This window comes from Python bivittatus, unplaced genomic scaffold, assembly GCF_059951505.1.
Source record: "Python bivittatus isolate LINGU-HERP-01145 unplaced genomic scaffold, Pbiv_v1 ctg000780_np1212, whole genome shotgun sequence".
Taxonomy (NCBI): domain Eukaryota; kingdom Metazoa; phylum Chordata; class Lepidosauria; order Squamata; family Pythonidae; genus Python; species Python bivittatus.
In genome coordinates this window covers 3,693,166-3,815,065 of record NW_028277108.1, presented here as the reverse complement: position 1 = coordinate 3,815,065, position 121,900 = coordinate 3,693,166, and the positions used below count along the sequence as shown (strand labels likewise).

At 40.6% G+C, this 121,900-nt stretch overlaps 3 protein-coding genes and 1 long non-coding RNA gene across 18 annotated transcripts; 1 reads left to right on the top strand and 3 right to left on the bottom strand.

The window, feature by feature from the left end:
- Window positions 1–593: 593 nt before the first annotated feature.
- On the bottom strand, window positions 594–8,806 carry LOC103065947 (interferon-induced protein with tetratricopeptide repeats 5-like). Of its 2 annotated transcripts, none has more exons than XM_088128939.1 (2): window positions 8,505–8,806; window positions 594–5,362 (listed from the first exon to the last, which is right to left on the bottom strand). In XM_088128939.1, exons 1-2 carry the CDS (start codon window positions 8,804–8,806, stop codon window positions 3,913–3,915), a joined length of 1,752 nt encoding a protein of 583 aa, XP_087985065.1. In that variant the 3' UTR covers window positions 594–3,912. The 2 variants fall into 2 exon arrangements, with proteins under 2 accessions (XP_087985065.1, XP_087985066.1); XM_088128940.1 differs by lacking the exon at window positions 8,505–8,806 and adding an exon at window positions 8,041–8,173 and having other exon boundaries at window positions 595–5,362.
- Window positions 8,691–12,746, top strand: LOC112543125 (uncharacterized). Its single transcript, XR_003086547.2, has 4 exons — window positions 8,691–8,828; window positions 9,390–9,751; window positions 10,535–10,652; window positions 12,350–12,746. It is a non-coding gene; the product is annotated as an uncharacterized LOC112543125 (long non-coding RNA).
- An 82-nt stretch (window positions 12,747–12,828) lies between these two features.
- On the bottom strand, window positions 12,829–65,656 carry LOC103063563 (monocarboxylate transporter 12). 11 transcript variants are annotated; one of them, XM_088128944.1, is made up of 9 exons: window positions 65,593–65,656; window positions 47,257–47,326; window positions 35,981–36,021; window positions 33,313–33,535; window positions 26,974–27,077; window positions 25,946–26,089; window positions 23,653–24,244; window positions 21,710–21,969; window positions 12,829–17,006 (listed from the first exon to the last, which is right to left on the bottom strand). In XM_088128944.1, the coding sequence occupies exons 4-9, from the start codon at window positions 33,420–33,422 to the stop codon at window positions 16,747–16,749; spliced, it is 1,470 nt and encodes a 489-aa protein (XP_087985070.1). In that variant the 5' UTR covers window positions 33,423–33,535; window positions 35,981–36,021; window positions 47,257–47,326; window positions 65,593–65,656; the 3' UTR covers window positions 12,829–16,746. The 11 variants fall into 11 exon arrangements, 10 of the variants coding, with proteins under 10 accessions (XP_087985070.1, XP_087985073.1, XP_087985074.1 ...); XM_088128947.1 differs by having other exon boundaries at window positions 33,513–33,535; XM_088128948.1 differs by lacking the exon at window positions 65,593–65,656 and adding an exon at window positions 62,736–62,750 and having other exon boundaries at window positions 33,513–33,535.
- Window positions 65,657–74,278: 8,622 nt separating this feature from the next.
- PANK1 (pantothenate kinase 1) lies at window positions 74,279–106,301 on the bottom strand. Of its 4 annotated transcripts, XR_015793548.1 has the most exons (8): window positions 105,809–106,294; window positions 93,476–93,828; window positions 90,100–90,353; window positions 86,577–86,753; window positions 80,842–80,965; window positions 76,610–76,735; window positions 75,431–75,592; window positions 74,279–74,601 (listed from the first exon to the last, which is right to left on the bottom strand). XR_015793548.1 is itself a non-coding variant. In XM_007435323.4 (7 exons), exons 1-7 carry the CDS (start codon window positions 106,047–106,049, stop codon window positions 75,533–75,535), a joined length of 1,335 nt encoding a protein of 444 aa, XP_007435385.2. In that variant the 5' UTR covers window positions 106,050–106,294; the 3' UTR covers window positions 74,279–75,532. The 4 variants fall into 4 exon arrangements, 3 of the variants coding, with proteins under 3 accessions (XP_007435385.2, XP_007435386.1, XP_087985079.1); XM_007435323.4 differs by having other exon boundaries at window positions 74,279–75,592; XM_007435324.4 differs by lacking the exon at window positions 105,809–106,294 and adding an exon at window positions 104,975–105,130 and having other exon boundaries at window positions 74,279–75,592.
- Between the last annotated feature and the right edge of the window lie 15,599 nt (window positions 106,302–121,900).

Sequence of the window (121,900 nt, the reverse complement as noted above, 5' to 3'; positions counted from 1 at the left end):
TTCCAGATTTTTTAAAATCCGCATTGAGGTTGTTGATTCTGCTGAATTTGCTTTTCTTTTATTAGCATAATGCATGTTGCATTATAGTGCTGTTTGCGGTTGTGGGGTAATTTTCCTCCCTGTGCTTATATTATTCTTCCTGTTGTTACTATTATTTAGCACGGATGCTTTATACTAATTTGTGTGTTGCAGATTGTCATCAGTCTGCATGATTCTGTGGGATACAATTTAGATGATGATGATGCTGTTGATTGATGATGGGTACTTTGAAGCTTAGCGTGTTTTGAGAAAGCAAGCATTGCACAGCATCTTACAGGAAACAGGCATGCAGCCTCATCCAGGATCAAAGCTGGAACTCTTCTGGAATCTGTGGGCTTCTGAATTCCCAGCCACTCCATCCTGCTGGGACTGAATCTCTTTCTCCCCATACAGCCTCCAGGGACTGGGACAGAAATTCAGCTGCATCCCTGTTCAGCCCAGATGGAGAAGTTTAAATAGGTACGATCAGCATAGTGATATCTCCATCTGCACCTATGCCAATGGCTTCATGGAGATGTTGAACAGGAGAGGGAGAAAGTCAAATCCTGAGGTAGCCCACAAGTACCTCACCCTCTCCCCTCCATTACCGTTGACTGGAACTGCTGCTCAGATAGCCAACAGAACAGTGACCCCCATTCCCAGTCTCACAGGAAGTCCAGGATAGCATGAACGATGGTCCTGAAGGAAACCAAGAGATCCAGCAGGCCAGACCACCTCACATGACATTGCCTCTGTCATCTCGAATAGACTTGCCCAGCCAACATCCACCTCTGCATGAATATGAGCGATTTACTCCTCCAGATGTCTTGTGAATTGGTCACAGTAGCCTAATAGGTGATCTTCTGCCCCAGCCTTCCCCAGGAGTGCTCACGTCACCTTGAACAGGGCCATCGCAATCCAATACCAGCCCAGTGGCTTTGCTGCTGTTTTTACATTTATCTTCATCAATAGGCTTAAGCTGTAAAGATATCAAAGTTAATTGCCCAAAAGAAATGAATTCTGGGTAAACCACTGGAACTTCTTACTACTGAGAGTTAGGAAAGCTTAAGCGTGCAAATCTGTTCAGCCAGAGAAAGGTGCAGATGCTCCTGGGGTTACGAACACCCCAGCCCCCCCGATGCTTGATACAAAAATGCAAGAAGGTATTAGATCTACTTGTTAGGAAACTGGGCTTGTGGAGCTCATTTCAAGCCACACTAAGCCAGCAACCCATTCCTCAGTGGATGATCAAATGTCTCAAAGGAAGTCAGCAACGAAGCTTGGAAGAGAAGTCCACTAAACCTCCCAGGAGAGTTTCTATTCACTGCCTAGTGTGGAGATTCGATGCAGTGGCTATGACTCATGAGCACCGATACCACAGTTCTTTTCATGGCCCATTAAGACCGCCCTGACTCCTGTGACCGCAAGAACAGGTCTCTGCAGTTTCCTTGCAAACATTTTCACAAGTGGCTTGCCAGAATCTTCTTTCTAGGCTGAGAGAGAGTGACTGGCCCAAAGTCACCCAGCTGCCTTCGTGCCTAAGGCAAAGACTCATTGTTCCCAGCCTCTAATTCAGCACCTTTAATTACTACACCAAACTGGTACTGTATCTTCTTTAAAATGTGTGGAATTCTCTTTTCAAAATCATCTACATGAGCAGCCAACAGTAGAGTTTCCAGCAGATCTTTCCTAATCGGACATCAATCTCATGAGAACGCTGACTTTTTCCTTCATCTCAAATATAAGGAAACAAAGAAACAAAATATTAAGCAGAGAAGCATCAAAGCCTGGTAGCTCTGTTGAAAAATGAACCACTGCGTCATTGATCCTATCCAACCACAGGGATTGAGACGTCCAAAACACTCATCCAATCCCACACAAAAGACTTCAAGCTTCTTTATCATGCTTGAAATAGAGTAACGTCATACACGCCCCAAGGATCCTCCCTGCAGCTTTCCTGTGGGAAAGAAAGCCCAGAAACCTGACAACTGGCTCCATGACTTCTAGGCAGACGGGCCACGTACAAGGAAACCAAGCAGTGCATTAGTACACAAGTCAGGGTATTCTAGACTGGGGAGTGACCAGTCAGCATTTTAAAAGCACACGAAAACAAACTGTTTTTCTATGTGCAACACATGTAAGGGGAAAGCATACGTTACACCAAGGAGAAATGGACCCATTGTATGACGCATGTTTGGGTAACCATCCCAATGCTGGTATCTGATCCTGTGGGAGAGATCCCATGGCTGTGGCTGCATAAAGCACACACAGAGAACCCAGGTCGTACTAGAACCTCTTTCCTTCAAGGAGGACCTTCAAATCTACACATTCAAGCAACTTCACACAGTGGTCAGGTCAGCTGTGCAGCATCAAAGGTGGGCTGTGCTGTTTGGCCTCTGGACACTCCTCTTTGCATTCTCGCAAGACCAGTTGCTGGAATGCCGTGCCAAGTGAGAGCATTGATCCATCATCATCCACGTCGCTCTATCTGCACTGCCTGCCTAAGGCTGCGTCTTCTGCCATTCAGAGCCAGGGACATCTATTCTGTCCCTTGAATGTGGAACGTGAATGACGCAGGGTATAAAGGGCTTACTTTTTAATGCTCTGAGCTGAGTGCCAAACAGTCACCTTAGGAGTATTCCCTGTTTGAGTAACACAGAGAAGAAAAAAACCTGAATTGCCTCTTCTCTTCATGTTTTGCTTTGGCCCCTGCCCTGTGAAATGACCTCCCCCCTGGAGTATGCCAGGCCCAACACTGACAGGGTAGGAGTATTTTAAAACTCTTCTTTGAAGGTTGGTCTTCTCCAGCCATTAGCCCTCCCCCGCTACCATTTTTAATGAATGTTATAAACTGCTTTAGAATTTTTGCAATGAGAAACAGCATCATTGTAAAAACCGGAGCAGTTCCATGGTGTGCAATGCCTTGACACATCTATTCCCCATGTATTCCCTCAACCAAATGGTAGCTAATTTAATCCAAGCACTTAATTGTGATGCATTTAATTTGTACAGCGTGCTTAGGTTCACTGGCTAACAGAAAAACCAACCCACGCAGGCAGCTCAGATCGTTAAATGTTTCCATAGCAATGTTATTAAAGTTCCCCATGGGAGTCTGCAGGGGGAGCAAGCTGAGACAAATGCTGACAAGTGCGGGATGACATAAACATGCAACGCTATCTTGATACAAGTGCACAACTGGGGCATTTGTGCAGTGAAGCTATTGCACATCTATTATCATTTTGGCATAACTCTGGCTTGTTGTAGTTGCTGCTGCATGTGCCAATCATTTGGAAACTCAGATGATTTTATAAGGACTTGACTTCTCCCATCTAACAGGGTAGGGACAGATCATCATGGAGAAAACCTATGAGTTTGCTTAGAGTCAACACCGACTTGATGGCACATAATCAATGAATCAATGCATCAATCCAAGCATTTAGCCAACTTTCGTTTTTATGGTTTCTTTAAGACATTGGTGAACTAGAATTTAAATGCTTGAGTGGACTCATTCATTTCCTAAGGCATATATGAGTTCTATGACCAGAGGATGAGGTTTAGGGGATTAATGGTGGCTAATGGTGCCAAACTATAGAAATGGCCATCTAAACACCTAAGATTCAAAATCCCTATTCCTGGTATGTTGTTTTCTAACTATGTCCGTACATTAGAGACTCTGAGGCATTCAGTCTCTTTAATGGAACTGAAGGGCCCCAGAAGACTTTATTAGAAGCTAATATACTTCTATCAAGTACTTTCAAAGAAAATGCATGGCAGAAATGTAAGTTCTCTAGCTCAAAGCAAGTGTGAATGCAAAGTGTTTGGGTTTTGACATGGCATGAAATGCAAAGCTAAAAATGTTTCAAAACCACATACTTTCCAAATATATACAAACATTTAGCTCTCTAAGGAAACCTTCAAGTTCATAACTGCGCTCAGATATTCTTCATTGGCAGGATCCATTTCCAGGGCTTTTTCAAAGGCTTCTATGGCTTTCTCTTTTAATCCAGTGCGTTGGCAGAAGAATCCCAAGCTTTCAAATATCTCAGCATCTTTTGCACCTTTCTTAACTGCCTTGTTTAACAATTGCTTCAAACTCCGTTCACACTTCTTTTTCTCAAATGAGCTGTTTGTAATTTTCAGTCCTGCCAGGTACTGTTTCAGAGCGTTGGCTACCGATTTTCTGTGACGTTCCTGAAAGCGCCCGTAATTAAAATGGAGCTGTTGCTGCTCTGTAGAAGTTAGATTGCTCATGGCAAACACTTTCTGAAAGGTTTCATCTGCCTTCTTTAGCTGTCCGTGTTCTGCGTATATGTTGGCAAGGTCAATATAAGCATAGGCAAACCTGGTCTTACGCTCCACCACTTTATTAAAGTGAAAAATGCAAAGCCTCATCAATTCAAACATCTCTCCAATGAGTTGGAATTTGCCTTTTGACACTTCTTTTTTCAATGCAAAGTACTGTGTTCTATAGCAAATCCCAATCTGATGGTGCAAGAATCCAGAGTTTGGGGTCAAGCTTAATGCTTTCTTCAAATGTTGCAGGGATGCCTCTACATCACCTTTCTTCCTGTAAAATTTGGCAGCGTACCTTAACACGTAAGGAATGTCAGGATATTTTCTAAGCGCTTCCTCAATGTACTTTTCTCCTTCCTTCACTCTGTTTGTTTCTTGCAGTTTTAATGCAAGAAGGGGAATCACAAGTATATCGTTGGGATTTAGTTTTACTGCAATCCTCAGAGGTTCCAGTGATGACCCTTTCCCTGAATGTTTTTTTGCATAATAATCTTCCAGGCGGTATACTGTGATTGCATAGCCCAAGTTAAATTCTGGGTTTTCTGGATCTTTTTGCCGTGCCTTTTCAAAGTTCTCCTTGGCCTTTTCATAGTACTTTCCTCCAAATTTTAGGAGCGCCCAACCCTTTTCACAGTAGATCTGTGGGAGCTCCATCTTATAAGGAGACTCGCTTCCAGGTTGCTTGCAGACGCTCTCTATTTTTTTCACGTAGGCTTGGGATTCAGTAAGATTGTCCATGTGGTAGTTCACCCAGGCGTAGTTGCCCCACGTAACCAGGCTTTCCTTTTCCACTTCTCCAGGGTACTCTACGGGCACAGCCTCTTCCGCTTTCTGTAAGTATTCCAGTGCTTCGTCCTTCTTGTCATTCAGGAATTTCACGTAGGCGAGCAGGTTGTAATTTTGAACTTTGGATTTGCTGCTTAAGAACTGGATCTGCTCAACAATTCTTTCCTCCAATTCATCGGGATCAATATCCTCCTTCTGCAACATCCATGTAAAGTGGCATTCCAATTGTTGAAGAACCTCCTTTAAACCTTCCTGGGAGAGGAGACTGCAGAACAAAAGGAAAAAGAGTAAGAGACATTTACGTTTTGAAAGGAAAAAATGATTCTGCCCTATAATCCCCTGTCATGGGAGATGTTTAAAAAAACTGAACTTTGGCATTTTTGTACTTTTTAAATATGATTTTACTTAGAGATAGGAATTAGCAGTAATGGGGCCAATGACGCAGTGGAACGAAGATTTGGCGAGTAGACCAACTCTTTGTAATTCCTCTCCGTAGAAGAGGAGATCACCCACAAATGCTCCAGACAGCTGCTCCTCACGTAAAGACAGCAAGAGAGTGGTCCCCGGCAGGTTTAGAACTCTGGGAGACGAAGGAATAGTCATCTTGCTCAAACTGTGGTCAGTGGTTTTAAGAGAACACTGGGTTCACGTGCTTCCTTTTCTAATCACTTTTGGAAACTGCTTGTTAACTGCTTTTTAGCTATTAGGAACCTTTGGACTGACAAGTCTGAAACCACCAGGTGAGTTTCTTTCAATCCTTAGCGAAATAAGTTATAAATATAAGTTTAAGGACTTTAAAAACATTCTTTTTTGAATAAACAGCAAAAGAATGATTAGAACTTTGATTTTGGAAAATTACAAATCAACTAAGGGTCGATTAAGTCCAGATGGATTTGAAATAAGATTTTGGAATTCATTATAAGAAATCTTTCCTGTGGAAAAGTGCTTTTGTTTTTAATTCTTAAAAAAAAAAAAAAAGATAGGATGGACACTAGAGGGAACCAGAAGGAACTAAAGATTACAATTAAAGGAGAAGAATACTTAAATTTGACGTACTAATATAGAATGAAGAAAAATATTTTAACATTGGACATACCGAAGGATATTTTTGAACAATGGTTCCAGAACTTAAATTTGAGATTCTCTGCCTTTGCAGATAGACTGTTTAAAAGATGTTATGGAAGAAGAACAAGTTTTACCAGGCAAGACTGAGACTGATCTGAAAGTGGATTTAAAAATGACAGGCTACAAGAATGATACAAAAAAGGACGCTACACTCGACATACAAAATAAACTGACTGATGTCTTAATAATTAAAAGGGATATACAAATAACAAACCAGGAGAATGACCTGGATAATATTCCTATATTGGGTTTGCAAAAGAAGCTTCTTGAAGCTTTGAAGAATCTTGTGAGAAGGGAGAAAGAAAAAATGAAAAGAAATCAAGTTTAGGACATTATTTGAAGGGACTAAAGAGCAAGTTCATTAAAAGTAAAGGGAAGGAATATAAAGTTGGTTTATTTAATCAAGGTTACAACAGGTATGTTGTTATCTCTGGTAACCCTCCATGGACTTTTGCTGATCAGAACTGAAATGACAATGCTTTAAGGATTTGTTTATAGACAAGAGATGGGATATGGGAACAAGAAAAGAAGATGATAAGTTACTATAATTGTTTATACTTGTAATGAAGGGGGAAGCCATTCCTTTATACATTTCTTTTTCTTTACTATATTATTTTTTTCTTTTCTATTTTTCTTTCTTTTCTGCACCTATTTTTTTAATTTTATTTTTTTAGTCTGTATAAGGTTTTATCTTTGTATTTTTTAATAAAAATATTTTTTTTAAAAAAGCAGTAGTTACAGTAATATGTGGATCTTCGTTACATGATTTAACTTGTATTCTAATTGTATTTCATATGAAAATAACTCTGCAGCTTCCCAATTTGGTCGTTTCAAATCTGACCTAAAATCTAACAAGAGAAATATTTTGTCTTATCTTCAGAAATTGGGTTGGTAATTAACCAGCAGAGGGCTTTTTAGGCAGCTTTCCAAATAAGATTTGCAGGTCAACTATATTATTTTAAAAATTACTTATGTTTTTAGCCACAAACCCCTTTTTGCTCTATTACTCATCTCCTTGGTATTCCATGCTCTCCAATCAGTATCTTGAAGACCATGAGTCTGAACATGAACGGTTCTTAACCATTTTGTTGCTGTTATTGTTGCCATGAAGCCACTTGACTCTTGACTTTAGCTCAAAAGCTCCTGCAAAAAGATGGAGCTGCCTGCATAAAAGCACAACCCCTCCCCCAGCCACTGTTCAATGTATATCCTGGGTTGAAATCACACACCCAGCCATAAGCTGACCACTAAGCTTATGCTGGTTGGTGGTTCTCTGCAGATAAATACAGCCAGGGTAGACTCGAATCCACCTGCTCAATTCCTCCTCACCTTTGTTTTCCATTCTCTTTCAACAATTAGGAGCGACCCAGAGTTGTGTTTTAAGGGGGGGGGGGTTCATACACATCTTTCTTTCTTTTCGTTCAGAAGCCCTGCCCTTTTCTTCCTCATGCATGGCACATAAAAGGGACGGAGCTTTGCAGTCACAGTCTGCCACCTTGACTTTCCGACAGCCCAGCCCCGAAGGCCCCTGCCCCACCGCCCATGGCACGCTGCCCGGCTGCAAAAGCGGCCTTCCTCCCTTTCTGCGGCAAGCCGCTCCAGGGTATGTTCCGCGGCGGGGCTGCCCTGCCCCTATCGCGCCCCGGAGACTACGGTGGACGCCCCCAGGCCCCGATTTGCAAGGCCGTTTTCCCCTCCTGGCACCCAGCGGATGGCAGGAGGGACGGGGGGGGGTCTTCCGGGTGCCAGTTCGCCCACCTCCCCTCTTCTCCCCCCCGGGGGGCAGGACTGAGGGGGAGCAGGCGGTGCCGCCAGTACCATGTACCAGGAGAACCTGTGCAGCGCAGGGATGAACTGTGGAGCCCTTGCGGTTCTCTGAGCTGGGCTGTTTTCTTGCAGCCCCGGCCGGGTAACATCCTCGGAGATCCCGCCCTACGGGATGCAAGAGCCCGCTCTCCCCCAGCCGGGCCTGCCCTCCAGGGCTGCCGTCGCGGAGATCAGAACGGAAGAAATCGCCTCGTGAGCCACCCGGGCGGCCCGGAGGACGCTCGCCTGGGGCCGCAGTCCGAGCGCGGCCAGAGCAGACACCGCCTCAGGAGCGCGTCCGTTGACCTCTCGGCCTCTGCTCCGACTTTGGGAAACCCCGCTCAGATGCGACGCCGCCCGCCGCCTCCGACCGCGAAATCATCGAGCTGCGCCCAGGGGCCGAGCCGTGGCGAGCAGCCGAAGCCGACGCGCCCCTCGCGAAGACACAAAAGTCTCCCTTGTTCTCAGTTCCTCACCTCATGACCGCGGTTTCAGGTGGGGGGGGGGGGAAGCGACCGGATCTGCTTTTCCTACGGACTGACCGCCGCTGCTCTGCTTTTTCTTGGCGTCTGAGAGCAGAGAGAGCGGGAGAGAAAAGGCCCCCGCCTGCTCTGAGGAAACCGAAATTTGGGAGAGTCAGTTTGAGGGAAACCGAAACGAAACTTTGCCGAGCTGGAAGGGGGAATGGCCATAACTGCACTTTCGTTTGAAGGAGGAAATGTTTAAATCTGCTAAATGTCATGTGCTTTTGTAAAAATGCCTGCCCAGAGATCTCCATTAGGCCTAATGGCGAGAGACCGGTAAGCAGAGGGGCTTGGGGGGGGGGGGGTGACTGTCTATATAGCGGAAAAGAAAGGCTCCGAAGGGTTGTAAAACGGGTAGTAGTGCACATGTCCACGCAAAGGTGAATAAGAGGTCAGTAAACTCTTCGACACACATTCCTATTTTGGAACTGAGCTGCCACAGTGAACTCTTCCTGCTGGAAACTGATGCTGACTCCAGTTTCATTCCTCAGAGAAATCTGGCCCAAAATTTCCTTCCAGCACATTCAGTTTAAATTAAACCTAAACTCTACATTTTTCTTCAGGTTTGTCTTTGGTGTGCCCAGCCATTTATTTTTATTATACGTGTTAGATTTGCATCCCATCTTTTGTGCCAGACTTCAAGGCAGCTGATGTGGGGATTTAACTTTACTTGAGCCCCACAACAACAGTCCTGTCAGGTAGGTCTGGCGCAGAGTTTCCATGGCTGAGGATGGGAGGAGTCTTCCTGGTCCCAGGATCTGCAGGCCCTGACTGGTTATAACAGCCCCGATTTTTAACGTGTGGAATTTTCTGATGATGAATTTGCTTCACACACAGGAATCCTGGCCAGGAAAAGATGGAACATCATCATTCAGTGTCCTTGCTTGCATACAAGATTTGAAAGGAGGACCAGTTTTAACAGAGCCATGCACAGCTTAGTCATTCATTGAACACAGATTCTGACGTTATGTACTTGTGCACGGTGTTGTGATGCATGTATGGAAGGCAGAGCTTGTGCTGTGTTATCACTAACATGCATTTTGTTGCATGGCATCGTTGCGATTTGGAATGGATGAGTGAAGCAGCGGTCCACTGGCCGCCCTTGAAGACTGGGTCATTTCTGCCAGCTGCGATGGAAGAGGAGGAGCAGCTTGGCTACTTGTGCAACTACTTGATTTCATGTCGTGGTGGTGGCAATGGTGAGTTCATGTTCATTCTTGTGCGCATTCTTTATTCCGAGCTGGGATTGGGGGTGTTGCATCTTGAAGGAAGATGATGCCATTGCATGGAAGGCCGGATTGCTCAGGCTGCCAGGAGCAGGGATGCAGACTCGGCTCTAGGATTCCTATGGCGCTCCTCAGGAGGAAGCCCAGCATCGTCCATCTTTGGAATTAGGGAAAAATGAGATGAGGAAAGGGAGTTTCAATCCTGTCCAGGCTGCTTTACTGAGCAATGCTCAGGAGCAGGTTGGGGCTTTTGCAGAAGCCATCGTGGCAAGTGAAGTGGCCGTGGAAGGAGACCCCTGGTGCCAGGATCCCAGACACCAGGAATTCTGTGGTGGGCACCCATGAGGCATCCCTTCAAATTTGCTTACAATCTGGAGGTGGTGGTGGTGGTGGTGGTGCATCCCATCATTGAGAACCTGTGTTGACCTCCTGGACCTGACATTACTTGTCTATGGCATTAGTAAAGATAAAAGGATTGATGAGCATGGGCAGATGCTGTCTACCAGGCTGAGAACTCTGGACTCACTGGAGCTTGCCAAATTGGTAAACTTTTAAAAGCGTTCATTTGTGAGCACAAGTTCTCTAGGGCTGCAGGGAACCTTTGAAAGAGGTATTTCACAAAGGGCTGGATCCTGTATACCTTTTATTGAATCATTAAAGCAGCCATGTCTTTTGAACAGCTCTAGTGTTGATCACCTATTCGATTTTGTTTACTCTTGCCCCCAAAAGCTCCCACTGATCTAAGTTTCTTCTCAGGTTGGGAGCAGCCTGGAAGAAGTTGAGATCCTTTGAGTTCAAAACTGCTCTTGGCTGCAGGTTTCGTTTAACCTTTGGGAGGACTTTATAAGGCTGAAATGTCCTGACTACGGAAAGTGTAAGTCATGCAGGCTGCAATCAGGAAAGAGGAGGGATCCAAAACCCTAAATGTAACATGTTGATGATCTTTGTAAATATGCACTTGATTGTACTTAAGTTATCGTGGAATATCTTTTGTCTCCAGCACTATATGACGAACCCTGCAGGGTAACTGCAAAGTTCAAAATACAAAGACGACCATATACCAAATTGTAATATTGTAGAAGAGGAAGAACTATGAGGGCTAAATGAAAAGTAATGCCTCCACTTCCATAATTTTAAATAGGGATATTTTAATAAATGAAACAGAAAATAGTCCTTCAAAATGCACTCTTGTTACCTGTGTTTACTTTTCCACATAATTACTACCATTCACTACATACTTCTGCTAACAATGGACAGTGTCATGAAAGAGCTCCACGCTTTGTCTCTTCAGTCAGGTTCTGATAGTCCCTTCCATCTCTTTATTTGGGGCAAAAAGATGCCAATGAAGATATGATGAACAGGTGGAAGTCTTTGTCTCTCTCTTTCTCTAAATTTTATTAAGAATATTTATGTAAGTAAAAAGCAAATGTAAAGAAAAAATATAAAGAAAAGAAGAAAGAAAGAAAGAAAGCAAAACAGAATGAGAAAGAAAAATAGTTAAAGAATAAAAAATAAGCAACTTCCAACCTTCTTTTCAACTATCAAACAAACTCATTATCCCTCCTCCCTCTTGGTATTACAAAGATCCCTTCAGCCCGTTATTTAATCCTTTTTCAGTCATCAAAATCATAAATCATCACTTTTTTCCCATTTCCAGCAAAAAGTCATAAAAGGTTTCCAGTCTTTTATAAAAGTACTTGCCACTTTGTCCCTGACCAAATAGGTCAGTTTTGCCATTTCTGCCAATTCTGACATCTTCACAATCCATTCCTCCATTGTGGGAGCTTCAATACTCCTCCATTGCTGTGCACATACAATAATAACCTTGCTGCAGTTATCATATATAAAACCAGTCTTCCATAAGTCTTTTCTAATTGGCTATCCATAAGTCCCAATAATAAGAGTTCTGGCTTTTTCTGAATATTAATCTTTAAATTTTTTTGTATCATTGTATGTATTTGTATCCAAAATCTTTTGGCTTTTTCACAAGTCCACCATGCATGGTAAATTGTCCCTTCATGTTTTTCACATTTCCAACATTTATTTGAAGTACTTTTATACATCTTTGATCATTTCTCTGGGGTCATATACCAACAGTACATCATTTTATAAAAATTATCTTTTACATTATGAAACAATTTGAAATTTCATCCCATTTACCCACATTCCCTCCCATTTATCCATCCATATGTTATAACCAAAATTTGAATTATAAAAGGTGGAAGTCTCATGTGCCAAGTCTGAACTGTATGGTGAATGGGGTAAGATGGTGAGATCCAGCTTAGCAATTCTCTCTTGGTGGCTTGTAAGGTGTGAGGCCTAGTATTGTCATGTTGCAGCAAAATGTCTTTCTTGGGTTACTGAACTCCACTTAATTGTTGCAGTGTAGCACTCTGATCGTGTGCCAGATTCAGGAAAATCCATGTGAACACAATTTGCATCCCAAAAAGCTGTAACCATGAGTTTTCCTGCTAAAGCCTGAGTTTTGAATGTTTTTGTGGGGTGTGGGGAGAGAGGTGAAGTTTTATGATGAAAATACATGGACTGACACTTTCTTTCTGGGTCATTCAGCCCCTGAAGCCTTCATCTCTGCTGCCAGCAAATGAGGAACTCACCTTGCACAAACCTTCAGATACTGAAGAACTCAAAAAATATGGTCCGTGTATTCCTATGAAATGCCAAGCTTGATAGTAGTTTCCCTCTGAATGATCTGCTATTTGTCCTTAATAATTTCACAACCTTTTCTATGTGAAACTCTTTGACTGCTGTTACAAGTCAAATGGTTTGGTTTGGTGAAGGCCACGCTTGGGGAGATAAGCATTAGCCCCCAGAAGGAGCGTGGGAAGGTGAAGAAGACTGGCACCACCCTAAGGAATTTGCAGTGTTTGCTTGCTGGCTGGGGAAGTTTAGATTCAGTCTGGCGAGATTCTGTCTTGTAGGTGGAAGCTAATAAATGCAGTAGAACTGATTCTGTACTGTCTCGTGGAGTTCTTTGAGCTGAACCTGACATCAGCTTTATTCTTGATCACACAAATCAGCTCTTCCCAATTCACCATCTTCACCATTTTTTGGCCAGCAATGCACAGTACTCACATTAACATAGTCATTACTGTAAGCAACTTGGTGATGAATTTCACTTGGAGGGACTCCTTTAGCAATGGTGCATTGTAGGCTGCAGGCTTCCATTTCATGAACAATAGCAACACCACCTTTTCTTATAGCAGTTTCCCACCAAATGAAGTAAAAGAACAGATGGCAAAGAGCAGAGCTTTTTTCAGAGCTTCTAGCCCATCAGTACTGCCATCTGTTGCCAACTTATTGGAGGCATTATTTTTCATTCAATCCTTGTAAATATTCCATCAAATGAATTTTTCCCTGTGTAGCATTGTGCCTTCTAATTGGCCTTTTACTTATCCTCTCCAGTGTCCATTAATTGAATGCACAGCTCCACATATCTGAGGACTAGATAAGGACCAGCTTCTTCCACAGAGAAGGTAATGTTCCATTCCCTTACAAGCAGCTGGTGCTTTCAGTGTTCTCAAAACTCTGCAAAGCTGCATTTAAACTTCTAGTTTAAGAAGTTCTAGAATACCTCTGGAGATCCTGAGACAGTAACTTCCAATTTTCTTGTGAATCAGATTATATGTTCAATAGTTGAACTAGAGACTTCACACAGATTTCCACCAAGGCAATGTTATATGGTACATAACTGAGAAAGAATGGCAAATACTCCCAGGGATAAAGTAGACTGTAGATTCTTGTACATATATACTTAAATGCACTTGGGAGCATACCATCCAATAGTCAGTCAGTCCTTCCTTCCTTCCCTCCTATCTCTCTTAAACTTTTAAACTTATTTAGAAGAGTTTGGATAAGTTGCTGAGTAAAACCTCCTCAGCTGAAGGAAGAGGAGGAGGACAAGACCTCTACCACCTTCGTTTTGATTTTATACTATATGCAAAGCTGAATTTAAGTCCCTAGTTCTGTCCAGCCTTAACAATACTGCTGGACATCTGAGAGAGTAACTTCCAAATTCTTTTGTGGATCAGATTATATATTCAATAGTTGAACTAGAGACTTTGCATAGATTTCCACCAAGCCAATGGTATTTGGTATACAAGTGAGCAAGAATGGCAAACACTCCCAGGGATAAAGTAGACTGTAGTCCAAAAATTTACATGCTATAATAAACTTGATAGTTCTTAACATGCCACAAGATTCTTAGCTATTTTTGCTGCAACAAGTAAATACAACTACCTCTCTGAAATGTGCAAATAGGACATTTGAAGTCACATAGACTGCCTTACTAAACAAGCTGCCATAACTACGTGGTTAATTCACAAGCAAGTAGTTCTTGTACAGTAATTCAAAGGTCATAATCTCTGAATTATAATTAAATAATTATAATATATAATTAGTAATTATAATTAAATAATTCACAGCAACCACTGAATTACCCTGATATTCCAAAGAATTTGGCTAAAACCAGTTGGAGCCACTGTCTGTTGGGATAGCATGGGAATAAGTCTAGACAGTATTGACAGCCCCACAGTGTGGTTTCCAAATTAAGCCTTAATAGATTACTTAATTGCTCTACCCTTTAAAATGACTTCTCAGTGCCTTCTTAATAATCCAGGATCATGGCTGGTGTGGGTCTTCCGGGCTGTGTGGCCGTGGTCTTGAAGTCTTGTTTCCTTAATAATCCAGGATCAGCTTCTGGCATCCTTCCTTCAGTTTCACATGCCAAAAGTAATCAGAGGGTCACATGACACCATTGGGAAGCCTGAAGGCAGTTGATTAAAGGTGTGATTGCAACTCCTACCTCTGTAGGAGCAGGATTTTCCAGCATCAAAAACGAACATTGTCTAGTTTCCAATAAACATGTTAGATGGGGAAAATCAACTGGAAGCTTTTGATGTTGGATAGCTTTTTAGAAAAAGCAGGAAAGTTTCAAATTAATTACTTATTCAAGCAACTGCCCCATGGCAATCAAAGAATCTTTGAGTGGGTAATTGTGTGTGTGTGTGTGTACACACAGTATATGTACACACATATACATACTGCTGTAGACCCCTTTATATAGAAAGCAAGATTTAAAACAACCACACTCAGGTTAAAGCTGATCCCAATCATCATATAAAATATATTGAATATTAGAGGCATCTCTTGCCAATTAAACTGGTGCAAACTTATTATCAGCTTGTTTCTCCTGCAAGAGCAGTAACAGGTGTGTTTTGGAGGCTGTCGCACAAGCCAGCATCCATGCTTGCATGAACCACATAAAAGACAACTGTGTGTCTGTGGCTTGAAGATGGGAGATCAAATTATGAACAGAAATAAATCATTGCAGCAGACGTCCAGGGCTGCTCAGGCCCAGGGAACTTGGATTCATCAATTCACCAATGGGATACCAATTTCTTGAATTATCCTCTATTTCAGTGTTTTCATGCTACTGTGAATGGTTTTCAGATGCTTTGAAAAGGAAACCTCTGAGACGCTTCAGCCTTCCAAAGTCCATTTCCATCTGCCTATCCAAATCCGAGTAAAAAGCTTGTTCTTTGCCACTAAAAAGAAGGCAAGCCACACTATCAAACATGGATCTCCAGAACAGTTCCTTGCAAACAATGCTGAGACGTGTCAATGGATTTTCAGAGACAGACTAGACAACCGGTGACCCGTTGGGTCATATTTTCAGAGATATTTCCTTACCTAAACAGAGAAAGAGAATGACCAAAGGCAAAAAAGCAGTGGGAGTGTGAGCGACTTATGACTTGCTGCCAGCTTCCCCATTGTCTTTGCTTGTGGGCAGCTGGCAGGAAGTGTCAGAACTATTCCTTCCTTCCTCTCTTCCTCTCTGTCCTTCCTTCCTCCCTTCTCCTTCCTTCCTCCCTTTTCCTTCCCCTTCCCTCCCTCCCTCTTCCTCCTTCCTTCCTTCCTTCCTCCCTCCTTCCTCCCTCCCTTCTAGTCTTACATTGTTTGTCCTCCCCTCACAATCCTTAGGAGAGTCCCAGTGAAGCCACCGCCACTTCCTCCTCAGCTGACCCACAGAACTGCCTGCCACTTTGCTGGGGGGAGGTGGAAAAAGGGAGCTGCAGACCATGAGGAAAACTGCACCCCCACTCTCCATTCTGGCTTGACTCCAAGGGCTCCCTCCCTCGAGGGAGGAAGAGGGCTCGCCCATCAACCACTGGCACCCTCCAGGCAGCCCTTCCTTGCCAGTAGGGATACAAGTTACTCCCTCATCCTTCCCTCAATGCCCACTGCCGTTAAGAGATTTCAAATTTCTCATTTCCAAAGCAGCCACTCGCCACTCACCCATCAGGCATTGCCACCAGTTGATTGGGTGCAGGGGACAGAGGTAGGTAGGAGAAAGGTTGGGGATATGTCCATAATGATCACATGGCCTGGGCTGATTACAGTGGTGCGGCAGCACAGCAGTGCTGAAGTGGCCACAGATTTCCCAAATTTCAATTCCATTGGAATAATGGGTCCTGGATTTTGGACTCATTCTGTAGGTTGGCCCATTTGAAGTACAATGGTTCAAAAACTGTTGCCCTATGACACACCATTTCACCCAGTTGAAGGTTACAGAGAGTTTTAGTAGTATATAGATGGAGCCCATCTAAAACATGTATGACATCAGGGGGCTTACTGTGCCAACATCATTTAAACCATTTCTTTGTCCTCTATTTCAATGACTCCTCCCTCCCTCCAACACAAGTTATTTTTAAGGATGAACTCATTCACCTCACACTACAGTACAGGGATCCCATCACATTTTACAAAATCATCATCATCACCATCATCGAACCCTTTGTTTACCACAGACTTTTTAATTTGCTAGGAAGACAGAACATTTCTGGATGAAAAGTCTGGAATTCTTCCCTCCCTCTATTGGAGAAAAACAAAATCAACTGTAGCAGACTTAGCAAAATCTGTTTTAGGTAGAGGGAGATTTAGCACATATGTCATCTTTTGCTGTAGCTGTTTGCCTCACCAGCCAACAATTCTTCACCTCTTTGATCCAGTTCGCCAGTTACCAAATAAACTATGGTTCCATTCGTCCAAGTTTCTTGCTTGGCCTGAGTGTCTCTGCCTCCTGGCCCTGAGGAAGTGGGTCTGATCTTGGCCAGTCTTGCACAGCACAACAGTGTCGAACTGAGTAACATGGAAAACCCACAAAGCAGGAAAGATGCAGTGTAGTTGCCAGTTGTATCCACAAGCCAACCTGTAGTTAACACAGAAGACTAGTTCATGTATTTCGCCTTGTTCACACAATTTTGTGAATCAAGGTTTATTGACACTAAGTTAGCTGGGCTTATACAATGTGGTATAAACAATGGTGTACAAATGACAGTGACTAGGATGTCTTTCTTTCTGAAACTAGCAAAGTTTCCTTATATTATATTCATATAAATGCAGGCAACCTCCAGCCTCAGAGATTTATGTGGCCCCCAAGGGTCCTTCTGTGGTCCTCAGAATCCCTTCCAAACTTTCCCAGTACGTTGGTGAAATTAAGAGATGGGCTTCTGGTGTACCCTGTCAAATAGACTTTACATAGTTGAAAATGGAAAGAAATATTTCCTTCCAAATCCCCCCAAAATGGGGAAAACTAAAACCCAGCTCAGTCCATCTGACTGGGTTGACCATATCCACTTTACATCATTGCTCTACCTGCTACAATGCTTGTCCATACCAAATATGTTAATTTTTTAGATTTATTTTTATTTAACAGTGTTATATGTTTCATCCCACTCATTGCAAGATTCTGAAGAACGTACGAGAGCAATAAAATAAAATCAACCAATTACTAAAATCCATCTTACTAGCTAGAGAACCAGAAATAAATATACATGTAATACAAACAAATCTGTACCCCAAACCAGGCAGCCCAACAATCTTAATCTCTCAAAGCCCAGCAGAACAGAAATACTTGACCACATTTCTGAAAGTCAGGAAAGTGGCCAATCTGACTGTGAGAGGTGGCTATTCCACAATTGTGGATTCATAGTAGAGAAAGGCTGCCTCCAGGACCCTCCTTGCTTCAATTTACATGCAGTGGGGACTTGAAACAACCCCTCTCTGAAAGATGAGCAAACTGGAAGGCTTGTCTTTGGAGGAGTAACTAGGAGCCTCAAATGGTCAATAAGCACCAAGCCTTTGTACTGCACTCAGAAACTGACTGATAACACCACGAGGCACACCACCACCATCCCTTCCATCAGGACCAACATGGCTGGTAGATGGGGGCATTGAAGTAGATAAGCTTTTCCCCTTTAAGAAGACACATTGTTATGTTTGTTGAATGAAGTAATTCGTTCGCTGGAGATCAGCAATCTTAGAGGAGAGGTAAAGAGCAATCTGAAGGAGAGAGAAAGAAGAGATCTGGAAGAAATTCTTCCTTGTGGGCAGTAGGTTGTGAGATGCTGAACAGGTGGCAAGCCTGAATTCCTGTTTCAAGTACTGCTTCTCATTGGCTCATGTGCTGATTGAAAACTCTCATCATATCTCAAAAGGTTGTCGGTGATCTCTTGGTAAAAGGATTAGTGAGTCCAGCATGTCTTCTGATTGGCAATAGCTCAGTGAGTCCCTTGTCTTCAGCATCTCAAACACAGTGATATTTTCTGTCTATGTACTATGTGTCACTGTTCTGGATGTAGTCGTCTCCATCTGGGAGAGTTGGACCCATCCTGATTGACTTCCAACAACACGATTGGCTTTGGCTCATCAATCCCAAAGTCCCTGAATGCAGCCTCACACTCTTTGGCACACTTGTTCTGCATATTGTCCACTTATCCAACTGATCTACAGGACTTTCCACCTGTCCCCTGTCCATGTAGTCTACCAATGTGGGGCTGTTGTTGGCTGGCAATCTACGTGTGCAGATTGATAATCTATAACTGCCCCAGTCCCTTGGCTGCAAATGGGCAACAAACCCATTTATTTGGTATAATCACCTTCCTACACTGGATTCCAACTGATGCGGCAATTTCCAGCCTTGTAATTTTGGCTGTGCGCAGGAGCTTAAGCCTGTGGTTTTTATGGACTGCTTTTGTTTTCTCTTCCGGAGGTTTTCTCCATTCCTTAGATTCAGAAGCTGATGTGTCTTCCCATCGGCAGGGCTCTTGCATCTGTTCCCTGTTGGCAATATTCTGGGTTGATCCCCTTTGTTGAATCTCTCTGATTGCCTGCAGCATTCAATTTCCCCTTCTGGCTCTGCCTTGTCATCAAACTCCAGGCACAGATCAAAAGCTCTTTGATGCTGATGCCCTCGACTCATTGCTCATCTGGACATGTGGAACAAGATCTGACACTTCAAGGTTATTCTGTTTCTCCCTTTCATCAAAATAAGCAATGTGGCATATTTGAATAATTAGCGTGGAGAGATCTGCAATTCTTGCATATAGCAAATATCCAACCAGCACTCCATCCTCACGTCCGCAATCCAGTTTGGTTCTCTTCTTTTTGGCCCATGGGCAAAACCTTAGAACCAAACATTCTCACGTACCGTAACCTAGGCTGGACTTTCTTCCACGCCACCATTGATATGACAGTATTTTGTGTCCATGTTGGCTGCTGCTCCCCAGGATTTAGTTGCCAGCTCTGCCTCCTGCACCTCATGACTTCTACGAAGACAGCAAATTTTCATCATTGCCACAAATTCTGTTCTGGGAAACAGCGCACTGTAGTGTGATGTACATCCCCTTGTTCTTTCAAGTACCCTTGCATTTGATTTGCCATAGATCCACCTCCATTACCTGTGCACAGAATTTGGGACTTTCTGCTAAGTTCGTTGCACGCCAAAGACGCACATACTTTGAATTTCTCTGGGACTTGACTCTTGTCACCAGCCAAGTACTGAAATGTAATCATTTGTAAAAGACAGTGGGTATCTGTTTCTACCTGGTGTAATTACTTGCATAAACACTGTGGCTCTGCACTAGAGGCTGGGATGTTCCTTTCTCTGTTCTCTCTCTTACAAGTTGTCATATTTGCTGCTGACCACTAGAAGGCACCATATGACTGATTTCATCCTTGTACAGTATTGCGACTTGTCAGGCATAAGTAGCCTCCATTGTTGTTGTTATTTACATTCAATTAGATCTTACATATGTTCAACAGGACTTGTACTTGATGAGTATACTGCAGTGTGTTTAGCCTTAGAGCTATCTTTGGCCTAGCTGTAAGCAGCTTGTAGGAAGGGAAGTCTGTAGATACTATGGAGATACACCTTCCTTTTTTCTCATTGGGGGAGCCCTTGAGCCTTCTAACATGAGGCCCAGGCAAAACTAGCAGCTATAACCTCTCTAGTGTGAGAGTGCAAATGAACAAGAGAAAAAAGGAGGCCATATTTCTATAACATTCCTCTCTCTAGGAATAAAGGCTGAGTTACTTTTCTTTTGTATTTGCTAAGCTGCACATGGCTCCTTTCTCAGTTCTTTTGTTCTCTAATTTTTGAACAGTCTTTGGTTTCCTCACTCCATCCTTTCGTGCTACAGATTTACATTCTTCCACAGATTGCATGCTTTCACTGCTCTGGCCTTAATCTCTGCATAAGTTTATTTTCTGAGAGGGTGTCTTTTATAAGTAATTCTCCATTTTGAGTCACATAACAATGGCTGCCTGAAATTTTACTTCACTCCTGTGACGAACACCATAGTATTTCGCTGGCTCTTCACATATCCATGCATCTACACATGCACCCAAGTTCTTTGCACTAAGTTTTGATGATAAGGAGCTGGAAACAGAAGATGGCTTAAATTCTCATAGACATGGTACTCATGGGAGATGGCAGAGTAGCAGATGTGGAGTTAGGAAAGAGGGAAGCCTTAAAAAACCCAGGGGTTTGTTGGGAAGAGGAAGCTTGCATATGAAGGTGATGCCTGACAGATGACATGGCTGAAATGGAGACAGCTCTGGTGGTGGTTGAAGACAGAGTGATAGTTCAGCAAAGACATGGCTAGTGATCCTAAAACGGATTGGGCAGTGTTTGTACTGCTAAAAGCTCATTCATACATGAGTGATCACAAGTCCATAAAGGTTCAAGGGTGAGACCAGAGAAGATGACATCCCAGAGGGCCTTCAAACCCTGGCTGTTCTCCCAGGTACTCGGCTAGAGTGGTTGGAGCTCCTGCTGGGGGTACGGTATTTGTTTTATGTGTTGACTGGATCCGCCATCTGTTTACTCTTTTATGTAGATTGTTATCTATTATTTTTATATCACTTGTATTGTGAGCCACCCAGAGTCAGTCTGAAGTTGGGCAGTGCCTAAATTGAACAAACAAATAAATAAACTGCCAAAGAGGAAAAATGTTCTGGGGCCAGTGATGAACCAATCTAAATGCTACCATGGAGATCTACCAAAATGTAAATGGAAGAAAGGATCACCAGCTGGATTCAGACCAACTGCCAATCCATCTGATTGATTTAAATTCCTAGCTAAAATAAGCATTATATATATATATACAGTATCAAAAGAAGCACATTATATAATTTTTAAAGACCTTGACTTGTCTACTGAAACCAAACCAAAAAATTGAAGGTAACGCCTGGTAGGGAAAATGTAAATACAGTACTCATCTTGGAGAAATGATCCCATTCGTTTCTGATTTACGCAGAAAACCCTCTCTGAAATTGACATATAGAAGGCATTAGAATGCATGTGTTTATATTCAGATGACTGAATATTAATCAACCATTCTTTGAGAGAAATAAATTGTTCCTATACTTAATAAATGCAATCTTATATAAAATAAAAAGATGAATGTGGATCTGATTTTTAAAAATGTAATGTTAGCTTTGTGTCCACTCTATCCATCATCAGTGTGCATTAGTTACAACTGGAATAGAGAGACGAACTGAGTGAAGCCATATTCTGCAGGTGTATATAGACTAGTCTGTATATTGTCTGATTCCCTCCTCCATACTGACCTGCAACAGGTGGGCTGATCAGGTAAGGGATTGCGTGAAGGAAGTAGACCATGCCAAGGGCGGAGGATAAGGACGCGGTCCCCACGACATCTGCTGTCACCACCGGGATTAGAGTGATGTAGGCTCCATCAAAATAGCCAAAGATGAAAGAGAAAGGCAGCAGGAGGGGAAAGCTTTGGAGAACTGGAAGGAAGAGGCAACAGAGACCATCCATTGCCACTGCAAAGAGGTAGCAAATGTAACGGTATTTCTTCAAACACCTGAGGGGATGGTCAAGAAAAGGAAGAAGGAGAGAGTTAGTTGTCATAAGATCCTCTTTCTCCGGGAGGGGGGGATGAGGGAGGCTCTTTGTTGGTCTTGTGGTTCCATCTCTCGTTCTTCTTTCCCATCTTTGGACTTTGAGCCTATACAGATTTTTTCTCCTCCAGCCTGGCTATCACTTCATCCGAATAAAAAGCAACAGCTGCTGTTCAGGTTATATGCTAAAACTAAAGTGTACTGTGTACAAGTAGAAATTAAACATTATCTACTTGCTTTATCCCTTTCTGGGAATCCAATTCAAGTTGCTTTCGGAACCTTTTTCCAGACTTGTAACTTGTGGAAATGCTACTATTCTTGTGGAAAAGCTCATGGAAAAATCCCATCCCTTTCCTGCCCTGCCCACTTTACTCCCTGGTTGCTGCTTGATTTTTCATTTTTCCTTTATGAATTTAATGGGTTTGGGTGTAGTGGTTTAGGTATAGCATTCCCAGATCTGGAACCTGCCCAATTTGTGTTGGGTTGGCACTTTTCAGAATTACTACTTTCAGTGCTGACCAGGAATATTACATGAAGTCTCTTCCCCTCTCCTCCCCTCTCCTCCCCTGCCCTCCCCTCTCTCCAGAGGACGCCAGGCTGGAGAAGCCTGAACCAAAGTGTTTGGTATCCCATCTTTCAGCTCAGAAAGGCTCCCTGAGAGGCCCACAACATGGTTTAAAAGAAGCAAAGTATTCTAGCAATAGCAGTTTACAGGTCTGAAAAGGCTAGGCTCATAAAAACCCCAGCACTAACAAGACTCTTGTAACCATCCTCAGGAGGGTGTTCCGAAGTCAGGGTCCCACAACCCAAAAGAGATAAGCAACCAGGCTTGTCTCTAATGTCCCGTTCTAGACTTGGACAAGCTTGGCTACTGAGGGGAAAACTGCTCCCAGTTTTCCAACTACATGAGGAAAAGTCATTACAAAGGGTGGGCTTCCTTCTTCCTACCGAGGGCAACTTCCTATTCCAACTGCCAGTTGACTTACGGCTACTGTTCAGAAGGGAAACCCACTCGGGTTTCTGTCCCTGGCCAGGGGACCCATTAGCCCTGTGAAGTCACTACTTCCAGAAGCTGCCATCCCCTTCTTTGACCAAGGGAACATTTGATTTGTGGAAGAACTGCAGGGAAACAGACTCTCTTGCTCCCCCTTTCAGCCTGCTGTGGGACTGTGTGCACACATAAAGTCCACACCCATCCGAAGGAAGGTTCAAATCTTCAAAGAAAGATAATAGGATAGGAACAAGGGAAAACAAAAAGGAGTTAATTGCAACATTTAGTGAGGGGGACCAATGTGAATCATGCTCCTTAAAGCGTGGCAGGATAGCTTGGGCAAGGGTGGATGGGTGGGATGTGGGATGAGGCATTAGTCACTTTTCAAGTTGCCTGAGTGACGGTCATTATGCAGAGATGCTTCATAGATAATTCAGACCCTAAGGCTTCTCTCAGGAGAAGGTGGAAAACATGACAATAGAATGAGAGCAGCTGAGGATGACTCTAGGCTGCATCCACCGTGGCCTGAGAATAAGACAAAGGCTGCATCACAAGGAAATGTCTTCTGAAAACAAGTACTGGCATGCAAGGAGAGCATCCAAGTGCTTATTGTCTTGCACCCTGTCCTTCTCCCACACAGCCCTCTGACATTTACCTTTGATCTGTGAGCCATCCAAAAGTAATATTGCCAACGATGTTGATGACCCCAAGGACAGACATGAGAAAAGCCGCCCGTTGGTGGCTGACTCCGACGCTTAACGCGTAAGGCACTAGGTAAACAAAGAGTGGACTGCAGCCATAAGCCATGAATAAGATGGAGATTGCAAGCATCACAAAGTCTGGCATCAGTGCAAAGTTGTACTCCTGCTGCGAGCAGCGGCACACACACTTGTGCGACCAAATTTTGATCACAGGGGAGCAGAAGGACCACTGCTTGAAGCCCGGCTTTTGCACTTCCAGCTCAAAGTCTTGCTCAGGGAATTCCAGCGTGTTCTTGTGGTCCTCTTTTCCTGCAACTGGCCTCATTAAGGCACCACAGACACAAAGGTTCAAAACAAAACCACCCAGGATGAGCAAGGCGCCGCGCCAGGAAAAGTGCTCAATGAGAAGCTGGACCACGGGAGCGAGGAGGAAGGTCCCAATGCCACAGCCTGACATGGCGATTCCATATGCCAGGGCTTTCCTCTTGTGAAAATAGTTGCCCACCATTGCTATGGCTGGGGAGTATGAAAGGGCAAACCCCAGTCCTGGAAAGAGAACATCACACACGTACACAAACAAGCAGAAGGCAAATTAACAGCAGCAATCAGGAGGGGATGAGCAGTGAAACACTGCATGGATCTACATGATGGGGAAGAGGGTGGGATACGGCCGGCAACCCACCTTTTGCAGACGCCATAACAATGACCTTAGCTTGAACCTGTGACTTGTACATACAGCAGAATGAAAAGCTCAACCGTGGTTGTGGGTACCCTGATTCATGGCACTTTCATGGGGTTTGTTTGTTTTCCTACATTTCCCTTCCTGTTTTGTATTAACCTGTCTTTTAAAATATCTGTATGACACTGAGTTGAAATGCCAAGACTGGTTTGCACATATTTTTTCCAGCATTACCCTTAAGAACCAGCATGGAGGCAACAGGTTCTCCTCCTCCTCTACTGCACCTAAGGTTAAGAGCCACATTTATATTTCACTCAGCACCTACCATTCCACCTATCTTCTGTTAATTTGTTTCCCTAAGATACCAATCATTAACACTCCTAAAGCTTTTGAGTTCTATAGGTATTTCATTTCTCAAAATAAATCCCATTAAGTACCCTATGGGTACTTTATAACGCCATCAGTAAAAAGAACAATTGGATTTACTGATGACACTTCCAACAAAGGTTGATGTAGAATTGTTGGCCCAACACATCAAACATCCATCATAGCTCTGGGTTTTTGTTCCTTGCACAAACAAGTTCTTGGCAGCATTTCAGTGCAATATTTCTGCAAAATTGTTATTAAACGGCGGGGGTCTAAGCAGTCAGCTCACATCACTATAGCTACAATGCAGGCTTTAATAAGTCAGCAATTTTAGCATAAACATTTCTGTCTCATTTTGAACCAGAACAATGGGATGCTCTTGGTTTGTTTTGAAAAGGAATGACTCAGTTCATTGGGAATGAGACTCTGGGCAACACAATCAGCAAAGGATGCTAATTCTACATGTAGATATAATCAATGAACCATTGAAAGTTAACCCTGCACATATACCCAGATAAAAAACAGCAAACCTAAATTTTATGCCAAAATTAAGATTTCACCACCACTCAAATGTGAGTATGGTTTTCCAGATCTAACTTTACTTCTATTCAATTTTTCATGATGTTTCTTTGCTGGTTTTGTTCAAAGTGATCTACAAAATGCCTTCTTACTTTCTTTAAATTTTTGCTTGGATGTCAACTCAAATCTCTTTATTTGAGCAATCAACCAGCAAAGCAAAGCTTTGAAGAGTAACATTACAACTGTGCCATTAAAGTAATAGTGTAATACTATAAGCATTGACTAAAGCTTTTGATCACTAGGACAAATGATAAAAACATGATACTGACACAACTAAGTTGTATAAATTTAAGATTTTTTAAAGAAAAGAAGATAATTTTCTTGGATATAACTCTCACTGGATGGCTTTGTACAAACATTCTCTCTTCCTCAATTCCCAAACTAGAACAGGGAAATTATAGCAGCCTAATTCAAATGTCTAAATAAGAAAGGTACTCAGGCTGCAATCCTCAATAAATACGTTCCAGAGTAAATTCTACTGAATGCAGTCTGATTGTCTCCTAGGTTAATGCACAGGAGTGGCACCGTAAGATTACACTCCCATGCATTGTAGGCTGCAGACAATAGCAGAACAGCTCCCACTAATGTGCGGACAATCATATCAGTGCCAGTAATAACAATACCTGTAAGAATGCCCAAGGAAAGGTAAAGATGCTCCAGAGTTGTGGCAAAGGAACTCAGGATAAATCCAGCAGATGCAAGGAGTCCTCCGAGCATGATACCCACTTGACTAGAGACATGATTGCTGATGAAACTCCCCAGAGGAGCTTGGAAGGGAAAGAAATGCAGCGAGAAGTGAACACGCCTTCATACCAGAAAGGATACTTTCATTTAAAGCCATGCCAAAGCATCAACTATTTTAATTGTCCCCTTTACATTCTGATGGATTTTTAAAACAAATTTTGATTTTTCTTTGTGTTCCTGCAAAGGAGAAGAGTTTTTGTTTTTTCATGAAATTCTGATGCGGGGAGAATACGATGTTTATGTTTAAGGTAAAATAAATAGGAAAAAAAAAAGGAGCATCTTTCAGAAAGGATGTTTAGTTTCAGGGGACTGGAGGACACTGGCAAAGCTTTAGTTTCACATGGACAAAGTGACCCGCAGAACCCTACACCAGTAGGGTGTCATGGTTATATGGCTGGACTCTAACTGGGGAGAGCCAGATTTAGGTTCCCCCAGAGCCATGCAGCTCATTGGGTGACTCTGAACCAATCCCTCTTCATTTAATGTAGAAATAAAGAAAAAACAGAGTGGGCAAGGAGTTACAGATTCCCAAACCGGAGTTCCTGGAGGAAAGACAAGTCTAACTGCAATCAGGAAAGCAAGCAGGTTCTTCTAAGTTCCAGAATAACTCACCTTGTATCAGCCTTCTCCAACCTGGTGTCTTTCAGATGCAATAGGGCTGCAATTCCCCAAATTCCCAGTTAACAATTCTGGGAGTTGAAATCCCAACAAATCTGGAGGGCACTGAGTTAGGAAAGCTGAATTAGACAAGATCAAGGACTGTGTCCATTTGCTTCTAGTTATTTGGGACTAAGCATAAGGCAGATATACGTAGCACAAAACACAGCAGAAACACGTGCAGTGCTCAATGGAGGACTGCATCTTAAAAGTAGCTCATCATTCACCATGGTAATATATAAATACTTACCACATAACATAGTAGCACAGTCTACAATGGAATGGATCCAAGCTGTCCGGGCATAATCTTGTGCAAAGTAAGTCTGGAACTCCACAAAAAAAATTGAGATACATCTGGGAAAGAAAAAAACAACAAAATCTCATTGGATGCGATCACAAGCCTTTCAGATAAATACCACCACAGTGAAAGATTAAATGGAAGGTGACCGAAGACCTACTAATGCCAGGACTAAGCCAAAATCTCTAAAAAGATGTCCATGTTCAAAGATATGGAGATGCTCTCTTCAACATGCTAATGTTGCAGTTTACAATGTCTGTAACATCCAGTCTGCATATCAACCATCCTACCAAGATAAGAGCAGCAACAAACTTCTCCCTAAGTGCAATTATTTTCACACAGACTGAACAAGCACAGGTAAACTTAAGAGCAACAGATTCCTGCCCACTAAAATACTTACGTAGAAAACAACTGGACAGAACCTTTGCAAATACAGTTTTAAGCAGTCTCATGAATGTGTACGGATGGGGAATAGAGTTTTCCTATTGCCTCCGTTCAGGTCTGTTCACTGCACCAAAAGGCTTGCCTGAATGGAGCTCGCTTGTATAATGACAAAACTATGCAGTGCTGGTGGATTTCTGTCATTAGCAGGGAGGGCAGAGTTTGAGAGCTTTTTTTCAATGTTATGATTGTACAAAATAAATAGATGGAATTGTCTGGTATGACTGAAGAACCATGATAAGAACAGGCCAAATAAACTCAAAAATAGACTGGGGCAATACGAGGAGTGCAATGGGAAAAGAATTCATCTTTCTATATTCAGGAAGTGCCAGTCCTGCCATCTGACAAATTAAAGTTATGCATGTTATGGATTGGGGAATATATTTCAAAAAAATAGCAATGCTCACTCTTTAGACATTATTATTGTATTTTCAGTATGGGGGAATCTACAGTGGAGGGGGACAACTTCTACCCTCAAAACATTGGCCAGTGGTCACGTGAAAATGATTATGTCACAGTAGCCACTGTGTTCAAGTGGAGCACTGAGCAGACACCAAAAAATATTGTTATCAGTACAGGAAAAATAGTTGGCAATTGAACATCAAATACGTCAATCTATGTAATAGCTGCTTGATTCTGAGGACTGCATATTGTTTCGGCTACAGGTACTTTTGCATTCAGAGACAATAAGCACAGCAGTATGGGTAATTAAAGCTTTATTCCAAGGCAGTATGAGAAACAAGGAAAAACAATAGAATACAGCTTACAAAGAGTATAATATATTTAAGAAGCAATGAAAGACAGCTTACAGAGAGTATAGTGCTAACAAGATCTCAGAGAGACAAAGAACCTTACACCCCCCCTGCCAGTCAGGAAACCCTGAGGGTGATGGCAGGTGGACCCTTTCTTCAAGCTGGCAAGTGTAGCCCCCCGCCCCCCGGGTTAGGTCTACACAGAGATTCTCCTCTAGAGGGGCTTCTGACTGGTTTACATAGATCACAGACAATAATCAATTATACCTGTATATGTCTGTAGAGGGCAGAGGGAATGGCCTTCAAGAATAGGAGGAAGAACTGTTACCACGGCAATGATCAGACAAAAGGGGCCTGAGCCCAGGCCAAGAAAGTAATGTGAGTAAACGTCTCAGACAAGCCCCTCCGTAGTTCATACGAAGATAAAGGGAGAAAGGGAGGAAGCCTATTCAGACTTCATAAGATTCTGTTACTATAACCTTACAATAAAAATAGTACTGATCTACATAGCCTTGGTTTCCTAGTCTGGTCTACCTGGAAAGGCTGATAATGTCTGCTCATCTCCGCCAAGGACAGAGAGAATAGGGGTATCTTATCAACATGTCCACCTGCTCTTGTCAAGAACAAGGAGGAGAAATGTATCTTACCTTATCCTTGACAGGCCACACTTATAACACTTATTAACAGGATAAATGTTCAAAGTTGACTTTGGTGGCACAAAGATCTAAATTCTTCCTCTCCTCTCCCTCCTTTAAAGTACTTTGCTAAATGTCCTGCTTCAAGTTTCAGCCATGTACACTCACACACAGTTGCTTATGGAGCTTAGCAATTTTACTCCAAGGCTGAAGAGATAACAGCAAACAAAGGAATGTAAACAAAACTGAGGCTTGCCTGAAGAGTTTGCTTTCTAAATTGGAGCATGCAGAAGAATAGTCCAAATCCAAATCCAGGGTTCCAAGAGCCAGGTCAGGGTTGTTGCCCATCCAGAGGTCCAAGGCTTCCAGTACAAATGGTATTTACAGGAATGTTATGCAGGAGGTCAGATATTGTTTCCATAAAAAAAAAAAAGCATGGCTCAGAGCTGCTTCTTAAATAAGGCTGCAGCCAGCTGTCACTAATGGGGAGATTACTCCCTTGCTTGGCAAGAAGACTGTTAGACCTTTGCTGTTCTGCTCTCTTCTCTGCTTGTCAGGTGCAGGGGCTGAGAGGCCTTACTCATCCTCACCTGACTTCTCCAGCTGCTCAGGTGATGCCTGTGTGTGATCAGCTTCACATGATTCCCAGCTTTATGTCTCCTGAGGTTGACATTCCACAGGCTCAACTGGAGTAGCTTCTTCAGGGTCAGATTCAGAATCTGAGTCCTGAGCATGGGCCATGACAGTCTTTGTGTACTTTTTGAGAAGAAGTGTTAATTATGCCTCATAAAATGAGGGTGGAAAAAGCCAAGGAGGAAATACACAGCCCTTCCACCATAGGAGAGTTACTCTTGATGGTCATTCCTCAAGATGAAACTGTTCCTGTTGCCGAGATTCTTGGAATTCAAGATGAAATGCCTCCAGTATCTTCAGGTTGAATTCAATCTGGGGCTGAGAATCCTTCTCAGAATGAATCGACTCCCCAGATGATGAATAAATTGCAATCAGTGTGTAACCTTATGGCAATTTATTCTCTGAGATGGTTAATGTTTATAAAGACATTGGCATACTGTATAAAAATATTAGCACTCTGGATTACAACATGATATTGAATCATCTTTTTATGAGATGATATGAATACAGTGAAAGCTCAAATTAACAAATTTCAAATAGAGCTGGAGAATGTAAAGACAATAACTGATCATTCTCATGAAACCAGGCTGAACAGAAGAATCTACAACTGAAGGAATTTAGATCTGTGTGATAAAACTTTGACTAAACTACAAGGAGACCTGACCTGCAGAAACATAAAGATAAGGGGTCTTCCTAGATGTAGAAAGCACAGAAACTTTGCCTGATTTACTAGAAAAATCTGTGTAAGACACATTTTCATTGTCTTCAGGTGTGAACCTGAAAATAGAGGATTCTTATGAAGTTAAATCATGGCTGGGGATTCCCAAGAGTACTCCTCTGATTGTTAAATATTGCAGGATTGTTGTGATATGGTTCTGAGGAAGGCCATATGAGATCTCTTCACTGAAATACAAGGAATACAAATTGCAAGATTTCTCTGTCTTCCTCAGTCTGTGATTTCTCTGAGGAAGACACTCTTTTCAGGTCTGGCTCAAGAGAAATCTGTTAAGTATTTTTTCTTGTTTTCTGGTATTTTTTGCCTGTCCATCTCTGACCAGATCAAGTGTTTTTACAGACCTGATGCTGCATTAGCATTTCTGACACTGCAATGACTAACTGTTGCCATATTGGAAGGCTTACCTTGTTATGGGAAAAGTTATTTGTTTTGTCTTTGGCTGGCCAGCATTGCCCTCTGCTGAATCTTGTTACATATGCTCTGATGTTAACTTTATTTTTTTTCCTGTTTGTTTTACAGTTGGGGGGGGGATGGAGGAAGAGGAGGAGGAGGGGGTTGAGATGGGGAACTACTTCTCTGTGGAAGTCAGTTTTTTCTTGTTTATTGCTGTTGGCTCAATTTTTTTTTTTGGTTAAGTATGTTCAATATTTTTATGTTTAGTTATGGTTTCCTTAGTCACTGGTAGCATTAATTTCTCAATAATTTTCTATACTCCTATTTTATCTATACACATATTTGTAATATCAATATTCAGGGCTTGGAGACTTAAAAACACTTATTTTCCACTTTTAAAGGGCACATGTGCATGTCTATCTAAAAGGGGGCAGTTTTGCCATTAATTTCATTGGCCTAGTTAGGGGCAGCTGCCTAGAGGATTGTGTTTTCAATTCCTCTAGAAGAATTGCAATCATCACTGAAAACTCTTTTCCCAGGAGACCCATAGGTATGCAACTCATGTTTAATTGAACTGTTTATTCCTGTTCATTATGACAGAGCATTAACCAAAGTATTTGAATCTCTGAAAAACAACCCAGGCATGTCTTTCTGTGACAGCCAGTTTTGTTGGTGTATGGAGGCTCATTTAGAGCGAGCACCCCCGCCACGCCACCACCAGGTTTAATATAGCTATGCTGCATCACATCTGCTCCTACGCTTCTCACTGTTTCCATCATAGTAAGCCAGCCAACAGTGCCAAATATTGGGTAGGGGCTTTCCATCCATCTTGGGTTTGTGTCTGTGTTGTGTGTATGTGAGTAGCAGGGAGAGAGCCATTTACAGATGCAGTTGTTGTAATTGTACTGTAAAGAAGATAATACAAATCCGTACTATGTTAACAAATTCAGACAAGGTTCTTGCCAGCTTACTTTGAATCTCACCCATCAAAATGAAAACAGATTTCTTTAGAAGAGAAACTAACAACCGTAAGAGGGAGCCTTCAATTTGCTGAATCTTTCAGATGAAAAGGACACTTTGCTTCCCTCCTACCCACAAGACTTCTCATTAATTTTACAGTTGGTCAAAGTCTATCCAGACATATTTTATGCAATGAAATGGTCACCCAAGTCCCATTTTAGTGACAATTGCATGAACCTGCCTTGTCTGACTGAAAGATTGGTGGACAAGGCCTAGTTTTGCTACCCAGAGGAGATGAGCCATTTCAGATTTCGGTTGGAGCATGGAGAGACCCGGAAGGGGTGTTAAAATAAAAATGGTTCATAAATTGGCAGAATTTCATTTACTTATATAAATAAATGTGAACATTGCAACTGTGGATAGTATGCAGGAAAGCAAAAAGAAGAAACACAAGAAAGTAAACAATGATGCTTGATCAAGAAGAGATTTTTCTCAGGGGTATTTCCCATTAAAATATGGTGAACATATTTCAATTCAGTCTGGAGAAGTTCTGCAAAGAAGAGTACAAGGCACAGTTTTCAGAGAGTTAAGACTACTCTTCTTCAACCTGTTGCTCCAGTTATCAATCCTCCAGGATTTCTATCCATAATGTTAAGCTGTGGGTAAATTCACATCCACTAAGCTCAAGTCAAAAAGACAATATTATAGCTTAGCTGTGTAACTCTGATTGCACATACGAAACAAGTGGTGCTTCAATTGTACCATCACAGCTGCCATCTTGACTTGTTTGACCACATCCTGCAAACACCCCTGGGAAGAATGTTGCAAAATACATTTTTAGGTGTCCAAATGCCTTACGCAGCCCTGATTAGAGACAGAACTGTTTTTGAAGACACTGAGTCTGACTTCAACTATAGGGGCAAACAATATCCTGTGCTCAACATACTCTGAATTGATTACAGCCAAGATTTAATCAAAATGTTGCTATTGCCTTTTAGAATCACAAAGAACAGCTTTGTCATGTACTTTATTCTTCTAATTGTGCAGAGGAGAGGTTGTTAGGTAAACCAGGTGAAAGCTAGGAAGAGGTCAATCGTCTATCACAGTTGTAGTTGTACACAGTTCCAAAGAAGGCCACCCATCAATGGTTTCCTGACAATAAGGGAAAATATGGTACTTTTTCAAGACTTGGGGTGGGTGGGCTTCCATGTTTTGATTTCACTTTGGTTTGCAATTATGTATCAAGCGGGTCTTCTTATATGCTGCAGAAAAAGTGTCCAGATATCATTATAGAATGATGTTGGAAGTATCTAAGATCTTCTTGACTGAGGATGGGCAATCCTTTTTCTATCAAGGATCACATTTCTGCAAGAAATGTTGGAGCCACATTGCTTTCATGGCAATGGGCAGGCCAAATTCAGCATTTTTCTGACACTCCTCTTTTTCTTTCCCTGATACCTCCTTTGCTTTCTCTTTTTCTGCTCCCTTTCCTTTCCTTTTCTTCCTTCCCTCTTGCACCGCAGGCTGCAGAGAGAGGGCAGACACCTTTTTCCAAAAGTCTCAATGAATAGTTTGCAAAGGGCTTTTGAAATTAGGCCAAAGGCTGCAGAAGACGAAAGCAAGGGCCACCAGTGCCCACCTCTGCTTGTTTTCATCCTGGCCATTAGAAATCGTCTCCTGCTACTTTTAAGCAAGGGACATTAGTAACATAGGGCAAAGTCTCACATGCAACGAGTGTTACCTGGTCACAGCTCGAGTGCAGATCGTAACAAGGAAGCAGCCAATCACAATCACCCACCCCCATCCGCCATCGGGAGGGGAGGTACTTGAACCTTTCCTTGCTGCAGCCATAGCTATGATGACGAATTACCGCTTTTTAAACCAGAGTAAATCTGTAAAGACGACTGCCAGTTGACAGGCAGAATGTGCAGGGAATGTTACCTGATGCAAGGATTATTCAACATCTGAAACAAAAAGAAAGAAAGATCAAAGCAAGCCATATTTTGTTCTCTAAAAAGTGTTATCAAATGATTTAACAGATGTACTGCTCTGTCATCAAAAGTTATGGTGTACGTTTCGCTCTGAGGACTGCAGGAGGCAAATTCTACACGTCGTTGGAACATACAGGTGAAACTCGAAAAATTAGAATATCGTGTAAATGTTCATTTATGTCAGTAAGGCAACTCAAAAGGTGAAACCAATATATGAGATAGACGCATTACATGCAAAGCGAGATATGTCAAGCCTTACTTTGGTATAATTGTGATGATTATGGCGTACAGCTTATGAAAACCCCAAATTCACAATCTCAGAAAATTAGAATAGTGTGAAAAGGTTCAATATTCTAGGCTCAAAGTGTCCCACTCTAATCAGCTAATGAATCCATAACACCTGCAAAGGGTTCCTGAGCCTTGAAATGGTATCTCAGGCTGATTCAGTAGGAATCACAAGCATGGGAAAGACTGCTGACCTGACAATTGTGCAGAAAACCATCACTGACACCCTCCATAAGGAGGGAAAGCCCCAAAAGGTAATTGCAAAAGAAGTTGGATGTTCCCAAAGTGCTGTAGCAAAGCACATCAATAGAAGGTTATGTGGAAGGGAAAAGTGTGGAAGAAAAAGGTGCACAAGCAGCAGGGATGACCGCAGCCTGGAGAGGATGGTCAGGAAAAGGCCGTTCAAAAGTGTTGGGGACTTTCACAAGGAGTGGACTGAGGCTGGAGTTAGTACATCAAGAGCCACCACACACAGACGGATCCTGGACATGGGCTTCAAATGTCGTATTCCTCTTGTCAAGCCGCTCCTGAACAACAAACAACGTCAGAAGTGTCTTACCTGGGCTACAGAAAAAAAGAACTGGTCTGTTGCCCAGTGGGCCAAAGTCCTCTTTTCTGATGAGAGCAACTTCTGCATCTCATTTGGGAACCAAGGACCCAGAGTCTGGAGGAAGAATGGAGAGGCACACAATGCACAATGCTTGAAGTCCAGTGTGAAGTTTCCACAGTCTGTGTTGATTTGGGGAGCCATGTCATCTGCTGGTGTTGGTCCACTGTGCTTCATTAAGTCCAGGGTCAATGCAGCCATCTACCAGGAGATTTTGGAGCACTTCATGCTTCCTTCCGCAGACGAGCTTTATGGGGATGCTGACTTCATTTTCCAGAAGGACTTGGCACCTGCCCACACTGCCAAAAGTACCAAAACCTGGTTCAGTGACCATGGGATTACTGTGCTTGATTGGCCAGCAAACTCGCCTGACCTCGCATTGCCAAGAGAAAGATGAGGGACATGAGACCGAACAATGCAGCGGAGCTGAAGGCCGCTATTGAAGCATCCTGGTCTTCCATAACACCTCAGCAGTGCCACAGGCTGATAGCATCCATGCCACGCCGCATTGCGGCAGTCATTGCTGCAAAAGGGGCCCAAACCAACTACTGAGTACATATGCATGCTTATACTTTGCAGAGGTCCGATATTGTTCTATTTCCAATCCTTGTGTTATTGATATCATGTAATATTCTAATTTTTTGGGATTGTGAATTTGGGGTTTTCATAAGCTGTACGCCATAATCATCACAATTATACCAAAGTAAGGCTTGACATATCTCGCTTTGCATGTAATGCATCTATCTCATATATTGGTTTCACCTTTTGAGTTGCCTTACTGACATAAATGAACATTTGCACGATATTCTAATTTTTCGAGTTTCACCTGTATTATCTAGAGAAATCAAGAGTCCCTACAGTAAGCTAAATTGTCTGATTTGATTTTACTGATCAGTTTGACTTGGCGTAATACCAACTACTAAATCTCAGTGGTTAACCAAAACAAAACAAAAAAAAAAACAAATTTAAAGTCACAATTTTAAAAGACAGTGAAAAGTGCAATTAAAACAAACAAGTAAAAAAAGTAGAATGAACTAAAATCAAGAGTTAAAATCAGGGTTAAAACCCTGTATGAAAAGTTGCCTTTTAATGGCCTTTTTAAAAGCTAATGAAAATACTGTGCCACTTGGGTGAGCTTGGATGGCAGCAGGAAAGACTGATCTCCAGGCATTGTCAGATGAGCTCCAGGTAACCATAACTGTAGGTCCACAGATACTCTCAGTAAGCATGGAAGTTCATATCTTTTCTTCAATAACCTGAACCTAAGCAGTAGAGGGCTTAAAGATAATGACCAGTATGTTATATTTACCAGCCAGTTGGCAGCCAATGCAGGCTGTAAGCACAGGCATCGTATGGCCTCTTTGCATCCTTCCTGAAACCAACCTGGCTGCTAGGTTTTGTATCAACTGAAGTTCCCAGGTAAGAGTCAAACATAGCCCCATGTAGAGCTCTAGCCTGGCACATACCAGCATGCGCATCATAGCTTTAACGTCATTCTTTTTCAGAAAGGAATGCTGTTGACATACCAGCAAAGGTGATCAAAGGTGTTCCTGGCCATTTCTTTAATCTAGGAAATCAGAGAGAGACTGATCTGGATCCAGAAATACTTAAAAAATGCATACCTCCTCCTTCAAGCCCATTCAGAACAGTCAGATCTACCACAACTTTGAAGTTGTTCACAAGGGACACCTCCATCTTATCTGGATTCAGTGTCCATTTATTTTTTTTTATTTTTTTTTTAATCTGCACTCAGTCGTTACCAACTCTGCAGTGACTGCTTGGACGAGTCCTTGCAGTTTTCAAGGCAAAGTGTTTCGGAAGTGGTTTGCCAGTGCCTCCTTCTTAGAGCAGAGCCCAGCTGGCGAGTGCAGGAGGCGGGGTTTCCATTGCTTTGCGCCCTTTTCGGGCGCGCATGGTTTTTCGCGCTTACCGGCAACTGCTCCCAACTCCTTTTGCAAGGTGCTGCCAGCATTTTTCCTCCCACTGGAGTGAGAGTACGTATCTACTCACATGAGTTTTCAAACTGTTGGGTTGACAGGAACTGGGGAGGAAACAGGAGCTCACCCTGTTAACGCGAAGGCTGGACTCGAACCGCTGAAGCGTCGACCATTTCTGGCCGGCAACTTTCAGCGTCATTAAGCTGCTGCACCACCCCGTCCCCTGTCCATTTATTATCCCTAATCTAATCCATTCCTGTCTGCAGGCAGGTATTCAGGGGAACCCCACCATTTTCTGAAGAAAATATAGACAAATGAGTATGGGTATCATCAGCTCCTAGTCTCCAGATCACCCCCGGAAATTTCATGGAGACATTGATCTGCATTGGAAACAAAATGAAGTGTTGATCCTCTTTAATATATTGTACACATGTAGTCTATCTGATGTCATGGTTACTTATGTCCAGAGAAAGGGGATTAGATTAGAATATATTCTCATACACTCACAAAATTGCATCCCCCAGAATTTTACAGGAAAAGGTATGATAAGCTGATAAAAACCTTCTCATTCTACTGAAATGATCTGAATGTGCCCATTAGAAGTAACTAAAATACATCTCAGAACAAGCAAACCAATTTCCCAAGCAGAGGACTTCATCCTTGGCAGACTTGAAGTCTGGTATCTCTTCTTTCAAAATATACTCTTGCAAGCTCAGGGGGTGTCCACAATGGAGGGGGGGGGTAATCCAAAAAAGTCAAGATGGCAGCCAAACCAGACATGCATATAAAAAAGGGGGTGGGGCTTTGAGTGTATGGTTGTGACTGCCATTTTGACTTTTTAAATCACCCCTATGGACACAGCAAATGGAGAAAATCCTTTAGATAGAGCAATTATCCTAACTGCTCACTGTTCTGTTGAAAGCTATGTGGGCCCCCGCCCCACAACCTTCTGAATTAAGATTTTAAACAAGTAAGAAAAACTGTCTGGGATGTGATTCCGTTTTTCTTGGAGAGGAACTTCAAGTGGCCCAGCTGCAGTCTAACCAGCTATTGTACGCACAATATTCATGCTGACAAGAATCACAGGCTGACCCATCAAATGTCATCTGATGCCACTTGGATGAGGGGCTGAGGCCATTTCTCTGTAAACCATCAGAAGTAACTTCAGAGAAATCTTCAAGTCACCGTCTCTAACTAGCACTAATCTAAGACAGTCTTACATCATAACTACCAAGGAAATGCTAGGATTGTCCAACACCAATATAAGAGCTTCCTACACAACCAGGCCACAGGTTGGTAATTAATTTGCATTATGGCCTTTACCACATCTGAGCTACCAGCCTATAAAAAAGGGGAAGTGGCCTCAAGATGGCGATGGTTGAGGAGCTCTGAGTCTATGCTCTCTGTTTTACTCTATTTTATTTTATCTTTCAACTTGCTATTTTCATTTTTAGATACTGTACTTTTAATTTACTTTATAAAAAGTGTAACACCTGGGAGGTCACCGATCTGCTCCAGCTACAACTCAGTAAAATATAAAACAGGACTCAAGAATGGGAAAAAGGAAGGAGAGACAGCGTGTACACTCCACATCACAGACACCACGCAAACCTTTGAAGCGGCAGAAAACAGATGAATATACAATAAACAAACAGACAACCTCCCCTGACTGCTGCTGTTTGTTCAGCAGCTGCATTGCTTATGCAAGATGGGGACGATATGAACTTAAAAAGGGAGAATGTAACAGACTCTATAACTAGGCAATGCCTGCTCACAGCACCCATAAAAAACATTTTTCAGCTGTAAATGTTTGACTGGATCCTTGGATTCTACCCAGAGGATCCCTTATTGACAGTGCTTTGAGATATGCTTGATATTTGGCTGGGCAACACAGATCTATTCTGATGCTTCCTGGGCCCCCTGCCCCCATGTGTGGCCTTCAAAGCTTTCCAAGACCATTCCATTGAAATAAGGCAGCAAAACGGTTACATTTCAGTGGTGCAATTTTCTGCCAAAAAGAAAATAAGGATGAGAAGCTCAGCCACTGGCATGAGATTTAAAGACATCTACTGAATCGGTAGAGATCTTGAAGATCTTGAAGAGATCTCTTCAAGAAAATTGGAGATATCAAAGGAACATTTAGTGCAAAGATGGGCATGATACAGGACAAAAAAGGCAGAGACCTAACAGAAGCAGAAGAGATTAAGAAGAGGTGGCAAGAATACACAGAAGAACTATACAAGAGAGATCTTAATGTCCCTGATGTCCATGATGGTGTGGTCACTGACCTTGAGCCAGACATCCTAGAGAGTGAAGTCAAGTGGGCCTTAGGAAGCATTACTAACAACAAAGCTAGTGGAGATGACAGTATTCCAGCTGAGTTATTTAAAATACTAAAAGATGATGCTGTTAAAGTGCTGCACTCAATATGCCAGCAAGCTTGGAAAACGCAAGTGGCCACGGGATTGGGAAAGGTCAGTTTACGTTCCAATTCCAAAGAAGGGCAATGCCAAAGAATGCTCAAACTATTGCACAACTGCACTCATTTCACATGCTAGTAAGGTTATGCTCAAAATCCTACAAGTTAGGCTTCAGCAGTATGTGAACTGAGAACTACCAGATGTACAAGCTGGATTTCGAAGAGGCAGAGGAACTAGAGATCAAACTGCCAACATTTGCTGGATCATGGAGAAAGCACGAGAGTTCCAGAAAAATATCTACTTCTGCTTCATTGACTATGCAAAAGCCTTCGATTCTGTGGACCACAACAAACTGTGGCAAATTCTTAAAGAGATGGGGGTTACAGACCATCTTACCTGTCTCCTGAGAAATCTGTATGCGGGCCAAGAAGCAAGAGTTAGAACCGGTCATGGAACAACCGATTGGTTCAAAATAGGGAAAGGTGTACGACAAGGCTGTATACTGTCACCCTGCTTATTTAACCTATATGCAGAGTACATCATGAGAAATGCCAGGCTGAAAGAATCACAAGCCGGAATTAGGATTGCAGGGAGAAACATCAACAACCTCAGATATGCAGATGATACCACCCTAATGGCAGAAAGTGAAGAAGAACTAAAGAGCCTCTTGATGAGGGTGAAAGAGGAGAGTGTGAAAGCTGGCTTGAAACTCAACATTAAAAAAACTAAGATCATGGCATCCGGACCCATCAATTCCTGGCAAATAGAAGGGGTAGAAATGGAAGCAGTAAGAGACTTCATTTATTTGGTCTCCAAGATCACCGCAGACGGAGACTACAGCCATGAAATTAAAGACACTTGCTCCTTGGGAGGAAAGCTATGGCAAACCTAGATAGCATATTAAAAAGCAGAGATATCACCTTGCTGACAAAGATCCGCATAGTCAAAGCTATGGTTTTTCCAGTGGTAATGTATGGCTGTGAGAGCTGGACCATAAAGAAGGCTGAGCACCAAAGAATTTATGCCTTTGAACTGTGGTGCTGGAGAAGACTCTTAAGAGTCCCCTGGACTGCTAGGAGGTCAAACCAGTCAATCTTAAAGGAAATCAACTCTGATTGCTCATTGGAAGGATTGATAATGAAGCTCAAGCTCAGATACTTTGGTCACCTAATGCGAAGAAAGGACTCCTTGGAAAAGACCCTGATGCTGGGAAAGATTGAAGGCAAAAGGAGAAGAGGACAGCAGAGGATGAGATGGTTAGATAGCATCACTGAAGCAATGAGCATGAAATTGAGCAAACTCAAGGAGGCAGTGAAGGACAGGAAGGGCTGACGCGATATGGTTCATGGGGTCATGAAGAGTCGGACACGACTTAACGACTGAACAACAACAACAACTGAATTGGTTTCTAGAATAATGAGAAATGCTAGGGATTGCGAGGGCTGTGCATACCATTTGGAGGGGTGCTTTGACTGGAAGAGGAAGATATCAGCCACGGCTTCATTTGGATGGCCATCCCTGTGGAAATTACCTCTGAGTGCACATGTGTGTGTGCAGTTAACCTCCAGAAATTCCCTGGTTGCAAATCAGTCCTGATTCAATTCCAGTTAGAAATCTAAGAATCGAAGAAGGCACAATGATCCAGTCTGAGTGTGCAATTTGAGGGAAAAGCAATTCAATTGGCCACCCTGCAATTTGTTTGAAATAGGATTCAGCCCTGTGCTATAGTAGGGAAGCATTAAAACCCTGCAGCTGCTTCCTTCCGGGGTAGAATGGGATGAAAACAGTAGAGATTATAGAAGACACCTCTAATTTTGGCTTGGTACTGTCCAGGTTTCAACACAGTAAGTTTTTCAAGCATTCTTCCTCAGTTCTTTACAGGCAGAGGTAGCAGTGTGAAGTAAAGGACAGCACCACCGCCACCAAACTCTCCTTGGAAGAGCCAAAGTTTGGCTGAACCACTATCAAAAGTTTCCGACTCAACTTGAAAATTAAAAACCTTAAAAAACTGCTTAAAAACTAAGCTCTTGTTTTTTCCATTTGCATTTCTGGGGCATTGAGCTTACCATGACGCCGATAAATGACAACTGACTTAAACTTGCTGGGTGCTTTGCTGCCCTTAGTCCTTGGATGTTGTGGAGTGCTAGCAGAGCTGGCACACGTGACTTCTGTGGCAAGCCAAGCTGGGCAGGACACCCTGGCAAATGTTGGGTTCTTTTGGGCAGAATGACGCTTGACTTGCTCTTGTGAGATGGAGCAGCTTTGCTGGCACTGCTTACAGGGATTTCTGAGGTGCTAGAAGGATTGGTGCAGCTGGTTGAGGAGCTCATCCTCTTTCCTTGGAAGGTCCCCTTCTTCACTGACAGGACTCTGTTGTCCCTTTCTGGCATTCCATTCACTGACCGACAGGTCAGTAAAAGAGTGGCAAAAGAGGGTTGACTCAGTGAACTGCAGTGCTCAGAAACAGAGAGGCCACAGGGAACGAGGCCAGCAAAGAGAAAGCAGCACGTGTTTTCCTCCTTTCTTAAAAACATAAACATTTTGGCTAGTATAGTTTTCTCCCCCCTCACGGACTAGCCAATTGTATTTTAACTCGGCAAAATATTCATGCTGCGGGGAAAAAACTCATGGCATTCTCACCTGCAGTGCAGTTGGCAAATGCCGCTAATGACCCTGCCAAGACAATCACAGACAGCCTGCTGCAGTCCACCAAGCTCATACATTACACAATTCTTTGTGCATATCGGTAAAGGTTTTTTGAATTAATGCTTTCGTATTCAACATCTGATCTTAGAAGGACTAGCTTTTGCAGAATCTTGACATTTTATACATTACTCTTAGACACAATTTCTTTGTAAATCTACATTTACCTTTTTGCAACATTTTGGTATGAGCAGTATTAACCATGTTTCTGTATGGGTAGCTGGACTTAGCCAACTTTGCCCGATTAGGCTCAATGAGTACTTGGATGAGAGACTTCCAGAAAGGTAGGTTACACTGGAAAGTCAAAAAAAATATCTTGGGAGGCGGCTTTGGCACACCACTGTTGCTGCCAAGAAAAATAATGTCCTTGTCCATGAAGCCACCAGCCGTTAAGCTGAACTTGAAGGAGACTTTTCCTCTTTTTTTAACTATCCTCATACTGAATATGGGCAAAAGGGCCTTGCAACAAGTTTGAAATCCATCAAAGTTATCATTACGTAGTGTAACAGTTTACAATATTTCACAGCTGCCTGAAAGAAAGTCAAGAAATGCAGTTTGGTGAACGGCTACATCAAAAAAATAACCTAGCACCTACTGAATGTACAGAAGTTAACTGCTTAAGTAAAAAAAGAAAAATTAGCAAGGGGCAACCTTAAAGATAATCTTAAATCTGTGCTTTAGCTCCTCTGTTGCTTCGGATTCAAAATACTCATTTGCCATTTTTGATGAATAAAAGCCACTTGGAGGGTTGTGATAATATGTGCAATTTGCTGCCCGTTTGTAAAGGGAGAAAGCAGTGCATGTTCCTCTGTTAACAGGATTTTGAACATTCGAATGCACAGAAAAGTTGATATGTCAAAAAGGCCCTAAACATACTGTATATTACTTGCTCTGAAGCAGAGTTACTTTTAAGTAGGGCTTCTGGATCAGGGCTGCAAAAATCCAGATGACTCACTCTTTGCTGTTTATTGGTCATCTGGATTTTTGCAGCCTGATCCAGAAGCCCTATTTAAAAGTAACTGCTTCAAAGCAAGGAACGGTTGCTCTACCTTTGAGTGAAAGATTCCCAAGTGAACAGATGATGACTTAAACTACGTGATAAATAATCTTAGCCATTTCTTTGGCAATGGTTCAAAGGGAAAGTAAGCTTAAAGGCTTGACTTTGGCAAGGAATTCATCTTGTATTTAGAAGAAGGTCTTTCCAACTATTTTCCTGAGGTTTCTTCCAGGTTGGGATGGGAGCAGAGAGTTTGATGAGAAAACTTCCTTAAAAACCTCTTGCTCAGCATCCTCCTGCAGTTAGCAGCCGAAAAAGATAGCAACATCCTCAGGATATCTCTGCTTTCCTCAGCCTGACTCCCTCCACCCACCTGGACCATTTTGGAAATGGTTTGGGCCATTTCTAGGTAAAATCAGTTCATGTAGGGAAATGATGAGATCTCACAGAACTGGACAGAGTTCTTTGGGGAATTTTATGAGAGACAGTTCCTACATTCCTTCTGAGACAGAGATGCACTGAGTCATGCCTGTTTACTGTCTACATCTCCACAATGTGCATCTCCATGAAAAGAAAGCAAACAAACCATTTTAGTTTAGCCTTAGGGTTTGTGCTGAGATACACTTTTGTTAAATAGTGGCAGGTGGTTACCAATAGGAGGCCCATAAACTTTACCTTCTACAATACCTTTGGGTAATCTTGCCTTGAGGGAGGAGACAAGTCTTGGAGGAGAGTCTGTTTTCCAAGTTATGTAATTTGTTTTCCAAGTTATGGTGATTCATGTTTCACTGAAAGTACAATAGAGTAACAAGATCCAGATCCTATGAGGTCTCTGATATTTTTAAATGGTCTGTGCCAATCTTCTCCAGCCTGTTGCCCTTTAGAGGTGTTGAGAACTTTGGACTACAGTCCCCAGAATTCCCAGGCAGTATCCTGGGAGTCATGGTTCCAACAAATTTGAAGGACAACCAGTTGGAAGTAGGCCTTTCCGTGAAGCGATTTAAAGTCCAAGCATTCTCAGCCCTGATATGAAAAGTGCCCCAAAACAAATGAGTTTTATAGCTTTGCTATTAACACATTTGTCAACCATATGACATCATACATGCCATACACATTTGCATAATCAAATTCCTCACTAAGATTCTTGGGTAGAATCTAAACTGGAGAATTTTAAGAATGTTTGCAAAGATCAAACAGCAATTTTTTTTTGGCAAAACTGATACTGGGATCCCTGAAAATATATCTGAGAATCAAAATGACATATTATTTCAATTTTCTGACCAAAGGTGCTTCCAGCCAACTTTTTATGAGGAAATCACCTTTACTCATTCCTGAAATTTTCCAGTGCTGGCAGAATATGTTGTCTTCCATTTGTAAACACCTCCTATATTGCTTCTTCCATCTTTTTTCTTACCCAGAAAAACCACTGAACAAGGAAAGATGGAATAGCTAGCTGCTCAATGTCTTTTGAATGAACAGCATTCAGAGCCACCCTTCTGGAAACACACTCTGAAGTCATTTGTGGCCCTTGGATAGGTAATAACAACTTTATATGGATAATATTTTCCTGTTCTTTATAAAAACCAACTGCATAAACTCTCTAAAGTCTCCTCAAATGAGTATGACCATTTGGTTGAACAACCATATATAATATTATTGCATTGTCTAGATATCATTCTAATAGAAGCATGTTAACATGTTACCTAGCCGGGTAACAAAACGTTTGCAAGAAAACAACCAAGCTCAGAGAACCCCACGGACTCCACAGACATCATTCTCCCAACCATTTTCTCTCTTTCTTTTATGTGACTTAACTGCTTGACATTTTCCTGTAGGTTGAAATAGTAAAATCAAAACATCCATTTTATGAGTCTGAAATGGAAAGACTTGAAGAGCATTCCTACTTCACCTTCACCGCAGTAGGGTTGTTAATATAGGTTTTGTACCTAATCTAACTGTGCAGAAGATAACCCAATGCCACTGTGCTACAATTTTAATAATAATTTATCCTTCTTTATCTTCTTGAAAGTTTGTTAGATTTACAGATATTGTATTAATGGGTTTTTTAAAAGCTTTAGAATCATTGTGTTCTTCATCTTTTCATTTGAAGTTCCAACTCTTCATACTTTTGGGTACATGGGTACATCTGGAATTTTGAGTATGTATGTGAGATCAGAAGACATTGCTAGAAATACAATTATGCTTAAGGACAGATTTGCTTTGCAGTAGTTTCTCATTCATTTTTAATTAAATGATCCCAAGAAAAGAAAAAGAAAAAGAAAAAGGAAAAGGGAAAGGGAAAGGGAAAGGGAAAGGGAAAGGGAAAGGGAAAGGGGAAGGGAAGGGAAGGGAAGGGAAGGGAAGGGAAGGGAAGGGAAGGGAAGGGAAGGGAAGGGAAAGGGAAAGGGAAAGGGAAAGGGAAAGGGAAAGGAAAAGGAAAAGGAAAAGGAAAAGGAAAAGGAAAAGGGAAAGGAAAGGAAAGGAAAGGAAAGGAAAGGAAAGGAAAGGAAAGGAAAGGAAAGGAAAGGAAAGGAAAGGAGAAAAGAAAAGTAGGATGGCAAGGAAGTTAGAGAACGTCAAATAATGCTTTACAGGTTGTAATTGGGCTCCTGCGCATCAGGTTGGGAAACTGGGTCCTAAAATATTATCGTGAAGTTACCCAGTCTTCCAACTGATATATTACCCTTCCTGCATGTGAAGAAGTTGGTGCCATTCCATAGAAGCTTTATGCCATCATAAATGTATTAGTCTTATACTAATAACTGCAAGTTCTGGATCCTCTGGTCATTTGGAGATCTCACTGCATTAACCCCAGTGAAAGTAGATACCCCTTGATAATCTTTAAATCAAATATTGCCCTTTGGTATCACTTAACAAGATGAGCAATGCAAACAAAAGTAAGAATAATCTGTTTATTTGCTACAAGGCAGATGCAAAACAGAAAAAAGAGCTGTCTTCAAAGAAAGTGGAAATGTTTTTTCTAGGTGGTATCTGTGATTTTTAACGGCTCCCTGAAGGGCGGAAATGCAGAACTTTTTTTGACATGGAACAAATGAAACAATTAACAGTTCAGCCATTTCTGTTGAATGACTGCTACATTTTAAATGTTTAGGTTTTGTCACTTGGATTTTGGCAGCACGAACTTTTGGAGGGCTGCAAAAATGGAGCCCATATTTTGTCCTGCCCTGTTTTAGAGGTCCAAGAACCCCAAGGGGTGGGGACAGGGAAATTGAAAGCATGATATACCAAAGGACACATGAGCAAAGAGTTGTTTATGTCCTGGTACTCTAGAACAGTGTTTCTCAACCTCAGCAACTTTAAGACATGTGGACTTCAACTCCCAGAATTCCAAATCTAAAATCTCCAAACCTAAAATCAGCTAGGTACAAGCTTTCTTTCAGAAATTATCAGTCTTATTTTATATTCCAAGTTAGTTAGGGTAGTATTCCAGTATGGCATTGTTTTTACTGATTTTAAAACTAACCCCCCCCCCCAGTTGTATAGGACTATTAATTTTACAATTGTTTTAAGCTACAGAAAAAATCAAGAACCCTTTATGCTTACAGTCTCCTAATTTATAGAGTCCTTATACTTAGTATTTCCTATAATACAACAATTTGTATAACTGTTAGCATTAAAAAAGGTTATTGGGCAATTTAAAGCAAATTACCCTGCTTACATTATTTGATACTTATTTTTTCACACAGAGGCATACACTTATTCCAGGTAGGGTTGATGTTTTTTAAACAGATCTACCACCACTAAGCATGACTTTGAATAGGAGCCTTATATTCAGTTTTTGGGTCCTTAAGTACTGCACTGGACTATATGAGTTCTCTTACATCAGCTGTTATCATTCCTTGGAATCATGCTGCTGCAGAAAGCAAATCCCATGATCCCAGAAAAAGACAAAGCTGCTTTCATAAGGTGCAGACAACTACAGCAGTTAGTTTTTTGCGTGCTCCAATCTGTAAAAATTGAATTTTGCAAATCCAGTCTGAAGCTCTGCACAGTCCTATTAAATATCCTTTGAGTCCTTGACCTTGGGTTGAAAACAGCCACAAAAATCTTGTTATTCCATATTTACCTCCTGCCAAATCAGCAAAGCTTGTGAAATTGTTAGCTAAATCACACAGATTAGTGAAATGACTTTTCTAAGGAATAATGAAGATATGGGTTAACAACGAGATGTGGTGCTGGCTACAAGCTTAGCTAACTTCAAAAAAAGGTTGGACAACTTCAGGAAAGTCATGGGAAGCAATGGCTATTAGTCTTGATGGCAATGTAACTGCCTCTGAAAGCCATCTGCTGGGAGACTAATGGACTTCCTTGTGCAGTTGATTGGCCACTCTGAGAACAGACTGATGGATGACATGGGTCAGAGATCCTATCCAGCAGGGCACTGCTTATATTCTTAACTGTCTGAATGGATTATAAAAATAAAATTAATTATGTGATAATATTCCCAATATTCATATAACAGTCTTCCTCAACCTGGTGCTATAATTCCCAGACCTCAAGTGACTATGTGTTGTTGGGACTTGTAGACACTATACTCACCAACAGCTGGAGGGCCCCAGGCTAGAAAAGTCCAGCCTTAAATATAGCACTGAGAGAGCTACAGCTGTACATTTTGGTATATTTTGTTATATCTGCTATAAACCGTAATACATTAGTATTTAGCTTCTCTGCATTGTTCCACATTGCAAAATTTGTGAGAGAAGGAATAAAACGAATATCTTTACCTCAAAGAATTGAAGACTGCCAAGATAGGTCTTCATCTGCAGATCAAAGCAAAGAGATGGAAAGACACTTCTGTAAAGAAATGAATATAAGATCTTTTTAAAAAGGATTTATATAGAAATGGACACAAAAGAATGCAGCTTTGATCATGCAGTCAAGGTTCCCATCCTCACACATACCCCCAAGATGCCTTTGGAAAATGGATTATCAGTAACTCAGCAACCTACAAGTATGAGATTCTTTCCACATTTACATGTAGTAGCTACTTATCAAAAACTCAAACATCCAGTTTTTACAAAAATGTATCCAGAAAAGAGAAATCGCATATATCAGCAAGGACTATTCCATCATGCATTTAAGATCTGAAGCCAGGATCATCCTAGCAGCCTAGATGTTGTAACTTGATTCACACAAGACACTAAGGCAAATTTTGTTGAATAAATTCATGGTATATATTAAGCCATAACCCGACAGCTGGCTTATATATCTTAAGAGGCTAAGCTGAAACCAAGTTCCCCTAGGCATCACAGTCTTTGGGTCTGTGAAAAACTCTTTTGATGGGACAATGGTAGGGCAAAATACTTTTTGCCTGAGTGTGCAAAACTACTGACCCATGTGAATCAATTTTACCCACAAAAAATATGAGAACCATGACACCAAGAAAAGGCTTGTCAGAACAAGTGCTAGTTGAAGTTAAGCACAGAATGGTAATCCATCTTTTGTTATACTAATATAGCCTGCAGATTAACAGGTCAATCAACTTCTCCCCATCTTGCAAATACCAGATTCTGATCACCAGATTCAGACAGCCCCAGGTGGCACCTAGGAAGCTTCACCATACTTCAGAGCTTGTGAGTCATGGCTGACTGAAGACATCTTCACGATGACAACCACTGTGAAGAATTAAAGACTGATGAGTAGACCAGTCCTTTGCATTTCTCCAGAGAAGGAGAGATTGGGAGATCCATGAGTGATTTGAATGACAGCTTCTTGCGAGGAGATGTAAAACAGTGGTCTCCTGCAGGTTTGAGCACCAAGAGCTGAGGTAGAAGACATCTTTGCTCTCAGCAATGGCAGAGCCTTTCATACGGACACTAAGCCAGCCAAACTCACTTCCTAATCACTTTTTGGAAATGTTCAATTTAACCACCTTATGGATATTAGAGACCTTCAAACTGGCGAGCTTAATTTGACACCTGGTGAATTTTACCTTCTTCTTTGGATAAGAAATTTTAAATAGAATTGCATATTTAAAATAATATACAATTGTTTATACAAAAAGCAAAAAAAAAAAAAGATTTTGATTTAAGAAAGTTTTAAATGGATTGGGAGACCAAAGAAATTTGGAATATTGGTTATTTTTGCTGTAAGATTTGAAAAAACAAGTATATAATTGAATAATATACTTGTGGGAAACAACTGAAACGGAACTAAATCCATATTGGGAACTGAGGCTTGATGAAGGTTGCAAATGGACGCTAGGGGGAACTAAAGGGCCAGGCAGAAAAGAGTTAAAATGGCTAAGCCAGCTATAACTCTTTCTTATCTTGAAGAGTTTTTTGAAATATGGACTGCAATATTAATAACTAATATCTCAGAAAGGATACAGATTTCAGTGAATAAACTTTTAGAAGACAATGAGGAAAACTTTAAAAAACTTTTGCCTGACATAGACATTATAGACTTTGAAGACAACAAAATTGAGATGACCAGAATGGGGATACAGAAGACAAATCAAGAAAAGGATCTGGACATGGAACAGCTGCCACAAGAAATCCTGGGCGATGCCTCTTCATGGCATTTACAAAGTAGGTCGGTGAAAGCTTTGAAGACTCCTTTTAATATCAAAGAGTGATGAAAAATCAAATCCTGCAATGCCATAGGAATGATTTAAAGGTCAAGATTGTGCAGAGCAAAAAGAAGGAATATGAAGTTGGACTATTTGATCAGGGATAAACTATTTGTTTGATATTTCTGGCAACCCCTAATGGACTTTTTGCTGAACTAGGATTGAAAAAATGATTTCTGGATTGCATCTAGATAAAAGTTAGACTATGAGGAGAAGAGTTTTTTTATTTGTAACTTTAAACGAAGGCGAAAAGTTAGTATATTAGCTTATACTCGGTGTGATGAAGGTTGGAAGCCACTTCTTTAATATTGTCTTCGTTGCCTTTTTCTTTTCTCTTTGTTCCCTTCGGAACTTTGATTTCTTTTTTCTTTTAGTTTAGTTTGTATTCGTTTTTACTATGTTTATTAAAAATGTCAATAAAATTATTAATAGAAAAAAAGAATGCCAAGTCAAGATGACAATCCATGATCACATAATCACTTTAGCATGCTTCACAGTATACATGTATTTATATGTGAAAGACTATGCCAGATTAGCTTTATAAATCTTCTTGGTGAGGGAGGCTAAACTGATGAAAAGTTTATTATTGGAGGCAGTCTACTCTCAGGATATGCATGTCACTTGAGCCTCTTGGCTAATCATACTTTCTATGGTCTAATAATCTGCTTAATCCTTTCAATCAAAAGCAAATGTGCTTGAGTGGTACATGATACAATTAAATCAATCACCATCTAAAGCCACCACCTTTTGATCAACCACTCCCAGTGTTCTCAAGGGGTGTGCCAATTTCAGGGCAAAACAAGGGTCATAGACCAAGACTCAGGACGTGTGAAGGATGGCAATGATTCTCCAAAAGGACCAAGGCTTTTGTCCCTTGAGAAGAGGTGAAGACACTCCACAGCTGCAATTTCTAGCACAGAGCGATCTCAGATGTTACATAAAGTGCAGAAAACCCACAAGTGGCTCTTTTCACAGAGGTAGCTATTACTGTATCTCTCTCTGCATGCTGAATGCAGGAGAACTGGCATTCAAACTTCAGCTACAGTGAGCCCTTCCCTGCAGGCAAGTTGAAGTGCTTTCCACCCATCCTCAAGCTGGCAGAAAACAACCCCAGCATGAAATTTGTCTCCATTGCTGATCCCTAGCCTGCCTCAATGGTCTCTATTCACTGCCAATCACTTGACTTTCCTCCAAAATAATGGGTGACAGAATTTTACTTCAGGCTGCCCCTTGTTATCTCGGTGCATCCAATTTCTCTCCTTACAACTCAGGCCATCTGCCTTACAACTCAGCAGGGAAGAAAGAACCAATTGATGACATTTTTTTGCAACTTCCATCTCCTCCTTTAACACACCTTTAATGCTCTTGTTGTGCAACAAGCATTTTCTGCTTTGATTATTTTTAAAGGCAGCTTTGTCATTCATCTTAATATTCTTTGGCATACGCTGTTCCAAGTCCTTTTTCTCTTGGGGGAGGGGGCTTTTAGGGAATTCCTGCATATCTTCAGCCAATGGCTAGCACATTACCAAAGATCACATTACCAATGGCTAGCACATTACCAAAGTTTGGTTCCTATGCTTTTTAACATGTTTAAAAATGTTCTGGAGTTAGGGGTGAGCAGTGGCCATGTTCCTTTTTATTCGCCTTTTTAAAATCAGGACTTCCATATTTTGAAAGCAGCGCTCTTGTCTCTGTGCATCTGACTTTGCTCATTAGCCACTCTAGCATGCTGTGAATTTCATGGCACTACATTCCAGCTGAGCTTTTAGGGCTGTACCTTTGAGTTATTTTCAAGTGTTCTGAAGAAACTTGATCCTGCTTTTTAACTTTCTTTTTACCAATCCTTTTTGAAAGGTCATATTTCTGAAGTCAAATATGAACTATTCTGGCAATCACCCACTTACATGGATGTTAGTACCAGGGTCACTGTTTCCAACAGATCAGAAATCATTTGATCCTAAACATATTTAAGAAGAAGCACAGAGCTGTGTCCTTTCTATCTGGCTCCCTTGCTAGCTGCTGTGGGCTTTAAGAATATCTAAAAATTTGGTCCCTTTGTCATGTCCAGATCATGCTTTCCCCCAATCTATATGAAGATGATTGAAACTGTCCATTACTATTATCCCAATATGGCCTGCTTATTAATTATTGTTATCCCCAGTTTCCCCTGTTATTTCAATAATTCCAATGCTACAAGCAATAATCGGAAAGCAAGTGGAAGACAGAGTCTAACTGATTCTACTGAGGATAAACAGCTGGTCTATCATTTTAATGCTAGAGGCAAAATAAGGATGTAGGGAAAGAAAAGCAAGAATCTGTGATCCTCCAGCTGTTTCTGGCTACAATTCCCAGTAACCTCAGCCAGCATGCTAACAGTGAGGAAGCTAGAAGTTTTAGTTCAGCAACGTCCTAAGGACCACAGGTTATCCAGCATCTATTTTCTTCTATTCCATGAGATAGAAAAGATCAGTACTGTACATTGGTCCATTTCACATGTACTCTAACTCTAAACTCTGGTTTAATACTATGAGCAGGAGACATGGTTGTATGCTCCACCATATCTTCTCTTCCAGGGTATCTGCAAGAAGCTTTTGCTCCTCTGTTCAATGAACTATGTTTTTTTCCAAGAACTATGTCAACTGTGGTTTTGTAAAATAAGCAAGGAACAACAATCATTTGAAATTGATTTGTTGCACTAATCACATTTTGGGCTGATAGACACATTGTATTCAGTCATAGTGTGGTTTCTTTCTTGTTGGCTTAATATAACCCATGATTTACTTCTTAGTATGTAAAGTCACCCAAGCATGACCTAGTCATATTAGTATGTTTTTAAAAAAACTAGTTTAGGTCAGTGTGTGAACCCAGCCTTTGTAACAGGAAGGACCCAGCAAGAAAGAAGTTGCAAAGAGAACAAGTGCTTCCATGCCAAAGTTCATCCAGATTCATTCCAAAAGCATTAAACCAGAGTTCAGCGTTATGTGTTAAATATTGTTCTCATTTGTCAGTCATTTTTCCTTCTTCTAGAAGGCAGGACAGGGAAGAACAACAAGAAGAAAAGAATGAAGTCTCCTTGTTTTCCTTCTGTTTTTACTTACAAGTCTGAATTGCCAATGATGTTCTTTTGGGGGTATATCAACTTTACAGCCAACAGCTGCCAATAATAAGCTTACAATACAAGGCAAACAAGGGTGTGCTATACTGCTTCAGGATTCCTGGCACATTTTTATCTGACTCATGAGCTAATTGCACATCATGATTTTCATGTAACCTGAAACATTCCCAGGCTCAAAAAAGTATTCAGGTATCAATTGTATACATTAGCACAACTTTCTCCTAAGAATGCTAGGAACTGGAATCTTTCTTATTACTGACCTCTGGCTGTTTCTTACCCATCTGCAACACTGGGGAGTGAAGAAAGGTAACAGGAGAATGTGTCCCAGGCCAGTACAAGGCTAAGGGCCTTCCTGTTTTTGCTCATATATCTGACTTTTGGAAAAATACATCCAGCTTGGGAAGTAAGCAAAGCTACAGCATCCATTCCTGCAATACGGGGTAACATGATCCTTACTTGTGCCTTAGGCAGGATTTCCAAATATCCTGTTTCAAGAACTTATTCAACTGTTTCAAGATGCCCACTTGCACAGGCATTTGTGGGCACATGTGCTGGATGACTCAGATGACATGAGACCACAAAAGCCCAACAATGATTATTGCATCCTTGCCTTGTGCATGAATAACACACCTGTATGAAATCCTCTCACTGAAAATTGGACTGAAACAGGTGGGTCTATGCCAGTGGCTTCATTTGGACAGATATTGTAAGTTGGATCAGTGATGAGGAAATTCCATGGTGAGAATCCTGAGTAGGTCTAATGATCAAACAATGGTTGAAAGTCAAGAAAGGAGGGGCAAATATCTCCAGTTAAAAGAAATCACAGGTGGTGCAAATCAATTTTTAGGCTTGTTATCTCCTGGTACAAATCAAACTCCTCCCATGAAAGAGTTCCTTAAATAACCTGACAGCTGTAGGTAGATAATGAACGAATTAGAACTACTAGCACATTCTCTTATTGTACCTATATTACATTCTATGTTACTATGCTGGTTGTTTATAATTATTATAAATTATTTTTATACAACCTGGCAGCTGTGGATAGATTAGCTTTACTCTATTTGGCAAAAAAGGTAAACGTTTTTAAAAATTAGGAAAAAGATCAAAGGAGATTTGGACAACTGATTATGTGCCATAAAGTCGGTGTTGAATCTTAACAACCACATAGATAGATTTTCTCCATGGCAATCTGTCCCTAACCTGGTCCTTCAGGTCTTCCAAAGGTGCACTTGTCGCCACTCTGAGTCCATCCACCTTCCTACTGGTCATCCTCTTCTTCTCTTTCCTTTCATCTTCCCAGCATTAGAGACTTCTCTATAGAGCTACGTCTTTGCATAATGTGTCTGAAGTAGGAAAATTTGAACCTGGTCATTGTTCAATGATCCATTTGCTTGTTATCTTCACTATCCACACTATTCTCAGGAGTCTTCTCCCACACCAAATCAAAAGCATCAATATTCTTTCTCTCCAACTTTGTCTTCCATAAAGTATCACAGGAAATAACATTGCCTGCATTATTCTGATCTTTGTAGGTATAGACACATCCCAGCATCTGAATATCTTTTCCACAGGCTTTCGTGGCTACTCTACCAAATGCTAGTCTGTGGCATATTAGTTGATTGCTTGTTCCTTTACTGTGGATGGTAGATCCTAAAAGGCAGAAGCTATCTATCACTTCAATATAATTAGTACAATTATTTCCTTTTAATATCATGCAACCACCAAAATAAAATACAACTAATATGCAAATTAGTCACCCCATTATCTACAGAAATCACAGCCAAATATTCAAGGTCAAGTTCAGGGATGACTTCTAAAATGTTATACAAATGCATCAAACAATAAATGAAATACGAAATTGAATAGAAGTGGAAGTTGCTAACACTATACTAATCATTCTAAAAACATGGTTCTTTATCCCATTTGTTGTCCAGTAGACTCACTGAGCTATTACATTGTAGATAAAGGGATTGTTCATTGGAAGATCTGTTCCCAACCACCTCCAAATTATTTCCTATATGCTAGCTTCCAAATTCAAATGTAGTTTTCAACTTATTTCAAAAAAATTGACATCTTATATGCTAGCCCTCTTCAGCCATGCTGCCTGGGGACACTGAGGGTGATAGTCAGCTCATCAGGAAGGCATCACTCTGGAAAGAAGACTTTCCTGGAAATGAGTTCCACTGAACTCAGGAGAGCTTGCCCAGAGCAGACATACACAGTTTTGCAAGAAAAGCAAACTAATGTTTGCATCATACTGTGTAGGATTACAATATATCATTCAAGGATACAGAATGTTCTTCTTTAAGATGCAAATCCTTGCTGCATGTACAGCTTAATTGTCTTCTCAAATGTACATCTCAGGTTACCTTGAAAAATTCAAACTACATCCAAGTAATTTCATTGCCATCCTCACCCCTACCTCTGATCCCCAGTCCAAATCCTGTTTTGAGTATGAAAAAATTATTTTAGTGTGTAACGATAATTATTTGTTGTGTATTTTTATGTTAAGTTCTGGGTTCCCTTTTTTCAGCCTGTCATGCTATGTTTTTCAACACTTTTTTTTTAAAGGTTCGTTAAAATTTTGTTATCTTCAAGTATAATTTAGTACTAGTAACTGTACTTTTTAAGAAGTGACTTTAATGTATATATTTTTAATTGATACGTGCCATCAAGTCAGTGTCAACATAAATTTTCTCCATGTTGACACCCATCACCATTTGCAACTGGATCCACCCACCATGCTGTTGGTTGTCCTCTTCTTCTCTTTCCTTCCACCTTTCCAGCATTAGAGCCTTCTCCAGGTAGCTAGATCTTTGCATAATGTGTCCGGTATATTTTCTCAAACTTGTCAGTGTGCCAATTATTGCCCTTAATATAAATACATGAGGACGTTTCCCTCTTTTTGATCAAATATTATCATACAGAAAATTTAGTTATGCTGAAAAGTCAGAAACACATTCTTGTCAAAATCAGTTCCATATGATTTGTATATTTTTTTCCTTTGCATTTAAAGTGTCTTTCCAGTTTTAATTTAGAAAATGGCAAGAGGACACTGGAGGAACATGGACAATAAAAAGTAGCAGACACTAAAGTAAAGTTGAAATATTGGGGAAAGTGCCTCTTTGAATGCATGTACCATATGTGCTCATAATGCAGTTCCCAGGAAAATATTACTGTGTGGTTTATTTTTTTATATACTCAATTTACCTGCCTACTTTCTGTTCAAGTTGAACACCTGAGTGTTCAAGTGGCAAATTATATTTTTAAAAAAGCAAAACAAATGATGTTAAAAAAACAAATAATGTGTGTAAAAGTTTCAAGTAATTTGTGTTATGTAAAACACAAATAAGAAGTTAGGGGTTTGGGAATGGAGAAAGAGATCTAACCTGAGAGAAACAGACTAATGCTAGTAATTTTTCAAAGCTGCCCCATAACTCTCATTATCTGCAATAATCCCACTTTGATGCAATTTTTCAAAAGTTGCCTAAACATGCCAGCCCTTTTCTGATATGATGGAGAGCAACAGCTTCTGACCATGGCTCTTCCCATGAAAACAAGATAAGACAGATCACTCAAATTGTCGTACAATGATAATGAATCTTAAGGTGTTCAACCATCAAATTTGGATGAAAACAAGGAGGGCAATACAAATATTGGAAAGTTACCATTTCTAATTTCAAGAGTTCTAAAAGCCATGTTTGGATAATGCTTTCACTGTCATCGCCAAAGGCGACAAACAAAGCTTCAAGTTCTTCTGAACTCACCTTCAAGACAGATGTAAAGCCTCACTTAGAAGGTCAAAGAAGGAAGCTAACTTTACACTGAAGCAACAGAGTGACTGAGTTTACATATGATGTTAAGCCACAATGTGGTTTATTTGTTTCTGGCATACCACAATGAGTGAACCCAATAGACAGCAGTTAAAACAAGCTATAGTTCTGAGTTATGTGCAACCACAGCCAGTCTATATTCAGCTTAATATCCAGCCAGGTGAAAGCTCTGGAGAACTTAAGTTTGTTCCTTATCTTATGACATTTTGGTTGGTCTTAAAAGTATTAGTTGATCATGTATTTTGGAGTGGTTCTTATGCCTGCCTTTGCATTCTTATTTCAAAGTCATTGGGAATAACCTCCACCTACTCAATAGTTGATGTTTACAAGCAGAAACTAACCTGGCAGGTTCTCTGTCTTCATCTCAGAAAATCATTGCTTTATCACCCTCTCAGAACAACTGCTAAGCTACAATAATTTGATAAACTTCCAGCACTGCTCACATCACACTTCAGAGATAGCAGCATGTCCTGTGCAACATTTAACTCTTCAAAGCCATATTCCCATATATAGCAAAACTATTGAATGAGACAAGTTTGTCTCCTGGTAATTTTGTGAACAGTTTGTGTAATTTTCTTGGCACCAACATGGAAGTGCTCTGCCTTGACTTCTTCCAGGATGTTTTGATGACTTTCCACTCTAATGTCTACGCCTACTATTTCCTAATAGTCTCCCATGCCAAATAATCACTGAAACCAATCCTGCTTAGCATTCAAGATTAGCCAAGACTGGTTATTGCCACTACCTTGCTGGGCAAAAATGTAGCACACAAGAAATTGTCCAATATTTAGGCTATCAGATCTAGGCTGCAGAAACCCAGAAAACCACTAGATAGCAGCAAGTAACGTTAACTCTTTGCTGATGTCTAGTTGTTAATGGGACTTCTGCAGCCCCATCCAAGATGGGCAGCAAAACCTTAGTGCAATATTGAACAAACACGTTTTGCACTTGAAGGGTACAATAATGTTAAGCATGAAAAAGTACTGATGGAGAGAGGACACACATGTTAGTTTCCATCCGTAATTTATAATATTTCATTTAAAGAATGAATTGCAATGTGGCAGTGGAAAAGATAAGTTTTTGCTATGGCTGAAACCTTGCTGAGGATATTTATTTACTTTATTTGTATGCTGCCTATTCCCAAAGGTGGCTAACAATCAAGACCAGCATTAGCCCCCCTCAAAAGTAATAAACTTACCCAGGATATAAACAAAATGGACAACATCAAAATAATAAACTGAAAATACAAACTCACGTACAGGTAGTCCCCGGGTTAAGAACACCCGGTTTAAGGATGACCCATAGTTAAGAGCGGAGCCTATTATAGCAAAATTTGAGTTTAGTACACAGTGATTCAAGTTACATACACAATGGTTTGAGTTAATTAAACAATACTACTTATACAGTATTATACAATAATACTGTTCCAGCTTACATACAAATTCAACTTAAGAACAGACCTTGGGAACGGAACTCGTTCTTAAACTGGGGACTACCTGTACTTGCCAGATTCCAACCCTCACTTGCAACATGCCTTCCTCCTACGCTAGATGGAACAACCCGGTATTAACTGCTCTGCTGAAACCCAGGAGGGAAAGAAAATACTGGATCTCAGTGGGGATGAAATTAAAAAGTAGGAGTGAAGAAAATGCCTGCTTCTGAGGTTCCATCAGATGACAAAATGGTATAGACAGGGCCTGGATGGGGCTGAATCTATTGAACTGTTGGGATGGGCAGATCAAGACAGGAGAAGATGGTCTCTCAGACACACTCTGGTAACACTGAAGCTTAGGACTATTTTGTTGATTCTCAACAAAAGTCATATAAGCACTAAGGAATAATGTGGTCTGCTTACTTAGGATTAGCATAATCCAAAGCAGCTATTGTGGGTTATTCAACAAATTGTGGTTAAGAAGCATCACTCAGTGTTCTGTGAATGCTGCCTCAGGCTATGACTACATACGCTGTGGCTTATGGAGTCAACAAGTATGATCCATGCACAAGAGAGTAATCAAAACCTTTGGGGGAACTCAAATGTTTGCAGGAAAGTGAAAACAGGCCCCAAAAAGAAATGAGGATGGAACATGATTACTAGCTGAAGAACGCTGACTGGTTCTTGGGGAAATTAAAAACCAAAGCCACAGGAGAGTAGAGGGTCTGGAGTCCTGGAGCATCCCACTATATTACAGCTGAGATCCCAACCATTTCCTCTCAATCTCATCTGATAAGTCGCTGTTAGGATGCCAGTCAGCCATCAGAAGATTGACAGCAACTCCCCAGACATGGAGTCAACATCCCTGTCTCATTCCTCTGCCTCAGGTGGGATCTTTCTGTCTGAGGCACAGACATGAGCACATGTTTCATGGAGTTCTCTCAGCCTTTCTCTCTCTCTCTAAAGGGGGGAAAAAGTCATTTTTAAATCCATGCCTTAGAGGAGGAGGAGGAATATTCCAGGGAAAAGAAAATCAAGAGGATGCTGAGGATAAGCAGAGCTTTTCTGAGCCTCAAAAGCAACCTTGGGCATGCCAGAAAGGCTACAAACAAGTCAAGGTAACATTAACCAGAATGGACTTCGGATTCAAATCATTGTTGTACGAGTAGACTGAAGTAAGCAAGTTCAGCTAGAACTATTTCTCAGGATTTCATATTTTATCTGAATCTGTGTCCACTAGTTGACAGCCCTGTCTCTGAGATTTTTTTATCTAAGGTTCAAATCTCTGTATGCAAAAGAGCAAATAGTAAACTAAGGTCTTGTGATCTTTGGGCCACAGATCCTGCCCACATAGATCTATGACCGTCTCCTCATAGTATTTTACAAGAGATTTCCTTTAATAGACTGTTTCTGATTTAGTTACACTTAAATGCCTTATTTTGTTCCCTTGTAACTGACTTGCATTGCAAGTTTTAGGTAGAAAAGCTCATATAAGTTTAACGTTTACCTTTTTATTGCCTTTAATTTTTTAAAAAGTTTATTTTTAAATTGTCCTTTTGTCCTTTTGTTCCAGCTCTTCAATCACAGCTTTTCGGTCAAAGCTACAGGGCAGAAGTTGGCATGACAGAGTTCATTCTCCTTGTTAATTATCATCATCATTCTCAGTTTACTGGCAAGTAAGTGTTCAGGATATGGACTATCTGTCCCACATGCTGGGGTTAAGAGGACGGTGCCATATAAAGGCATTCCCTGAACAAACAGGGTGGTTGCAACCATAAATTACCAAGGTGCTGCACCAAGGCAGAAAGATGGGCCAAACCCAAGAGGATTATGCCGCCCAGAGTCACTTTGTGTGAGATGGGCATCTATATAAATACGATAAATAAAAGTAAATAAAATTTCTGGGACCAGAGGGTTGAAACCCTACCCCTTCCCTTTCACATATGGGCTTAGCCTTTACTACTATAGCCTCATTTCCCATGTGGAAAAAAATGGATAATTCTTCATGAATATACACTGAAGATGAAAAAAATCATTTTATCTACTCTATAGTACTCATCAACAAATACCAAGTCCATGCTTGCATTTGCCGTCTACTGTACCCAGTTGTGGTGCTGGAGAAGACTCTTAAGAGTCCCCTGAACTGCTAGGAGGTCAAACCAGTCAATCTTAAAGGAAATCAACCCTGATTGCTCATTGGAAGGATCGATAATGAAGCTCAAGCTCAGATACTTTGGTCACCTAATGCGAAGAGAGATCTCTTTGGAGAAGACCCTGATGCTGGGAAAGATTGAAGGCAAAAGGAGAAGAGGACGGCAGAGGATGAGATGGTTAGATAGCATCACTGAAGCAATGAGCATGAAACTGAGCCAACTCAGGGAGGCAGTGAAGGACAGGAAGGCCTGGCGCAATATGGTTCATGGGGTCATGAAGAGTCGGACATGACTTAACAACTGAACAACAACAACAAAGTTCCCCTGGCCTTCTCCTAGCCTGGTGCCCTCTAGCTATGTTTGGACTACACCTCTAAAAATTCCCAGCCAAACAACATCAGGCTCAAGGAAGGCTGAGTTACTTCAGCACAACTTTTAAACCCTGCAGGAAATTAGGACAACAAGAAGAATGGCCTGTACCCCTTAAATTTTGCCAATCTTTGGACAAACTACACTGAAAAGTCAAACAAGGATAATAACAATAAATAAATAAAGAATGGCTCACCTCAAAGTTCATTGAGATATCATCAGTAAACTAGATGGCCCAAACAAGGCCTAAGGATGCGAAGCAGTAATTAACTATGATACAGAAATCTCTTAGTTCACACACACACACACACACACACACATTGCTTCCATAGTACAGAAGTTAAAGCAGGACAAAACAAACAGTGCTGCTTCCTAATCTGTTTCCAGAAACTAATCAAGGCAGGGTGTTTGGAAGACACTCAGCAGTGAAGCAAAAATTGAGGCAAAGTCGTTTAAGGTCAATGCAGTTAGCTTTGTTCCATTATTTAATAAAGCAAGAAAATAACTCCCTGGATCCTTTCCATTATCTCATGACTACAGCAATGTGCAATCATAATATTAAAAAATACTTGCAGTTGAAGCCTGCTTTCTCTTTAGCATTCCCACACACTTCCATGTATAGAGGAGGCCAGAGCTTGGAAAAATAAGCAGTGAAAACAGGGGTTTTCTACTCATTAACTTTAAAAAAAAAAAAAAAGATGATTCACAGTATTTATGACATGTACAAACTGAAAGTTCTTCTCTTTTTGTGTAGTTGCCAGTTGGGCAACTGCATAACAGTTTTGACTCTAACAGCAAGCATCCTATTTCCAAAAGTGGGGAATGCCAAACAAGGATGCTGGCAAGCTTTAGAAGAGTCACTTGTACAACCTATATCCAATGAGACCCAATTATAGTTCTAGAAACTCCTCATTCTGCTAGATAGATGTTTCAGACTTCAGCCTTTCTGTACAAAGTTCCTCTACATAAATTCTGGGTCCCAATCACTTTTTAGTTATAGAAGAGAAAGCAGAAACACACCCTTGAAAGGACAGAACTTCTTAGTGATACAAGGAGAATTCTCCCCTAAAGAATATAGCCCTTTTTTCTTTATCAAGCGCTGGAACTGGGAAGGAATTCCAAGACAAGTTAAGCAGGCTGCATCTGAAGCACCAAGACAGTGTTTGCAAATCCCTTTTCTGCACACCTATATATCGAAATGACCACTTTTTATTGTAGGTTGTCTCACATCACATTTTCACAGGGCGTATTTTGGAACAAGTGAGGGGATGAACACAGCCCTAGTGTGTGACTTATGAAAGCAACTGCTTTCAGAACTGCACAGTTGGAATGAAAGCCTCCTCGCACAGTCATCTCATCCTGGAAAAAGACACGGCTGCTTTAATAAATCACAAACAGGCAGTACATTTGCACTGCATGCTTTCCAATGCGCTTTATCTCAATGGAATCCATGGCACTAAGCAAGCTTAGTCTTAAAAAGTATTTCTTTTATTCCAGAAATGAAAATATTTCAGAGTTGATTTCCAGAAGCATTCCCAAAATATGGGGAGAGAGAATCATTAAAAAAAAAATATCCCAGTTTTCCAAGGCCTCATGTTACTGTCTAAACATACATGGGTGTGTGGGTGTGTTATAAGCACATACATTTAAAAATATGCACCTTTTATAAAGGTATGGCTAAGTGTTTAGAACAGAGTAGTCTCTAAATGACAGGAGCAAACCATCAGCTGTCATTAATTTTGAAAAATAAGTTCATTGTAAAATAATTATGGATGCAAATATTGTAAAGCAGGGACTTATTTTCACAAAATAAATTCAAAGAATGGATGTGTTGTATATAATCAACGGTTTACTTATAATGAAGGCAAAATTACTTTAATCTTGTCACGCTTCACTAATTTCATTGTGGTCTCAGTAATTTGCCAACATTAAAGGAAGTGTTCCTTCATTGACTCCCTGGGGGAAGAAATACTGAGTTAGTAGCAAGAGGTGATCCATGTCAGCCTGCTTGTTATTCCAATCAAATCACTATAGTAAAAGTCTTTGTGCCAGCAAAGTCACTCAAGTTCTCTCCTGAAACGTTTTAGGATAATTCTACTTGTGCTTTTTTTCTGAGCAATTAATCACATTAAAAAATGTAACGAGTACAATTTAGTCTCATTTATGGTTACATAGACTTCTTGATGCCCATCATTATCAAAAATCTGTCCAGGTGATGTACAGAGAACAAAAAACAAATATAATATATGGAAAATACACTATGATCATAACATTCACACACTCTGCTGCTATTGGAGTCCCCTCCAAATTTTAAAATAGGATAGTGAAGGCCCCAGCTATAAAATGGTTTCCTACTCCTGGTTCAACATAGACTGAGAAAATTTAGGCTGCAAAAACGCAGGGAACCACTAGACAGCAACAAAACTATTCTAAATTTCTGTGCTGCCCCAATTTCCGCAGCCCAGATTTAAAAGCCCCAGTTTAATGCAATGTATGAAACTGTCGCTTTCCCAGAAAACAGTCAAGCCTTGTAATCGAGTCAACAGAACTAAAATGCAGGAAAGGGTCAGCCCTAAGCCTTTCAAAATCCAAAAAGTCAGTTATTCATTTTTCCATCTTGGGGACAGCCCCTGAGCACTGACACAGCTGCAAAGCAGAGGTTTTCCCACCCCCGGTTTCACCATGCCCTTAACTGCAGCAGTTTTTCTGCATAAAAAATAGGCGACATACCCCTGAGCATTGTTCTCTGCACAATATACCTTCTCAACCAGTGCAAAGGAAGACTCCAGCTTTGACAAGTGAGTTAAGGAAGAAGGCTGGTACCCACAGCTTTTCATGCAGGCTGGTGCAAGCTGTGCCTACCAGTGTTCCTTTTTTGGCAAAACTACAAACAGGAACCGAAGCGCCATCCTCCTTTGCTTGCGTATGATCATCCTACAGGCCGGTCCTGACTTTCCTCTGTGCGGAACAACATCCAGAAAACCCTTTCTCCTCCTCCATGCCTTTCTTCAAAGAAAAGTGGCCCTGCCTTCAGTCCATCCTGCTGGCTCTCTCTTTGAAGTTTGCTCAGACAACTCAGATGAATGGTTGAAGGGGAAGGAAAGGGGGGTCAGCGGGGAGCGTGAGCGAGGTACCAATCCTTGGCTGTAATCAAACAAGCTTCTATCACAATGCTTCCTCAACACAGGGTAGTGCCCAATATCCTTCATCCACACCCGCACACATAAATCTTACATCTGTAATAAAGCAGTCCAAAACGAGGGCTGCCAATCTGTACAGCGTTCAAGCAGGGTTATCAGGCAAATGTTTCCTGGAGATTAACCTTATTAAGTCCTTACTTGAAGGAAGTCCAGGAATGCATATTTGCTTAAAGCAGATTAGAAAGCCCATTCAACCGTTTGAAAATGGGTAGGACCACTCTGGTCCTACAGATCCTAGAGATTCTCCAGATCCTCCTGGAGGAAATCTATACGGTCACTACGTTTTGACACTAACTTGATGACAATCAATCAGTCCTTTTGCATCCCAGAGCATGTCCCCTAGTTCAGGGAAGGAACTAGTATCACTAGTTTGCAAATTAAAGATGTTGCTCCAAGGCCCCGAGTAGTGGGAGTTCGTGACACTGTTGAAGGTTTCCTTTGTCAGGTGGAACAACATACGGGTCATAGCAGCTATGTCTATACTCTGGAAGATGGGCATGAATTCCCAGCAGTCCTACCAGTGGGTAGATAATATGTATCAGGTGAGGAGATGTGGAGCAAAAACTTCACTTGCCTCCATATTCCCAAGGATCAATCTCTCCCCCATGAATGGGGAAAAGTACACCATTCTCACATCTTACACCATTCTTTAATCACCTTGATTTTGTGTGTGAATGGATGGTGCAAGTGAGTCAAGAAGAACTAACTAACTGAGATTCTTTGAAGATGCACTTCGGCACTATGCCTTATGTCTATAGCAGTTTTCTTAACCTGCTGAGAGTTTGCTTGGCTGTGGCTTTTGAGAAACCAGACTAATGATGCACCATCACTTGCCATATATTACTAATTAACTGTTATTATCCAAGTTCCATGCCACCAATCAGATTTAGAATTCGAGCTTTACTTTTTCTTATTGGGTCAAGCACAAAAGCTTAACATGTAAAGCAGAATACAGAATCAAGGCTCATTCTCCCAGATTAACAAGCACAGGCTGAGTTTACACACAGTGCTAAACCATAGTTTGATCAATAAGCCATAGATTACACAAGCCAAACAAATCACATTAGGCCTTAGAGGAATGTTTCATAACAGTAGGGATACATCTGCTCATTTACACGTCTCTTACATTGGTCTGATCTTATTTACATCTCTAGTGCCATATTTGAGACATGTACTGTACTTAAGATCTCGTCTTATCCTATGTGAATTTGGGGAAGAAGCAAGGATACACCATCTCCACTCTTTATTCATTAATTCTACATGATCTATTGCTGATTAAAAGTGATGACAGACAATTTTTCTATCTTAAGGCTGCAACTCTATGAACACAGACACTGAAGTACGTTTTATAGGGTTAGGGTTTATTTCTGAACAAACGTTTAATAGCAATAACATGATTAGGTAGCCCAGCACCCTAAACTTGGCCTAACAAAACACAATGACTATGCCCCCAAAATAAACTATGATGGCTTGATTCATTTTAGCAGTAAAATAATGACCGAGTTCCCATAACATGCTGAATCACAGACCACCGAGACCCATTTTACATTGAGTATTGTAGGAAGTCAACCCCAATGGAGGTGGAACTTGTGAAAGAGGAAGTTATAAGAGAAAGATAAACACTGGGGAATCTGTAGTCTCCCACCTGATGAACTACAAACCCTCAACCAATTTGACCAGGGGCTGGGAGATATAATTCAGCAACATTGGATGGGCCTCTTTTCCAACTGTTTCAGAAGACTGGGGAGCGCACTTTTTGGCTCCAAATTTTGAAGGAGGGCTACCACATCAGGGCTGGCAGCTGGTGGTCACCTGGATTGTTGCAGCCCTAACCAGGATCCTTGGTGGTGGCTTTCGTCCAGACGGTGCTTAACTCTGCCACTAGCAGCAGCTGACAAACTCAGTCCACCACTGGACTGCCAGCCACCTCCTTCTAAACAATCTTGTTCATAAACTACTTTTGGTTATCATACCATCACCCAGGACTCACCCCCGCAAGAATGGGGAGAGTACAAGCCGAGGAAGATCTTTTGCTTCCTCCTCTGCAACGGGCAACCGTCATTTCTCTGCTTCCCTCACGACTTGAATAAACCCCAGTTGTATACATTCCCACAACTCCCTCAACATAAATCATTTTGCCTGGCTCCTTCTCCAACGCGGGAAGGCTACCCTGAACTTCAGGGTGTTAGGGGTGTCAATCCCCGTCACCCACCAGAGCATGTCCCCTTTCTTCCCTCATTGCCAAGAACACCTGTTGGGGATGCTGCACCTGTTGAGTTTCTGCCTGACCTGAAAGGGAAGAAGCACCGCTAGTAGCGAGAGGAGCATCCTTCCCGTGCCTTTTATTAAGCGCCCCATCAGCTCGCTCAGGGTTCCTCTCGCCCTACCTCGGAGGTGCGCCTGGAGCCGCGTCGCAGCGCCTCCGCCGAGCCTTCGGCAGCCCCGCGCGGCCGTCTCTGCGCGGGGGATGGGTGGGGTGGGGAGGGGAGGCGGCCGCGCTCAGGACGAGGCTCCACCTCGGAGGCGCCTGCGAAGCAGCTGCGGTGTCGCGGGATCAAAGTAACAGCGCGCAGGCTGGCCCTTTCCCTCCCTCCCTCCCTCCCACCCACCCACCCACCCAACCAACTTCTGTCCGCTGGGCTTATTCGGGGCGCAGGGACTTCCAGAATAGCGGGGGTGGGAAACGCGCGTTAGTCCGGACCGAGGGGGGAAAACCAACTTGCGAAAAGGGCGTTAGGGAGCGGGAGGCTCTGAGGAAGGTGCCCCGCGCTCCGGTGGAGTTCATCCCGTAGCCCCAGTCCAAGCTGACAACTGCAGCCTGGACTCCCGACCCGATGCTAGGCGCGTTGATTCGTTGGGCCGCCTTCATTTATGCGCAAGGCGGGCGCGCTGAGCGCTGCGCGGGGAGTGCTCGGTGAGAAGGTTGATGCAGGGCGACCACCTTTTTCAAGGCTGTACAAAAATGTGTAAGCTCAAAGCAGGCCTTTAATTCGTTTTGGGTTCCTGCTTCGCTCGACCTTCTTTTTTCCAGGAAGAGAGTGCCTCTGGGCATATTTACGTTTGCTTCAGCGTTGTTTAAACGCAGTATCTTTACCCAGAAGGCAAAATACCTTGCTCAAGGGAGGTCCTTTGTTTCCGTGAAGATAAGATGGACCCTGAAAAGAGCAGCTGAAAGATCCCTAAGTTCTTACCACAGTACTCAGATAGACTGCTCCTGCTTGGAATGTATTGACTGTCCTAATAAAATAAAACAGTACAGTGCTCATGGTGGCCTCTGCCACTTTATTCTCGCAACAGCGGCTCAGTTAGGCTAACAGTGGCCCAAAATCAGAACTGAAATGTATGGGGAATTGAATTTGGATTTCCTTCTAGCACTTGCTCCAAATCTGTGGGGCGAACTCTAGATGAGCAGATTACTACTACCCCCTGTGCCTGTCCTTTTTGCTTTCCCCTTGCTAGAATACAATTTACCACATCAGGCCAGGCAATACTGCGTCCGGCCTTCTGCTCTCATCAAGTATACCCTCACCTCACTGTATAATCAAACTTGATGTGAACGTCAACGTACTGCTTGACCTTTGGTACTTATATTCCATCTAGGCTCTGCTGAGGACCCTTGGTCGTCCTACCACAATTATCCTCATGCTGTGGACCCACACAGTTTAAAATTGCAACCACGTCAAAGAGCACAGCTTCCAGACCACTCTGAGCCTAGAATTCTTGGGAATTTACAAGGCAGTTGTGGCATTCCCCCACTGGCTAGAACAGAAAAGCCAGCACAGCCCTTAGGGCTGAAACAATGGACTACAGAAACAGCAATAATGGAGGAATGGATTGTGAAGATGGCTGTGTTTGCAGATATAGCTAAATTGACTTGTTTGATTAAGGAGGGGACTACAACTACTTTTATAGAAGACTGGAAACCCTTTATGGGCTTTTTGGTGAAAATCGATCAACATGAACTGTTGATTTTGGGATTTGTTGATTAAAAAGGTTTGCTTATGGGAAGAAGGGAACTCTGATAGGCAGTATGGGAGGGTTGTTATGTTTGTAACTGCTGCAAGGAAGATTGGAAGTTGCTTCTTTATATATCTTTCTTTTCCTTGCCTTTTTCTTCACTTTTCTTTTACCCCTTTATCATCTTTTTCATTTTCTATTTCTTCTAAGTTTCTTCCTCTATGTGATTTTTTGAATCTTTGTAAAATCTTCTTTTAATAAGAATTATTCATAAAAAAAGGACTGGAAACAATGAATAGGAATAAAAAGCTTCAGATCTTAAAGAGGAGCGTTGATGAGGAGAAATAACAGTGAAACGATGCCAAACAGAGTAAAGAAAGCAAGCTGGTGGGTGTTTTCTTTCCAGCTCCGCTCCAGGAAAGGAAATGATGGCATTATAGATAGCAGACTTTCCAGCTCAAAAATCCTGCTTTTTAATACCAACCCAATACTGGGAAAATTACTCATTCTGGACTTGATTCTAAATGAAAATGCTTATTTGGAATATATCACGGAAACCTGGCTGAAGAGTGTTTGTCCTATTCCGCTCTGCGCACCAAGTTCCTCTGGGGTTCAGTGAACTAAGCTGGCAGAGAAGTTGCATCCATTTATTGGAATTCTAGATTGCTAACCAGATGTTCCATCCAGCTGTCTGCTGATTCTCAGTTCAAGCTGGTGCATGCCATTGGATCGGGGACAATGTAGGAATTCTGCTGTGTTCACCCCACTGCCCAGCAGCTGTCTTTCTTGAGTCAGGCAGGGTTATCTCTAAGCAGATACCAGGTTTCTTCTGGTAGATTTCAACATGAATGCTAGGCAATTAATTAATTCCACCATGGCTTTTCCATCCATTTTCCCTACGAATTGTAAAATAGGCAGCATGAGAACTTGAGTCTCCTTGGGCATGGTCCAACTGTACATCACACTGGCCTCAAACTGAATCAGTGCTGATTCTTCCAGGCCCTAAAGAAGATGGGATTTGGGAAGGTGTTTTTTAATTTCTCTCTCCTGTGTGCAAATGACCTCTCCTTAGAGATGGCTTCTAAGATGACTGAGTCAATGTCCTCTGAAAGTGTGCCTGGGAGAACATCAATTTAGGCTTTGGAAGAATGGCATTAACTCATCCCTGCTATAAATGGTTGGTTTATTCAACTTTTTGCTTAGATGGCTCAGAAAAGCTAGGAAAGGGTCAACATGGGGCTGGGGGAGAAATCATTATCCTCTCCCTTCTTTGTGTGCAAATGTTGATTCTAGTTTTCCCCTAGAGATGGCTGGGGAGATGCTGGCTAGAAACTTTCCCAGTCTGGAGCCCTATAGATTTTCTGGACTGTAACTCTCATTTCCCAAAGCCTATCATGGCTGGGAATTATGGGAGATAAAGGCTCCCATTTAGGGAAGGTTCCAAGTAAAAATATTAGAAATACCTTTAAGTAATGTGATAATTTACTTGGGAAGAGACTTGTTAATTGAGTTCAACATGTGCCAAAGTGAATACCAGAAAGATGATATAATCAAGAGGAATCATCAGCAAAGAAAAACAAGGTAATCAAATAGGGGAAGGAGCTAAATCTGAAATCTGAAAATATGGTTCCCAACGTTGAACAGGAGAACCACTTGTTAAGGCAGAGGCCAGCAACCTTTTCAGATGATGGTCACCATTTCACAGAATGTGTGCTAAAAATAAATCAAATCATTACAGAATATTTTTAATTTTTAAAACAATTCAATACATTGGGGCCAAAATTTCATATAAGATTTGGCTAGCTCATTCTGGCCATATGGAGATATTTTGAACAGAAGTTGGACTTGATAGCCTATATATTCTGAAATTCCCAGTCTGATTGATACAGATTTGCCTGAAACTCTTTATTCTTCCCCTCAGTATCACATTCCTGACGCAAAGGAATGAGAGCTCCCAGCGGTTAAGTGTTTTTTCAACTCCCTGACTTTTCCTTAAGGTAATCAAGATTACAAAACTTGCAACATCATGAAGTAAGTGTTCAAAGCAAACCTCAAACCCCAAATGAACCGGCATTCTCTGGCTGTTAACTCTAGAGGAATATTCCCTCTCCCCCCCCCCCTTTCTTCTGTATGCTCTGCTTGGGAACTTCTGCATTCGTTTCACCTGCTTAAATTGTACAGTAGTGCCTCAAGCACAGAATGTCCTACAAAGAGAAGTATATTGGTGCCATCTCTAACAGGACTCTATTCTTAAGAGAATAGAGCTTTAAAAAAAAACTGGTTTAGGTTGGATTCCTATGATAGCTGTGGTCCTGGAAGATCTCAGGTCCATCACTCTGAGAGTTGGAGAGAGATCTGGCTTTATCTGTCCTCTTGAGGTTCTCCCCCCAAAACTTCCATGGACCTTCTCGCTTCAAGAGCCAGAAAAGATCAGAGAGGGTGGAACAGGGTGATATTTTGATCAGATCAGGAGAAGACTTCACCCAGTCACTTCATAGGGTCTCAACCACAGAGGACATAATTCTCTTCTCAAATAGAGGGAGGGGATTAAAAACAAATCTTGGAAGAGGAATTAACATACTGCCTTGAGCTCAGAGGAAGACTTGGAATCCTTAGTTCTTGAATCTTCTGCTTACCCTTATAGCTTTGTGCCCTAACTTCCTTGCACAAACTTATTACAGTACTTTTATTGTATTGGATTTTGTTTTTAAATTCAGTGACAACTGCTGGGTGCAGATTTTCCACTGAATTGTCTTTACTTGGTTTAATTTCATAGGAAGAAATGCAAAACTTTTTCTTAGTTTCTGGATATATTTTCTGATTTTTAAAAAATATATACATGTTTTAGAAACTTAAGAATAGGTATGAATTATTACTATTACTATTACTATTATTGTTGGAAAATATTTTGGCAGCTTTTGAAAACTATTGGCTAGGGAACCTTAAACTCCAGTTTAACATTGCCATCTACTGGGGAAAATAAGGAATTTTAGTAAGAGGTTTGAGCTGTCCTGTAATGGATGTTCATGTTTTCCTCCCTGCATAAATACTTAAAGTTCTCTTTTATCTCTCCTCTCGTCCAAAAAGTTCTAGCAAATCTTAAAGGTGAAATAATTATATGATGTGCTTTTCTAAGTACGTTTTATTTTACAAATAATCAACTAAGCTGTTAGGATATTTTCTAATATCCCAAACAAACAGGCTCTGCAGCTTGCTCAAAGCAAATATCCCTTAAGATATTATGCATCTCTTTAAAATAGTTTAAATATTAAATGCACCCCATTTTTCCTTTTTCTGCTGTTCTGGGTTGCTGCAATGCTGCAAGGGGAATATTGCATGAGTTTGTTATTCCGTGAGCTATTTATAACAGAGCAGAATTACAGTTAGTGGGACAGTGAGGACCCTCCCACTAACTCTGGAGGGAGAGCTAGAAGGTCTTCTGATGTTGGCTTCTGTGGGAGGAGATAGCTCTCTTCCCATCTTGAAATGTCAAACTACAAAGGGAGCTCATAGAAATAAAACTCAAGAAGATAATAATACAGGAGAGACATGTTAGACTTCATCTTGGTTGTGAATATAGATGGGCCTCCTGAGAAATCTCACCCCCTTTTTTCCACCAGTGCCTGGATGAGTTAGATGCCTCTCCTGGCTGCAGAAGGATCTCCACAACAAGCCCAGTGAACCTTCTCTGTTGTCTCTGTTGCTGCTTTCACCCTTTAGAACAGTGTTTCTCAACCTTGGCAACTTTAAGATGCACAGACTTCAACTCCCAGAATTCCCTAGCCAGCCATGCTGGCTGAGGAATTCTGGGAGTTGAAGTCCACGCATGCTAAAGTGGCCAAGGTTGAGGAACACTGCTTTAGAACAACATCCCCTCCCACCTAAGATTTGGCTACCCTGCCTGCTTCTCAAAAGGCATTAGAGACCTGGTTCTTTCCCCATGCATTAGGTCAAGGAATGGTGTGTGTTGCTTCTTTGGACTGCATTTTTAATATTTTATTATGCGGCTTTTATTGATTCTTCTGTTACTGATGATGTATGCTGCCCCGAGTCTTGTGCTGAGTAGGGCAGCTATGTAAATTGACTGATTAAATACATATATAGTTTTCTTACAGCTGATCCAGGGGATTCTGAAGTGAGACCTAGCACTGCTGTTCCTGAGAGACTCTGTTTCCAGGGTGCCCCTAATCCTTGTTGTGAACTATTTTCTGTAGGACCCTTCTGCCAAAGAATGCTTTGGCCAAGGCATTGATCTTAAATGTTTTTGTAAAGGAGGACATGGAGAACCATGTAGCAACCTGATGGTGGTCTCATGACACAACTCTTGATGTACTCCTAGTGTTCTATGAGAACATTGAGCTGATTAGGCACTCCATAGCTTTTCCTTAGGACTTCTGAGGAACAGAAGGTAACAGGGACTTTGAGGAGTGGGGAGGGGATAGTACTTGGTGAAACCAGTGTAGAAACGGGAAACTGGAACTGCCTTTACATTGGCAAAGGAAGGTGGAGGAATCAGGCACCTTGTTCTGTCACTTTCTACTCCCTCTGGTGTTCAGGCCATCTGGATCCCTGAAGCTGTGGTTGCAAGTTTTCTATTGGTCGAAAGAGGGCATGTGGTTCACAGCTGGTCACCTGGGAGCCACTGTGTTGCCCATGACAAATTGGAATTGAATTGTCCTGCGAGGAGACACTGTATGATGCTGTGCAATTGGAGGCCAACTCCCTCCTTCACCTCCATCACTGAAAAACTCCCAGGAACCACCAATCCCTTGCTGTCATTAGTTTGCTGGCTGAAGCTCATAAACATGAAGGCAAAAACTAAGAAATAGTAAATAATAAAGTGAAGTGTGTGATCAAGATGGTCCTGGTTAACAATGGTGAGAAGAGTTTGTGTGTGTTTATATTCTCTGGAGAAAATGATACTAAGCAAAAAAAAATAATTGTTTTTTAATTTTATTTATAAGGCTTCCCAATGCAAAATTTATTCTGGGCATACAGATTAAAAAAAGATTCAATACCTAAAAAGGTAAACAGAAATGAACATGGTATACACATCAAGACCTATCCCAGAGCTTGGGGGAAGAACATGTTTTCAGAGATCATTTAAAAGCTTGCAGAATCAGGGCAGTCTGAACCCTTGGAGATATCCTGTTCCAGAGGGCAGGGGCCACAGCAGAGAAGGCATGCCTCCTAAGTCCATCAAATGTCATTACTTAATATTGGGGATCCTAAAGGGAAGACCTGTAACTACTAGAGGCCAATTGATTAATAAAGCTCCATCAAGCAATGTTAACTCTTAGTGACTACATAGACAGACCTTATCCAGGTTGATCTGTCCCCAACCTGGCCCTTCAGGTCTTCCAAATGTGTACCCATCACTGCTGTAATTAAGTCTATCCACCTTGCTTAATCTGAAGCCTGGTTATTTGTGCCCTGAGTGAGAACTCCAGATTGCTTTATGATCCCTTTGTTTGTTTTCTTGGCTATCCATGGTATTCTCAGGAGTTTTCTCCAAAACCAAAGTTCAAAGTTCTATCCTGCTTCTTCAAAGTCCAACTTTCACATCCACAGAGTGTCCCAGGCTTGCTAAAACCATTCCTAAGGCTGGTTGTTGTACTTATCATGAGTTTGGTCATCTTTATATTTAATCTTAGCCCCATTTTTTTTCCACTGTGCTCTAGAGTTTGCTAGAGGACATTTCCTGCCTCATTCAAGATGAATCTGGAACAGGGGCTTATCAGCAAAAGTCCAAAGGTACTTGCTTCTTTGAGATACTAATGACCGTTCACCAAGTTGGGTAGTCACTAATGTTAACTGCACCAAAAGACTGGAGTAGCGTTCCCACATGTGGAGACATCTCTATTCATTGCAATGACAGAAGTTGGTATTTTCTAGGCAGCAAGGATCATATAATTTCTCACCAATGAATACTATTGCTCTACGTAATCTTGTCTGCTGTGATAAAAATGTTTCTTTTCATAGGTGTCTGTTCTTAATCATGATACCAAAATGGCAAAACATGCATTGTGATGTCACCAAACTCCACCCTTTCATTGTGACATTACATGCAAGTCTGTAAGTAGCAGAGTTGTGTTGCAACATCAAGGCACACATTTTGTCACCTACCCTCCCACAGATGCCTGTGTTCCCTTCCCCACTGTCCATCTTGAAATCAGAGTACAAGGGTCAAGCAACAATTGAAAGTCAAATTTGTAACTAAACTTTGTTCTCATAACTCAATGCTCAAAGATGTTACCACATTATAGCATGTTTTACATTCTTCCTTGCTTCTTTAGAAACAAATACAGCAGTCAAAATGGAGTATGAATCTGAATACTGTACAATTTTCTCTTTAACAAGTGTACTAAATATCATTGTGCTAACTCTACATTCAATAGTTACTGTATATACCCCTAAAATTGACTACTAAAAAGAGTAGTTTACTGAAGATGTCACTGTGATTGGCACAAAATAACTACATATCCAGGTATGCCTATTTCAAAACCCTAGGCCAGAAACTTACTTTTATTATCATTTCAACAAATATTTTAATTTCTGAACTGTTTTTCTTCCAACATTACCTTGCTGGAAGGTAAGTAAAAATGACTGGAAGAAACAAGGATAGATACAAGCTATTGTATTGTATCAAATCAGAACTGAGTTTCATATATCTGTTTGCTGATGTTGCTTTTTTTTCTGTGTGTGCAATGGTTGTTTAAAACTCTGCTTACAAATATTATTCATATTCCAGTCCTTTTACAAACCAAAAATAGTCATTTGTTGATAAAACTGTAAATGGGGAGGGGGGGGAATGGACTGACTGCTTAAGACCACAAATACACTACAAACCATCACAATAATAATGTACTTTTATTTCAGTCAGATAAGTGAACCATTCTTTTTAATGCATTGAAGGTTTCAAGGTAAAGAAATCAAATATGTATTCCAAACAATCCAATTTATTACAGAATATTTGCTCAGTAAAACTATGTTGTCTCCTGATGGCCCCCTGTAGAATGTGACAGCAGAATAAAATATAGAGATTAATACAGTAAATAATACTGTACTGTGTTCATAATTTTAATACCACTAATAATTGGCTAATTTCAGTGTGACTTTTTAACTGTGGACAAAAAAAATGACACGTCTGACTTTTAAATATATCAAACTTGTAGTGTAACAAGTCTTCCAATTTGCATATTTATTTACCATAAAAATTACTGTCCTTCAAAGCTGACTTCTCACAAATGAAGATGAAATAAGCCTGTTTCTGGATTGTACAGTATATGATAGTGACTCACTTTTTTTTTCATTCAAAGAAAGTTACACACAGACAGTTTGAATAGGCAGTCCAGGGCATTTCATCCACTGTTCTGGATGAAAGATCATTCAGTTACACGACATGTTTTAATACCTCATCCAGAAGCATCCAATACAAGCTGTAATGACATCAAAAGGAAGACATATGGGTCATGAGGTCATTGTACCAATGAAGTGCTTATGCAATGACGACATGATGCATGTACATAAGTCACATTATTTGTGTGATGGCATCATCACAGATGTGTCATTTACCACCCCCCAAGACAACTCTGACCTCATCTAATGTTTCGGGGAAAGGCCTTTCTTTTGTTCAATAATCATATGTTCAGCTAAGAGAACTAGAAATGAGGATTTCCAAACAACAGTGAAGAAGTACTGAATAGATGAGTTTTCATAAGATGTGTAAATATAACCAAGAAAAATTGAGGTATTCTCTTTCTTTTCAGTAGATTGATAACGCATCTAAAAATACTACTTATTACTGCTGACATGGACAGCTAAACAAAGGTAGTTAATTTATGATGGAGATGAACATAGTTTAATAGAATGAAGGCAGCAAGATTCATTATTTTAGTGTTCACACTAAATGCCAGCTTTGCAGTTTCATTTGAAACCAACAGCGATCATGAAACGTCATGAAAGATTTAAAAAAAATCTCCTAGAGCGATTACTAAATGAATCATTATCACACTAGATCAGTAAACCCCAGAAGAAAATAATAATAACAACAACAATAATAATACCAGTGTCTCATAATTTAGGTCCTTTTCCTGCTCAGTGCCTATTTTTTAGATACAATCCATAAAAATTGGCCGCACTGCACATTTTGTTTATCTTAAAAATGTTGTATTCCCATAAAAATGCCTGGTACAAAGTCTGAAGTTAATGTCCATCCCTAAATTTAAAAGATCCGCTAAAATAAGTTTAAATTATTACAGTATTTACAAATCCAGCAGGTAGAACTTCCTCCATGGCTTCTTTCCCATCCTCCTAGCAGCTGTCATCCTTCAAGCAGCTTTGACGGGCTCTTAGCTTCTAGGAGCTTCCTCATTTATCATCAGTCATTTTGAGCAGCTCTAAAAGAGCTCCCACAGCACCAAAATAACCCTTCAAAATGATTAAGAGGAGGAGTTAGCAAAGTCAAATCCAAACTAAATTATTGCAATATTCAACCAATTTAACACATGGAGTATTTTTTTTAAGGCTAACATCCCAAAAGTAGAAATATCAGACTGATACTGTAAAAGAAAATACAGAAGTCACAACAGAAAGAATCAGCATTAGCCAGTGTCTATGCCTGCAACCACTTAGTAAATATTAGACGTGGCAACTAAGTATAAAGAACACAAAGGATTATTCTTAAAAATTCCCCTCTTGTTTTTAAACAAAATCCTGGTTGATCCATTAAAGATTAAATACTCACATTTCCAGCAAATTCGCCGCATGTGACATTTGCATACTCAATCCAAAACATGAGCACAAGCTTGTTCACAAGTTTAACATGTAGCAAAAAGTTCAGAAGGCCATTCTGTGGGTGTACGGAAGAACTCATCCTCTCCAAGGCTTAATGAAGCCACTTTGAGGTCTTCCCCGCATTGGCTGAGCATGTACAAAACACACTTCTGCCAAAACTACTACACAATGTCATCTGTGCATGGTTTTGCCCAGCTCTAGTACAGACTAGCTGCTGCATCTCTATGGTACCCGATATATCAATATTAAATGATTTCTAACAGATTTCAGATAACGAAGGGAAGATAGAAAATTAGAAACAGTCCTACACGTCCACTCAATAGTCCTGCAGAACTTGTTTTAAGACAAGCAGATTAATTGCAGCCTCATTATTGCTTTCTAATAGGAGCTTGCTTCTATAGTCTCTGCTGGGTCAAACAGTCTTTCTTCAGCAGAAGGATCCCAATTAGAACCTAATGTTCTTTCTTGCCAAATATTACTAGATGTCCCTGTAACTTTACTAAAACAGATGCCTTAAGTCTTTGAACAGATATTGATTTTGTTTCCCATCCATGATTTAGACTGGAGATTATCAGCAATGATAGCTTTGACAGGAATTCATTACCGTATTAACAAATGTAATGCCTTTTTTTCTTTTTGAAAAGTTTTTACCTCATGTTCCAAAAAGAGAGCTTTGAGTTGTCCCTTTGACCAATAGTCCATAGCATAGGCTAGCACCTTCATAGCAACCATGTTGATTCTCAGGAAGTTTCCTACAAACACCACTCGATCAATATTCTGTAAAAGTAAGTGAATTATGTGCAATTAAAAGGATTTTGTTTTCAACCTTAAGCATAGCAAATTCTTCAACAGTGCGTAAAGTTGCAACATTCCTTTGGTGTTTTGACAGTAGGACCTCAGATGGACAAACAGGATGAGCTTGTTTAGATGAAAAAACTAATCTTGGGTAACATTTTTCTGTAAACCAAGCAACATGAAAAAGAAATTTATACAGTTCTAATATTGTTGCTTTTCAGTTTATTGAAGACTCATTCTATTCATTGACACATAGCAAACACATAATCTTACATATTTCTCAATTAAAAAAAAAATTAGCCAGTCTCTATAGATTATGATAGTAATCTCTAGCACATCAATGAACCATGAAGAATAATTGTTCAGGACTAACAAGGCTTCTTTCTATACAAGCATGCATAGGGCTGACTATTTTTTCACTGATAAATGTTCTACTGATAGGTCATCTGGAAAAGATTCTGGGTCGGGCGCTTGCTCACTCGCTCGCTCTCTCTCTCTCTCTCCACTGTATATATCCAGTAAGTACTTAATTTTCATCCCTAAATATAACAGGTCATTTAAATAACACATGAGTAGTTTAGGGCATTCTAGAGAAATGTTTATAAAAACAGTGATTTTTTTAGCCATAGCTATGCTAAAGCACTGAATCAAATTCAATACACTATTCTTATATCTCTGCATTAATACATTTCTGCTATTGGAACACCCCAAGTGTTGAAAAAAGGTGATAAATATCATGTGAAGGTCCGAGTTTCACCAAGCCATAGAATCTCTGTGCAATTCATTGATACTGCATAGAGATAATTGTGTTCTCAACATGGACTGAGGGTTAGTATCAGATTAAAGTTAATTTTGTTGCTGGCAGTGTTGGTAATCACTGAAATGAATAGAAAATGTTTGATGGAAAGGAAGGAAAGGAATCTCCAGGCATGCACTGGAACTCCATTATACACCCTATCCCCACCACCACACACACACACACACACACACACAAAAACCCTATAACAGCCTTCTTCTAGGTGCCTTCCAGATGTGAAGACTCCAATTCTCCATATTCTCAGGAACGGCCATAGAGTTGAGGAATTCTGGAAGGGACATAGGTTGGGGAAGATTGCCTAGAAGTTAGTTCTACCACTGCTTATGGCAAGGATACGAACTTGTACCGCAAAAACTAGAGGAAAAGAAGGTAACTTCAGCACTGTTTTTGATTTACTCTTGTATATTTTACACATCAGAAATATGACATCTTTATTCTGTTCTGCCTCTATAATAAGGCTATTGTGAAATTCACCAACATTTGGAAGAATAATTAACTATCAATTGTGGTGAAAACCTTACTTTGATAATACTATTTCACCTTTAAAGAAGGTCACAAGCATCAGCTTCTTTTAGTAATCACTGCAAGTTATTTTTGCTTTGAGATGTTGGAGGTGTTATCATGACAAAGCTTAGTGTTAATCATGCATATTTTAAGCTTGTCTTTCTTGTCAACTAAGTGCATTCCCTGCAATCTGGTCTAATGTGTCCATGGCTCATGCTTTTAATTACTATAAAGACAGTAAAAATACCGTTTGAGAAACTTTCTTGAAATAAGAATGTTATTATTAATACTTCTGAACACTTTTAATACTATACACTAAAAGGAATGGGAAGATTAGAGTCACCACTTTTGGGCTAATGAGGGATTATTAAGTGGATTCATTATTTGGGTGCATTAGAAAAACAACAGCAACAGCATGCAAGACAGTGTCTTTGTGTTCAGACCCCAGTTAAAAGTTTTCTGAAGTGAAATAGAGGAAGTCCCCAGTTTAAGAACAAGTTCCATCCCAAGGTCTGTCCTTAGGTCAAATTTGTATGTAAGATGGAACAGTATTATTGTATAATACTGTATAAATTGTATTAGGTAATGAACTCGAACCATTGTGTATTTAACTCGAATTTTGCTACAGTAGGCTCTGTTCTTAACTATGGGTCATCCTTAAACCTGGCGTTCTTAACCTGGAGACTACCTGTAACTATGGAATTAAGATGTTCCACAGACTGGTTCTCACAATTGTCACAGTATGGATTCTAACTATGTATGGTAAGGCATAAGCTTAATTTAGATTTCTCCAAATTGTACTTTGGAAAATCAAAGAGCAAGTCACATGCTCATTTGCATTCTGCTCAGTTATTTCATACAGCTTCACTTTAGCACAAACCATCAAATCAAATCTTTATTACGGTCATAGACCAGCATAAGTGCAAACCATAGTCTGCCACAATTGCAAAATCAGCAAAATTCCATCTGTCCTACAAATCAAAACTAGAAACTGTTCTTTGAAAAGGCTCCTTATTAACCAACCTGGGTATCATATTAAACTTGCTAACAGTTTATTATGCAAACAGCTGCAAATTATTAGGCAAGAGCTCAAAGCCAGAATTAGAGGACTATGTTAAATGAGCAATAGTCTCGTGAATTCCAAACTTTTGCAAAAATTTGGTGGGATTCAAAGATCGCCAGAATGCGTATCTAAAATTGCAGTCAATTTCTGCTGATAGAACAGAAATTAGATAGTAACAGGAATATATAATTTGTCTGAAATATAGAGAATCCCTTTCACATATGTTCTCACAAGCCTTCGTAACAATAATCTAAACAGGTCACCTTAAGAGTTCTCACTAGGTCTCTTTATATTAAATGAAAGCTGTGTTGCTTACTGCAGTTAACTCTCTATGCTTTGATAGCCCTGTACAATGCTGCTTGAACTCCATGCCACAAGGCAACACTGTAAAGAAGCTGAAAGCAAAGAGGAAGATCAGGACCACTTATTATTGCAGAGGCTTCCACTGATATTCCTATGTAAAATATTCAGGAATATTAAAGGTTTACAGTCACCAGTACATAGAAGCAACTGAAACAGGTCCTCGGTTTGATATACTTCTCGTCATATATTCCCTTACTATCTTTGACCTGAAAAATTGCAAAGAGAGGCAATAGATCGTACCTGCATGCTACTAGGTGTTATCAGTGGGCAGTAGGATAAGTTGCTATTATACGTAAGATCTACTTCCGGCTTAACAATAATTGCCTGGGATAGGTTATGCCAATAGCAGTTTGCTTGAAAAATTATTGAGCATTATAGTTGAATCTGAGTCTGATCTTTCACATCTAAGTTCAACATTCTAGTAACAGTACCACACTGATATCAACTTATAGGTGCTAGTGATATCTCTGAGGAGGAAGCCAAGCTCCAACCTCTCCTCTCCTGCAGACAACATTGGGCTCCTGGGGACAAGTCCCCTCCAGGCACCAGGAGCAGTGAAAACCTGTTCTGAGCTGCTCCTCACTAAGGAAGATCTGGGGGCTTGGGATGATGGAAGGAAGCCTCAGCTGATGAAGGTTCCCAATCATTGATGTAGGGTTAACCACACATACCTTTAAAGTACCTTGATGTAGTCTCGATCAAATCAAGTTATCACTTGTATAAACAGATATTCTTATGGCTTTACCTTAAAAAGGTTGTATAGTTTTCTCTACTACAGCTGAAGTATAAGTTAGAAGGTATATAGCTCTTTTTAATTGTTGTTATGGTGGTGCCACTAAAGCAAACATTCCAAAATGTAGATAGGAAAGAATTCAGCCCATTGGACCAAACAACATACACAAGTCATACCAACTATGCTTCCTCAATAACAATGACCCTCCCATTGAGTAAATGTGGTCCACGTGCTTTCAGTGTAAATGTTGGAGGCTTCAAACAAAAGAGCACATCTAAAAGGTAAATCTTGAGCAAATACAGAATTCCACTTACAGTCCCAAACTATTAGAAGCCTCAGCAACAGTGATCATCCTACTTAGTGAAGTTCTGAACAACTTAGTGAAGACACACTATCTAGAAAAGTTTATCATTTCAGTCTCTTTTTTTAAAAAAGAAAAACTGCAGGATCAGTTCATATTGTATGAATACATATAGTATATAGTATAACATGCTTTAAAGGGTTGTTCAGTATTTTCATTGGTGGGAGAAGGTATATCAATCAAAGATCCAAATCCCTGTAGTAACCAAAAAATAGTTTTGAAAGCTTGCTAATAAACATGGTCTCACCTCATTCAAGGCGCACATCCGAGCAATCGAGCCAATGTTATTGGTGATGGTGACTAAAGTTGCTCTTGCCAGGTCCTCTTTACTGATAGTCTCTCTCTTTTCTTTGCTCATCATGTTGCCGAAACTGTGTGATAATACTAGAGGATGTGATCTTTCTTATATTTTTCAGAAAGGCCAAGGTTTCTAAAAATATGTTTTAAAGAGTTTGTCTGGGATATATAGATATATCTAAGTAATTCATTCAGGAAACAAAACACATGCTCACGTACAAATATATGATCAATTCCAACTACAGGTAGTCCTCACTTACTGACCGCAATTGGGACCGTCAACTCCCTTGCTACACAACATGGTTGAATAGTGAAATGTCACGTGACTGCGCCTGACTTACGACATCAGTTCATCCATTCTGGTTGCAGTCACTAAGCAAATTGCTGCAGGTTGTTAAGTGCAACATCACATGACCACAAATTGTGGCTTCCTGCCAGCTTCCCCATGGACTTTGCTTGTCGGAAGCTGGCTGTGAAAGCCATAAATGCCGATGATGTGACTGCAGGATGCTACAACTGTTGTAAATGTGTGCTGGTTGCCAAGCACCTGAATCATGATCACGCGACTGTGGGGATGCTGCAATGGCTACAACTTTGAGGACCGGTTATAAGTCTTTTTCAGCACCGTCATAACTTCAAATGGTCACTGAATGAGCAGTCCGTGAGGACTACCTGTATTATTTGGAGTAAACTAGCATTACTTCCTTACAACTTTTATATTCCAATTGAAAAAAAACCCCTCTTTTTCTCAGCCAAAAGGAGTTTGATAGAAGCAGATAGTTAAAATATTGGATATTACAACCCTGGGACTGCAATGTGGTACCTGGGACGCTGATGTGACTATAGAGATCCTTGGCACCCACCAGGTTCCCTACCCCACAACTGAGCTTTACTGATTTTAAAAGTGTGTGGTGTCACACACACATACTCTCGCTCATATATCTATCTTGATTATATGCCATCAAGTTGTTTTCAACTCCTAGCGGCCACATAGATAGATTTTGTTCATGAAGATCTATCCCTAACCTGTTCTTTCAGGATTCTTCTATCTCTATCCCTATACAGTGGAACCTCGGGTTACGAACGTTTCACAAACTTTTCGGGTGATGACCAGCTCCAGCCACAAAATTTTGCCTCCGTTCATGAACTCCGCATCGGGTGACGAACAGGATCCGCGGCCATTTTCCCTCCCGTGACACGTGGTCGCGGCTTCCTGTAGGGAGGGGGACTCTCCCTCCAAGCAATATCCGCCTCCCCACCCGCCTTCCTGTCCTCCACGCCAGAAGTCGTGTCGAGCAAGGTTAGCTTTCTCTCTCTCCATACTGTACTTTGTGTCATATTTTTGCGGTTTAAAAAAAAAAAAAGGTTCAGAATGGATTAACCGTAATTACATTGAACCTTATGGGGAAATTTGATTCGGGACGCGATCAAAAATCGGTTGACGACCAAATTCGGAGGGGTCAGAACGGATTAACTGTATTTACATTGAACCTTATGGGAAAATTTGCTTCGGGTCGCGACCAATTTGGGTCGTGACCAGAGTCACGGAATGAATTAAGTTCGTAAACCGAGGTTCCACTGTATCTATAAAATTAAAAATGGAATCTGGCCTGTTGCAAAGCCCCACCTTCTACCATGAACTTTATTTTCAAGATTTCCTTGGGTGCAATCTATTGCTTTGTTTGGAATAGTGTCCACTTGCCCAGAAAAGAGAATAAGAGGAATAATCATGAACATTCTGATAAATAGGTAACATGTGATCATGTCCTTATGGGAGTCATGAATGGACAAACTCCTCTACCCAGCAGTCATTTTGCAGGAGCACCTACCATGTGTCCTCAAGGTTCAAATTATGTGCTGATCATCTACAAATGATTGGAGGCCCCTGTTATTTGCCATCTGGTGTGGAGGAGATCTGTTTTTTTTTAGGTGAGATTAAAATAAAGGCAACGTATCTTAAAGGCAAAGAGGTATTATACACAAGTCAATCAATTAACTGAATGGATCACATTGAATTACTAAGTTCCTTTGCATGTTTTATACATAACTATACCTTGTATTCAATAATTATATTACATTAGATGAACTAACTATATATTAAATAAAAAGGTAGTTGAACTTGTGGACTTTTATTCCCCCAAGAAATTCTGGTCTGGGAGGACACTGTTTGAATCAGAAAAGTAGACTAAGCACTCGCTCTGGAGATAAGCGGAGAAAGCTGGCGCATCCCTAAACATTCCAGAAGATAGTAGAGACTTGTGCCTGGGAACTGCTGGCCAGTCTGAGAAGATTTCTGTAAACAGGTGCTGGCAAATAAACCTTGCTGATTGAACCTGCATGGTCTCCAGGAGTTCTTTGGGCTAGGCCTGACAGCTGGTCACAGAACCAACAAAATAAGAAATAGCCCTGGACTTCCAATTGTATCTACTGTCCAGGATCAGCATGAGATATGAACCTTGTTAAAACAATTGAAACGAGCAGCCTGAACACTATCCCTTTTGATTTCAACAGAGAATATCTACTTAAAATTAGTCATTAATAATAGGTGTGAGCAGCAATCTAGATTTGAAGGGGAAAAAGTGATTTCCACCTACCAGCATCTTTTTAAAATGAAATGTGTCTATAACAAGTTGCTGGCAGACACATTCCTCCAAATCACCTTTTCTCCTCTGAATCCAGATCACTGCACAGACATCATTAGTAATAATCAGATAAAAGAGGAAATCAAGAGGAGAAAACCATTCTCGAATGCTTGGCTTGTTCAACAGCATTGTAAGAAACACTGTGTAAGGCAGGAAAATCCAAAAGACTATCAACGCAGCACAGTTAATAAGCAATGTCTGGCCACGATAAGAATGAAGAGAACAAATCTGAATAAAATAAATGTAAGGGCAAAATTACAGATTTCCAAAGGGATTTTAAGCAACATAATATCTTTGAGCAGCATATCATTATTTATAATACAAATTACTCATTAATTTATTTTGTTGGTGTGAATTACACCAGAACTGGGAAACCATCTAGAAAGGCACCTGGTCAACTAGGATGACAAGGGGTGGAAAAATAATAACAAAAGGAAGATAATGAGATTGCAGAGAAGCAAAATAAAGTTTTTGCCTGACTTTACTTCAGCAGATGTAGGGCAGATTCCTGAGCTGATATTTTCAGACAGAGGAGATTTCTGAAAAACTGAGTGAACTAGTTCTAACCCTTAATAATTAGTTAAAAGCAAAGAAGTCAATGAGGGCAGATCAGACACAATCAATAATTCTTAGAGAATTCAAATATGCAACTGCTGATCTTCTAGCAAAGATAAATAGTTCCCTAAGAGCAGCATCTATACTAGAGAAATGTTGATTTATATTGTAAAGTTATATCTTACAAAAGGACTCCAGATAAATTGGTAAGAGTATCATTAAACACAACAGAAGCTCTTACAGAAGAAGAATCAACGTTGCTTTTGTAAAGTTAAGTCCTGCCTCACTAACCTGGCATTCTCAGAGAGGAACTTTAAAGAGGATATTGTAAAACAATCAAGGATACAGAAAAGTCAAATGAAAATAATCTAGGATTTGGAGAACACTACTGAGAAAAGCTTACAATATAGGTGCTTTTTAGTTTAAGAACAAAAGGATCACATCAGAAAGGAACTAAACATAATGTATTGTCGAAGGCTTTCACGGCTGGCATACGATGGCTGGTGTGGGTCTTCCGGGCTGTGTGGCCGTGTTCTGGAAATTTTGTTTCCTACCGTTTCGCCAGCACCTGTGACCGGCATCTTCAGAGGGCAGGAGCACAGACAGGAGCCCAGAGAGAACTGCTCCTGTCTGTGCTCCTGCACTCTGAAGATGCCGGTCACAGGTGCTGGCGAAACGGTAGGAAACAAAACTTCCAGAACACGGCCACACAGCCCGGAAGACCCACACCAGCCAACTAAACATAACATGGAGAAAATTCTCACAGTATAGAACTTGGGGCCATCCAGGTCTTAATTTTTTAAAAATATTACTTTACATGGTACATTGTCAAGCTTTGAAATGTACTACTACAAGATACAATGTTGACCACTAATCTAGCCAGTTCTAAAGGGAATTGGATCAACTCTTAGAGGATATAACTCTTGGTCACAATTTTCTTATTTCTACAGGTGGTCCTCGAGTTACAACCATTTGTTCAGTGATGATGCTGAATGAAGGGACTTATGACCAGTCCTCGAAGTTCCGGCCATTGCAGTGCCCCCACAGTCATGTGAACAAAATTTGAGTGCCTGGCAACCAGCTCACACTTACAACCAGTTGCAGCATCCCATGGTCACATGATCACCATTTGCACCCTTCCCTGCCGGATTCCCCCAAGCAAAGTCAATGGGAAGGCAGCAAGGAAGGTTGCAAGCTGCTGGGGTAAGTCTCTACCCCCCTGGTCTCTTTTCGCTCGCATGGACTGTATGCTTCTTCCCCCCTTTGCTTGCACACACCCCGCACCCTCCTTCCCCAGCCTCCCTGCAATCGCATGCACCCCATGCCCTCATTCTCTGGCCTTTCTGAGCTTGCACCACAGAGCATTCCCTCCCTGACTTGCGCACAGCCTGCACCGGGCCTCCCCTAACCCCCCAGCATCCCTGTGCTCTTTATTTGGGACTCCCTCCACTTCCCACTTAATGATCCATGCATGGGTTACAACTACCACAGGACTGTCTGGATTGCCGTTGCTAAGTAATACGGTCACATGACATCACACTTTACAACCACATCGCTTAGCAACAGCAATCCCAATCCCAATTGCAGTCGTGACTTGAGGACTACCTATACTCTTTCCATAGAAGCCAGTGGGGCCACTGTACTAGATGGGTCTTGGATCTGATCCGGCATATTTCTTACATTCTTATGAACAAAGCTGGGTGGTGTCTGCTTATTCCAGTCCTCTCAGACATAGATCAGCAAGCTAAGCTATGTTAGCTTTACTGTATACAAATTGGGTTCCTAAATCACATAACATGCTTTTTAATCACTTTTTTGAATAAGCCATAGTGGCCTGATAAATAAATAAATCTGGAAAATGGGTGTGCCAGACCTAAATAACTCTTGCGGTCTAGCAATTAATTTGAGTAATATTGATAAACTGAATTATGTATGATACAACCTGCTGCTTTCAGGATGCTGGTTGATTTTCTAATCTCACTTTACAATCTCAGTGTGAAAACACATTATATTTCACATTATATTTAATAGTGCTTATGACAGAAGTTAATTACCTGTAGACCATCTACAGCCTTAAAATGCTTACCTGTAACTCCCAGAGCACACTGCAAAATTCAGCACTTTACTGGATGTTTAAAATGCTTAGAATGCAATTAAAGAATTAAAAAATTCTCCCCAAGCCCACAAAAATCCCAGCCTCCCCTCTCTCCATACTATGGCCTTGCCACTTTGTGTCATCATCCTGTTATTCACTGCAACCTTCAATGTCAAACCACTCACCGCTCCAACAAGAAGTGTAGCCGTCAGGCTGCAAAACGCTTCCTACCCGTTACAGCACAATAAGGTCTATTTGTTTCGGTTGCAGCTGACTGATATGGAATGATGGGGATGGTGGTTCGATTAGCATGAAGCAATATGCCATTGCTGAGTAATAAACATATAAATAGAAGGCACAGAACTCACATTCTTGTGACTTGTCCATACGTACCTTGATGCAACAGCAGATCCTTGAAGACCAAACCGTTCATAATCTCCTCCATAAATATCCTTCACCAGCTTATCAACATTGGTGCTGTCTCCTTTAGCTGCCATTTCTAGAGCTTCCTCAAAGGTCTCACAGCCAGTCAGCAAACAACAAAGACCCAGGAATGTTCCACCACCGAGACTAGAATGAGAAAGATACCATTTCAAATGCTTGACAAGGGTTGACGTTCCTCAGTTCCTATCCCTCCAGCCATCCTTGGGGTGGAGGGAGATACTGAATGAATGATGAATCTCTCATTTTAATGGCTGCAGTGAAATAGATCTAGATCTATTTCTATGATTGTGACACTGGTTATTTTATGAAAGAATGTGGGTGCCTCCTACATTCAGCTAAGTGCTGAGGCGGCTTGCGCAGTTCAGGAAAACAGTAGGCAATAGGGTTGATGCTTGTATAGGCTTAATTTGTGCGCTGTTTCTCACCTCAGTGAAAGCAGGCAATATGAAACATACGAAAATGCAGAACCTTATAGCCAACTGTTCTCTTAAGTGACATCCACTTCTTTGCATTATGAATCTATTCAACAGTGCATATTCCCTTTCAGATGCCACGCCTCAGTCAGTAACATTATAGAGCAGATTTTCAACAAGTCCCTGCTAAAACTAAACATTCTGAAATAATTCTTTATCTCTAAGCAGGCAGCACACATTTTTTACTTTGAAGCTTTATTCTTTAGTCTGAAGAAACTTCATCTCTGTATTCCCCTCCTTCTAAAGATGACACGCATGCTCCCTGCTCAAAGAGAAAGAGCATACTAGACCTGCTCCCATTTTCCAAGCATCTTGTTTGAATGGTTCTAGCAGGAAAGTGGTCTGGTTAAAAGTACCAAAAAAAAAAATTTATTTCTTCTTTGACAAGGTATCTGTAGAACCTCTGCATAGGCTAGATATTTCTGTATTTATTTATTTATTTATTTAATTTATTTATAAGCTGCTAGTCTCTTTCTCTCAAAATGTACATGACTGCTGGTTGTGAGAATTCTAAGCAGAAGACTTCATTTCTTCTGTATCTTTACAACCATTTTAAAGCTTTATCAAACATGCTGGCTGGAAGCAGTAATTACAGTAATTAGAAAATTGAATCCAGGTTGATATTTCCATTATAATGAGGAGATTGCTATAGGTAATACATAAGGGACATTGTTACACAGCACTAAGCAAAAAAGAGGGAAATAAAATAAATGAAATATGGGAAAGAAATAAGACCAGCCAATAATAATAGGCAACAGATAAAGTTTCTAATAATTGTTTTGCTTTTAACATTCAGGTTTTTTCCTTTATGTTTTTGCCTATAAACTAAAATTGCCTATAGAAAAATATGTATCAATTATATAATACAATAGCCAGTTTGGTCTACTAATTAAAGTGCTGGCGTAGAATCCAGAAGACTGTGAGTTCTAGTCCCGCCTTAGGCATGAAAGCCAGTTGGGTGACTTTGGGCTAGTCGCTCTCTCTCAGCCCAACCCACCTCACAGGGTGGTTGTTGTGGGGAAAAAAGGAGGAAAGAGGATTATGTATGTTCACCACCTTGAGTTATTTATAAAAAAAAATAAAGATGGGATAAAAATCTAATAATAAATAAATGGAGTTTGCGTGTCTGATTCTATCTTTTTCTTTCAACATTCTTGCTCATTTTCTCTGTATTCAATCATGGCCTAAAACCAACATAAATAAATATTCAACAAATAAAACATCACTCATCAAAGAAAAACATCATCACAAATTAACAATGATCATTATAATATATGCAACCTCGTGAACAGTAGTTTAAATAAGAAAGTATGGGGAGATAGGGAATGCCAATATAGGAGATATAGCATACAAATACTGCTATTCCCTGTAAGAGTACAAATAAAGGCTTGCTGGGCCCTAGAAATCCTAGAGTAAAGTTCCCAAAGTCTTCCCATTTTTTTTCCCCAAATGGTAATTTTTAATGTGACAGGTGGGAAAAGTTATCAAATACACAAGAGTAATTATATTAACTGTACTTTAATCAAATGTAAATGAATTCAGATAACTCACTTCTTTAAAGATTTCCCTACTATACCCAAACGTGGATAGTTGTTTCAGAATGGGATAAAGGGCAGAAGTGACAGGGTTTAATTTCTAAAAAGAGCAAGCTTTAACCTGTCTTGACACACCCTGTTACACATTGTAGGAGGAAACATGTTCCTTAAGTCTAAAGCAGTGAAAACAACAGCTTATTGTAAGCATACAGTTAATCCCGGGATAGTAAATCTGACGTCCGCCAGATATTTAGGACCAACTCCTGTCAGCTTGATCAGCATGATCTATGGGAAGGAATTCTGGGTATCAAAACTAGAACATCTAGACTATGGGTATCATGATCTAGAACATCTAGAAAACACCTAATTGGGTTAGCATTAGATGAGAAAACCAAAGCAAGCTTTGAACTCTGACCATTTCTTCTGTAGGGCCATTAAAAGGTGGGAAACATCCACTTCCTGTTTTAAAACTAATCAGAATTGTTTTTTAAACTAGTGAGATCTTTCTTCTTCTATCCCCATGCCTCAGCTTCAAGTTTAGATCGTATAAGAAACTCTGATCACTTTCTAATAGATAGTGGAACTTTTTAATCTATTCCTGGAAGTCATACAGGTAGTCCTTGTTTAGTGACAACTGGGACCAGCAACTTGGCTGTTAAGCAAAGTAGTTGCTAAGTGGAACATTACAATTTTATTTCAGCTTTCCTTTGCTTTACAGACCTGCGAAGGTCGTAAATATGAGGACTGGTCACAAAGTTACTTTTTCAGCACAGTTGTAACTGTGAATGGTTGCTGGATGAAGCAGTCACTAAACAAGGACTACCTGTACTGCCCCAGACAAAAAGTGCAAAATAAAGAGGTAAAGAGGTACATGGCATCATTTAAAGCTGAGAATTTGGACAACTGTGCCTGCTGGAATCTCTTCTTTTAGATTAGTCTGAATATTGATACTACTCTTATAATTTTACAGGTCTTGAATAAAAGTAATTTAAAATAAAATTAATTGGCTCCTAGCCATCCTCAATCTAATAAAAAAGGTGTATTTTTCACTTGTTTCATAAAGCACCTACTTGGAATGCACAGACAAGGGAAGATATCAAATTTAAGATTTGAGGAGAATATATTTTCAGGGCCTGAGTACGAAAGTATAACAAGTGGTTGATTTCAGTAATTTTTTAAAAAAAAAATTTAGTCATATTTCTCTAAAGGTTTTACTTATATTAGCTAACATGTTGTTCTAGGGTCTTAACTAAAATGGCTGATTATTCCACCTATTCCACAAAGGTACCTTTTCTTTAATATTCATGCATAAGTGTGTATATTGTTGCTCATAGTGCCAAAGCCACAAACAAAATGCAAATTCCAAATACAGCTATTGGTTGTTGGATCCCAATTCCCAGCTCAAGAATGAGTTGAGAGTCTTTTCATCAGGAAAAAGTTCTTTTAGGAAGACAGTATATTCACCTGGTCCCTGTAACTCTCTTATAGTTGTCTTTGGAATACACTGCTAAGATGCTGACTCCAGAGCCTATGTTAACTAGCAACATAGGAAAGGGATTATCAAGGCAGTAAGGCTTTTTCTGACACCGCTCAGGTGCTGAGGGGTTTTCAAAATAATAGCATTCCGGCTGACCATTGAAACCAACAGAATCCACATACAGAAGACCTTGGATCAGGCAGTCCAACTCGTCTAGCTTATGAAGCTGGAGGTCAGCAATCTGGAAGAGAAGTTAATAAATGAACACTCGTTGACACAGCAGAAAAATCAGCAGAAAGTTTAAAACATTCGGCTGAAGACTTTGTACTGTTTGAATTACCCAACAGATCAACACTAGAGCACTAAAGAATTATTTACACAGGAAGTGTCAAGTCAAGCGTGCTATCTGTCTGCCTGACAAATGTATTTACCTGGTCAATATGTGTTATGTTTCTGAGAATTAGGACAAGATTTTTTTTTTTTTTTTAGTATTCTTGATGAGGTCTCTCTATTCAGATCATAGACCAAAAAGTTGAAGATGTTTTGAAAGAGGGATCATACTCCACTCATTCCAGTTTTAACTCTGGTCAATAATTTCAAAAATCCTGCATAACATGTTTTGCAAGAAGTAGTGATGTTTGATCTAGTGGTGAAAGCACCAGGCTAGAAAGCAGGAAACCGTGAGTTCCAGTCCCGCCTTAGGCATGACAGCCAGCTGGGTAACTTTGGGCCAGTCTTCTCTCTCAGCCCACAACATCAGGCTCGGGCAAAAAGCTGGTTGGTCAATTCCTGTCGCAACCAACAGATCAACATTTGGTTGATCCGGGGAAAAAAGCAGACTCTGCCCGTATGGGAAAAACGCTAGGAAGAAAAAAAAAGTGATGAGATTAAAAAATGGGGGGGGGGGGTATATTATAGAAAACATCCTCAAGTCATTTCTAATTCTTAAAAAAAGCACAGCTTCAACATGCAGTTGTAACAGCAGCAGTCTGTTAAATGTGAAAACCTAACCTGATTTTGTAGTTTGTAGTTGCATAGCAATTTATTTTCAACATAACTACAGCTAACATTCCAGGAAGTTCTGGTATGGTCCTCCATAAAATGAAACCATTTGTCAAATTATGATTTTTTTTAAGGCTGTAGAATTGAAAAGGTTTCCAATTCTTTTATAAGCTAAATTCTATATGTACTCAACGAGTTGTACATTCAGGTTTTTAACCATTCACCTAATGACCTGGGTTAGAAACATGTGGCATTTCTAAATATACCATATTTTTCCATGTATAAGACAATACTTTTTTCTAAAATCGTTACACTAAAAATTGAAGGGCGCCTTATGCAAGGAAGTAAGCTAAGGAGAGAACCGCGCGGTTGCGAAACTGCTCTGCAAACAGGCTTCCTCCAATCACGAGCCTCATGTAACTGACGTCAGCTGATGCTGAACCAACCAACTGGAAGACATCCCGTTGGAGGTGGACAGCGCATAGGCAGTGCACCGATGCGACAGGGACCGGTAATGTCAGAGCATTCTGAGCCATAAAGATGTCGGAAAATAAAAAAATAAATAAGTGAATGTCTTACTCTTCAAAATTCAAACTGAATGTAATCAGTTATGCAACAGAGCATGGAAACAGAGCTGCAGAGAAACAATTTGGACCTCCTCCCACTGAGTGTATCATGTAAATGTTACCTAATTACTAAATAAAAATGTGTTCTGCTTTATCTTTAAAATATTGATTTCTTAATTTTGGTTTGGAAAAGTGGGGGTCGTCTTATACCTGGGGGCGTCTTATTCATGGAAAAATACAGTAAGTCATACTGAGCAGCAGAAGGGCTTACCAGTCTTGGTTGGAATATTAAGACTAGATGAAGGTTATACTTCAAAATCAGTTAAACTAATAAACAAAATAGGAAGATGCACAATTGGCCTGCTTTCAGATTCCCGTGCTCTTTTCTCACCCCCTACATCTTATATAAATTACATGTATAATACACCAACAATGCATCATTGAATCAGCACTAAGATCAAAAACTCTGCACACGGGCTGCTTCAGTGACACAGCTCTATTGCCACCCCTGCTGTTGAGCGCTCTATTCGTTACCCGTAATGAATGACGTGTATTTGAAACCTATGGCTAGGGTTTTGTGGATGATTAATAAAGGCTAAAAAATGTGGATAGGTTTAAGTTATTCCATTTCAAACAAAGGTGCCTGTGGATGCCTTTGGAAGCATGAAACACAGCAACCTGGGGGGAAAAAAGGTGTGTGCGCTTGTGTTAATCTCCAGTAGCACACTACACACCCCCATAAAGAGATACACAGCAAGTCTCACCTTATCTGACTCACCTCACCTTATGCCTCAGGCTAACAGCCAGTATGAGAAACATACTGAATACTGTAAGCTGTTAGCATGCTCAATAAAAGGCACACAACTGTTGAGTTCTCACCATAACTTTTCATTCCTGCTTCAAGGAACCTACAATCTAAACTTTTGGCAATAATGAAAAGACAGAAGGAGAAAAGGGAGATGTTGGTCAGTGGTGAAGAATGTTAGGAGCTGGAGTTAAGCAGCACTGTTTGGACTTCCTACTAAAGGCTTCAAAGCATATATAAGAAATACCCAAATACAATCACTTTTCTTAAAAGCAATATTTACCCTTGCACCCATGAAGGGAATTATATTTTCTTTTATTTAGGGGAAAGCAACAAAAACTGTCATCTTCTAGATGCACAGACACCACAAATCATTTAACGCTGAGGTTAATAAGGCTCAGTTTCTGGAAGCAGAAGTACAGCCACCTAACCAACTCTAAAAGAAAAGAAACCAAAAGCTATGGTCTTAAAATGTAGTTCAGGTTTGTAGGCTCACCCTGAATGTTTTCTGAATCATCAAGCTGAAAGCAGCCCACCATTCAGATGACAAGTTTTGCAATTTTGCTTTTGGGGCTGCAAATAAAGAGGCTTAGCCTGCTGGAAAACAGCATTACAAGGCTGGTAGCTATGTAGTTTAGATGGACAAAGTTGTGGTATCAAGGGTTTATCACAATTCCAATGCAAATAAAATACAAAAAACAAAGTCTCAGCATAGCACAAATGCTGATGTGACAAAATAGCACCCCCCCCGCCCCAGTGCTGTCTAGATGTGTGAAGTCTGTGAGAAAAGCACATACTTACAGCATCAATGCCAGTCACTACAAAAGAAAGAGGGCAGTAAAATGCTCCTCTTAATTAATGTATTTAAGCTAAAGAGGAGGTTTACTGGTTTCAGGTGACAAAAATAAAGATGACTCCCCTGTCATTTGGCAGTATTACCACAGAGAGTAGAAATGCTCCTGAACCAAGAAAGAAAGTAAATTCACGTACCATTAGGAAATCTTCCTCAAACTTATAAGCTCCACCTCCAGTAGCACAAAGTGTGGTATGCAAGCTTGAAAAGTTTTTTTCACTCCCCATCTGTATGAACCTGTGCATAGCACAGCTTGGGAAACGGATGAAATGGAGATTCCCTTTACGTCCACACATAGTCAAGTTTTTCAGTTCAAGGTGGACATCTCGGATCCCTGTTTTACCATAGGCTGTGTTGGAAGTCAGATATTTCCTAATGCTTTTCAGGTTTTCCACTTCTTCCTGCTCTTCTTCAGCCGTGATGTCTTTTGGTTCAAAGTAGACCAGTTTAACAAGGGTCCCACCAATATCCATGCCAAACCATGGAAATGCTAGAGGAAGGAAGAAAATAAGGATTACTGCAGGAACACTTTAAATACTTTTAGATACTAAATTTAATAGTTAGGAGGCCTTTATTATCCCTCCAAATTATTCCCAAATATTTATAGTTTGGGGTTTGTTCTTAAGATGGCCTGCACCAAACTTCCCGAACCAGGTATTCTCCAGATAAGGATGGGCTTCCAGAAGGGCTGGAAATTGTGGAATTTTAAATCCACATCTGGAGGATGCCACGTTGGGAAATACAGCTTAAGTTATGATACCATTTCTGCAGGAAAAGCCAAAACACTTCAGCAGAGCAAAATGGAACTCCTATTTCATCCTTTAACAACAAAAACAATGTTATCAGCCAGGTCAAATGATCAACTGTGCATGTGTGTATGTTGAATCAGGATATGACATGCAAACTTAGTACAGAAACTAATTTGTTTATAACAGTAATTCAGAGTATATGTTCATTCAGGAATACAAGTTCCCTTGACCTCAAGACATCCTATTTCATCTCCTTCTGATGCCTGCACCTATTTTTTTTTAGTATCACAGTGACAACTTGCTTTTTATAACCATATTTCAAACAACGATATCAGCAAAGTTTAGATTATATTCACCTGTAGTTCCCTTTTTCTAAACCTTGACTAAAGACTCCATTCCTTGGAAAAGGAATCTGTCCTTTTCTTTTATTGTATGACTCTGCAAAATACCATGACAATCCACAACCAAAATACAAATTAATACTGAATTGACTGTTTGAAAAAACAAGCGTCCCTGAACACCTATGACATTTCTGATAGCTTCTCTTTGGTAATAAAATAATTGCTTGAATCTTAAAATGAAATTAACAATAATAACAATATAATGGAACGTGACCATAGAGAGGATTCTTGCTTGATGAAAGCAAGGCTACATGTAAGAAAGCATCCAGATATGTCTGTTCTGGAATTCAGCCCATTCATTATTCAACTATTAAAGATGGCAGCCCTCACAGGAGTAGCACATTCGTCCATGCCCAACTAAGTCTACTTTTCTTTAAAGGAACAATGCAAATATAAAATGACATATTTATTACAAGGCTTATTTCTAATGTTCTACAAATATCGACCCAGCAGCGATATACCAATTATTTCATTTGTTTCTTAAAATTACTGAAGCAAGCATGGCTAAAAAGGGAAAAGAAAAGAAGGAACAAGATAGCCACACTTCGGTGATCTCTTTCCTTGTCTCTCTCCATTAGGAAACAACACTCTCAAAATAGTCCCTGTTCTTCTATTTTTGGTACTGACACAACTGTTACAGGGGGGTGTAGTGAATACATTTGCAGCAACCAACTGCTCCACGTTCAATCACATGGAAATATCAACCTCTTATCAAAAGAAAATTTTCATCAGTATTGTAGAGTCCATTTACATAATACTGTATAGAAGTTGTGCTATAGTAGCTACTGTACAGGGACTTAAAATCCATAGGTTAATCTAACAAGTCGGTGCTATATCTAGGCGGCCAGAAACCATCAATCCATGATCACACGTCGCATAGTATATATAAAGCTTCAACTGCAAGTTTATATGCATTCATCAGGAGGAACACCCCACTGAATACAGTGCAGTTTACTTTCATGCACATATTCCAATGATTGCCAAGTTGAAAAGGTTCTGATTCCCACTAATCTCTATGCCACGTGCAGCACGGCTTCGCCAGAGTTGCACACTGCAGCCACACTAGCATGCAGATGTTACATAAATGGGGACATATGGGGTTTCCAGTGATTCCATGCTGCCAATGCTAGCTGAAATAGGAGATGGGTATAAGGTAGCACTTAAATCAGAATTGAGTAGAAGAACAGTAAGGTATCCTAGGGCAACAAATTAGACTTAATCTTATGGGCAAAAGTCCAATGTTTGTCAATAATTTCAAGGCACCTAGGTTTCCCAATTTTTGCACCGAATCAAAAAATTTAGGGTAAGACTATAAAAACTTGCACCTTTGGTTTTAAGCTCCCAACAATGATGGAGAGTATATATCATCATCCACAAATCTTCTGAATGGACAGGGTTAAAAGCTAATCTACTTTCAACCAAAACATCCTCTTTGGGCTACAGACAGTTGCAGATTTCAGCAGAAGGCTTCTCACCCTTTGCCACACAAACCCATAGTTCAATATTCCCTCTATCAATTGGATGTCAACAAGAGATAGCTAAGTTGAAGGAAAGAGAAATTAGTCTTGCAGAAACCATCAGTGATTTACAGCATGAAGTATTGCAACTTGTACACTCTGAAGACAACATTATTTTGACTTTCTCCATGAAAAAGGGAATATATAGGGACTGGATTTTATCTTGGAATCTTGTATTTTGGAATCAGCTTTTGATTAGCTTTTCTACAAACATGTATAAACACATTCAAAAAGTTGTGCTTTCTACATTGATAAAACATTAAAAACATACATTTCATATAAAAACTAAGACCCAGCTACATGGCATCACAATTCTATGTCCCTTGAATACATGTAGTTTTGCAAAGTCCAATTTGCTGATAGTGCACTTGCCACTCAATCTAGAAGAATTTACACTTGGGCTCCCGATTCTCATCCATATCATAAAAATACAGTATAGAAAAATCCTAATAGGTTAGAGTTTCAGTATGCCATAGTTGCAGCAACAAACAGAGCTGTGAAAGGTCATTCTTGCTAATTTGGCAGGCCGAAATCTTCTAGATTCTACTGCAATTATACCAAAATTCTCTGTTCCTTTGATGCTTCTGCAATAAATATCTCAATACAGTATATGCCAAAATCTACCTAACTGGAAAGTTATCTCGAAGCCAAAACAGGTAAAAGGAGGATTTAGTATTAACGTCACTTCAACGTTTGTATGCTGCTTCCTATAAAAACTCCTGAAGTAGTTTATAATAAAATAAGCATCCATGTGACTATTTCTAATCATGCCCTGTTGAACTTGGACATTTACAGTTCTTGCTCTTCTCACAGTCTCAGATGGGAAGGAGAATTAATTATACACATTTTTCCTTCTCGACAACTATAGAGCCAAAATACCTCTTTCTCTGTTTGGAATTTCTGAGGAACAATGACCTGAAGGACATATGTAAGTAGCATCATGGATTAGGCCAAGGAGTTGCCTCTTAAACGTTAAATAAAATCTGGGGCCAGCTGACAGGGCAAAATATCTTGATTAAACACTGCCAAGGTCAAACAGACCCCAGCAATATTGCCCTATAGCCCATTAAACTCCATAGACTGAATTTCATTACAGCCTTATCCAAATCCTATTTGTTCAACTATAGGGGCCTCTAATTACATGCTTTTGTCAAAGCACATGCAAAAATCACACTTAGTTGCCTGTTTCTAGAAGGCTAATTAGTGTTTCAAAATACAGACAAGCACAAATTCACTAGCTCCACACAAAAACAGTATATCTGGCAACAGTTATTCCCCCAAATGAAGAGGTGCAATATATCTGTCATCTACTTCGTCAGATTTCATAAGACTGAACAAGCTTGAAATTCTATGTAAGGTTACATCAGAAGCCTCATTTGTTGAAAGTCAAGAATTGGAATGGTCTATCAAAGACATCATGCAACTGTACAAGGCTAAGTTTTGGGGTTGGGGGGTTGGGAATTGTTTAAATATATACTGTTTAAACTGCGTTTAGCCTGAGGACACCATGTCTCCACCATTAGACCATTTGTCACCAAACTTCAATAGCGTAATAGCTGAAAGCCACAAAAAAGTGTTCACAGGAAGCATGTAGTGTAGGAGTTGCTTGTTGCTCACTCTGACCTAATCTGTTGAAATCCATGGCTTTATGTGAAAGATCTCTCTGTACTACTTGGGGGTGGAAATGTCTAATAATGTCAGTACCTCACAACCACCTCTGCACAATGAATTTTAACACCAGGATTTTCAAAATTCACCATCAGCTTATTACGGAAGACTGACAATGCAAAGAAGCATTAGGCTGTGTCCATATTGTTTTTGGAAGAGAACCACAGGTCAGGCAAAGTAGGGCAGAGATAAGTAACATTTTAGCTCTGAAGGCATATTTGAGATTTAGAGAGCATGTTGTGGACACTCTCACTAAATAGTTGCTTGCACAATCATAAAATGCTGTCATAATAGGTATGCCCAGTCACATAACATCCATTTATGGATGGCCAACTGGTTAAAAACTATCCACTTTAGCCTATGATGATCTCTTATTATGACAGCTTCTCTATCCTTCTTTTCCTTAAACAAATTAGCACTCGGCTGAAGATACTCATTCTTTTTATATTCTAAAAATTCATGCAGCATTTATGTGGGGCCCAGAGACATTACTGTAAGTAAGAATGATACTAAAACAGGGTTTTCAGACTTGATGGGGTTTATGATAAACTAATAGCAAAAAAAAAAAAAAAGTTCATTCAAACAAAGCCAATTTTCTATTATTATACTTTGTCTCTGATCCAATGGTTCTGTTTTTAATCTAACAGGTTCTGTGGCCTGAAAAAATTTGAAAGCCCCTGTTCTAGAAGATTGTGTTCTGGGCTCTTTTCTAATCAATGCAATCTTTTACAAAGTCAAGTACAATGGTGCTTAAAAGTTTGTGAACCCTTTTGAATTTTCAATATTTCTGCATAAATAAGGCCTAAAACATGATTTGTTCTCCACACAAATGAACAAGTATAATTTTTTTTTACTCATTTGTTTAACTGGGTTCTCTTTATCTAGTTTTACGATGTGTATGGAGAATAGATCACATTTTAGGTCATATTTATGCAGAAATATTGAAAATTCAAAAGGGTTCACAAACTTTTAAGCACCCCTGTCAACTAGCGAGCCTGGTAAGCACCATGGAAGCTGCCCACAGACACCATATTACCTAGACCTGCCCAAGCAACCATAGTAGAAATGCTCACTGAGCAAATGGAGCACTATGTCCTCTGTGCAATAGTGGAGAAATGGGGTTTTATTTCCTAGTTGGGAGAACACGCACTATGCTACAGGAAGAAAGGTGCGTGTCTTTCTCCTCAGGAAACACTGGAAGTGAAATGACATGTTTGCACTCTTCACATTTTTTAAAAAGCTATTTTTTTCCCACTTAGGCTAGGCAAAATAAATTACTTGTGCTTTGCCCCTCACAATCCCATAGCGAAGCAGATTTTGGTATGCATGCTAACATCAGCACAAACAAACACAGGCCTTTATGTCAGTGTTACGTTATGTACTATACAACTTGAAACTATTAATCCAAGACAAAGAAATCTGAACCAGGGAGAGAAAGCATATGAATGACCTACCAAGGGCAAACAAGCTTTAAAATCCACATGAGGGCAGCAGAGAGATTACAGTACACAAGTGACAACTGCCCGGTGGTATTGCAGTTATGTTAATTGGTTCATGCTTTGTGGACTTGGCATCACCACATTTGATAATAGCATGTTAGAGTATCCTGGCCTATCTGTTCAGCAAACTTTTCCTACACTGTCTGAGGACTGTGTACCTTGAAGTCAAAGGATTATGAAAACTTGATAGATCGGTATTATTTCCATCATCAAGGTTTTCCAGAGAAATTCAGTACACTGTTGTACTGGAGCTCACTTTTGTCTCCTTATATTTTATGATTCACAACTGGTAAAAAAAACCATAGAAGACTTATCTTCTTGGCCCACAACAAATGCTCAAAAACAACTACAGAGTTTTGGTTTGTTCAATAAGGAAGAGTCCATTTCTGTACTCTTCTGAATTAGACGCTCCAGATCAGAAACCAGGGCCAAATAAAAGATCACCAAGAAATGCTCCAGCTTTCAAGATTGTCAGAACTTTTTGTTTCTCTAGAGCAGTGTTTCTCAACCTTAGCAACTTTAAGATGTGTGGACTTCAACTCCCACAATTCTCCAGCCAGCACTTGGAGTTGACGTCCACACACCTTAAAGTTGCCAAGGTTGAGAAACACTGATCTAGATGGTACAAAAGCAGGGGAAGATATAAATAACCAGTTCAATATTTAGTCCACATTAGATCTAATGGTGGGTCATGTTCTCTGCATTTTAGATCCAATACATGACATAGATTGTATGATGAAGTAATCCATTGTTGCTAAATGATGCACGTAGCAGATTATAACTATGATTCAGGAGCGTGGCTGATACTTCTTGATGAATACAAACAGATTGGCTGCAACCCAGATCTGTCGTTTTCCTTGGGCAAAACACACAGGTCCCTAGTAGGCAGCAAACAAAAATAGGGAAAGATGCCAGAGATTAATTTGGTATGATGCCCCAGGCAAAATATTCAACTGAAACCAAATTATCTACCTAGAAACTTCAATGGATGGAACCCTCAAAGCACAGAGACCCATTTCAAGAGGTAAAAAACAACTTTCTAGGGATAAATTTCCATCCTGATCAGCCAAACTTGGTATTATTCCAGAAGGCACATAAGGCAAAGGAAGACCCACTGAGTTCATGAAACCAATTCAAATTATACTTATGTAATACCCATATCTGAGCCAAGGAAAATAAACAACAGTACGACAGAGCTAGACTTGCTATGTATGTATCTATGTATGCATGTATGTGTATTTCTACTTTCTTCTTTCATGTCTGGCAGTCACGTGGCTATATTCATAACAAGCCAGAAGTTAGGCTATTCCAGGTCACCCTAACCTCATGTTCTCCAATTCATTTGTCTAACTGTTGGGAATAATAGGAAGGCAAGAATCTGGTGTTCACTGTTGTAAGCACTTACCTTCCATTCTGATGAAATAAAGCACTAGATAGTAGCCTTTAAAACAGCAAGATTTCTAGGACCTAGGATAAATTTCCCCCTTTTGTAATTTCTCATTTAAAAAAAAACATGTGCCTTTTATTGTTGAAATATTTCAACTCCCAGTAAAATAAAGCAAAAGGAGCAACTGTTTCTTACCAGTTGCATGTTTAACACAATCCTTAATCATTACACTAAGATGCCATTGTGTAGAACTGATTTTCTTTTGCTCAGAAGGACTAGTTTGGAATTCACCAACCTTGTCCCATAATATTAATAAAAGTCTGAGAGATGGGAGGAGAAGAAACTCAACACTACTATTGTTTTATCAGATATAAAACCTGCATTGGTGCAAGACAATCCAGTTTTACACACTACAGTATTCAAACAGGACAGCATAAAATTAATCATAAGATAACTATGTAATGTGAAGATTCTAACAGATTATATTTAAAACAGTTCAGTAGTATTAAACAGCATAATGCATAAATATGATACTCAGCATCACTACAGGATGTTAGAAATCTAAATTGCGTCCTGTAAATACAAAGAAAATTATGGACTAAGATTCACTTCACATTGGTATAGTAATCCTGGGTCTAACTGCTGTTGCATAAGCCTGCTGGATGGAATTCATAGGATGGCAATTATCTATTATGGGAAAAAAATCTTATACATAGGAAAGAATTTAGGAAGAAAGCTAGGCTAGACTAAAAACATTTCCCCCAATATTAAGTTTTCTGTGCTTAAAAAAATCTTCTATTCAATTATAGGAACATAATTGCATCTGAAATTGTACACATTTGCAACCTCTATCACAACAAGGACTAAGTAAACAGAAAGTATCCAAAACATTACAAGGGTCATTTAACTTGATAGATGCTAACAGCTGAACTATATAGAGGAAAGTTCATTAATGGACAAGGCAAGAGAATCTTTAACACAGTTTATGAGCACACCTTTGGACAAGTCCAAGTGTTGCCAAGAACTGTTATGAACTACATATGTTTTACTAACATTTTTATTTATAATTTTCAAAATACAAGAAAGAGTTTATTTAATGCAGCATGGGGAAAGGGGGTTCCTATAGATGTTAATGACTGTGTTGAAAGCCAAGGTTGGAATTAAATCAGAAGTCAGTAGTTCTCCAATTAATTAACATAGCTTACAAGAATGTAACTGAGAGCACAAACCTCTGATATCAATTTCAGCACTATTTTACACCAGAGAACGTGCTTGTTTGCTTACTGTATACAATAGTTAAATTTGGGTGTGTGGATGCAACACCAGAAAAAGGGATGTCCAAAACTGCAGCAAAATTAGTGAGTATTCTTCTCAAGGGAATCGCTTGTGCTCAGTCATCTGCACTAACTTTCCACATAAACATTTAAAAGTGATATTTGTTTAGATGAGCAAGAAAAGCAGGTCCCATGCTGCCATTTCAAAAAGTGTCATCGGGGAAAACATGAAAGATACACATCCAGATCTAACATTATACTGGAACAGGGATGGTCAACTTGTAGGCATCAGCCGTAAGTGCTCTGGTTTATCACACGGGACACAATGCTGTGTCTTTTCTGCCTTAGGCACATGGTGGCATTCTCTCGTGTACAAGGGTGAAGCTCCGAGGGTAACACCCAGCTATTCAAAGGGTCAATTCATTGAAAACAAGGCTCTGAGATGTTGGAAGCTACTTCTGAACTCGTTCTTCTTCCTCTTTGGGACACACGTTTGGCTGTACAACATCCACAACAATTACACCGCAACCATTCTCGGGAGAGCTACTGCAACAGATTCTATTTAATAGGCTGGGCATAATCAGTTAGAAAATCAGATGCTTTCCATAATGATCACCTGGTCACCCTAACTGACAAGGCCATTTCAGTCCTAACACCAGAAGCAAACATTTAATCACTTCTTTAGCATGAATCTGGAGAATAATATTCCCTTCATTATCCTGGATTAACACTGTCTCCACCACTGTCGATAGTGCTTTATTATTATTAGATTTTTATCCTGCATTTATATTGTACAATTCAAAGGAGCATACATAATGCTCCCAATCTCCTATTTCCTTGGCAACACCAACCCTATGGGGTGGGGTGGGCTGAGAGAGAGGGACTGGCCCAAAGTCACCCAGCCCGCTTTCATGACTAAGGCAGGATTAGAACTCACCATCTCCTGGTTTCTAGTCCAGCACCTTAAACCATTTCATCAAACTGGCTGTCTATTAGATGCTTACTATTACTAAATAAAACCTGAAGGGACTTTCATGCATATAACTGAGACAATTCTTCCTCCTCAACTTAAAAAACAAATGACAGCAATTATCTTTTGCATAATACAAGTAACCAAACTTGGAGTTCCAAGAATGGATTTCAGGTAGTCTCATAATTAAGCTGCAATCACCACAAGTTACCTCATGTAATTTGTAATGCACTTTCACATACAAAACTAGCAAGCCCCTTTTTAACACTGACCTTTAAATAATCATACCAAACCAGAAAGATCAGATTATTCACTACTGCATTTTACACAGATCTTTTCAGTGGAAACTCCTTATTTTGTTATTCAATATAAATAGTCCAAATCCTCTAGGAATCTCAGTTTAGAAGTTTTATCACCATTTTTCCTTACTCCTTCTCATTCTTTTTATTGTCTTTAGAAATGCGGAATGTAAATTAATATTTTTTTCTAATTAAAGTCCTTTACCCATGGAGCTCTCAAACCATCCTTCACAAAGAATTCTGTCATTCAATGTAGATTAAGATTAATATCAGCAAACCTCCACTGTTTGCTGATATTAGCTGAAGACCACATGATACTATTATTCTTAAACACAGGATTTAAAGGAAACACCACCAGCAATTGTACAAGCTAAAATCATAAAAGCTCTTTTTAGCTTTGCTGCCTAATGACAACAAAAATTTGAGAACTGCAAACAAGAGCTACAAATATTAAATTATTTTAAAGGTTATGCACAGTGAAGTTAGAAAAATAAGATAAATTTACACTACCAGTATTCGAATGAATGAAAAACAAGCTACTAATAGAATACCACTGTAAAGCAGCTGCAGATAGGATCGTTTTTCAGATAATAAAAAAGCAGTATCAGCCTTATTTTATTACTATAATGGGAGTGCATAAATATGAGAATATACCACAAATATATTCTCACCCGTTCCAAGGGAAAAAAACAAAAAAAATTAGTTGGCACTGAAGTGACCACGCAGTCCGTAAAGTCAGGCCTATTTAAATTGCTACAGAATAAAGGATTGCTCTGAAAATGCTTACTTCCTTCTTTTTCCTTGAGGATTTTTTGAAACTCAGACTTAGGTTACACTGCTAAGCTTCTCCAAAGGACTCACTTCAAGATGAACATGCTTAAAATCTTGTAATACTTTAAAAAAAATATTATGTAAGGCTAGAGCTCCATTAATTTCAGTGGGGTTCTTTCACGTGCAGAAGTAATCATCACAGATAGGATACCACAGTATTAAATGAAAAACACCAATCTCTAGAGCAAATGCTGGATTTAAACCCCAAGTCTCTATGGTCCACCTATCAGAGACATTTCTAATAAATGTAACAATTCCCAGAAATGCTTCTAATGGTAATAAAATCTTCATGTACATCGTTTTAATGGGAACTCTACTTTCTTTAACCTTTCCTTGTTTTATCCAGCTTTGGACTACGCTTTCTTTTAAAAAAAACACCCCACATTACCTTGTAACAGTCCTAACCTATCACAGAATATAATGAGAAAACAATACCTTAAACATTTCATTTCAGTGAAAGGATGAGTGAACATTTTTTGGCTCAGCCAGTTGCCTGAAAAAGCAGTTGATCTTTCTCAAAACCCAGCAAAAAAAGCCATCAAAATTGTATCAAATATTTTCAGCTCAATGGGGTTAAATCTAAATATACTGACTCAATGGCCACATTGAATAAAACAGGGTCTGACTTCCAAGTAAATATCCTTCGGATCAAGCTGTTTAATTTTGTTGTTTTAGCAGCATGCACCCACAGCCCTTTTAGAGCATATTTACAATACTCAACACTCCGTACTTCTAATTACTATTTTGGATTATCATGCTAAAGTGCTCTGAACTTTTAAGAAGCTGCTACACCCACACACATTACCCCAAAACAAAGGCTGGTGAGACCGATTTTTGAGAAATACATTGGCTTTTATAGTATTGAAGGGATAGGATTTTTTTTTTTTACCCAAGCACAGTAACTTTCAGACAGTTATCCCTGCTGCCTAATCAAACTCTTCCTCATTCCTTAATAAAGATTCTTACAATTAGCCAATGACAGAGAAAACCATACTGATTATGAAAACTAGGGTCGCCTTAACATTAGTGTCGTTTACTTACAATGTTTCCTGTCAATGATTAGCCTCATTTTGAGTTACTAAAAGGCACAGTTGGCTTGAAGCAGGCGATCCAAGTCTGTGTGACTTTTACATTCCAACAACTGGCAAAGCGCTTTATCGAGGGCGCATTTATACAGCCCATACCTTGAGAAATCCCTCGTTTTAGGCGCTCTGCACCGAACCGAGCAGGCACGAGACCAGCCCACACCTTCCCAGCCTCCTCATTGGCCGAGCCGGGGACCAGCCTACGTGGGATCAGTGGGTGTGCGCCCCGAGAGCGCGCCCCTATTGGCCGAGCCGAGACCGGACTTAATGAACTGATGGTTGGGCGGTGGAACAAGAGACCGCCGCGCATCGGAGACCCCGGAGCCGCTCCTGTGGAGTGGAGTGGAGTGGAGTGGGAGCAAAAGGGGAAGGCGCGACCAAACCTCGGGCACAGAAACAGCATCACGGTCGCGCCACGCCTCCCGAAAGATCAACGGCTCGAAGAGAGACTATTGTGGGGTGCTGTTATATCAAAATTACAGGAGGGCTTGCAGCGAGCAACGCAGTGAACCCTTGCTGCGCAAGCCTTTCATCACGTGAATGTGCTTTTAAACGCTCCGACGGCACACACAGGTGAGCGGGGCATACCCAGTCCCGGCCTCATCCACAGGTAGTTCCTCCCCTCCCTTAATGCAGCCGCCGCGCCACACGGACCGACGCCGGCCGGGGGTCCCTGGAAGGCGAAGGAAGCTGCCGGCAGCGATGCGCCGGATGCAACCCCAGCTGAAGGGCCCCCTGCACGCGGGTTCCCGGCGCCGCGCCGCGCCGGAGCTCCCTCGTCCTCACTTACGCGGCCTGTTCTTTCTGCCCGAATCCATCCTCCGGCGCGCCCTGCTTTTTTTCGTCGGCGAGTCGTGGCCGGGCAGCGGCAGCTCCGGGCGGAAATGCAGCGGGTGGGAAGCCTCGCCATTGCTGGCTAGAGGGTGGAAGCCGTTGTGCAGCGGCAGCCCGTTGTGCAGCGAGCAGGTGGAGGCGGCCGCCGCCGCCGCCGCCGCGGAGACGCCGGCTTGGCCTCGCAGCCTCTCCCCCATGGCGCCGGCGGCAGCAGCGCTAGCAGCCGCCGCCGCCGCCGCCCGGAGGCCGCCGCTCGTCCTTTGTCTCGCCCTCCTCCCCGCCGCGCGCGAGCGAAGGAGGCGAGGCGGCGTCCCGCAGCGCCCACCGCGCCGGCTCTGCGCAGCGGCTCCCGAGCGCCCGGGACGAGCCTCCGCCGCCCTCCCGAGGCAGCGAGCGCCAAGCGCAGGCGTCTTGCCCACCGCAGGAGGAGGAAGGCGGGCGCGGCGAAGGACTGCCGGGAAAGGGGCGGTGGCAGCCGCAGCGCGCTCGGCTGTCTCCCGAATTCGGGGCGTGACCCGCCGCCTCCCTCGCCCTCCCGCACGCGGCGGGTGCCGGGGGGCTTTGCCCGCCCGGAGGGCGCGAGCGCGTGGCTCGCGGGAGGCCTTTGCTCGCCCGCCCCTTCCTCTCCGTCCCGAGGAAGGAGCCCGGCTCGCACAAACTGGCCGCCCGCGGTCGCGCTGCGGGACCCCGGCGTGTCCAGCCTGCTGGTTCAGGTTCAGCGTCTTCGCTGGCCAAGAGAAGGAACCCACGCCCACGTCCTCGCATCCCGCTGCTGCTCCCGTGTGGGGCGAGCGGGCTTGGGCAGAGCGCAGAAGAGGAGGAAAGAATTGGAAGGAAATAAAGGCACGAGCGAAAGAAAGGAAACTAGCGAAGACGAGTGTATTCCGGCACTGTTTACTGTAAATCTCCAAATGTTTCTATTCTGGCAAAGCTGCCTTGCTTTCCCCAGACTGTGCCCGACTTCCTACCTTACCTTTTATTCTTTCAACTTCTCATCTCTCTTTCCAAAACTTATCAACTCCAAACAACCACAGCTTTCTCAGTCTTCCCCTCCTCTCAACCCCTTGCTTCGCACATGGTCCTATTCACTCCTCAGAGTGAATAGCAAACTCCTCAGCAAACTTGTTACTTGCTTCTGTGTTGGGCATCCACATATTCTTGATATTATCTTTTCTTACACACCCTTGCATTTAACTACTGTTACATTTCTCCTGACATACCCAGCTCTCACTTCCATATAACAAAATGGACAGATGTATTCTTCTACCATCATTTTTGCTTCTCTTGACAAACATTCATTCCTCCCAACCCAATACCTTTCTTCCAGTATCTGTGCTTTTTGCAATTTCCCCATTGTTAGTAAACATTCTACCAAGGTACAAAAATCCATCTAGTCTACTGTAGTTAGGTACCATTTACAGACACCTTGCAACCGTTCCCTCCATTTTCCCTGCAAGACAAAACTATCTTGGTTTTTGCTACGTTAGATCAGCAGCTCACAGCAGAACAGAAGCCAGCTTGAAGGTGGCTACATGGTGCCTGAAGACTTTGGTGTAAGCTCAAGCAACAAAGAAGAATAGACTCTTTAACAATAAACAATACACATAGGAGTAGACTAGACTAGTGTAAGACTAGACAACCCATGACCCACTGGGTCATTGTTTCAGAGATATTTCCTTACCTAAACAGAGAAACAGAATGACCATGGGCAGGCAAAAAATGCCATGGGACTGAGAGCGACTTCCAACTTCCTGCCAGCTTCCCCAGACTTTCCTTGTGGGAAGCAGGCAGGGAGCGTCAGAAACCGTCCGTCCGTCCGTCTCCCCCACCCGCACAGCCTCCCATGATTGAGTTTAGACTTCCTGCCAGCTTCCCCATTAACTTTTGGAAAGGAGGATCACATGACTGTGGCTGACCACAACAGTGTGGAGGCAATGGTGCTGAAGCAGCAGCGCGGTAGTGCTGAAGCGGCAACAACTTTCCCAAATTTCAATTCCATGGGAGTAATGGATCTCGGATTTTGGACACATTCCATATGTTAGCCCATTTGAGGTACCTTGGTTGAAAAATTGTTGCCCTGTGATGCACCGTTTTGCCCAATTGAAGGTTACAAACAATCAGAGACACAAGAGTTTAGTAGTGTATAGATAGCATAGGCTTTGTAATAAGAAGAAAGATAGGAAATAAATGTGTTAATTTTTTTTTAAATAAAAGCTTCCCTGGGAAACACAGAGAAGATAAGAACAGTCAGTTGGTTGATCTTTTTTTTTTTTTTTTCTGCGCTCAGTTGTTACCGACTCTGCAGTGACTGCTTGGACGAGTCCTTGCAGTTTTCAAGGCAAGTGAGCAGAGCCCAACTGGTGAGCGCAGGAGGCGGAGTTTCTGTTGCTTTGCGCCCTTTTCGGGTGAGCGTGGTTTCGCGCTTACCGGCAACTGCTCCTGACTCCTTTTGCAAGGCGCCGCCAGCATTTTTCCTCCCACCGGAGAGTACCCGTGAGTTTTCGAACTGTTGGGTTGACAGGAACTGGGGAGGAAACAGGAGCTCACCCTGTTAACGCGAAGGCTGGACTCGAACCGCTGAAGTGTCGACCATTTCTGGCCGGCAACTTTCAGCGTCATTAAGCCGCTGCGCCACCGCATCCCCCTGATCTATGCCATTTCCCAAAAGAGCCCCCTCAAAGATGGGCCATTTATTTTTTCCCCTTGGAATTTTGTTAATGGAAGGAAGAATAATTCCATGGTATTGCTAAGTTATTAAAGATGCTTTAAGTGAGACTTATCCAATGTCTCCTCCTGAATAAGCTTTTTCAGAATTTTTCTTGCCCTTTAGACAAACACTTTTGTGTTTTCTTAGACTCTTATATTTTTATGTTTTCTATCTAGTAGCATATTTCATACATATAGAAACCATTCATATCCTATGACTATTCTAGATATTTTGGTACTTGTGATCATTAAGCTTTGGTTCTGTTCCCCGCTGTAAATTTTATTTTATTGCTTCTTTTGAATGTATTTATATGTCAGTTTGGATGTAAGGTAATTCAGGCATCAATGTATGCAAGTATTAGAGAATATAAAATCCACTGAGGATTTTTCTGCATAGAGTTTTGAATTTCAATAGGATATCATTGTAGAAGGCCCGTGTGAATCCTTATGTTGTTCCTCTCCCCAAATTTATATTTATGTTTCATATTTTATTTTGGTCTCCTGCTACAGATACTCACATCATGCATGAAGCAGTAGTTTTTTGCCTCAGTGGTTTTGCTTCCTCTGTGGCCACTTGACTTGGGCAATTTTGAATGCCCTTTGCTGCATATATCTGGATGTCTGTTCAGGAAATCACTTCCAGTGCAAGTTTTTACTTGCTTGTTTTGCATGAATTATTAAACTGCAAACACCAAATCCACAAATAGGTCTTCCATTTGGCAAACGTCTGGGTGTTTTAACAGTATCTGGTTTGTTGTTGCTATTATTCTGCATGAAAATAAGGCAGTTAAAACATTTCACAACTTATGCATATGGTGTTGTCTCCAGATATGTCAAAACTGGCATAGCAATGAATAGAAAATGTCACAGACTTGAATAGGAGAGAACATGGATCCTTTCCTGTGGAAAGGAGATTGGTAAGAAATTGACTCTATGAGAATGTTTCAGATACTTGTATGAGGAAAAGGCTGGTGTGCTTAGGACTACTTTGTGTATAATGAATATATACAATAACTTACCTCGTTGCTGCTTACCACAATGGGCGTATACTTGCTTGGTAAGCTTCCCCAAAGGTAAAATCTAAGTGTGTTTCTGTCCCAGATCAGAAATCTAGGTTCAGTTAGCATAGGAAGATCATCTTCTTCACTTGACAATAGAATAGAAAGGAATATCGTACCAAGAGATTGCACATATGCCACAGTAAATTGCCACTTAGTAAACAGTCATGAGACATATCTTCTCATATGTCATGCATTCTTCTTAGAGGAATCTGTAAAGATCTGTAACATCCACATTTTTTGGAGGGATGTACAGGAGGTGTTTTGTACACCATTATACGGCCAATATGTTATTTGAGATGGAGCCTATATTGGTGCATTTGTTTATATTAGGCAGAGCTCTAAATGGGGAGACAGATAGAATCTTATTGCTAAGAAACTTGTCCTTCAACATTGGAAACAGAAATTTATGGCCCCCATTACTTGTGGGATTGAAGATCTGAAGTTACCTGCAATTTATGAATGAATTGCCTTCAGATGTAGATTTGCGTGGATGATAATAATGAAATGTGATCATCCTTGATTGAGACTATAGTGTGAAACTTTATATAAAACTACATGTATGATAAATCCTTTTATATGTGCATACGTGTATGCATACACATATATATTCTTCTATTTTTTTTCTTTTTTTCTTATGTTTAATTAAAGACAACTTTTTAAAATGCTATTTGAGATGGTGCATCTGTTTATATTAGGCAGAGATGTAAGTGGGGAGACAGGCAGAATCTCTTTCTGATAATGTCAGTCTGATTCTTTCTCCTTTGATCACACAATTGCTCTTCCACTGTTACCCATATTTTAAAAATAGATCTAATCATACATTTAAAAAAATGATACACTAACTCCCCTCTTGCCCCAAATCTGCTTTCAGCACTGGGACTAAGTGCTGGAATAAATTAATCAAACTTTTCTATGATCTGATGACCAAATGAGTAATGAAATAACTAAGACAGAACAGCAAACATCCCTGTAGGGTAGAAGAAGTTCCAAAAAGATCTTACTTGGTTTGTGGAATGACCAAAGGAGGTAATTTAAGAGAGTGTAAAAGGATGTGCATTCAGGCAATATATTCTAACCCCATATATTCTGATGCAGAAAACTTTTTGCTGCCAGGAACAAATAGTAAAACTCTCCTTTTCTGAGAAACTGACCAGTTGCATCATACAGTATTTCAGGAACTGAAGCAGAGGCCTTGCAATCAGGGCACCAAGCAGAAAGCAAGTTTCGATGCTGAAACGCTTCTCTCTTTTAACACCTCATTACTTTGCCTGCTCCAGAACATTCACTGCCTGAGGCAGCCATCTCATTCTGCTTATCCGTAAAGGCAGATTTGGGACCCATAAGGAATTATTTACTCCTGACTGCGTATTGGTTGTGAAAAGATGAATCCCACGTAATGTTTTATTCGGACAGTTATTGAAGATGAAAGGGGTGTCTTTATCATAATTCTTTTGGATCAGAAACAGGCATATTCATAATTCTTTTGCAGCTGAACCTGCATATTCATTTTTGTTAAAAAAGGTTTCGCCCTTTAAGGATCGGAGGAGGTATGGCTGGTGAAGTGCGGGAGGCAAAGCTTTTTGGCCTGGGGGAAGCAGAAAGTTTGGTGAATTTGAAGGAATAAAATGGGAGCATTCTGACTTGTAAACCGTCAACAGGGACATTTTAGCTCTTCTTTTAGGAAAATAAAATCACCAAAAACAAAACAAAACCACCTCACCCACTACTGAATTTTGGTGGCACAATCTGGGGCGAAGTGGGGGGCGGGGGCAGGCTGCAAAAATGGGTCTCAGGACCTATTTGGGCCCTGTAAGTCTGCCATGTGGGGTTTAGCTGTATGGTACAGCTGGATTTAGAATATTGCTCATATTGCATATTGCTCATATTGAATATTGCTCAGAGGAAGGCCTTTGGCTGTAGACTGATATCCTTGCCATCAGCTAATCTGAGCCCATATTTATATTTCTTCTGTTCCCACCCTCATAAAGAATTAAGACATCAATGACTGGGAACCAGCTTTTCTTAAACATATCAAACATCACTAATGTATTTCTTGTGATTTTATACTACCTACCTTGAAATAAGAGAGAGGTATGTTGTGAGAATTTGTCCTCATCAGCTTCTCTGTCACAATGAAAAGCAGCTACTGGCAGCGGAAGGTTTTCCTTGGATTAGAGCATGAGAGAAAAGACCTTGTTGACCATTGTGGTTCACACACACAAGCCATAACAGCTATTAAAAACAAACAAACAAACGAGCAAAGAAACCACAGATATTTTAAATGCATAGTACATTTAACACATCGTCTAGTTTGAAGAGCGCATGGGGAATGCTTCAAGTCTATCCAGTACATTTAGATAAAGAACTAGTCTACTTCATTCTTAGTTGCAGAGAAATCTTTGCTATTATCTAGACCAGTGCTTTTCGAACTTGGCAACTTTAAGATGTGTGGACTTCGACTTCTAGAATTCCCCAGCCAGCATGCTGGCTGGGGAATTCTAGAAGTCGAAGTCCACACATCTTAAAGTTGCCAAGTTTGAAAAACACTGGTCTAGATTCTAGATTGTTCTTTGCACTTCTTTCTGCAGAGAAAAACATGGGGCACAGCTTATGTTATTAATGGTTATTAATTACACATAAGCAGATCAGAGGAAGGCCTTTGGCTGTAGATTGATATCCTTGCCATCAGCTAATCTGAGCCCATATTTATATTTCTTCTGTTCCCACCCTCATAAAGAATTAAGACATCAATGACTGGGAACCAGCTTTTCTTAAACATATCAAACATCACTAATGTATTTCTTGTGATTTTATACTTGCAGTGAATCCAGTATGGATTGCATAAGAGAGAAATATAATACATTTTCAAAAATGAAAAGGTTTAGTATATATAATTTTTTACTAAGAATTTTGATTATAATAGTAAAATCTAATACAAACTAAACTTAGGGAGAGAGAGAGAAAAGAGTAGAAAGAAAGAGTAAAAACTGCAAGGAAAAAGTAAAAAAGAGAAGAAAAAAGTGACAGGAATGGTTGGTGAAGATTATGGAACTTGTGTTTATAACTTTCTAAGATCAAAATATTATTTAGCTTTTTGCTGTTTATTTCAAATTCTTTAAATTCTTAAGTTTATGATTAAACTTTCTTTCATTTAGGATTGAAGGCAAACTCACCCGGCATTTTCAAATTTGTCATCCCAAAGGTCTCTAATAACTTAAAAGTAGTTAATAGGCAATTTCCAAAAATGATTAGAAAGTGAGGTTAGCGAACTTAGCATCCTTTAAAAGGCACCGGTGGTTGCAAGCAAGATGGCCATTCCCGTCATCTCCCAGAGCTCACACCCACAGGAGACCACTATCCTGCAGTCTCCTTGAAGGAGCAGCCGTCTGGAGCACATGTGGGCAATCTCCTGTCCTCTCCTTATTTGGAGAGGTTCTAAGGAACCGGTCTACTTACCGGTTCCTTGGTCTTTGCCACAGTCATCAGCTGTGCTTTCATAAGTCCACCATTCCTCCCTCAAAAGCCAAAAAAATGAAAAGGTTTAGTGTATGCTATTAGTCTTTAGGTCTGAAGGGAGGGATTCTTTTCCATCTTACCAAGCAAAGTTCTTTTGAGAGTTCTTTGGAAATAGAAAAGGACCATAGATGGGCTAGGAAATAATTGGATTTTACCCTGTTAATTTATTTGGAGCACACAACTGGTCCATAGCTTTGAAATGAAAGAATTTATTGGACTATGCTGAGTTACTCTTCAATCTTTAGAAATGCCTAGAAAACAAAGGTCTTCAGGCTGCTTTTCTATACCTCCCAAATGAAGTGGCCCTCTGTGGTAATAAGAAGATGGTGAGAAAGCACAGGATGGATACAAGTGCAACATCTTGTTCCTGGACTCTTCTGCTCCCAGTCAAATCCCATGAGTAAGGCAGTGTAACTGCGCAATAAAATACTTATTTGGAAGCATGCCAGTTTCACAAAGACCCAGTTACAAAACAGATTACTGTACAAAGGCTTTGGAGTATCCAAAGAACACTAATATAAGATCCTAAAAATGTTATGGTGTCTTTAAAAATGCTATATGCCTAGAAACCACATATGAGCTCTAGATTCACAGGTCTTGATTTAGAAGTTCATGTTACTTGCTTATAGTTATTCCATTATTATCAATATTCAGTTGCATCCCTACTTTCTAATTATCTTAACTGCAATTATTCACTTACAGCCTTCTCATGACATTCATCATCTGAAGTCTTGTTGTTGAAGAGGTTTTTTGAAACAAGGAAGAACAGTGCCTCCTTAATAAAGTCAGATTAAGAAGAGCTGAAACAATTCCCAAGTCCTTTCAGACCAAAGATTTTAAAAATGTCAGTCAATCTAATAATAATAAAGGATATTCTCAGCAATAGGCTACACCCAGTCCTTTGAAACTTCAGAAGTCATTGCAATACAGCTCTATAGTTTGCAGTTTACAGGCTTAGGGCTGTACTCTCCTTCAAAACAGGCGTTAACAGGTGCAACATATACTTGGAATACAAGTACCAAAAATATTTCCCACGGCATTTCATGTAGATTATTCTTACACAATGCAATCCAGAAAGCTAGTAACCTAGCTAGCTTCAGATTCTAGAAAACAAGTGAGGAAGTCATATCTATGTCCCATTTTAGATATTTCTCCTCTTACTACCATTTTCCTGGTACAATTGCTCACAGGTTGTATATCAGTACAGCATATATAATTGGAACACTTCTGTTTTCCATTAGACCAGGAGCTGGGAATGTGTGGCCCTCCATCTAAACATTGCTGAACTACTAATTCCAGGATTCCTCACCATTTATAATTTTTGCTGGAGTTAGTGTGAATTGGAGTTTAGCAAAAAAAAAGGGGGGGGCAAGTAACCCACCCACAGTGTTCTCAGCTCATATGGAAAGGAGGCAGAAGCAATCACATTTGTTGCTAATGTGTCTTCAATGTTCATGAATAAAGGGGAGATGTTCTAATTTTAATATCAAAAAAAGAATGCAGATAAGGAGAGTCCACAGTACTATATACAGTGGGGCAAAAAAGTATTTAGTCAGCCACCAATTGTGCAAGTTCTCCCACTTAGAAAGATGAGAGAGGCCTGTAATATAGGTATACCTCAACTATGAGAGACAAAATGGGGGGGGGGGGAGAAATCCAGAAAATCACATTGTCTGATTTTTAAAGAATTTATTTGCAAATCATGGTGGAAAATAAGTATTTGGTCACCTACAAACAAGCAAGTTGTCTGGCTCTCACAGACCTGTAACTACTTCTTTAAGAGGCTCCTCTGTCCTCCACTCGTTACCTGTAGTAATGGCACCTGTTTGACCTTGTTGTCAGTATAAAAGACCCCTGTCCAGAACCTCAAACAGTCACACTCCAAACTCCATTATGGTCAAGACCAAAGAGCTGTCAAAGGACACCAGAAACAAAATTGTAGACCTGCACCAGGCTGGGAAGACTGAATCTGCAATAGGCAAGCAGCTTGGTGTGAAGAAATCAACTGTGGGAGCAATAATTAGAAAATGGAAGACATACAAAACCACTGATAATCTCCCTCAATCTGGGGCTCCACGCAAGATCTCACCCCGTGTGGTCAAAATGATCACAAGAATGGTGAGCAAAAATCCCAGAACCACATGGGGGGACCTAGTGAATGACCTGCAGAGAGCTGGGACCAAAGTAACAAAGGCTACCATCAGTAACACACTACGCCGCCAGGGACTCAAATCCTGCAGTGCCAGGCGTGTCCCCCTGCTTAAGCCAGTACATGTCTGGGCCCGTCTGAAGTTTGCTAGAGAGCATTTGGATGATCCAGAAGAAGATTGGGAGAATGTCATATAGTCAGATGAAACCAAAGTAGAACGTTTTGGTCTAAACTCAACTCCTCGTGTTTGGAGGAGAGAGAATGCTGAGTTGCATCCAAAGAACACCATACCTACTGTGAAGCATGGGGGTGGAAACATCATGCTTTGGGGCTGTTTTTCTGCAAAGGGACCAGGACGACTGATCCGTGTAAAGGAAAGAATGTATGGGGCCATGTATTGTGAGATTTTGAGTGAATACCTCCTTCCATCAGCAAGGGCATTGAAGATGAAACATGGCTGGGTCTTTCAGCATGACAATGATCCCAAACACACCGCCCGGGCAACGAAGGAGTGGCTTCGTAAGAAGCATTTCAAGGTCCTGGAGCGGCCTAGCCAGTCTCCAGATCTCAACCCCATGGAAAACCTTTGGAGGGAGGTGAAAGTCCGTGTTGCCCAGCGACAGCCCCAATACATCACTGCTCTAGAGGAGATCTGCATGGAGGAATGGGCCAAAATACCAGCAACAGTGTGTGAAAACCTTGTGAAGACTTACAGAAAACGTTTGACCTCTGTCAATGCCAACAAAGGATATATAACTAAGTATTGAGATGAACTTTTGATATTGACCAAATACTTATTTTCCACCATGATTTGCAAATAAATTCTTTAAAAATCAGACAATGTGATTTTCTGGATTTTTTCCCCCATTTTGTCTCTCATAGTTGAGGTATACCTATGATGAAAATTACAGGCCTCTCTCATCTTTTTAAGTGGGAGAACTTGCACAATTGGTGGCTGACTAAATACTTTTTTGCCCCACTGTATGTCCTTTCTAGTACTGGAGCTATGCAATACATTTACAGCTTAACTATATCCTCAAGTTCAGAGACATCATGACTGGTCCAAAGTCGCACAGTGAATTCCATGGTCAAGTCTGAACTTAAACTTGCATCTCATCAATCTCAGACCAACAGTTTAACCAGTACATACTATGGCTAGATTATGCCATGCATAAAAAGGACGCCCATTCCTACTGGTTCTGTACACTGAATTGCATACACTTTTTAAAAATTTTTCACTCTATAGATATTTCTGACTTCCTAAAGAAAACAGGCAGTTTGATCATTCACTAGCTTACTACCACCATCGAAATAGGCATTCTACTTTCATTTTCAATTTATTCTTTCCTTAACTTCTGAATCGTGCATTTTACAATTTCCATTAGTTTTGTGTGAGTTTGGTATTCTTGGGGAGGGAGTTAAAAAAACTTAAGTACCATGAAAACAGATTTCTCAAAGTACATGTACCGTGATCACAACTCTTCTTACATTAACATCTGTATTTGTCTTGTCGTTCTTTAAAACCCCTTTGTTCTCAGAAGTGATTTGCCACATTCCGTTTTTTTATGAACATGCCCAGGTAGCATGATACAAACTGACTTTAAACAACCCAGCAAAGTAATGCTGCATTCATGTTTGCAGTCCTTGGTTGCCAGCAGAAAAGAGGCTCTTGTCCTGCGTCATAACTTGTTTGATTTTTCTCCTGCCAACTATTCAGAGAGTTCACAGAGCACTGCTTATGGGGAAACTTGAGGCAATGAGAACCCTCCCGCTTTGGTCAGTCATTTTTTCATGTTGCATCAATCCATGTCTTACATCAATGCCATTCAAGTCTACAGTAGCACATTGCCTCACTCTCACCTCCCTCCCTGCACTGGGTACAGAATGTGGGTAAACACCCAAGAAATGGATGGCACGTACGCCCAACTAGTTCTTCATTTCCAGCCTGTGACATAAGCACAGCCACCAAGCAAGAACTGCTTGATAAAGGAACAACCTTCCTGAAGGGGAAATTCCTAACAGACCCATCTCCCTTACCTTGGAAGCCACCAATGATCAATCAATGCTTTGCAGCAGAATAGAGACAGAACACACTCAGATTCTGCCAATAATGTCTAGCTCAGAATATCCAAGGAATCAAAGACAATAGCAGATGGAATTTATGCAGAACAGCAGGATAGGAAAAGAAGGGCTAGTCAGCCTTTCGGATTGTGGAATGCATTTTCTTATTTTAATAATTTGAAGGAATCCCGCAGACAATCAAATGTGAATTGCTTTTGGCTTATTGAGTTGAACTCACCCCTGGAGGCTATTCAAACAGCCAGTTAAAGAAACATGATTTACTGCAATGTGCAAGACCAGTCTATACATGATTCCCTGTCACTGTTAACTTGACAAAAAAATTTTAAAAAGCACTCAGAAATAAACAGAAAAGTTGCATCTATTACTAGACATAACGCTGATGAGTCAAAAGCTTAAGTGAACGTAAAAATACCCCAGTGGTTAATGAATTATATAGTAATCAGTGGAAGCCAAAATTATTGTACCGTTAGGTTTACTTAGGAAACTCAGCCAAAAGGTGGTGTGTTTGTTTGGGGTTCAGTGTGTTATGATAGGTCTTCTGCAGTTTTAACAGTAAATCACAGTGAAGCAACCCTGTCATATTCCGTCTAAGGTTTTGCAGCAAACATCATACCAAGCCACAATATGATTTGTTAAGTTTTGGCTTAGTCTGCTGAATGAACCTAAGCACCATTAATTATTTAGAATATTGTGTGAATTTGGCCAATTTCAGTTTTCTCAAGAAACCTGTTATGCAAACCATGCCTTGACATGATATATGAATCTGCTGATAGTGTCTTCTCAGATTCTGCTGAGAAGACACATGGAAGCAGCATTTGCTGTCCCTTCAAGAACCCTGGCCATCCCTTCAGATTCCTAGCAAGGTAGTTGAAATGTGTGTTACTACAAATTACCAACTCTTTACTAATTCATCACTATTATTCCCACAATTTCCTGTAAAATACTATTAAATACATAAACAACCTTATTTTTAAAATTAGCTAGTAGGAATTTCAGTCCCTAGGAGTTTCCACACCCACCCATCCCTTTAAAAATATTTTGATTTTCCTTTATATGTGAGATTCTGGCAACATCATTCTGCAGAGTCCTACAACTTGCTTTGGTGAATTATTCTTAGAATTTAACAGTAAACTCTATGAACAAGTTCCCCCATTGTTTAAAGCCACAGTTATCTTAGCCACAGTTTAAGTAAGGACAAAACTGGCTGGGTTCACACAGTGTGCTAAGCCATAAAGCATTGAGCAAAACCTCAATAACCCACTTTATGGTTAGCATAATGTGTGAACCCGATTTCTATCTCTTTGACAATGGTGGCCTTAATCTGGTATCCTCCAGATATTTTGGATGATCACTGCTTCCAGCCAGATTGAGCAAAATTAGGGACAATGGAAACTTTAATCCAAGAATGGGACAGTTACAAGAACAAGTCCAGGAAAAGAATCCAGTGCAGGAATCCTGGATAAAAAACACTTTTTCTTCTGTATTATTTTACTGAAAAAAAAAATCGATCTGCAAGAGGTAGCTTAATAATAATTAAAAAGCCCAATCTCTGTAGATTGCATTGCCTCATTTCACATCCTTCTAGTACCTGTGCAAAATTCCAATAGGTTGCAAGTTTATACACATTTATCTAGAAGCAAACTTTCCTAACTTAATAGCACTGACATCTGAGATGAGGTTGGCAAAGTTAATTGCCACAGTAGTTTTAAGCAATCCCTATTGAGAATGTTTATAACGTGCATAAGGCAATTGATGGAATGGTCTAAGTTTGTCCTTGAGCACATTCTTCTAGTAAGATTTGGACAGGCCAATACTGTACAGTCCTTGAATGCAAGACAATATTTTCCTTTTCCAAGTTCAATGCTGAGACTTTTGTTGGCTACGTTCAAAGCTGTTTTGGACGTCCTGTAGCTATGCCATTCTTGGACAAAGCAAAACAAAAGACAGTAAACAAGTTCAGCTGGTAGAGTTTTGCTGCGAGCCCCAGTCAACCCATCTGCTTGCAATATCTGCACTTATTCCAGTATAATAATTAAGTAATAGCTGAGGCAACCCTTTGTTTTGATATGTGGCTGTTAATTAAATTCACTATTACTGTAATGCCATTAATAAAATGGCCATGCCTATGAAAGTATATAGTAACTAGTAATAATATTGATAATTATTATGATGTTGTAATAGTAATCTACTATTCCCATAACACTTCTAATAATTATAATTAATATTGATCCATGTGAGTACCTCACCCTTTTCAAAATCTCAAGGCAATTTAAAGACTCCCATGTTTGTTTCATATGATTACCAAAGATCGTGTAATCCTCCAGCGGTGTCAGCCCGTGAGGTATGCCAGGTGAAGAAACAGACACCACAGGGATTCCAGCAATTCTCCTTTATTGTTGTAGGGTATTAACAGAATATTGAAAGCCTGTACAAGTTTCTCCCTGTCCCATCTTATAATAAATTATTTGGTGTGAGACTATGTATTATGAAAACATATCGAAGCTAATCCTGGATTTCTGATGAATATACTTGGATGGTATCAGTTGAAAATTGCACCTATATATATTCTGCAAAGATAACTGTAGTCGATTGTGGCTTAGTAGTTTGTCTGAATCTAACCACTGTGATTTATGGTTTATCACTCAGTGACTTTTGCAAACCCAGCTAATTGTGATTTATTCAATAAACCGCAATGAAACAAATCATGGCTGAGTCCAATTTCATAACTCAGTTGATGTTGTTTGTTCCATTCATACTTTGTTTAGAGCTGTGTATTTACAACTGGTTAGGTACACGGATGACTCTTGGCCAGAACTAAATATATTTCATTGTTTTTACTGTTTTGGATTTTAATTGTGAGCCACCCAATACTTTGTTTAGAGCTGTGTATTTACAACTGGTTAGGTACACGGATGACTCTTGGCCAGAACTAAATATATTTCATTGTTTTTACTGTTTTGGATTTTAATTGTGAGCCACCCAATCCCCCTCTGGGGGAGATGGGCGGCATATAAATTTAATAAATAAATAAATAAATAATACCTGTAATGAGAGAAGCAAGAATGCTTGTTTCAGCCAACAGATTAGCACATGGAACATTCCCTCTATGGGTGAAAAAGATGGGTCCAGTCATTTGAAGAGGCTGGAGAGAAAAAGAAAAGGAAGATAGCTCTGCAGCCTGGAACATGAGTGGGGACTCATTTGGGGGCTGGCATAAAGAGAGGGACTATGACCAGGAACACAGATTTTAATAAACAGTGTTCCTTCTCCAGACTAGGCTGATTTAGTGGGTTTCTGGAGGTGATTCCTCTTCTGGAAGGCTTATTTCAAGAAAACTGCTGGAACAGAAAGTTTTGTGCCTCTTTATTTCAAACCAGGGAAACTAAAGTTCAAATCCATAGGCAATTATGAAACGAATACAATGACGGTGGCCACACACTTTCTTCCTTCAGACGCTTCCCAAGGAATTAATGTGAGGGTTAAGAAAAGGGCTGGGGGAAAACATGTGCCACCCCTTATTTGAAGAAGTGTGGTTTAAAAATTAATGAACACACCATTAATAATTAATTTAGGACGGGGGATGGTCCACAGGGATGTGCAAAGCTCACCAATTTGGCAATGAAAGAATCTGGAAAACTCTGGAATGTTCTCTTCTGCTTCTGACCATGATGAGTATCGTCCCCTTCTGTTCCTAAATCAATGACTTTTGTACATCCTTAGTGGCCCCTTACAAACATCTAAATATCAGATTGCTTAAAAGAGGCACTTGTGAAAATCTACCCCCCCAGACATGCCAAACATCTGGCTACTAAGTATGCAGAAAAGGGTTTCTCTGGTGTGGCTCCCACAGTGTAGAATGCACTCCACTCCTTCAGTATTTGGGAAAATTATAAATATCCATTCTTTTGACCCAGGTTTGAATAGTGAGTTATTATAATGTAGATTTTAAATTTAGGCTTTGAACCTATGTAGCACATTCTGTATTTTTAGTTTTTGTAAGCCACTGGGATTGTACAGACAGAAGGTGTATATATTCAATAATAAATACAAATTCTTCCTTGGCACAAACCTATGGTTGCCAGTCCCAGATCCTATTGAAACCAAGGCATTTAAAGCATGTGTGCCTATACTTGCCTTGAATGTAAGAACAGGAAAGAAAAAAAAACTACTGATTCAAAATTGTTCTTAATACAAAAATTACTTATGGTTGCAAGTGGCTTCCTTAACCTAATATCCTCCAGCAGGGTTGGACTTCAAGTCCCATAATCCACCAGTCTGCATGCTTGAAGTTACATGCAAAGATTGATCTCTCAGGGTTGTTCAGTGAGCACACTGCTCTCTAGGAATGGAGCTGAACAAATAATGCCTGATGCTACAACTTTTAGATGAAGGGGAATTTGACCTTCTCAACTGAAGCCCAAAGGGGGGGGGGGAATAAAAATCTTAGGTGCCATCAGCTTTCCTGAATAGAGACCAATATATTATAACTTTATATGGAACTTTTCACATTTAAAAGGGTAGTTTATTAAAAATG

What these genes read in the sequence shown, in the direction of transcription:
- LOC103065947 (XM_088128939.1), bottom strand. Translation starts at nt 8,806, where the DNA reads ATGGAGATCTCTGGGCAGGCATTTTTACAAAAGCACATGACATTTAGC. An exon ending in CCTGAAACCGCGGTCATGAG is followed by an intron (nt 5,363 to 8,504) that starts GTGAGGAACTGA and finishes TTTGTTCTGCAG; the next exon opens with TCTCCTCTCCCAGGAAGGTT.
- LOC103063563 (XM_088128941.1), bottom strand. Translation starts at nt 62,842, where the DNA reads ATGAAAAGCTGTGGGTACCAGCCTTCTTCCTTAACTCACTTGTCAAAG. An exon ending in GCAGTCTTCAATTCTTTGAG is followed by an intron (nt 33,536 to 47,256) that starts GTAAAGATATTC and finishes TTTTTGTTTCAG; the next exon opens with ATGTTGAATAATCCTTGCAT. An exon ending in TTGAATAATCCTTGCATCAG is followed by an intron (nt 27,078 to 33,512) that starts GTAACATTCCCT and finishes TTTCTTTCCCAG; the next exon opens with ATGTATCTCAATTTTTTTTG.
- PANK1 (XM_007435323.4), bottom strand. Translation starts at nt 106,049, where the DNA reads ATGGGGGAGAGGCTGCGAGGCCAAGCCGGCGTCTCCGCGGCGGCGGCG. An exon ending in GGGCAGAAAGAACAGGCCGC is followed by an intron (nt 93,829 to 105,808) that starts GTAAGTGAGGAC and finishes TCCTTCCTCTAG; the next exon opens with CATTTCCATGGTTTGGCATG. An exon ending in TTGAGGAAGATTTCCTAATG is followed by an intron (nt 90,354 to 93,475) that starts GTACGTGAATTT and finishes CTTCTCTTCCAG; the next exon opens with ATTGCTGACCTCCAGCTTCA.